The sequence below is a fragment of the Hyperolius riggenbachi genome, chromosome 10 (genome assembly GCF_040937935.1).
Source record: "Hyperolius riggenbachi isolate aHypRig1 chromosome 10, aHypRig1.pri, whole genome shotgun sequence".
Classification (NCBI taxonomy): domain Eukaryota; kingdom Metazoa; phylum Chordata; class Amphibia; order Anura; family Hyperoliidae; genus Hyperolius; species Hyperolius riggenbachi.
In genome coordinates, this window is record NC_090655.1 from 181,346,197 (window position 1) to 181,490,375 (window position 144,179).

At 46.6% G+C, this 144,179-nt stretch overlaps 1 protein-coding gene across 3 annotated transcripts; it reads left to right on the plus strand.

Moving 5' to 3' along the window:
• The first annotated feature begins 26,735 nt into the window (after window positions 1–26,735).
• On the plus strand, window positions 26,736–91,114 carry LOC137536052 (ghrelin-like). 3 transcript variants are annotated; one of them, XM_068258027.1, is made up of 7 exons: window positions 26,736–26,866; window positions 42,904–42,996; window positions 48,384–48,498; window positions 55,411–55,500; window positions 64,266–64,377; window positions 76,669–76,807; window positions 91,000–91,114. In XM_068258027.1, exons 3-6 carry the CDS (start codon window positions 48,484–48,486, stop codon window positions 76,794–76,796), a joined length of 345 nt encoding a protein of 114 aa, XP_068114128.1. In that variant the 5' UTR covers window positions 26,736–26,866; window positions 42,904–42,996; window positions 48,384–48,483; the 3' UTR covers window positions 76,797–76,807; window positions 91,000–91,114. The 3 variants fall into 3 exon arrangements, with proteins under 3 accessions (XP_068114128.1, XP_068114127.1, XP_068114129.1); XM_068258026.1 differs by lacking the exon at window positions 26,736–26,866 and adding an exon at window positions 26,992–27,078; XM_068258028.1 differs by lacking the exons at window positions 26,736–26,866; window positions 76,669–76,807; window positions 91,000–91,114 and adding exons at window positions 26,992–27,078; window positions 64,463–64,603.
• Window positions 91,115–144,179: the final 53,065 nt, after the last annotated feature.

Below are 144,179 nucleotides of genomic sequence, written 5' to 3' on the forward strand. Positions count from 1 at the left end.
CACACAGACAAAATTGTAATAATAATATATACATGAAAAATAAAAAAAAAACACATACATGCATACTATACATTTCTATTCGTGTATAGAATAATGGTTAAAAAGAACCCGTATACCAATTGAAGGGCCTAATGTAGTATGTAGTATAATCAATATAAAAACGTATGTGGCCGTAAGGGCCCACTAGTGCAACTAACCATAAATATTAAAGAAGTGGGGCTCAATAATGTGTGTAGGATGAATGGAGCCGAGGTGCCTATAAGTGTGTAGAGCAGTAGGGTGAGAGAATCTAATGGTTAAGTATATTTTTCTTTTGAAATCTTTATAGTATGCGTGACTAGGGGTGTGCCTAGGGCGTGATTAACCACTTAACGACCGCCCACTGCACAGGGGCGGCCGGAAAGTGGATCCCACAAGGACCAGCTCATGCCCAGAGGCGGCGGTCCTTGTAGGGGCATGGGCGGCGCGATTGCGTCATTCGTGACGCGATCGGCCGCCGGCGACTGGCTCCGCCCCCCTCGCGCTGTAACCCGCCGGCCGTTCGGAAGCGCCGGCGGGTTACTAGCACCCGGATCACCGCATACAAAGTGTATAATACACTTTGCAATGTATACAAAGTGTATTATACAGGCTGCCTCCTGCCCTGGTGGTCCCAGTGTCCGAGGGACAACCAGGGCAGACTGCAGCCACCCTAGTCTGCACCCAAGCACACTGATTTCCCCCCCCCCCTGCCCCCTGATCGCCCACAGCACCCCTCAGACCCCCCTTGCCCACCCCCCAGACCACTGTTTGCACCCAATCACCCCCCTAATCACCCATCAATCACTCCCTGTCACTATCTGTCAACGCTATTTTTTTTAAGCCCTAAACTGCCCCCTGCTCCCTCGTGATCACCCCCCCCCCACCCCTCAGATTCTCCCCAGACCCCCCCCCCCCCCCCCGTGTACTGTATGCATCTATCCCCCTGATCACCTGTCAATCACCTATCAATCACCTATCAATCACTCATCAATCACCCATCAATCACCCCTGTCACTGCCACCCATCAATCAGCCCCTAACCTGCCCCTTGCGGGCAATCTGATCACCCACCCACACCAATAGATCGCCCGCAGATCCAACGTCAGATCACCTCCCAAGTGCAGTGTTTACATCTGTTCTCTACCCTAAACACCCACTAATTACCCATCAATCACCCATCAATCACCCCCTATCACCACCTGTCACTGTTACCCATCAGATCAGACCCTAATCTGCCCCTTGCGGGCACCCAATCACCCGCCTACACGCTCAGATTGCCCTCAGACCCCCCCTTATCAATTCGCCAGTGCAATATTTACATCTGTTCTTCCCTGTAATAACCCACTGATCACCTGTCACTCACCCATCAATCACCCCCTGTCACTGCCACCCATCAATCACCCCCTGTCACTGCCACCCATCAATCAGCACCTAACCTGCCCCTTGCGGACAATCTGATCACCCACGTACACCAATAGATCGCCCGCAGATCCGATGTCAGATCACCTCCCAAGTACAGTGTTTACATCTATTCTCTACCCTAAACACCCACTAATTACCAATCAATCACCTCCTGTCACTGCTACCTATCAGATTAGACTCCTATCTGCCCCTAGGGCACTCAATCACCCGCCCACACCCTCAGAATGCAGCCCTGATCACCTCGCCAGTGCATTGCTTGCATCTATTCCCCCCTCTAACCACCCCCTAAGACACCCATCAATCACCTCCTGTCACCCCCCTAGCACTCCTATCCATCAGATCGGGCCCAATACAATCTGTCATCTAAAAGGCCACCCTGCTTATGACCGGTTCCACAAAATTCGCCCCCTCATAGACCACCTGTCATCAAAATTTGCAGATGCTTATACCCCTGAACAGTCATTTTGAGAAATTTGGTTTCCAGACTGCTCACGGTTTTGGGCCCGTAAAATGCCAGGGCGTTATAGGAACCCCACAAGTGACCCCATTTTAGAAAAAAAAGACACCCCAAGGTTTTCTGTTAGGTGTATGACAAGTTCATAGAAGATTTTATTTTTTCCGCAAAAAAGTGGGATCAGCGCATCACCAGGCCGCCTCTGAATGGCCTCTGCTCAGAGATGCGCTGAGCCCCCCCAGAAACTACAAACGCACCTTGAACCCAAACAGAGGCTCTGCATATACACCAAAAGCAAAACTGTTAAGTGGGAGCAGCTGACCAGAAATAAAATTATAACATAGCAAAGAAGTGAACAGCGCTACTTAAAAACAGATGAATGCTTACCTGCAAAAGAGTGCAAGCCCCACTTATGGGATAAAATACACACTGAGCCTACACATGACCTGTCTACCACTTGGAGGATGTTAGTTTCCTGTAACAGCTTGCATGCAACTTATTAAGTACTCGTCCCTCCCACTGTCGAAGAAGTCTTTCCTCCACAGGAGGGGACCTAACACTAACTAAATCCTACCTATGCATATGCACAGCCTGGGCGCGCTACCAAGTAAAATTGAAAATTGCGCAAAAAAGTTGGATCAGCGCATCACCAGGCCGCCTCTGAATGGCCTCTGCTCAGAGATGCGCTGAGCCCCCCCCAGAAACTACAAACGCACCTTGAATCCAAACAGAGGCTCTGCATATACACCAAAAGCAAAACTGTTAAGTGGGAGCAGCTGACCAGAAATAAAATTATAACATAGCAAAGAAGGGACGAGTACTTAACAAGTTGCATGCAAGCTGTTACAGGAAACTAACATCCTCGAAGTGGTAGACAGGTCATGTGTATGCGCAGTGTGTATTTTATCCCATAAGTGGGGCTTGCACTCTTTTGCAGGTAAGCATTCATCTGTTTTTAAGTAGCGCTGTTCACTTCTTTGCTATGTTATGATTTTATTTTTTGTCAAAAGTTAGCGGAAATTGATTTTTATTGTTTTTTTTTTCACAAAGTGTCATTTTTCACTAACTTGTGACAAAAAATAAAATCTTCTATGAACTCGCCATACACCTAACGGAATACCTTGGGGTGTCTTCTTTCTAAAATGGGGTCACTTGTGGGGTTCCTATACTGCCCTGGAATTTTAGGGGCCCTAAACCGTGAGGAGTAGTCTAGAAAACAAATGCCTCAAAATGACCTGTGAATAGGACGTTGGACCCCTTAGGCTGCAAAAAAGTGTCACACATGTGGTATCGCCGTACTCAGGAGAAGTAGTATAATGTGTTTTGGGGTGTATTTTTACACATACCCATGCTGGGTGGGAGAAATCTCTCTGTAAATGGACAATTGTGTGTAAAAAAAAAATCAAACAATTGTCATTTACAGAGATATTTCTCCCACCCAGCATGGGTATGTGTAAAAATACACCCCAAAACACATTATACTACTTCTCCTGAGTACGTCGGTACCACATGTGTGGCACTTTTTTACACCCTAAGTACGCTAAGGGGCCCAAAGTCCAATGAGTACCTTTAGGATTTCACAGGTCATTTTGCGACATTTGGTTTCAAGACTACTCCTCACGGTTTAGGGCACCTAAAATGCCAGGGCAGTATAGGAACACCACAAATGACCCCATTCTAGAAAGAAGACACCCAAAGGTATTCCGTTAGGAGTATGGTGAGTTCATGGAAGATTTTATTTTTTGTCACAAGTTAGCGGAAAATGACACTTTATGAAAAAAAAACAATTAAAATCAATTTCCGCTAACTTGTGACAAAAAAATAAAATCTTCTATGAACTCACCATACTCCTAACGAAATACCTTGGGGTGTCTTCTTTCTAAAATGGGGTCATTAGTGGGGTTCCTATACTGCCCTGGCATTTTAGGGGCCCTAAACCGTGAGGAGTAGTCTTGAAACAAAAATGACCTGTGAAATCCTAAAGGTACTCATTGGACTTTGGGCCCCTTAGCGCAGTTAGGGTGCAAAAAATTGCCACACATGTGGTATCGTCGTACTCAGGAGAAGTAGTATAATGTGTTTTGGGGTGTATTTTTACACATACCCATGCTGAGTGGGAGAAATATCTCTGTAAATGGACAATTGTGTGTAAAAAAAAATCTAACAATTGTCATTTACAGAGATATTTCTCCCACCCAGCATGGGTATGTGTAAAAATACACCCCAAAACACATTATACTACTTCTCCTGAGTACGGCAATACCACATGTGTGGCACTTTTTTGCAGCCTAACTGCGCTAAGGGGCCCAAAGTCCAATGAGCACCAGCACCAGACACGCTCGTGAGCAAGCGCCGGTCTGGTGTGAAACGGCTGTAGTGCCGTCCATTCTTCCCCTGGTCACCTTTCCCCTGCACACCACAGCACCATCTGGCATCCAGGTTTGACGCTTCTTCTTTCTGTATGTCAATACTGTTGATTTTTGGCTGAAGGACAGAATAAATATAAAAAATGTTTAAAGAGACAGGTGCACAGTATTTTTTCTCCATGTGCTATGTGATTAAGGGTGTGACAGGGGTGTGGCTTAAGTGTCCCTATTTCTTATCTCACTAAAGTTGGAAGGTATGGCCAGGGCCTGTTCGAGGGGCTGGTTACAATTTCTGGGGCACCAACACAGGTGTCCATTTAAATATCTGAATGGTCGCCTATGGCAGTGCCCAAATTTCCTATTTCAGAGTCTCCCACATAGGTAGCCAGAGAGCCCTGTTTATGTGGCAAGAGAGGGCCCCAAATACACCACACAGCAGAGGGAGAATTAAAGTGAACCTTAACTGTATGAAAAAAAAAAGAGAGTTTAACTTCCCTGGGGCATCTACCACCCCCCTGCAGCTGCCCTGTGCTTGCACCGGGACACACCCATCCTCCAGTGCCTCGCTGCACCCTACTTTCGTTCTAATGAGAGCCTCTGGTCCGCTTGCCTCCTAATCACGCTCCCATGGACGGGAGCACTCTGCAGATTTGCAGCACTAAAAAATCTCTACTGCACATAGATGAGAGCGTTATTGAGGAGCCGCACATGCGCAGTGGCCAGTCAGCCTGGAAGAGGATCGCTGAGGGGGCACAGGGCAGCTGCAGGGGGCTGGTAGAAACCGCAGGTAAGTTAAACCTGTTTTGATTTCTTTTCTTTTTTTACTTAATAAGGTTCCCTATAACTCACCTCTCCAGGTTCGCAGTAGTGATGGGTCGTTCGTGAACGAGCCGGCTCTTTGCTGCGAACGACAAGAGCCAACTCCCACTTTGAGGAGAGCCGGTGCCTCAGCCACCCCACATAGCCCTGCTTTGCTATGTAATAAAGGGTGCTAAGGCATGCTGGGAGATGTAGTCCTCCTCTTGCAGCTTGTAGGAGTGTATGGGGCGGAGCAGAGCAGTAGCAGGAGGGATTGCCCCAGTCAGAGAAGCAGTCTGGAGTTGTCATGGAAACGGGGGCGGGGCTTTTACGCCGATTCTGAATGGTGTCTAGTGATATTTACACTGCAAGCGATTCCGATTCCGCTTTTTAATCGGTTTTTACATCTGATTCTGATTTGCAGTTTGCTCCCTGCACACTGCAAATCGGAATCTGAATCGGATCTAAAAACTGATTAAAAAGCGGAATCGGAAATGCATGCAGTGTGCAAGAGGCCTGAGAGCCGGCTCTTTAATGGGAGCCGATTCAGAAGAGCCGATTCTCTGAGAAGAGCCGGAATTCCCATCCCTAATAGTAACATGTCTGTAGATGTAAGGCCTGTACACACTGAAAATCACCAGACGCAGTGTGATGCAATGTTGCTGAGGGGATCTGTTGCTGGTTTTATGATTGTTCAATTATGAAACAATGCAAAGTACCAGTATGGGCTGTTGGCCGGGGGAGAGCACACCTGTCTGCTCAGCCTGCCATGTGCAGCAGCAGCGCCCCTGATCACGTTCAGCTCAGTCTGCAGCCACCTGCATCCATATACAGCCGCCCTGTTCTTCCAGCAGCCTCAATACGGGATTCCCCAGACTCACAATATACACACAGCCCTCCCATATCACTGGCTCCTCACAGGGTCTATGTACATCAATAAGAGTTCTATAGCGGCCACACGGGGGAGCTCCGCACACAAGTTCCATGAACATTTTACAGTCCGGCCACAAGAGGGAGCTCCGCACACAATGCTGCCAGCTTACATACGTGATCCTGGTTCCTGGCTGTTCCATGTGATACCTCAAGAGGGTAGGCGGACTCTCGTCCTCGGCTGTGCAGAGCGGAGACTCGTCTACCTCCTCCGGCTGTCAGTGTCTCGAGTGTGCTGTGTCCGTGGAGGGCGTGTTTCCGGTCACCTCACCTTCTGCAGATGCCTCGCGCTTCCAGCTCACCCGGCCAGTGCTATATGTAATGTATGCAATAGCATTGCTGACTATACTGTAATATATATATGCTATATGTTAATAGAAGATTAATACATGCACAACATATATTGTCAGGCTGTATAATGGTAAGCACAGCTTTTATACAATGATTTAACACTTGTTACTGCAACTAGGTTTACAATCATTTCCTTTGTGCTGTTACTGTGGACTTATCATTCTGCTGGACTATCTTTACATTGATAAAACAGTCCACTTCAGCTTATAGGAGGGCTATCTAATTCTGGGCTCACCTCCATCTCTTTCCCTGAACCCTAGCAATCATTAGGGCTCTTTCACATCACAGAGCGTGTGCAGGAACCGATTTCGTGCACGCATTATGACCTGCGGTGTGACTTTGGGAAATTGCGGTGCGACGCTGATTAGCGGCGGTAGTTCTAATTCAACCTTGCGGGAGAACGCTGCGGCTGGACGTTACGAAGCTCCCAGATGCATTTCAATGTAACGCTCTGGAATGTGTCATTTAATGTGAAAGTGAACATGAAAGTCAAATAGGTTTTCATGTTACTTTTCTAAACGCAGCCTAGGAGCGATCCGTCAAAACGCACGGTGCAGCTCCTAGTGTGAAAGAGCCCTTACTGGTTCAGCTGTATCACACTGCAGACCTCGGATCCAAGTTTCACAGAGCCATAAAACATCACCTGCAATTCTTCTTAGGGCTCATTCACACTAAGTGCTGCGCTGTCAGTTTTGATGCATTGCACATAGTGTGCGATCCACATGGTAACATGAAAGTCCATAGACTTTCATGTTATTAGTCACTGTAGAGCTGTGCGTTCCCTGGGTGTTGCGATTTAACACGTCTGGGAACATCTTATCACATGACAAACACATTTTCCCAATGGGTTCTATTGTGTTGCTGCTGCCAATGTCTGCGCTTTAACCCTCCTGGCGGTTTGCTAAAAAATCGCCAGGGGGCAGCAAATCTTTTTTTAAAATTTTTTTTTTTGTTTTTTCATGTAGCGAGACAAAGTCTCGCTACATGATAGCCGCTGCTCAGCGGCATCCCCCCAGCCCCTCCGATCGCCTCAGGCGATCGGCGATCAGGAGATCCCGTTCAAAGAACGGGATCTCCTGGAGGGCTTCCCCCGTCGCCATGGCGACGGGGCGGGATGACGTCACCGACGTCGTGACGTCAAAGGGGATTCCGATCCACCCCAAAGAGCTGCCTGGCACTGATTGGCCAGGCAGCGCACGGGGTCTGGGGGGGGGGGCGGCTGCGGCGCGATGGATAGCGGCGGATCGGCGGGTAGCAGCGGCGATCGGGCACCGGCCCAGCGGGGCCTGAGCGGTGCCTCCCGGCGGCATAGCCCGAGCTCAGCTCGGGCTTACCGCCAGGAAGGTTAAGACACCTCAATGTGCATTCCGTGCGATGGAGATGCATGCACAAAATCGCATTTGTGCATGTGTTCTGTAGTGTGAATGAGCCCTTAGCCACAATTCTAGGGATACAGTGGGTTGCAAAAGTAATCGGCCCCCTTGAAGTTTTCCACATTTTGTCATATTACTGCCACAAACATGAATCAATTTTATTGGAATTCCACGTGAAAGACCAACACAAAGTGGTGTACACGAGAAGTGGAACGAAAATCATACATGGTTCCAAACATTTTTTACAAATAAATAACTGCAAAGTGGTGTGTGCATAACTATTCGGCCCCCTTTGATCTGAGTGCAGTCAATTGCCTATAGACATTGCCTGATGAGTGCTAATGACTAAATAGAGTGCACCTGTGTGTAATCTAATGTCAGTACAAATACAGCTGCTCTGTGAGGGCCTCAGAGGCTGTCTAAAGCCGCATCTACACGCGTAGATGCGGCCGCGATGTTCCTTATCAATCGAGCCGGCTCAATTGATAAGATCCGGCAGGACGGATCTCCCCACCGCCGATTCCCTGCTTGCTTCCGGCGAACGCGCGGCGAGCGGGGACGCGGAAGAGGTGATCCGGTGGCTAATCGAGCCGCTGGATCGCCGCCTCATCTACACGTGTAGATGAGGCTTAAGAGAATATTGGGAGCAACAACACCGTGAAGTCCAAAGAACACACCAGACAGGTCAGGGATCACGTTATTGAGAAATTTAAAGGGGAACTGAAGAGAGAGGTATATGGCGGCTGTCATGTTTATTTCCTTTTAATCAATACCAGTTGCATGGCAGCCCTGCTGGTCTATTTCTCTGCAGTAGTATCTGATTAAAACCAGAAACAAGCATGCAGCTAGTCTTGTCAGATCAGACTGAAACACCTGATCAGACTGAACCACTGAAACACCTGATCTGCTGCATGCTTGTTCAGGGGCTATGGCTAATAGTATTAGAGGCAGAGGATCAGCAGGGCTGCCAGGCAACTGGTATTGTCTAAAAGGAAATGAACATGACAGCCTCCATATACCTCTCTCTTCAGTTCCCCTTTAAAGCAGGCTTAGGCTACAAAAAGATTTCCAAAGCCTTGAACATTCCACGGAGCACTGTACCAAGACAAGGCCATCCACCTAAAGTCACAGGCCGAACAAGGAGAGCGCTGATCAGAAATGCAGTCAAGAGGCCCATGGTGACTCTGGACGAGCTGCAGAGATCTACAGCTCAGGTGGGAGACTCTGTCCATAGGACAACTATTAGTCATGCACTGTACAATGTTGGCCTTTATGGAACATGGAGTTTATGGAGTGGCAAGAAGAAAGGTATTGTTAACAGAAAGCATAAGAAGTCCTGTTTGCAGTTTGCCACAAGCCATGAGGTGGACACAGCAACCATGTGGAAGAAGGTGCTCTGGTCAGATGAGACCAAAATGGAACTTTTTGGCCAAAATGCAAAACGCTATGTGTGGCAAAAAACTAACACTGCACATCACTCTGAACACACCATCCCCACTGTCAAATATGGTGGTGGCAGCATCAAGCTCGGGGGTGCATCTCTTCAGCAGGAACAGGGAAGCTGGTCAGAGTTGATGGGATGATGGATGGAGCCAAATACAGGGCAAACTTGGAAGAAAACCTCTTGGAGTCTGCAAAAGACTTGAGACTGGGGCGGAGGTTCGCCTTCCATCAGGACAACGACCCTAAACATAAAGCCAGGGCAACAACGGAATGGTTTAAAACAAAACATATCTATGTGTTAGAATGGCCCAGTCAAAGTCCAGATCTAAATCCAATCGAGAATCTGTGGCAAGATCTGAAAACTGCTGTTCACAAAAGCTGTCCATCTAATCTGACTGAGCTGGAGCTGTTTTGCAAAGAGGAATAGGCAAGGATTTCAGTCTCTAGATGTGCAAAGCTGGTAGAGACATACCCTAAAAGACTGGCAGCTGTAATTGCAGCAAAAGGTGGTTCTACAAAATATTGACTCAGGTGACTGAATAATACCGCACACCGCACTTTGCAGTTATTTATTTGTAAAAAAAAGTGTTTGGAATGATGTATGATTTTCGATCCACTTCTCACATGTACACCACTTTGTGTTGGTCTTTCACGTGGAATTCCAATAAAATTAATGCATGTTTGTGGCAGTAATGTGACATAGGCCTCAATTCACTAAGTTTAACTCCTGTCTTTAATAACTCTTCTGAGCTGTTTTACAGTTATCACCATGGTGATATAATTGTGATAAATATAAAACAGCCCAGAAGAGTTATTAAAGACAGGAGTTAAGCTTAGTGAATTGAGGCCAAAATGTGGAAAACTTCAAGGGGGCCTAATACTTTTGCAACCCACTGTATCATGTGTAACAGAGGCCTCCTGACCTGGCCTATCACCTGGCATACTGTGATCTTCTGGGCTGTGTATAACCTGAGGTCTGTGTATGGGGCGATGCTGAGCGATATTATGGTGCCGTTAGGGAAGGTGAGGAGTATTGCTGGCAGTGTGTAGGGCTGGATCATATTCCTCAAGGTGACTGCTATGGCTTCTATACACTGAAGCTACATACACACATGCGAGAATTGTTACGATGACAGAAGGGCTTTCATTGGTGGGCAGACTAGTAGAAAGCATTGCGAATGGTCGTGCTTGGGCATGGGGGGTCGTACGGATCTTTAACGATGCCCGAGCAATAGCGATCTGCAGCCTCTGTACACACATAATGATCGGCAGTTGAAACCGCCATTATTGGCTGTTTCAGATGCATGAATGTACGTGTAAACCCAGCCATAAAGTGACCCTAAGGGCTGGGACTCACTATGGAAAATCAATTCTGCAGCAATTTGGGGGTGAGCCTTTGTAAATTTAAATAAAAGGATTCCGTCCGTAGCCCTGCCCCCCAATGGAAGAGGTCATAGGTGTTGTTCTAGGACCAATCAGAGAAGCTTCTGTGACCTCTTCTGCTAGGGGGCGGGGCTATGGGCAAAAAATGGACATTGAGACACCCGGTAAGTATAAAACTTTATATAAAATTCTAAACGCTAAGACCCCAAATCGCTGTAAAATTTATTTTTGAAAACTGTTTTGCAGCACTTCTATACATGGCATTGAGTGCATGTCCTGCGATTGTGATTAATCCTAATGGCAATCGCACTAGCGGGTTCCCCACCATTTAAATGCATTGGCAAAGCGTTTTGTTTGTTTCTTTTCAATCGCCGGCGATCTAAAAACGCTGCCAGTATCTCCCTAGTGGGTTCTAGCTGTAAACATGGCCCAAAAGCCTTGTGCACACACCTAATTTTCATCATTCACCCTCTAATAGGATTAGCACTGTCCAAAGTTTTCATTGAGGGTTGGGAACACAAAAGGCGATGCATGAAAGGTTGCGTTTTGCTGCATATGCCTTAATGCATTTTATTAGCGTTTTGAGTGCGTTTTAATTGCATTTTGCACATGAGTTGTTCTTGCGTTTTACTTAGTTACATAGAAAAGCATGTAACTTTAACTGCGGGTGTCTTCTGAAGTATTGTTACCGCGATAATTCACTTGCGGCCGCTACTATGTTCATTTACATAGTTGTAACTATGTATGTTAACATAGTAGCGGCTGCAAGTGAAGTATCGCGGTAACGATACTGCACAAGACCACCTGCAGTTAAAGTTACGCGCGGTAGGCAAAGCGGGTGCGCCTTCACATTAAGCTGCGCTGCTAAGGAGCGCATCTTGATAAATCCGGCCCAAGGGTACACAGAGCTTGTGCCAAAGTAAGCGCTTAGCTTCTGATTGGAGGAAGCTAGCGGAGGCTGGGAGCGGCGGGTGGAGCCTGTAATGGAGGAGAACAATGATGGACAAGCTACAGGTAAGTACAGGTTCTATTAAGAATTAAAAATTCCGCCTTAGGTTCTCTTTAAAAACGAATTTTGAAAATCTAGTTTCACTTTCATGCTTTCCTCTGCACTGACTAATATAACTGCCTGGTTGCTATGGGCAGCATCTCTGCACTGGCTGATATAACTGATTCAGTTGCTATGGGCAGCATCTCTGCACTGGCACTGACTGATATGACTGACACGGTTGATATGGGCACCATCTCTGCACTGGCACTGACTGATATAACTGTCTGGTTGCTATGGGCAGCATCTCTGCACTGACTGATATAACTGATGCAGTTACTATGGGCAGCATCTTTGCACTGACTGATATAACTGACGCGGTTGCTATGGACAGCATCTCGCCTTGCATTTGCTGCACCACCACTGCACCGCATGCATCATGTTCCCATATGGTAGATTAGATAAAGTAGCAGTATGGGCTGCTGGCCAGCGGGGAGAGCACACCTGTCTGCTCAGTGAGAGGCGCCCTGCAGCCATACTACACAGGCAGTATCAGGAAGCTTGAAAGGCTCCTATCACCTGTAGTGTCGGGGTTGGTGTGAGCAGCACAGGCAGCCTGCTGTGGACCGTACTTCTTCCCTGCAGTGACCTGCGTCACCAGCACAGGCCTACCCTGCAGTCACTGATGTACCCAGCAGTCACCTTGCTTTGATGATAAAACCCCCTATTGTACTGTGTTTACCTAAGCAGCCTGCCATGTGCAGCAGCAGCGCCCTCTGATCACGTGCAGCTCTGTCTGCAGCCACCTGTATCCATATACAGCTGCAATGCCCCTTCCAGCAGCCTAACTACTGGATTCCCCAGACTCACATTATACACACAGGCTCTCACAGCCCCAGGGCCGGTTTAAGCAGCATTGGGGTCCCGGGGCAAAGGAAAATTGGGGGCCTCCTACCCCCCTCACCCTTCCCAGCATAGTCAGCCCCCAGGCTTGTAGTAAACTACACCCACGCTATTTGGCCAATCACATCGCTTAGTGCTGTAAGAGAGTACTGTGATTGGAGAACTGCTCCCCATGAGGAATTGTGCTGGGTTCCCTGAAGTAGACTAGAGCCAAGGATTGTAGTTAGCCAATAAATAGTATCATCCTGATTCAAAGCATAACCATAACTCCCAACTTTTTGAGATGGGAAAGAGAGACACTTAAGCCACGCCCCTGCCACACCCTTCATCACGCCCAAATCATACCCCTAGTCATGCATACCATAAAGATTTAATGAGAAAAATATGTTGTTTTATAATTCAAACCACACTGATCCTTTCTATCCTGGTTCATTTTCCTTCATATTAACATTTTAAAATTATTAATATATCAATTTAAATAATGGGAATACAGTTTAAAGTCAAACATTTTTTAGTAGAGAAATATATATATTTACATAGAAAGAGGGACAAAGTCCTGAAAGAGACAAATGAGGAGTAAAGGGAGACAGAGGGATAAGGTTCCCAAAGAGAGACTGTCCCTCCAAAAGAGAGGGACAGTTGGGAGCTATGACATAACCTTACTGTTGGGCAACATTTTTTGTTTGAATTCAGGTACAAGTTAAATTAATTTGTGTTCAGTAAAACTGGTGCATCCCGTCTATACAGAGGCACTGTAGTGAAATAATATAATGAATAAAATTGTTTTTAGAAATAATTTATCACGGGTGGCGCCATCTTTAGCCGTCAGCTGCAGCTCTGTGGAAAGTTTGTTTCGGAGAATTCCAAAGCCAGTGAAAATAATGCCTGGTGTCTTAGAATGCTCTGAGGAGAATTCCGCATTGCTAAACAGCCTAGGTTAAGCATCACTGGGAGGGTGGGGCTACATACTAGTACACAGCCATATATAGCTATAGGAAGTGTTTCTGATGCTGAAACCAGGAGAATAACCTTTAAAGTGGGTATCCTGAATAATTTACTGCATTCCACTATACGTCACTGCAGCGTTTCTTTAATCATACTGTTGTCACCATTTCATCACCTATAGTGACAGCTCCTGTCACACCCAATTCTGTCCTCCATAACACAACCAACTACGGGGCCAGACAAGGCCACAATTCACTGTTAGCACTCATTTGATCTAACAAGCCTTTTCATCTCTATCTAGTTTAAAATTCAAGGCTGTGCCCCCGACTTACATGCTGCAATAAACTATATTCTGATTCCCCTACAGAGAGCCTGAAGGGGTGTTCCCACTTTAATGACATTGCATGTCCCATATATAAGTGGCCATTCTTTACCTGGCGTAGGTGGTGGCTCTGCTCTCCAGGGTGTAATTAGCTGGGGGAGCTGCAGGAGGTGGAGCATCTCTTCAAGATACGCTGATCGCTCCAGCTGCTGCGGCTGCCACTCCAGCCAGTTAGCAGGGTGCCTCTTCCCTCCTCACAGGCATGTACGTTCTGGCATGACGTCACATGCCTGTGTGACACGTCAGGGAGAGCGCCACTGCTGGATGCTTGTTTACCGGGAGTCCCATAGCCAGGGAAAATAATACCTGGTCTCCCAGAATGCTGTGGGAGGAGAATACTGCATATTTAAATAGCCTAGGCTGTGACATCATTGGGAGGGAAGGGCTACATACCAATATATAGCAAAATACTGTGTATAGATATAGGAAGTGATTCTGATGCGAAAAGCAAAATAATTATGGTAAACGTGAGTATCCTGAATCATTTACAACGTGTCAGTTTGGTGCCTCTTTAGGGGCTGATGCTCTAAAATCTGGTGAAGTTGCCGTGTGCTCCCTGCAATATTACCATGGTAACGCACAAGGCTCTAATGGGTTAATGGGCGGTCCTCCTACTGCGCTCCTAATGGTAAAATTGCTGTTCGCTCCCTGCACAATTACCTCTGAGCTCAGATCACACTGCTGTCCATGCACCTAACCCCAGGGCAGCCATCAGGGGGGGGGGGGGGGGCAACTGACACTGCAGTGAGGGGCCTAGGACTTCTGGGGGCCCTGGGGCCCCCCCCCCCAAAGCGCTGGAGGGCCGCATGTGCTGGCTGCGGGCCTGTGGCTCACAAACCAGAACACCACGTTCCAGCACTGAGAGAAGAGTGACATCAGCGCTTGAACATGGGGAGCAGATGAGTGAGTCCGCTACAGCTGACTTTCTATACTGGGGCACCACCTATATCTGGCTACCTATACTGGGGCTGGAACCACCTATACATAGCTACCTATACTGGGGCACCACCTATACTTGGCTACTTATACTGAGGGCACCACCTGTACCTGGCTACCTATACTGGGGCACCACCTATACTTGGCTACTTATACTCGGGCACCTATAGCTTGCTACCTATCTGGGGTAACCTGTACCTTGCTAACCTATACTGGTGCACCACCCATACCAGGCTACCTATAATGTGGGCAACTATTCCAGGCTACCTATACCGGGGCACAACCTTTAGTTAAATACCTATACTGGGGGCACCTGTACCTTGTTGGCCTATACTGGGGCACCAGCTATACCAGGCTACCTATACTGGGGGTATCTACACCATCTACTGGGACACCACCTATAGCTGGCTAATTATACTGGGGGAACCTATACCTGGCTACCTATACTGAGGGCACCTATGCCTGGATACCTATACTGGGGGCACCTATACCTGGCTAGGACAGGGGGACGAGCTGAGACAGAAGGGTACAAGAGGTAACACAGGGATAAAATAGGCACAGGGGGTAAAGAGGCGGACAAAAGAGGCACAGGGAGAAAAGAGATGAGACAGGAACATGAGGTCACACAGAGGGACACAAAAGAGGCACAAACTGAGGTGAGACGGAGGGGGATCAAAAGATGCACAGGAAGAAAAGAGGGGGACAAGAGAGTGCGGATAAAGGATAAGAATGGACCTATAAGTCCCTATCTCATTTGTTAACCGGGGACTACCTGTATTTTTCTAGTATTTGGCTCCACCCATAACATACCATGGTCACGCTCACGTTCTGCATGCCGCTTTCTTTAGTGTCGGAGCCATGAACATTTTTCAATGCAGCTCACTTTGTGCACGGACACAGGGTGGGGTTTCTAGTGGGCAGGCACAGCAACCGGTGGGTGGGCCCAGGGAGGGGGGGAGGCCCAGACCAGATGATGTGTGAGGGGCCCCAAAATTTCTGATGTGGCCCTGCCTAACCCTGCCATAGGAATGAATCAGTCCTGTGCTGCTGGAGCTATAAAGTCTACCCCACACACTTTCCATGACATGAGGCGTGCACATGGGGGATAGAATTGCACCTATGTTCTCTTTTTTGCTGGAGTAATGTGAAGGACTGGGATGGTTGTAGTTTTACGCAGTCATGCTTCGCCAAACTATGGCTTTGAAATCAAATATTCGCTTTGTATGCATTTCGTAGACTGCGTGTTAAATTTCGCAATTACGCTTAGTGCGAAGCGGATGCTTATGCCCGTATGCAGAAAATGCTACGCATTAATTCTACTTGAAATGCTTATACTGGTAACTCTTCTATGCGTACATTACCCTTTCCAATGCGTAAATTTGTAAGCATACAATCGCACGCGGAAAATTAGACGCGAGTAACGCAATACACATGTTAACTACGCATAGAGGGCATAAGCCACGCGTAGCAGTACTTCGCTACGCTTAAATTTGTAAGCGTAGTTTTGAAACTTCACCTACGAACTACGATGCGTAGATGGGAACTACGATGCGTAAATTCGCACTGGCATCGTTTCTGCTATTCCCTGGTGAAGGATACATCAGTTGTCATGCTTTGTCATGTGATGTGAAGCTCCACGACCCCTTAATGGACAACTGAAGTAAGAGGTATACGGAGGCTGTCATGTTTATTTCCTTTTAAACAATACCAGTTGCCTGGCAGCCCTGCTGGTCTGTTTGGCTGCAGAAGTGTCTGAATAACACCGGAAACAAGCATGCAGCTAATCTGTCAGATCTGATAATAATGTCATCTGATCTGCTGTATGCTTGTTCAGGGTCTATGGATGAAATTATTAGAGGCCAAGGGTCAGCAAGGCTGCCAGGCAACTGGTATTGCTTAAAAGGAAATAAACATGGCAGCCTCCATATACCTCTCTCTTCAGTTGTCCTTTAAAAAGACCACTATTACGAAACTCGTCAAATCTAAAATCTATGTCAACACATACAAATAAGAAGTACGTTTCTCCCAAATTAAAATGAGCCATTAAAAAATGCTTTTCAGGGAGTGTCTTTATAAAGGCCATGCTGAGAATCCTCCATGAGGATATGGACTAGTCCAAATCATGTCAGTTCTGTCAGATTTCTGCTACTAACCGTAAGTGACAGCAACATAGTAGAAAAGTAATTTATAGCTCATCATGCTTCTTATTTATGTGTTTACATGTATTTTACATTTTCAAATTGTATTGCGATAATGGTCCTTTAAGAAGAATCAGAGGATAGCTGTCATGTTCCATCTCCCTGTTGGGCCTGTGTGTGAAGAGGAATGTGCAGTGTGTGTGGATCCACAGACCGAAGATGAATGAATTTTATATTGTTCTGAGCTACATGATAATTGTGGGACTGACAGTGGAAGGTGACTGCAAGGCGTAATGAGCAGCAGCTGCTGACAGTTTGCGGCCATATTGTGTGTGCCGGATTCGGTTGGGCCTTACTATCGAATGACTCGCCTCACCCTCAAGGGATTATGGGACTGGTCAGTGGACATCATAGGAACAGTGTTAGAAGGTTTATTTACACGGGATGTTTCTGATATTGTATTGTGGAGCGCCAACCAAAAAAGAACAGCTGTAACCTGCTATAAAAAAAAGTAAGATACTCCCCTCAGCAGAGGGAAGACTCTGGATCTCTAACAGCCTTCCCGTTCCTCTGTGTCCCCTTGTTCCACTGCCGGGGCCTTGGTCAAATCTCCCGCTGGCTGCTGCTTCAGGTCTTCTAGTACGGAGCTGCTTGTTTTTGGAAGTACTTGGAGACCTGAGTACTTCAGTGGCCCTCCAAGGATACCCAAAGGCCTCGTCCACATTAAAGTTGAAAACTGGAACGAGGGCCGGCGGCAGTGGAACGAGGGGACATAGAGAGGAACGGGAAGGCTCTAAGGCAGGGGTGGCAAACTCCAGTACAAAGTGGGCAGAATTAAACACTGGGACTAAGTTGTGGGCCAACTTCAATGTCTTATGGCCACTGCTTTAGCCGTGTCCGTGTTCTACGTTCTCCCCGTGTCTGTGTGAGTTTCCTCCAGGCACTCTGGTTTTTGCCCACATCCCAAAAACATACAGGATTAATGAATTGGCTTCCCCCTAAATTGGTCCAAGACTACGATACACGCACTACACGATATATACATAGACATATGACTACGGTAGAGATTAGATTGTGAGCTCCTCTGAGGGATAGTTAAGTGACAAGATCATATACTCTGTACAGCGTTGCAAAACATGTCGGTGCTATATAAATACTAATGCCTTACAATTATGCCGTCTCTACCCAGCAGTTACCTTGTTTTGATGATTAAACCCCCTATTGTATTGCGATTACCGGTACTTAGCTAGACTGTCATTAGTTTAGACTTCAGTATTCCCCACCAGTGGCGTAGCTAAAGAGCTGTGGGCCCCGATGCAAGTTTTACATGGTGCCCCCCCAAACACTCTATACGTAACAATTGATACGTCACACCAAAACCCGCCAATGGCAACTACAGTGTCAGAGGTGCAAGAAGGGAATGGGGAGCAGTGTGTTTATGATTACTACTATTTAAAGTATCTAATGAAGTGATTATTACGAGCACAGGACCAATAGAGAGCTAATACTGCAGTTGAGGTAGGGCCCCTCTTGCCCAAGGGCCCCGATGCGGTTGCAACCTCTGCACCCACTATTGCTACGCCCCTGTTCCCCACACTCAGATTATACACACGCTTTCTCACAGCCCCCTCCGATAGAACCGTCTCCTGGTATTTACATCTGCAAAAACTAACATTCTCACAGTACGGCCACGCGGGGAGCGCCGCACACAAATGAAATGGACATTCTGACAGTACGGCCACAAGGGGGAGCTCCGCACACAAGTTCACTGGACATTTTCCCAGTAACATCCACAAGGGGGAGCTCCGCACACAATGCTGCCGGCTTACATACCATTCCTGGATACTCGGTGGGATGCTCCTAGTCTCGTCCCCCTCGGCTGTGTACAGCAGAGACACACCGACCTCCTCCAGCCTTTTGTCGCTTGAGCGCTGCTTCCTGTGCCTGTGGAGATCGTGTTTCCGTCCCACAGGTGATGCAGATGCCTCGCGCTGGTGACGTGGAGCTGTGCGATTAAGCACACCTTGCCAGTGCTGTATATACTATACTGTAATATATATGTTATATCTATTAATACAAGATTAATTCTAGGCACAGCATATACTGTCAGGCTGTATAACGGTAAGCACAGCTTTAATACAAGGTTTTCACACTGGTTTCTTCAACTAGATGTTCAAATATTACTGTACAGGTTTGCTAGCCTTGCAACACATAGCTGTCTCTTGCAGCATTTCATAGCTCCCGCCTCCCAACTATCCCTGCTTTGGAGTGACAGTACCTCTTTGGAGGACTCTGTCCCTCTTTCTTCCTCATTTGTCCCTCTTTCATGACTGATGTATACATCTACAGTGGGTTGCAAAAGTATTCGGCCCCCTTGAAGTTTTCCACATTTTGTCATATTTCTGCCACAAACATATATCAATTTTATTGGAATTCCATGCGAAAGACCAATACAAAGTGGTGTACACGTGAGAAGTGGAACGAAAATCATATATGATTCCAAACATTTTTTTTTACAAATAAATAACTGCAAAGTGAGGTGTGCATAATTATTCAGCCCCCTTTTGGTCTGAGTGCAGTCAGTTGCCCATAGATATTGCCTGATGAGTGCTAATGACTAAACAGAGTGCACCTGTGTGTAATCTAATGTCAGTAAAAATATGGCTGCTCTGTGACGGCCGCAGAGGTTGTCTAAGAGAATATTTGGAGCAACAACACCATGAAGTCCAAAGAACACACCAGACAGGTCAGGGATAAAGTTATTGAGAAATGTATAGCAGGCTTAGGCTACAAAAAGATTTCCAAAGCCTTGAACATCCCACAGTGCACTGTTCAAGCAATCATTCAGAAATGGAAGGAGTATAGCACAACTGTAAACCTACCAAGACAAGGCCATCCACCTAAACTCACAGGCCGAACAAGTAGAGCGCTGATCAGAAATGCAGTCAAGAGGCCCATGGTGACTCTGGACGAGCTGCAGAGATCTACAGCTCAGATGGGGGAATCTGTCCATAGGACAACTATTAGTCGTGCACTGTACAAAGTTGGCCTTTATGGAAGAGTGGCAAGAAGAAAGCCATTGTTAACAGAAAAGCATAAGGGCTCGTCTCTACTGGTGCGGCGTGCGTCTCGCAGACGCACGCCGCACTGAGCCGGTGGGCGGGATCGCAGGCGAATCCCATGAGCCGTGCCATGCATGGCTATGGGATTCGCAACCTCCGCGGCAAATTCTGCCGGGGGTTCCGGGCGAATCGCTCCCGCAAGCGATTCCGCCGCGGCGCCGTCATTCCCTATGGCAGAGTTTCCCCGTGCGAATCATGTGCGGGGAAACTCTGCAGAATCGCTGGCGAAACCGCCCTAGTGGAAACGGGCCCTTAGAAGTCCCGTTTGCAGTTTGCCACAAGCCATGTGGGGGACACAGCAAACATGTGGAAGAAGGTGCTCTGGTCAGATGAGACCAAAATGGAACTTTTTGGCCAAAATGCAAAATGCTATGTGTAGCGGAAAACACTGCGCATCACTCTGAACACACCATCCCCACTGTCAAATATGGTGGTGGCAGCATCATGCTCTGGGAGTCCTCTCTTCATCAGGGACAGGGAAGCTGATTATACATAGATGGTGAAGTCCGCTCAACCGACCCCCCTGCAGGGTCAGAGCAGGAACGAGGCAACTTTACCTCAAATATACAGTGTCCAAGAAAGAGGTGTTCCGCTCGATGATCCAGCAAAATAGAAAATCTCTATTATAGCAGTAACACACGACACAACATGTCTGCTGCTCTATGTGTTACTGCTATAATAAAGATTTTCTATTTTGCTAGATCATCGAGCGGAACATCACTTTCTTGGACACTGAAGCTGATTATAGTTGATGGGAAGATGGATGGAGCCAAGTACAGGGAAATCTTGGAAGAAAACCTCTTGGAGTCTGCAAAAGACTTAAGACCGGCAGGACGGGTCTTTGCGCCGGCGGCAATCGGAGGGCAGGGAGGGAGGCCGCAGGGAGGGGGGTATCATGTAGCTAGCGCTACATGATTCACATGTGGTGGCTGGATAGTGTACTGGTTAAGGGCTCTGCCTTTGACATTGGAAACCAGGGTTCGAATCCTGGCTAGGTCAAGTACCTATTCAGTAAGGAGTTCAAGGCAAGACTCCCTAACTCTGCAGGGTGGCCTCTTGAGCGCGTCCCAGTGGCTGCAGCTCTTGAGCGCTTTGAGTCCGACAGGAGAAAAGCGCTATATAAATGTTCAGATTATTATTATTATTATTATTATTATTATTATTATGTGCAAAAAACTTTCCAGCCGCGGGAATCAGAACGCCAGGCAGGTTAAAACAAAACATATTTATGTGTTAGAATGGCCCAGTCAAAGTCCAGATCTAAATCCAGTCGAGAATCTGTGGCAAGATCTGAAAACTGCTGTTCACAAATCTGACTGAGCTGGAGCTGTTTTGCAAAGTAGAATGGGCAAGGATTTCAGTCTCTAGATGTGCAAAGCTGGTAGAAACATACCCTAAAAGACTGGCAGCTGTAATTGCAGCAAAGGGTGGTTCTACAAAGTATTGACTCAGGGGGCTGAATAATTACGCACACCCCACTTTGCAGTTTTTTTTTTTTTAATGTTTGGAATCATGTATGATTTTCATTCCACTTCTCACGTGTACACCACTTTGTATTGGTCTTTCATGTGGAATTCCAATAAAATTGATTCATGTCTGTAGCAGTAATATGACAAAATGTGGAAAACTTCAAGGGGGCCAAATACTTTTGCAAACCGCTGTATGTAATCATACTTCTTATTTTCAAATGTTAATATGAAGGAAAATGAACCAGGATAGAAAGTACCGGTGTGGTTTAAATCAGGGGTCCCCAACCTATTCCGGCCCGGGGACCACTTTCTGACCAAATTTTTCTCCAGGGACCAGGTGGGGGTGGGTGGGGGGTAATGTGCGCGAGCTAGTGGACAGTGTCGTGCGCAGCGGGTTACGGGGTGGGGGGGGGCTGAGGGCAGCGGCATAGCTAGCATAGTTGCCCCAGTATAGGGTGTTTAGTTGCCCCAGTATGGCTAGTATAGTGCCCCAGTATAGCTAGTATAGTGCCCCAGTATAGCTAGTATAGTGCCCCAGTATAGCTAGTATAGTGACCCAGTATAGCTAGTATAGTGACCAGTACAGCGAGTATAGTACTCAGTATAGCTAGTATAGTGCCCAGTATATAGCTAGTATAGTGCCCAGTATATAGCTAGTATAGTGCCTAGTATGGGTAGGTAGTGCCCACCCCCTGGATCCAAACCCCCCCTCCCCCCGGCCACCCGCGGCTGCCGCTCCTGTTACCTTATGAGCTGGCGGCCGCTTGCTCTCTTAGATTCCCCGTAGCCGCTCTCCTCTTAGCAGCATCTCGTATTACAGCAGCACGTATTGCGGCTGCTGTAAGGAAGGGAAGGAAGCGGGGCAGTGGCTTCCTGTAGCGGCGATATGCATCGCCGTTACTATGGGAACCGCTGTGCCACTTCCCTCCTTACAGCAGCCGCAAGACGCGCTGCTGTAATACGAGATGCTACTAAGAGGAGAGTGGCTACGGGGGAATATAAGAGAACAAGCGGCCGCCAGCTCATAAGGTAACAGGAGCGGAAAACTGCCAACGGACCAGCAGTGGATGGTTGGGGACCCTTGGTTTAAATCATAAAATAACATTTTCTTTTTAAATCGATATAGTATGAGCGACTAGAGGTGTGCCTAGGGCGTGATTAAGGGTGTGGCAGGGGTGTGGCTTTAGTGTCCCTATTTCTTATCTCAAAAAGTTGGAAGGTATGGCCAGGGCCTGTTCGAAGGGCCGGTTACAATTTCTGGGGCACCAACACAGGTGTCCATTTAAATATCTGAATGGTCGCCTATGGCAGCACCCAAATGTCCTATTTCAGTCTCCCACATAGGTAGCCAGAGAGCCCTGTTTATGTGGCAAGAGAGGGCCCCGAATACACCGCACAGCCAGTGGCGTACCTAGGGCATTTGACACCCAGTGCTGGGTATTATAAGACACCCCCCCCCAAAAAAAAAGTAAAGGGGCAAAAAACGGGTGGGGCTATAACAAAAAACAATGGGCGTGGCCGTGACCGGATGAGGGCGGAGCTAACTGTAATTTAACGTGAACCCAGGGTGAGTGTGATATGGAGGCTGCCATATTTATTTCCTTTTAAACAATACTAGTTGCCTGCCAGCCCTGCTGATCTATTTGGCTGCAGTAGTGAACTGAATCACACCAGAAACAAGCATGCTTGTTCAGGGTCTTGAAAGAATTAGAGGCAGAGGACCAGCACGGCCGCCAGGCAACTGGTATTGCTTAAAAGGAGATACATATGGCAGCCTCACTATTATTCTCACCTCGGGTTCCCTTTAAAAGTGCAATGCAAAGACAGTGGACCCAAGTTTTGGTGATCCTTTCCCCAGAAAATTCACATACATGTCCAGGTTTTCTCAAGAAAATACACGTAATGTGTGCAGATTTGCCCAGAGAATACGTTCAATTAGGTCGGCAGATTTGCCCAGAAAATACATGCAATCATGTCGGCAGATTTGCCCAGAAAATACATGCAATCATGTCGGCAGATTTGCCCAGAAAACACATTCAATAATGTCGGCAGATTTGCCCAGAAAACACGTGCAATCATGTCGGCAGATTTGCCCAGAAAACACGTGCAATCATGTCGGCAGATTTGCCCAGAAAACACTTTAATTGTGTAGCAGACCTGGGCAGAACATAAACGTAAAAATATAAATAAATAAAAAAAAAACATTTACTCACCTGCAGCAGAGCTCCTGTTCCGGGCCTCAGTCTGGTGCGCAGCTCCCACGATCCTCTGCAGTCAGCAACTGAAACTCCCAAAGTCTCCAGAGCAGGGCTTCGGACATTTTACCATAGCCCTGCTCTGCCGCTGCGGTGAACTGACACGGCATCTAATAGATAGGTCAGTTGCCCCCAATGTAGGTATTGTTGTTGCCCTCAGTGTAGCTAGTATAGTGGCCCCCGTACAGCTGCCCTCCAGTATAGGTAGTATAGTGGCCCCCATAGTTGCCCCAGTATAGCTAGTATAGTGGCCCACAGTTTAGATAGTATAGTGGCCCCCAGTGTAGCTAGTATAGTGGCCTAAATTAGCTAGTAAAGTTATCCCCAGTGTAGCTAGTATAGTGGCCTCCATTGTAGCTGGTATGGTGCCCCTCCCCAGTATAGGTAATATAGTGGCCCCCATAGTTGCCCCCAGTATAGCTAGTGTAGTGACCCCCAGGCCCACCCCCAGTGTAGCTAGAAGGAGGGGTGACAGCAGGGATAGCGGTGGGGAGGGGGGACATATCCCCTCCCTCACCTGGGTCCCCTCCTTCTGCCTCTCTTATAATGCGGGCAGCGGGCAACAAACGGCGAGCAGGCGGGCACGGAGAATACTCACGTTACTTCCGTGTATCAGCCTGGAACGCTGCGTCGCCGTCATGTGCCTCTTCTGCGCCTCCAATGATTGGAGCGCGCCGCCGCGAAGAGTGGGGAGGACTGAGGAGCGCGCAGCGACGAAGACTGGGGGGGGGGCATGAAAAATGGGCGTGGACATGACATTGTATGGGCGGAGCTAACATAATGATGTAACAGCGAGGCATAAGAAAGCAGTGTTTACGCCATGATGTGGACAAACGAGACTTTGCATCATGGCTGTGCAGAAACTGTGTGATGCTAATAGTATAACGTAACCACAAAGCAGCAAACATAGCCATCTATGACCATTAAATAATAAATGCAGTAACAGATACCCCGGACACCAGAAAATAATTGCGCAATGGGCAACATGTCAGACCAAAATAAACGCAATGCGGGCAACATGTCAGTATAAAATAAATGCAATGCGGGCAACATGTCAGTACAAAATAAACGCAATGTGGGCAAACATGTCAGTACAAAATAAACGCAATGCGGGCAACATGTCAGTACAAAATTAACGCAATGCGGGTAAACATTTCACCAGAAAAGAAACGTAATGCGGGCAAACATTTCACCAGAAAATGTACGCAATGCGGGCAAACATTTCACCAGAAAATTAACGCAATGCGGGCAAACATTTCACCAGAAAATTAACGCAATGCGGGCAAACATTTAACCAGAAAAGAAACACAATGCGGGCAAACATTTAACCAGAAAAGAAACGCAATGCGGGCAAACATTTTACCAGAAAAGAAACGCAATGCGGGCAAACATGTCAGTACAAAATAAACGCAATGCGGCCAACATGTCAGTACAAAATAAATGCAATGCGGGCAAACATTTCACCAGAAAATAAACGCAATGCGGGCAAACATTTCACCAGAAAATAAACGTAATGCGGGCAAACATGTCAGTACAAAATAAACGCAATGCGGGCAAACATGTCAGTACAAAATAAACGCAATGCGGGCAAACATGTCAGTACAAAATAAACGCAATGCGGGCAAACATGTTAGTACAAAATAAATGCAATGCGGGCAAACATGTCAGCACAAAATAAACGCAATGCGGGCAACATGTCAGTACAAAATAAACGCAATTCGGGTGACATGTCAGTACAAAATTAACGCAAAGCGGGCAAACATTTCACCAGAAAAGAAACGCAATGCGGGCAAACATTTCACCAGAAAAGAAACGCAAAGCGGGCAAACATTTCACCTGGAAAAAAAACGCAATGCGGGCAAACATTTCACCTGGAAAAGAAACGCAAACCGGGCAAACATTTCACCAGAAAAATGCGGGCTAACATTTCACATGGAAAAGAACCGCAAAGCGGGCAAACATTTCACTTGGAAAAAAAAACGCAATGCGGGCAAACATTTCACCTGAAAAAAAAAACGCAATGCGGGCAGACATTTCACCTGGAAAAGAAACGCAAAGTGGGCAAACATTTCACTTGGAAAAAAAACGCAATGCGGGCAAACATTTCACATGGAAAAGAAACGCAAAGCGGGCAAACATTTCACCTGGAAAAAAAAACGCAATGCGGGCAAACATTTCACATGGAAAAAAAACGCAATGCGGGCAAACATTTCACCTGGAAAAGAAACGCAAAGTGGGCAAACATTTCACTTGGAAAAAAAACGCAATGCGGGCAAACATTTCACCTGGAAAAAAAAACGCAATGCGGGCAAACATTTCACCTGGAAAAAAAAACGCAAAGCGGGCAGACATTTCACCTGGAAAAAAAAATGCAATGCGGGCAAACATTTCACCTGAAAAAAAAACCCAATGCAGGCAAACATTTCACCTGGAGAAAAAAACGCAATGCGGGCAAACATTTCGCCTGGAAAAAAAACGCAATGCGGGCAAACATTTCACCTGGAAAAAAAAGCATTTACTTACCTGGCAGAAGTCTCCGGCCTCTGGCGCGCTGCTCCCGGGACCATCTTGCTGCTGATCTTCTCTCCTGCGCTGACAGGGCTACGGCAAGATGGCGCCCGAAGCCCTGTACTGGAGACACAAATAGTCTCCAGTACAGGGCTCCGGCAGCCATCTTGCCGTAGCCCTGCTCGCCTGCCGGTGTCGGAACACCGGAAGACAGTTAGGCTGGAGCGGGGCTGCGGGCAATGAACTGGCACGGCGTCTATAGACGCCGCTGCCACTCCATGAGTATAGAGTGGCCAGAGTCCCAAGGCCGGGACGTCCCGCTGCTGAAAGCGGGACGTTTCCCGGGACCTCATGCAGCCTGGGACAGCGGACCCCGAATCCGGGACGCGTCCCGGGCAATCCGGGACATCTGGTCACTCTAGTTATTAGAAATCTAATTGTATCGTCTCCATCCTACCTCACTGTGTAATTGCTGCTACCGGCCGCTAGAGGGAGCTCCGGGATATAACTGCTTGTTCCTTCCCGGAGCTTCTGCCGAAAAATGTCGGGGCTGGGAGCTCCTGCCTATCGGGGATACAGAGAGAGAGACGCCGCACGTCTGTCTCCGCTGCTGCCGCCGCTCCGTCTGCGAAAAGAAGAATGAGTGCCGGAGTGACGTCATAGAAGCTATTGTGACGCAGGTGGGCAGCTCGAGCACCGCTGAGGAAGGCACCTGCAGTGACACGTGACCATGCCCCTCTGCTGTTGCTCTGCCATGCTAGTGGATGGAGATGACGTCATAGCAGCTATTGTGACGAGTGGGCAGCTCGAGTCGAGCACCGCTACGGATGGCACCTGCAGTGACACGTGACCACGCCCCTCTGCTATTGCTATGCCATGCTAGTGGATGGAGGTGAGGCATTATGTGCAATAGGGAAAGGTCAGGCAGGGAGCGTGTGCAGCGCTGTATATACTGCTGTGCATGCATCATGCAGTTATGTACTCAGTGACCTGCATATGCCTATCCACACATTTAAGCTTGGGACACATCCAATTTTGATTGGCCAATTTTATCACTGCCATGTCGTATGAGAGGCTTACTTGCACAAGCTGGTCTCAGTATTTAAAGTCTCACTCTACATTGAGGTGGTAACAGTCTCTAGCAATTGGCTAATCAATGTTGGATGTGTGTCTGCACCCTAAGTTACTTTCCCTCTATCTGCAATGCTGGGGTTATGTGATAGTGTTGTCCGGATCATGAACGATTCGGATCTTTGATCCGAATCTATTTTGTGAGTCGAATCATCCGAATCATCAAAATGAGTGATTCGGATCGCAAAAGGGGCGGGGCCAGGAGCGACACCACCCCCCCTCTCAGCGGGCAGCGGGGTCCTGGAAGCAGAGCAGAGATGGATTGCTCTGTTGGATCGGTGGTTCCCCTCCCCTCCTTGCACCCTCCCCTCCTTGCAGCCAGGGACAGGTAAATGAGAGAGAGGGGACATGGTGCCACTGAAATGTGCTGCTCATTACAGGCTGTCTGTTCCGTAGTTGTGCACAGTGAACACATTGGAAGCTTTTGGCTCAGCACAGCTCAGCTCAGTAACTGTGTAGGCAGCGTGCTGGGCTAGGACAGGGCAGCAGGCACTGTGATTGCAGCGCAATATGATCCTCCTGCACTCTGCTCTATACAGCTGCACTTCACTTCTGGGAATGCTTTGGGGAATGCTTTCTTTCACTGTGCGACGTTTGCATTCTAAGTACACAGATAAGCATATAGGTGAAATACATGTAAAGCATATGACTGCAGCATGTGGGTATTGTGTGCAAACAAACATTTCTGCTCGTCCCTCCCCCCATCTCTGTCCACTCCCTGCCCTCTGTCCATCTTCTCCCCTTCTCTGTGTGTCCACCCCCCTCCCCTTCTCCTGTCCTGCTAGTCATTTCACCCCCGAAATGCTTCCGTAGTAAAATGATCCGAGATTCGGATCAAAGATCCGGATCTTTTCAATGATCCGATTCGAATCATCCGGATCATTGAAAAGATCCGAACTTCCCATCTCTATTATGTAATATACAGGGCTCGGCTGTCTAGAGTACTCTGGCCTGCCCCTTAGCATGTGGCTGCTCCTCCCCTCCTTAGTCCTGTCACACTGGGCAGCTCCGCCCCCTGATCTCCCAGCAATAGAGCAGAAGCTGTCACCATGTTAGCCACAGCTTGGCACTGAAACACTGGCCTGCCCGTCAATTTATGTTGCTGCTCCTCCCCTCCTCAATGCTGCTGGTACACCCAGAGAAGCATATAGTAACATGTCTGTAGATGTAAGGCCTGTACACACTGAAAATCACCATCTGCTCATCCTGCCATGTGCAGCAGCAGCGCCCCTGATCACATGAAGCTCTGTCTGTAGCCACCTGCATCCATATACAGCCGCTCTGTCCTTTCCAGCAGCCTCACTACTGTATTCCTCAGACTCACAATATACACACAGCCCTCCCATAGAACTGACTCCTAACAGTGCGTATGTACATCAATAAGACATTCTATAGCGGCCACACGGGGGAGCTCAGCACACAAGTTCCATGGACATTTTAGAGTCCGGCCACAAGAGGGAGCTCCGCACACAAACGCGATCCTGGTTCCTGGCTGCTCCGTGTGATGCCTCCAGAGGGTGGGCGGACTCTCGTCCTCGGCTGTGCAGAGCGGAGACTCGTCCACCTCCTCCGGCTGTCAGTGTCTCGAGCGTGCTGTGTCCGCGGAGGGCGTGTTTCCGGTCACCTCACCTGCTGCAGATGCCTCGCGCTTCCAGCTCACCCGGCCAGTGCTATATGTAATGTATGCAATAGCATTTCTGACTATACTGTAATATATATGCTGTATATTAATAGAAGATTAATACATGCACAACATATATTGTCAGGCTGTATAATGGTAAGCACAGCTTTTATGCAATGATTTAGCACTTGTTTCTACAGCTAGGTTTACAATCATTACCTTTGTGCTGTTACTGTGGACTTATCATTCTGGTGGACTAACTACATTGATAACACAGTGCACTTCAGCTTTCACATCACAGAGCGTGTGCAGGAACATTAGCGGCGGTAGTTCTAATTCACCCTGCGGGAGAACGCTGCGACTGGACGTTACGAAGCTCCCACATGCATTACAATGTAACGCTCTGGTATGTGTCATCTAATGTGAAAGTTAACATGAAAGTCAAATAGGTTTTCATGTTACCTTTCTAAACGCAGCCTAGGAGCGATCCGTCAAAACGCATGGTGCAACTCCTAGTGTGAAAGAGCCCTTACTGGTTCAGCTGTATCACACTGCAGACATCGGATCCAAGTTTCACAGCTGCTGAGCCATAAAACATCACCTGCAATTCTTCTTAGGGTTCATTCACACTAAGTGCTGCGCTGTCAGTTTTGATGCATTGCACATAGTGTGCGATCCACATAGTAACATGAAAGTCCATAGACTTCCACACTGTAGAGCTGTGCGTTCCTGGGAGTTGCGATTTAACTTTTCTGGGAACATCTTATCACACGATAAACACATTTTACCAATGGGTTCTACTGTGTTGCTGCTGCCAGTGTCTGCGCTTTAAGACACCTCAATGTGCATTCCGTGTGATGGAGATGCATGCATAAAATCGAAGTTGTGCATGTGTTCTGTAGTGTAAATGAGCCCTTAGCCACAATGCTGGGGATATCATGTGTAACAGGGGCCTCCTGACCTGAATACTCGGGCCTGTCACCTGGCATACTGTGATCTTCTGGGCTGTGTATAACCTGAGGTCTGTGTATGGGGCGATGCTGAGCAATATTATGGTGCCATTAGGGAAGGTGAGGTGTATTGCTGGCAGTGTGTAGGGCTGGATCATATTCCACAAAGTGACTGCTATGGTTTCTATACACTGAAGCTACATACACACATGCGAGAATTGTTGCAATGACGGAAAGGCTTTAATTGGTGGGCAGGCTAGTAGAAAGCATTGTGAATGGTCGTGCTCAGGCATCGGGGGTCGTACGGATCTTTACCAATGCCCGAGCTATAGCGATCTGCAGCCTCTGTACACACATTATGATCGGCAGTTGAAACCGTCATTATCGGCTGTTTTAGATGCATGTGTGTGTGTGTGTAAACCCAGCCATAAAGTGACCCTAAGGGCTGGGACCCATTGGCGTTTTTGGCAGTGTTTTGGGATCACTGACAATCGACAGCGATTCCAAAAAAACTTTGTCACTGTATCTAAATGGGGCTGAACCCACTAATGCGATTGTGATTAGAGTTAATCGCAATCGCAGGGCAGGCAGCATTTTGAGTGTGTTTGAGCTCAGTGCTAAGTATAGAAACCCTGCAAAATCGCTTTAAAAATGAATTTTGCAGCAATTTGGGGGCGAGCATTTGTAAATTTAAATAAAAGGCTTTCCTCCGTAGCCCTGCCCCCTAATGGAAGAGGTCATAGGTGTTTCTCTAGGACCAATCAGAGAAGCTTCTGTGACATCTTCTGCTATGGGCGGAAGCTGGACATCGAGACACCCAGTAAGTATAATTAACTTTATTTAAAATTATAAACGCTCAGCCCCCAAATCGCTGTAAAATTTCTTTTTGAAAACGGTTTTGCAGCACTTCTATACATAACATCAGGGCATTTTTTAGGCTAAAATGCACCCAGGGCGAGAGTCTAAAAATTGTGCCCCCCACCTGCCGTGGAGCCAGGTATAGGTGTCAACAGTATAGGTTAGCCAGGTCTAGTTGCCCTCAGTATAGGTAGCCAACTATAGGTCCCCCCAGTGTAGGTAGCCAGGCATAGGTGCTCCAGTATAATTGCCCCCAGTATAGGTTAGCCAGGTATGTGCCTCCGGTATAGGTATCCAGTATAGTTGCCCCATTATAGGTTAGATAGGCAGTTGCCCCTGTATAGGTTAGATAAGTAGGTGCCCCAGTACAGGTTAGCTAGGTGGGTGCCTCTAATATACGTAGCCAGAATAGTTGCCCCCAGCATAGGTTAGATAGGTAGGTGACCCCAGTATAGGTTAGTTAGGTAGCTGCCCCCAGTACAGGTTAGCTAAGTGGGTGCCTCTAATATAGGTAGCCAGAATAGTTGCCCCCAGCATAGGTTAGATAGGTAGGTGCCCCCAGTATAGGTTAGTTAGGTATGTGCCTCCAATATAGGTAGCCAGTATAGTTGCCACCAGTATAGGCTAGCTAGGTAGGTGCCCGCAGTATAGGCTAGCTAGGTAGTTGCCCACAGTATAGGTTAGATAAGTAGGTGTCCCCAGTATAGGTTATGTAGGTAGGTGCCCCAGTATAGTTTAGATAGGTAGCTTCCCCCAGTACACATTAGATAGGTAGGTTCCCCCAGTATGGGTTGGATAGGTAGGTTCCCCCAGTATGGGTTGGATAGGTAGGTTCCCCCAGTATAGGTTAGATAGGTAGGTTCCCCAAGTGTATAGTCTAGATAGGTAGCTGCCCCCCAGTATAGGTTAGGTAGGTAGGTGCCCCCCTCATAATGGGGGAGCCGCAGCCGTAGGGAGGGTAGCCCGACCTCTCCCTCCCTTCCTCACCTCGGGCCGCCCTTCGTGCTCCCCCTCCGACTGCAGAGTAATTAGCGCAGGGAAACGCTGTATACAACTACTCACCTCCCTGGTTCCAAGCGCCAGCTCACTCACCGCTGGTCTTCTCCTCTCTGCACAGACACTGATACACCCGCTGAACAGGAAGCAGCGTGTGTATCAGTGTCTATACAGAGAGGAGAAGACCGGCGGCGAGTGAGAGGCGATTGGAACCAGGGAGGTGAGTCACGGGCGTCCGCACATATGGCAAAACCGGGCATCTGCCCGAGCCTGGCCGCCCGCTGCCCCCCCCTGGCCGCGTGCCCGTGCAGCCAGCAGGAGGGAACAGCGCAGAGAAGAGAGAGCTATGGGCACAGTGGGTAAGGGCGGACGTCACCCCCCCCTTCCCTCACCTTAGGGGGCTCTCTCTCCCTCGCTGTCCCCTCCGGAATGAAGTGTGCACTGTGCAGCGGCTGGCAGCGGGCGGAACTTGCCTCCTCTCGCTCCTGCGCCGGAAGTTCTGGTGCCGCACTCTGGTCTGGATCAGGCCAGAGTAGCGGCTAATCCATCCGGCGCGTGCGACGAGAAGAGGTAAGTTCCACCCCCTGCCAGCCGCTGCACACTTCATTCCGGACTCCGGAGGGGACAGCGAGAGAGGGAGGGAGAGCCTCCTAAGGTGAGTACCCATAGCTCTCCCTCTTCTCTCCGCTGCTCCCCTCCTCCTGCACACAGACATGGCCACTTTTTCTGGGGACATATCCCCCTGGCTACATATACTGGGACATATACCCCTGCCTACATATACTGGGACATATACCCCTGCCTACATATACTGGGACATATACCCCTGCCAACATATACTGGGACATATACCCCTGCCTACATATACTGGGACATATACCTCTGCCTACATATACTGGGACATATACCCCTGCCTACATATACTGGGACATATACCCCTGGCTACATATACTGGGTCATATACCCCCTGCCTACATATACTGGGACATATACACCTGCCTACATATACTGGGACATATCCCCCTGGCTACATATACGGGGACATATACACCTGCCTACATATACTGGGACATATATCCCTGCCTACATATACTGGGACATATACACCTGCCTACATATACTGGGACATATACACCTGCCTACATATACTGGGACATATCCCCCTGGCTACATATACTGGGACATATACACCTGCCTACATATACTGGGACATATACCCCTGCCTACATATACTGGGACATATCCCCCTGGCTACATATACTGGGACATATACCCCTGGCTACATATACTGGGACATATACCCCCTGCCTACATATACTGGGACATATACACCTGCCTACATATACTGGGACATATCCCCCTGGCTACATATACTGGGACATATACACCTGCCTACATATACTGGGACATATACCCCTGCCTACATATACTGGGACATATACCCCTGCCTACATATACTGGGACATATACACCTGCCTACATATACTGGGACATTTACACCTGCCTACATATACTGGGACATATACCCCTGCCTACATATACTGGGACATATACCCCTGCCTACATATACTGGGACATATACCCCTGCCTACATATACTGGGACATATACCCCTGCCTACATATACTGGGACATATACCCCTGCCTACATATACTGGGACATATACCCCTGCCTACATATACTGGGACATATACCCCTGCCTACATATACTGGGACATATACCCCTGCCTACATATACTGGGACATATCCCCCTGGCTACATATACTGGGACATATACCCCTGGCTACATATACTGGGACATATACCCCCTGCCTACATATACTGGGACATGTACACCTGTCTACATATACTGGGACATATCCCCCTGGCTACATATACTGGGACATATACACCTGCCTACATATACTGGGACATATACCCCTGGCTACCTGTTCTGGGGACATCTCTACCCCTGGCTACCAGTTCTGGGGACATCTATACCGCTGGCCACCTATTCTGGGGACACCTATAGACCTGGGGCTACCTATTTTTGGGGAACCACTGCTGTCAGATTGAGTGTATTTTGGGGAACTGCTGCCAGGTGAGAGGTGTCTACATATTAAGGGGGCATTCTGCCTATTTATGTGAAAAGCTGTCTATTTATGTGCCTCATGACTGCTGAATTTGTCTTGTTGCGGGCCTCATGGTTACTGACTTTGTCTTGTTGGGGGCCTCATGATTTGTTGGGGGCCTCAAGATTGCTGAATTTGTCTTGTTGGGGGCCTCATGATTGCTGAATTTGTCTTGTTGGAGGCCTCATGATTGCTGAATTTGTCTTGTTGGGGGCCTCATGATTGCTGAGTTGGTCATGTTGGGGGCCTCATGATTGCTGAATTTGTCTTGTTGGGGGGGGGGCCTCATGATTGCTGAATTTGTCTTGAGGCCACATGATTGCTTACTGCGAGACTATGGAAAAAGCTGAATCATCATCATATGAGACAATAGCATTAAACCTACTTTTTCCGCTTTTTAAAACAGAAAATGAAACTGGGAGGTTCTAAAAAAATGAATACTTTTTTTCAGGAGTACGATGGATGAAATTGTTTATCTTCACAGTTTATTTTCAACTTAATTTTCCATAATGTTCATGTATGAGTTAAAACGTTTGTATTTAGTTTAAATTGCTGTTGGCACTTTGTGATAGTAAAGTGACTTTGCAGTTTGGACACTCGACCTCCAAAAGGTTCGCCACCACTGTCCTAATCTAATGTCCCACCATTGCTTAGTTCATGTAAACTTGTCTCCACCCACGACCACACCCACATTCTGGTTCATGACCACACCCATTCTTCGGCATGACGTAGCTCCATTTTTTGGTGCGCCACACAACACCAGCCTGGACTACGCGCGCCGCCCCACTTTTTGCTCCCCACTTTTTGCCCCCCCCTGGAAAATTTTCTGCGGACGCCCATGAGGTGAGTAGTTGTATACAGCGCTTCCCTGCGCATTACTCTGCAGTCTGGAGGGGGAGCACGGAGGGCGGCCCAGGGAGAGGAAGGGAGGGAGAGGTCGGGCTGCCCTCCCCACGGCTGCGGCTCCCCCCTCCATTACAGCGCCCCCCCTCCCTCTGCGCTCAGAGCTGCAGCACGGCTGCACGGCCCCTAGAAACGGACCTGCATAACATTGAGTGCCCAAAATGCTGCATGTCATGCGATTGTGATTAATCCTAATCGCAATCGCACTAGTGGGTTCCCCACCAATTAAATACATTGGCAAATCGTTTTTTTTTTTTTTTCAATCGTCAGCGATTTAAAAACACTGCCAATATCGCCCTAGCTGGTTCTAGCCGTAGACATGGCCCAAAAGCCTTGTGCACACACCTAATTTTTAATTCATCATCCACCCTCTAATAGGATTAGCACTGTCCAAAGTTCTCATTGAGGGTTGGGAACACACTAGGCGATGCGTGAAAGGTTGCGTTTTGCTGCATATGCGTTAATGTGTTTTATTAGCATTTTGAGTGCATTTTAATTGCATTAGCATTTTGCACATGAGTTTTTCTTGCATTTTACTTTGCTTACATAGAAAAGCGCGTAACTAACTGCAGGTGGTCCTGTGAAGTATTGTTACCGCGATAATTCACTTGCGGCCGCTACGCTGTTCATTTACATAGTTGTAACCATGTAAGTTAACATAGTAGCGGCTGCAAGTGAAGTATCGCGGTAATGATACTGCACAAGACCACCTGCAGTTAGTTATGGGCCCTAGGCAAAGCGGGCGCTCCTTCACATTAACCTCCCTAGCGGTATGGACAGATATATCCGTCCATAAAAACATGCTGTGAACAGTATAAACGTGCATACACATCAATACTCTCCTGCATTGCCTACTATTCCCTTGCTTGACACATTTTTGCAAGTTACAGGAAAAAAAAAGTTTTAAAAATAAATTTTATCACTTTTTTGCACAGAAATCCTGGGAAAAATTGAACGCCAGGGTTAAAGAAAATCTGTAATGAAAAAAGTTCCCCTGGGGGTACTCACCTCAGTAGGGGGAAGCCTCCGGATCCTATTGAGGCTTCCCCCGTCCTCCTCGGCCCTACGGCGGCGGCGAAATTCTCCTGGAGCGGCGGCGATGTAAATATTTACCTCTTGGCTCCAGCGCAGGCGCAGTATCCGCTCTTCCCACGGAGATAGGCGGAAATAGCTGATCTCCGTCGGACCGCTCTCCTGCGCCTGCGCAGTACAGCGGACCCAAAGGAGATTGGCTATTTCCGCCTATTCTCCGTCAGAAGTTGCCGCAACAGCGCCCCCGCTGGAGCCAGAAAAGGTAAATATTGCACAGCAGGACAAATTATCGCCTGTGCGTTCCGGGGGCTGCAGCGAGACTGCTGTGGGACACAGGAGGATGGGGTAAGCCTCTATAGTGTCCAGAGGCTTCCCCCTACTGAGGTGAGTACCCCCAGGGGAACTTTTTTCGTACAGGTTTTCTTTAAGCTGCACTGCTAAGGAACGCAGCTTGATGAATCAGGCCCAAAGGTACACAGAGCTTGTGCCAAAGTAAGCGCTTAGCTTCCGATTGGAGGAAGCTAGTGGAGGCGTGAAGATCCTGTAATGGAGGAGAACAATGATTGACTAGCTCCAGGTGAATACAGGTCCTATTTAGAATTAAAAATTCCGCCTTGGGTTCTCTGTAAAAACGGATTTTGAAAATCTAGTTCCACTTTCATGCTTTCCTCTGCACTGACTGATATAACTGTCTGGTTGCTATGGGCAGCATCTCTGCACTGACTGATATAACTGACACGGTTGCTATGGGCACCATCTCTGCACTGACTGATGTAACTGATGCAGCTGCTATGGGCAGCATCTCTGCACTGTCACTGACTGATATAACTGACACAGTTGCTATGGGCAGCATCTCTGCACTGACTGATATAACTGACACGGTTGCTATGGGCAGCATCTCTGCACTGGCACTGACTGATATAACTGATGCGGTTGCTATGGGCAGCATCTTACCTTGCATTTGCTGCACCGCCACTGCACCGCATCATGTTCCCATATGGTAGATTAGATAAAGTAGCAGTATGGGCTGCTGGCCGGTGGGGAGAGCACACCTGTCTGCTCAGTGAGAGGCACCCTGCAGCCATACTACAGAGGCAGTATCGGGAAGCTTGGAAGTCTCCCACCTGTAGTGTCGGGGTTGGTGTGAGCAGCACAGGCAGCTTGCTGTGGACAGTACTTCTTCCCTGCAGTGACCTGCGCCACCAACACAGGCCTACCCTGCAGTCACTGATATACCCAGCAGTCACATTGCTTTGATGATAAAACCCTCTATTGTACTGTGTTTACCTAAGCAGCCTGCCATGTGCAGCAGCAGCGCCCCTGATCACGTGCAGCTCTGTCTGCAGCCACCTGTATCCATATACAGCAGCCCTGTCCCTTCCAGCAGCCTAACTACTGTATTCCCCAGACTCACAATATACACACAGGCTCTCACAGCCCCAGGGCCGGTTTAAGCAACATGGGGGCCCGGGGCAAAGGTAAATTGGGAGCCTCCTACCCCCCTCGCCCTTCCCAGCATAGTCAGCCCCCAGGCTTGTAGTAAACTACGCCCACACTATTTGGCCAATCACATCGCTTAGTGCAGTAAGAGAGTACTGTGATTGGAGAACTGCTCCCCATGAGGAATTGTGCTGGGTTCCCTGAAGTAGACTAGAGCCAAGGATTGTAGTTAGCCAATAAATAGTATCATCCTGATTCAAAGCATAACCACACCTCCCAACTTTTTGAGATGGGAAAGAGGGACACTTAAGCCACGCCCCTGCCACACCCTTCATCACGCCCAAATCACACCCCTAGTCATGCATACCATAAATATTTCATGAGAAAAATAGGTTGTTTTATAATTCAAACCCCGCCCCACCCCCGATTTGGAATGATCACACAGCACCCGACAATTTACTTTGCTTCATTTAATGTTCTCACATGACATGCTGCAGCTCAACACAATAGCACACTGGCTGGCTGTGAGTCTGTGCCAAACAGACTGCTAGCCACTCCATTCCTCCTCAGGAAGGTACACACAGTACAAAAATGCTGCCCCTGAAATCTCTGCGCTTGATGCAAATGTTTCACCTTGCTTCATGAAAGAACCGGCCCTGGGTATGGCATTTAATGTGTAAAACCTCCAGTCCTTCGCAGACTGATAGACCAGATAGGATAACTGTAACAGTTCCTAGTGAGGGTCATAATGGAGCAAGAGAGACAATGTGGACTTTCTGTGCAAACTGGTGTTCTGTGTGCTAAACTGCGTACAATCAGCATGTGTCCTGCTACAGCGAAGCGGGTAAAAAGGAACCCGCTGTGCCGTGAAGTACAGGGCACCTTTATACGCGGCAATGATAAAATAGCAACTAGCCCCAAATTTCCAGCTATTGATGCTAATCGCAGCTTGGCGGCAGGAGTGGGAGGGTGTTAAGGGTTAGGCTCCGCTAGGGGAGGTGGTTAATGGTTAGGCACCAGGGTAAAGGGTACAGGGCACCCCTACGGGTGGGGATGGGTACACAAGGTAGGCTGCTGTCATCGAAATGTATCGATAAATAACGGCTCGGTCGAGAATTGTGTATACATTGTGTCCTAATCATGGTAAAAAAGAGATTATTGTCCATGTAGACCGATCTGTCCCAGAGGATTGGTTTAGACGGGTGTGGCAAATATCACACTTCTGGGTCCTCATCTTCGCGCTTCTGGTAATGATCCAATTGGCACACCATTGTCATGCCGTTACTGAATTAAAATGTGCGTCAACAACATTCACTCATCACTAACCGTCGGGGATTGCTCGTTTTCCAACAATCACAATCTAGCGTATACCTCCGCACACATGCTAGACTGTGTCCTTTGGGAAACTAGCTTTAGAGTACAGCAACATTAAAAGGAACTGTACTAAAAATATTGTAATTAAGGTGCCCATTAACGGTACAATTTTTTCACCCAATGCGATCTTTTGATGTGATTTTATTGATCAAGTTGTATAGAAAAGTCGCCGTTTATGAAGGCAATCAATAAGGAACGATTATTTGGTTGATTGCGGAGTAGGATAAAATTTGATCCAAAAGTTGGATTTTATGATCGAATTTTAAGACAGAATCGTTCAGTAAATGTGAACAATCGATAATTACCTTCCAATTATTTTCGATCGTTAAAATCGCATTGAAATATTGCATTTGGTGAAAAAATTGTACCGTTAATGGGCACCTTTAGTAAAATAGCTTATTACGTACAATATAACTTTATAAATTATCTGGTCAGTGTTTGCCCATTTTAAAAATCTTTCCTCAGCCCAATTTGCATTCTGAAATGTATCACAGGTAGAGACATCTTTACTGCTGTCAGGTGCATCTCTGCGGAATGCTTGTTTACCGACAGTCCCATCAGTGAAAATGATACTTAAGTGGGAGGAGAATTCTGTATATGCCTCCCTGGGAGGAGAATTCTGCATATTTAAATAGACTAGGCTGTGACATCATTGGGAGGGCAGGGCTACATACCAATATACTGCAAAATATACAGATATAGGAAGTGAGTCTGATGCTGAAATCAGGATAATGAATGTAAACGTGACTGTCCTGAATAATTGACGTGTCACACTGCTGTCCATGCACCTGACCCTGCCATAGGAATGAATCAGCCCTGTGCCGCTGGAGCCATAGGGTCTAATCCCCCACCCCCACCCCATACACTTTCCTTGCACATGGGGGATAGAATTCTCTTCCCTTTGATGCTGGAGAAATGTGAAGGATACATCAGTTTCCATGCTTTGTCATGTAATCTGCAGCTCCACGACCCCTTAAAGGACCACTATCGCGAAAATCGTAATATTTAAAATACATGTCAACACATACAAATATGAAGTACATTTCTCCAAAATTAAAATGAGCTATAAAAAAATCCTTTTCAGGGAGTGTCTTTATAAAGGCCATGCTAAGAATCCTCCATGAGGATATGGACTAGTCCAAAACCTGTCAGTTCTGTCAGATTTCTGCTACTAACTTTAAGTGACAGCAACATGGTAGAAAAGTAATTTATAGTTCATTTTACTCTGGGAGAAACCTGCTTTTTGTTTATGTGTTTACATGTATTTTACATTTTACATTTTTTTTGCAATAATGATCCTTTAACTGCTTGCCGACCGCATCACACCGATGGGCGTGGCCGCGGCAGCAGCCCCAGGACCACCTAACGCCAATCAGCGTAAAGTCCTGGGGCAGCAGTTTGCAGGAGATCGCGCTCAGGCTGCGCGTGCATCTCCTGCTCGGGGGCGGAGCTCCGCCCCTCCTTCAGTCTCCGAGCGGCGATCGCCACTCAGGAGACTATTAGACGGCGAAACCACTGTCTAATTACACGCGCAGCGCTGCATTCTGCAGCAGCTCTGTACTTGGGACAGCTGTGTGACACTTCTGTCCCCTCCATAGGCTGAAACCTATGACAGCTGATCACAGTGATTGGCTGGCGGGGAAAGGGAGGGTGGGCCTAGGGTAATACAAATTAAAAAAATTAGTAAAATGTATTTAAAAAATAATGAACAATAATATTTATATATATATATATATATATATATATATATATATATATATATATATATATAATTTAAACACACGGGGAGAGATCAGACCCCACCACCAGAGAGCTCTGTTGGTGGGGAGAAAAGGGGGAGGAATCACCTGTGTGCGGTGTTGTGTGGCCCTGCAGCTTGGCCTTAAAGCTGCAGTGGCCCATTTTACATAAAAGGGCCTGGTCACTAGGGGGGTTTAACACTGCAGTCCTCAAGAGGTTAAGAAGAATCAGAGGATAGCTGTCATGTTCCATCTCCCTGTTGGGCCTGTGTGTGAAGAGGAATGTGCAGTGTGTGTGGATCCAAAGACCGAAGATGAATGAAATTTATATTGTTCTGAGCTACATAATAATTGTGGATCTGACAGCGGGAGGTGACTGCAAGGCATAATGAGCAGCAGCTGCTGACAGTTTGTAGCCATATTGTGTGTGCCGGGTTCGATTGGGCCTTACTATCGAACGACTCGCCTCACCCTTAAGGGATTATGGGACTGGTCAGTGGACAGCATAGGAACAGTGCTAGAAGGTTTATTTACACAGAATGTTTCTGATATTGTATTGTGGAGCGCCAACCAAAAAAGGACAGCTGTAACCTGCTATAAAAAAGTAAGATACTCACCTCAGAAGAGGGGAAACTCTGGATCCCTAATAGCTTTCCTGTTCCTCTCTGTGTCCCCTCGTTCCACTGCCGAGGCCCGTGTTCAAATCTCCCGTCGGCTGCTTCAGATCTTCTAGTACGGAGCTGTCCGTCTTTGGAAGTACTTGGAGAACCGAGCACTTCAGTGGCCTTAGAGGATGCCCAAAGGCCTCTTCGACACTAAAGTTGAAGACTGGAAGGAGGGCCAGCGGCAGTGGAACGAGGGGAAGTAGAGATGAACGGGAAGGCTCTAAGGCAGCGGTGGAAAACTCAAATACAAAGTGGGACAAAATTAAACACTGGGACCAAGTTGTGGGCCAACCTCAATGTCTAGTGGCCACCTCCCTGCCTTATAAAGTTACTTGGTGTCTAGTGGCCCCCTCCCTTTTCAAGCCGGAAGGAGGAAGTGCTATAATGAGTCGTGCAACGCGTGCCATAGGTCGCGTGCAAGTGGTGGAAGATGCATAGAGGCCGACGGACTTCTGGGTAAGTAACCCCCGTCTCTTGTGGTCACACCTGAGGCAATCGAGCCTCATTTTAATTTCGAATTCAAGTAGTTGAATAAATGAAAGCCCCTCCCTGCTTACCAGGGCTGTGGATTTGGTACAAAAATCATCTGACTTTATGAAACCACCAACTTTGACTCCAACTCTGATTCCAGGTACCCAAAATTGCTCCGACTCCACGGCCCTGGTTCTTTCTGTGTTCCTCTTTGTTCTAAGTAAACTTGTATTACCTGATGGTGGTGTATGATTTGTCTCTGCACGTTTTCTTCAGTAAAGAGCTCTAACTTGTTATACTGGGTGCCTATCTGTATGTACCGACCACTCTGCTCCATCATACAAATGGTAGCCAGCAGGAGTGGGGCATATGGCGTTAAGACTAGGTAGTCCGATCTTGATGATCATGTCCTGTCTCCTTTTCCTGTTCGAATCTCTGAAAACTGAGGGTAATCTATTGGTCACTTTTGGTCTACTAAAGAAGAAGATGTCTATATGCATGCAGTTAGATAAGTCATTAGTGGTAGCATACATCCAGCACCAAGGTGACATTTATGGCCTGATACAAAAACTAAACCTTTTTATTGGGCTAATTCAGATCAATTTTTCACCTTTTTGCTACTTTTCCTATTGCAAAGTGCTAAAATGTTCATTAAAGTGACTCTGTAACAAAAATTACAACGTTTTTTCTACCTTCCTACAAGTTCCTAAACCTATTCTAATGTGATCTGGCTTGCTGCAGCTCTTTCTACTATAACCATCTCTGTAATAAATCAATGTATCTTTCTCCTGTCAGACTTGTCGGCCTGTGTCTGGAAGGCTGCCAAGTTCTTCAGTGTTGAACTGTTCCTCTATGCACACTCCAGTGTGTGTTTTATTTACATAAGCCAGCAGCTTCTCTGCTATCTTATCAGTGATAGAAGAGAGCTGGATAAAAATCCTTCTCTGGAGGCTGTGAAAGGAGCTGGTCTGTCACATACTAAGGAATTAACAACATAGGCAGAGCTGTCTGCAGGAAGCCTGTAATGTTCAGTGCATGAGAGAAGCTGGGGACAGAAGGTAAACACACACAAGTGATCTCTTGAGATTCAGAAGTAAGGCTGTATACAGCCTGCTTGTGTATGGATGTATTTTCTATGTGTGGACTTGCTGTACATCAACCTACTTCCTGTTTTGGTGGCCATTTTGTTTGTTTATAAACAAACTTTTTAAAACAGTTTTTGACTACTTTTAATGCGGTGGGGAGCGGTGAAATTGTGTCAGAGGGTAATAGGAGATGTCCCCTAACGCACTGGTATGTTTACTTTTGTGCGATTTTAACAATACAGATTCTCTTTAAAGAAGAGATGAAAAAGGATATTAGGAAACAAAATCAGGAGAAAAAAGTGAATTGAATTAATGTTAATAATAATCTGGATCTTTACAGGTGTGGCTAGATTTGGACCTTGGACTCAATACACAGAAGGTACAAGTATCTACTTTGTCCACTCTCACTGACGTCTGTCCAGTGTCCACTTAGGTAAGTATAGTAAGCTGGTAAGTGTGATTTTTGCAAGTGCGGCCACACCTGAGAAGTAGCATGAAGAGGAGTATAGCCCCGATCTTCAATCCAAAAAGCTCTTGTCGTATTTCTTTGGGGGTTACTGATCGACAACAGGGGTCTGGAGGACCTCTTCTTTGTTAAGTTTGTGTTTTTTGACCCAAGGTTAGCTTTAGGTGCACACCATAGAATTTCCTGTCAGATCAAATCGATCATTTCTGTCATGTCTGATCTGCTTCCAATCTAGAACAGGATCGATTTTGTGCACTAATGAAATTAAATTTGATACGGATATGACAGAAATTATCAATTCGACACATTGATCTAATGGGAAATTGCATGTTGTGTAATAATAATAATTCCAACATTTGTATAGTGCTTTCCTCCTGTGAGGCTCAAAGCGCTTGAGAGGCGCTCAAGAGGCCACCCTGCAGTGTTAGGGAGTCTTGTGCCTAAGAACTCCCTACTGAATAGGCGCTGGCTTACTAAATAGAAAGAGCCGAGATTTGAAGCCAGGTCTTTTATGTCAGAGGCAGAGCCCTTAACTACTTCACCTTCAAGGGGTTTTCCCCTTTAAAAAAAAACAGAGCAATTTTCACCTGTTAGTGCTCAGTTGGCTATAACTTTATTACTACTTATCACAACGAAACAATCCATATCTTAAAGTTTTTTCTATAGTGCAATGTATGGCGCCAATATTTTATTTGGAAATAAAGGTGCATTTTTTTTCAGTTTTGGGTCCATTACAAATCATAAGCCCATAATTTACAAAGTAACAGAAATAAAGCTTCTTGACATACAGTACATATTAAAAAAAAGTTCAGTCCCTAAAGTAACTATTTATGTTTTGTTTTTTTTATTGTATATTTTTGTATATATTTTTTTTACAAAAAGTTTTTTTGGGGGTAACTATTGGGGAGTGTGGGAGGTAAGGGGTTCATTTTAAATGTTAGAGAGAACCCGAGGCGGGGTTCTGAGAATAAAATCCCCATACAGAGGCTGGGTCTGTCTATAGAGCACAGCCTCTGTTGCTATATAGTTTGCCCCTAAGCTCCCCCAGCGCTACGCAATACCCCCCTAAAACACAGCCGCGCTGTTGACACGAAGCTTGTCAGAGCACGCTGTGTTTTCCTCTCTCCTGTCAGTCTCGCCGCTCCCCGCCTCCTGCATCGCTCAAGTCCCCGCCCGCATCCCTTCCCACCGATGCAGGAGGCGGGGGGAGCGGCGAGAGAGACAGGAGTGAGGTAAACACAGCGCGGCTGTGATTTATGTGGTATTGTAGAGTGCAGGGGGCGATTAGGGGCGATCTATATAGCAACAGAGGCTGGGCTCTATAGACAGACCCAGCCTCTGTATGGGGATTTTATTCGCAGAACCCTGCCTGATTCTCTTAAAAAAAAAAAATGTCTTCATTTAAAAAAAAAAAAAAATGTTTGTAGATGTAATTTTACTTTTTGGTCACAAGATGTCCCCATGCATCACTTTCCTATGCGTAGTCTTACTACACAAAGTAATGCATGGACGTGGAAGTATTTTTTGTGAATGACGGCACCATCTCATTGTGGTCATTCACATGGGGACTTAGATCAATGAATGGGAACTGTGTTGGTGCCTGAATCACACCTGAAGCAAGCATGCAGCTAATCTTGTCAGAAACCACAGTCTGTCTTTTAGGCTGCTTCCACACAGGGACGTTACAGGCGCACGTTAGTGCAGCCTGTAACGCTCCCCAACTCACAGCAATACAAAGTCAAGGGGGCTGTTCACACTGCCCACGTTGCGTTACATGTAACGCTGCACGTTCTTTAGAACGTGCAGCATACTATAGCATTCTGGAACATATTGCAAGAAAGGAGATGGTCTGGCACTGTAGCTTTTTAATGTATATCAGCAGGCATACATGAGTGAAAACAATGGTGTAGCATCAAGTGGCATAATGGTGCACTGTATCACAAGTACTTATCGTGCTGCTGCTGAGGTGGGGGAGGGACGTCTGTGGGCGCCAGTGGGTGCACGGCCTTACGACCGTTTCGCTGTGGAATAAACCTATACTATAGCATTCCATCGGCTTAAGCCGCGTTAGACTGTTTGCACATGCTCAGTGTTGGGGCGGAGAGGAGGCGGGGAGAGGCCGCTACGTAGCCGCGCACATGGCTACTCAATATGCACTGCACTGGTGGCCGCTGATTGGCTGGCGGTACCACGTGAAAACACTCCGCATCACGTGGTACCGCCGGCCAATCAGCGCCACTCTCACTGCCCTAATGCGGAAAGAGCCGCTTAACGCGGCTCACTCAACGTCCTCTACCAACACCGGCAGGCGTTGCGTTATGGGACGTTATGCGACCATAGCGTCCACTATAACGCAACATCCCGGTGTGTAACTAGCCTAAAGCTATGAAACAAAGCAAAGATAATGACCTTTTGAACTGTCCTGCAGTAAAACCTTATCTCAGGTTGTCTCTCACTGTTTCTTGGTTTTATATGTGCTTCACAAAAACAGGACTGTATTCAACCTAGTGGGTCGAATAGCTCAGAAAAGCTCTTTTGCATAGATAACTGACTTGTTTAACTCTTCCTTAACTGGAAAACAACATGAGACCTTTTTCTATGCTACTAATGTTCTATATCTTAGCTGTACTACACATACAATTTGTGATCTCATAAGTTTATTTTCTCTTCAGGTTAATTTTAATCAGGGAAAGGGTTACAGTTGGGAGCAGATATGGAGCAAATTATCTTGGCTAGGGATGGTCAATGAAATTCAAATAATTCGGAGTTGATGCAAATGTTATGGCCATTTTGTATAGCTTGAAAATGAAGCAATCTAATTACACCTTGGCAGGACCTTTGGTTCATCTTCAAACTGCATACATTTACATATAGCATTTGCATTATACGGAATTATTATCTCATAGACCAGTGCTGTCCAACTTCGCGGGCATGGAGGGCCGTTTTGTTTTCAGACCACATGGTGGAGGGCCGGCAGTCCGACAAAGTCCCCTCACCCCCTGGGAAAAAGAAATATATATATATAGCAGCAGATTTCACCACAAAATGCAAATGGAGTGATAGCAGATTCTCCACAAAATGCACTCAGATTGGCTGCAGATTTACCCACAAAATACATTCAGATTGGCTGCAGATTTACCCACAAAATACATTCAGATTGGCTGCAGACTTACCCATAAAATACATTCAGATTGGCTGCAGATTTACCCACAAAATACATTCAGATTGGCTGCAGATGTACCCACAAAATACATTCAGATTGGCTGCAGATGTACCCACAAAATACATTCAGATTGGCTGCAGATTTACACACTAAATACACAAAGATTGCCTGCAGATTTACCCACAAAATACATTCAGATTGGCTGCAGATGTACCCAAAAAATACATTCAGATTGGCTGCAGATTTACCCACAAAATACATTCAGATTGGCTGCAGATTTACCCAGGGCTGTGGAGTCGGTACAAAAATCTTCCAACTCCGACTCCTCAGTTTATGAAACCATGACTCCAACTCCGACTCCGGGTGCCCAAAATTGCCCCGACTCCGACTCCACAGCCCTGGATTTACCCACAAAATATATTCAGATAGGCTGCAGATTTACCCACAAAATACATTCAGATTGGCTGCAGATTTACCCACAAAATACATTCAGATTGGCTGCAGATTTACCCACAAAATACATTCAGATTGACTGCAGATTTACCCACAAAATACATTCAGAATGGCTGCAGATTTACCCACAAAATACACAAAGATTGCCTGCAGATTGACCCACAAAATACATTCAGATTGGCTGCAGATGTACCCAAAAAATACATTCAGATTGGCTGCAGATTTACCCACAAAATACATTCAGATTGGCTGCAGATTTACCCACAAAATACAAGAAGATTGCCTGCAGATTTACCCACAAAATACACAAAGATTGCCTGCAGATTTACCCACAAAATACATTCAGATTGGCTGCAGATGTACCCAAAAAATACATTCAGATTGGCTGCAGATTTACCCACAAAATACATCCAGATTGGCTGCAATTGTGCCTACAAAATGCACTCAGATTGGCTGCAGTTGTGCCCACCAAATGCAATCAGATTGGCCGCAGTTGTGCCCAAAAAATTCACTCAGATTGGCCGCAGTTGTGCCCACATAATTCACTCAGATATGCCCACAAAATTCACTCAGATGTGCCCACAAAATGCACTGATTGGCCGCAGTTGTGCCCACAAAATTCACTCAGATTGGCCGTAGTTGTGCCCACAAAATTCACTCAGATTGGCCGCAGTTGTGCCCACAAAATTCACTCAGATTGGCCACAGTTGCGCCCACATAATTCACTCAGATATGCCCACAAAATTCACTCAGATGTGCCCACAAAATGCACTGATTGGCCGCAGTTGTGCCCACAAAATTCACTCAGATTGGCCGCAGTTGTGCCCACAAAATTCACTCAGATTGGCCGCAGTTGTGCCCACAAAATTCACTCAGATTGGCCGCAGTTGTGCCCACATAATTCACTCAGATATGCCCACAAAATTCACTCAGATGTGCCCACAAAATGCACTGATTGGCCGCAGTTGTGCCCACAAAATTCACTCAGATTGGCCGTAGTTGTGCCCACAAAATTCACTCAGATTGGCCGCAGTTGTTCCCACAAATTCACTCAGATGTGCCCACAAAAATGCACTGATTGGCCGCAGTTGTGCTCACAAAATTCACTCGGAGTGGCCGCAGAGCTAAAATATTTACACCCCCTCGTTGCCCCCCTCGTTGTCCCCGTGCTGCCGCCTGTTTTTCAAACCCTTTCCCCCATGCTGCGGCCTATAAATATTTACAGCCTCCCCCGTCTTTGTCCCCCGTGCTACCGCCTCTAATTCACCTCAGATCGGCAGCGACGGGCAGGAGATCGGAGCCAGTCAGACCGGCGCATAGCAGCCGCGCGGTGAATTTGAATGGAGGATGTGACATCATCGGTCACGTCCATCACTTAAAGTCCCCCGTGCGGCTGCCATGCGCTGGTGTGGCTGGTTCCTATCTTCTGCCGCCACCGATCTGAGGGGTGTTAGAGGTGGCAGCACGGGGGACAAAGAGGGGGGGGAGGCTGTAAATGTTTATAGGCCGCAGCATGGGGGAAAGGGTTTAAAAAAAGCAAAAAAAAAAAGTTGCGCTGCCACAGCATGGAGCAGGAGGCCTGGCGGGCTGACAGCACTTTTATAGACCATCCATAATCTCGACACAGGGATTGACCAATGAAATTGAGCCGCTACATGAAATGACCATTACATTTGCATTCACCCTGTAAACTGATTAACAGTGCCAGCAATGATGGCCTTGTATCTTTCTTGTGCAGAGCAGAAGATTGGAGATGAGGTTGGGTAACGTGGCCATCTTTGGGGCAGTCCTGTTCTGCCTGCTGTGGACGGAGGAGGTCCAGGCTGAGTCCAGCAGACATGCAGAAGAATGCGGTAAGAACTTCACTCTTATATTACTATTTTTCTAATGACAGAAATTCCAAAATAGAGGTCTCGCATATATGCTCAGTATTAGGGACCCTTGTCCACAGGCGGCTGACCTGCAAGCTCAGTGAGCAGTTGCCAGGCAGCAGTGAGAATCACCCTTTTTTAAAATCGCTCCATAAATCACTCAGCGCTTGCGATTGTAATGTGAACAAGGCCTAAGGGAATATCGCCTACAGCCAGGCAGAAGTCCTGAGCCTTCAGTCCAGCTATTCCCATTAACCAGTAAGGACAGAGGATAGGTCAGTGCAATCCTCCCCAGGGCTGAATGTGTACCAGGAATGGCCAGTGAGTTGCTAAAGCTAAGTACACACATCCAATCCTAATTACCCAATTTTACTACTTTCATGTTGTATGGAAGGCTCTGGATAGAATAGAGCCTTCCCTTTCCAATGCCATACTGCGTGTGCGCAATTCAAACTTGTGCATGCGCTGTAATGATGCGCTCTTCCTCGGAACTACTTGGGGTGCAGTCCCAATGAGCTATTGGACTGAGCAGGTCAAATAGCTACATAGGGGGACAGAACTGAAATGACGAACCAGAGGAAAGTGAATAATCTATGGCAGAGCTGTCCAACTGGCGGCCCGCAGGCCGGATGTGGCCCCTGAGCTGCACTCGCCTGTCAGGGGTATTTTTGGTGTCAGTCCTCTGACAGGCCCACCTCTTGTTTGCACTTGGCTCCACATCCCCAACGGCAGGACATTGATGCTCTGCCACCTCTGGCTGAATAATCCGGTGCTAGTCGCACCCAGACCATGAAGTTGGGCAGCACTGATATATGGTATCTAGCCTTCCCTCTGCTAAGGTGAGTATCAAATCTGTCCTGAAGTGTTTCCTCACTTCAAGTTTACTTTTAAGTACCCCTGACCTAGTTTTAAATGCAATTGTTTTGAATGCTTGTTTATTTGCTGTGCTGTGACATGAGTCACAGCACCACCCTCCCCATTTAGTGCCCCCCATCCCCCACTGTGCTCAGCCATAATACAGAACGTCTTAGATGGGCAGGGAGGAAGTGTCAGTACTTCCTTCTCTCTGCCCGTCCTCAGGAATTCCCCCCTCCACTCGCCGCTAATAGTTCCTATCTGCATAACGCGCTGGGGAGCTGCACTGTGTGCGGTCTTGAGGTAATTTAACTCAGAACGATAGTGCACTAATACAGCTATTAGTACACTATCGTTCCAAACTAAATTACCTCAAGACCGCACACAGTGCAGCTCCCCAGCGCGCTGTGCAGATAGGACCTATTAGTGCCATTTATAGAGGACCTTCATGAGGACGGGCAGAGAGGAGGAAGTACTGACAACTGTAGTGAGAGGTATATGGAGGCTGCCATATTCATTTCCTTTTAAAAAATACTGGTTTCCTGGCAGCCCTGCTGATCTATTTGGCTGCAGTAGTGTCTGAATAACAGCAGAAACAAGCATGCAGCTAATCTTGTCAGATCTGCCAATAATGTCAGAAACACCTGATCTGATGCATGCTTGTTCAGGGGCTATGTCTAAAAGTTTTAAAGGGCAGAGGATCAGCAGGATAGCTAGGCATCTGATATTGATTAAAAAGAAGTAAATATGGCAGCCTCCATATAATTCTCACTACAGTTGTCCTTTAAATTGATTGGCCGTTTTCAAGCTGCATATATTTGCATATAAATTTGCATAGACTCAGAAATATTTGCATCTCATTGATCCTCCCTAATTGCAACAGCAAACGAGATAAACAGAGGAACACCAAGAGCCCCAATAGTGTAGTATGTATTGACAAAGGGGGTAATGACAAAGACCTTGTCTCAGATTTCTACACCTTTAAACCTATTTGTGCTGAAACTGGACTCAAAATACAGAGGAATTCCACCCACCACGACCAAGACTACAACTACAACCAACCAGAACAATCGGATTACTTTGGATAGTAGAGATTTAAACTGGATTGAAATCCTCCATGAAGCTTACCTCTGCTGAACACACCAAGCCTTCTAACAGCTGACCTGAAACAAGACCCTCAACCTCTCTGAAGACTTGATTGCCTGTGATTGCCCTCACTCCACCCTGTGAGTAATCCTTTATTCATTATCCAAGGCATATGCACCAAGTGACTATTTTCCACATTTATGTTATCATTTATCAACTAACTCTAAAACAAGGAACTTTACTTAAAATAAATCTATGATCCAACTCTGTGTAGGAATGAAAGGAGTTTGCACAGATCCCCTTTGATCTCAGCAGGACTCCAGAAGTACAAGCTATCTGAACAAGTCTATTGTCTCTAATGTCAACATACAAATACTCATCAAAGGACCTTCTCTCTGCCTGCCCTCCCAAGGAACAATTACAAATTAACACCTCACTAGCTCTCTGCTTAAAATCCTTTGGGATACTCAGGAAATGCAGAAGGGGGCGGAGAGGTAGTGGATCCAAGTATAAAAAACATATTTGCCCTCAGAAAAGCTTAATCACAGCTACACTCTGCAATGCCAGATCGATAAATAATAAGACTGCAACTATACATGACCTAATAGAGCTCTCTGATTTGACCTTTTTAACAGAGACCTGGCTTGGGAAGCATGCAGGCCCAACTCTTGAAGCAACCGTGCCGGCCAATTATTCAATCTTGCACTGTGAGAGACAAGTCGGCAAGGGTGGGGGGGTTGCCATATGCTTCAGATCCTCTTTGAACATAAGGCCCCTGCCCATAGGCCCCACTGAAACCTTTGAATGTCTTGCAGCTCAACTGTCAGCAGAAGTAAACATCAACATATTGCTCATATACCGCCCCCCAAAAAATGGTCCAGCCTTTCTTAAGGAAATATCTGAACTCTTATCCTGCGTAACAGTGGAACACCCTAGATGGATCATCCTGGGGGACTTCAATGCATGGGTGGATGATCACGACTCCCAGCTAGGAAGTGAACTACTTCTCATAATGAGTGAACTGGGTCTCTCTCAGGCTGTCAACCTCCCCACCCACACGAAAGGGCACACCCTGGATCTTATATTTCATTCCGGACTTTTAATATCACACATGGATATAAACCCAGTGGTATGGTCAGACCACCACACCATCCACTTCTCTCTGACAGCACCAGCGATAAAACACAGAGGGAAAGAACTCATAAAATACCGTTCACTGAAAGATGTCTCACCCCAGCACGTTCAGAATATCCTCAACTTCGACGCATTAACCAATCATTGCGCAGACCCAGACTCCATGGTCCTGATATACAACCATGCAGTGTCATCTGCCTATGACGCCCTCGCTCCAGTTCGCATCAAACGATCTACACCACTTCACCATGCACGGTGGTTTGACAGCTCACTAAAGGACATAAAGAAAGAAGTGCGCAGACTAGAAAGGAAGTGGCGAAAATCTCAGAATTCAAAAGATAAACACACCCTTGTCTCTCACCTGGAAAGCTACCAAAATGCGATCACCAAGAAAAAATCCTCCTACCTATCACAGGAGATCGCAAAGGCCGCCAACAGACCAGCCCAACTATTCCGCACAGTTGATAGACTATGTAATCCATCCTGTCTAAAACCCACTATAACTCCCTCAAAGGAGCTATGTGAGAAATTTGCTTGCTACTTTGCTGACAAAGTATCTTCTATTCGGTCTCTCATTCAGTCCACAGCACCCAAGACTCATGCAACTAATGGAAATAGCTGCAAAAACAACCTAACACCCTGGACTGACTTCAAAAGTATTAGTGAGGAAGAGATCTCAGACATCCTCTGTCGTCTCCGCCAGACAACCTGCGACCTGGACCCTGGACCAACTAAACATATGCTGAAATGCCCTGACCTGCTTGGTCCAGCATTTCACAAAATAGTAAATTGCTCTCTGCAAGCAGGGAGGTTTCCTACCTCTCTAAAAGAAGGAATCATCAAGCCCCTTCTTAAAAAACCTTCCATGGATCCAGATGCTATGAGCAGCTACAGACCTGTCTCCAACCTCCCCTTCTTAGGTAAAGTTATTGAAAAGGCTGTCTATCTGCAACTTGAAACCAGGCTGTCAGTAAACAACATCCTGGACCCTCTACAATCTGGCTTTAAGAAACACCACAGCTGTGAAACAACCCTCATCCAAGTCTGCAACGATCTGCTCATGGCAAGGTACAGAGGGGAATGCTCCATCCTAATCCTGTTGGATCTCTCAGCTGCTTTTGATACAGTTGACCATAAAATCCTGCTTAAAGGGGAACTGAAGAGAGAGGTATATGGAGGCTGTCATGTTTATTTCCTTTTAGACAATACCAGTTACCTGGCAGCCCTGCTGATCCTCTGCCTCTAATACTATTAGCCATAGCCCCTGAACAAGCATGCAGCAGATCAGGTGTTTCAGTGGTTCAGACTTATAAGTCTGATCTGACAAGACTAGCTGCATGCTTGTTTCTGGTTTTAATCAGATACTACTGCAGAGAAATAGACCAGCAGGGCCGCCAGGTAACTGGTATTGATTAAAAGGAAATAAACATGACAGCCTCCATATACCTCTCTCTTCAGTTCCCCTTTAACAGACTGCAGGAGTACTGTGGCATCAGTGGATCAGTCCTCCAGTGGTTCAGATCATTCCTGACTGACAGAACACAGAGAGTATCCCTAGGACCTATAATGTCCAAACCTGCACCTCTACAATTCGGAGTGCCACAAGGATCAATCCTATCCCCTCTGCTGTTTGCAATCTACATGTTGCCAATCGGTACACTTATCCAACGACATGGCCTGACGTACCACTGCTACGCCGATGACACACAGCTATACCTGTCCTTCAAACCTGGTGGAACAGACCCTACCCCAAAAATAAACTCTTGCTTAGCTGAGCTTCAGGCATGGATGAATGATAACTGGTTGAAACTGAATGCTGACAAAACTGAGGTCCTGTTTGTCCAAAGCCAGTGCTCGCCATCAAAACAGCTCTATCCTAAAGCAACACCAATCAGGATTGGGAATTCAGACATAAACAGCTCCAACCTTGTGCGCAGCCTTGGCGTAGTAATCGATGGGGAATTGAGTTTCAGAAACCAAATTTCATCTGTAGTTAAATCTTCCTTCTTTCATCTGAAGAACATTGCAAAGATTAAACATCTGATTCCCCCAGAGGATCTTCAAACCCTTGTCCACGCCTTCATCACATCACGGCTGGACTACTGCAATGCCCTGTATGCTGGCCTCCCCAAAAAGGACCTGCGTCGCCTGCAATTAGTGCAGAATGCTGCTGCCAGATTGCTAACAAACCAGCCTCGCCACTGTCACATTACACCGATCCTTCGCTCACTGCACTGGCTACCAGTAGAATGGAGAATACTCTTCAAGATTGGACTGCTGACATTCAAATCCCTGCACAATCTGGGCCCTGGATACATGAAGGACTTGCTGAAGCTGCACCACACCTCTCACAACCTCAGATCAGCAAGTTCTATAAACTTGGTCACTCCCAGAGTGCACCTCAAAAAGTCTGGAGACAGAGCCTTCTGTCATGCTGCCCCTACTCTTTGGAACTCCCTACCACACCCAGTAAAGACAGCACCATCCCTGGAGCTATTCAAATCCAGACTGAAAAGCCACCTGTTTAGCCTGGCATTTCCAGATTTATAAAATTCTTCCTCTGTACCACGATGGTCGGAGCCATGCTTATGCGCTTTGAGTCCCACGGGAGAAAAGCGCTTTACAAATGTTATTTGTTGTTGTTGTTGTTGTTGAGTAATAGTTGTTATACTCACAAACATGGGTCACCAATAGGCAACCACTGTAAAGGCAGGTGGGGAGATTATCCTGACCCCACTCAGGAATAAGAAGTCGCTCTCTGTAAATAGTAGAAAGGGTCGCAACCCTCCACCAAGGGTGGATACGATATTATATAAGAGAGAACAGAGGCGCCAAAAGGATAAAAGGGGTTTTAAAGGAGCTTAAAAGCCAAACCTTGGTAATTAGAGCAGAGGCGCTGAGTGTCGTTTGTTTTGCTAGATGCTGTAACTCCTTTTTCTATTGCCTGAGGAAGCGGGCGCTGACCCGTGAAACGCGTTGCTTTGTTTTATCTGGAGTTTGTTAATAAATAGACTGAATGTACAGTCGTGTTGTGTCTGCTTGGAGGGGGTAAGTCCACCACTGCCTCCTCTAATTACCAAGTTTTGGCTTTTAAGCTCCTTTAAAACCCCTTTTATCCTTTTGGCGCCTCTGTTCTCTCTTACCTAATTGCAACAGAACCAGGCTACCGGTGCATCTGCACAGCCTCAGCCATTCACTGTCACCCGGAGGGCTGGAACCCACAAGAGCGCTTTTCAGAGCATTTAGGGAGTGCTTGAAAACGCTAGCGATTTCCAAAAACGCTCAGCTAATGTTAACGGATGTGCCAACTTCCACTGGAGCGTTTGCGATTCCCAAAATCGCAAGCGCAGGACATGCAGCATTTTGTTAGCGTTAGCGCTTCAATGTAAAGTCTATAATCACTGGCGTAATCGCTCATCAAAACTTGCACGGAGCGATTTTGCTAGCGTTTTAAAGTTACTGTACATTATAACAAAATTAAAAATAAATAAAAGGACCAATCAGACTTTAAAACTCTAATCGCTACACAACCGCTGACAAATTGATTACACTTTCTAAAATCGCTCCCTAAAACGCTCATGAAATCGCCTACAAACTGCTTATACAAAACGCTAGCGATTGCGATTAGCGATAGTGTTTCGTAGTGGGTTCCAGGCCGGAGGATTGGGTCCCAACACTGCCAGGCAACAGTCCTCATGTGTGTACTTTAAACTGAATAAACACTTTACAGTTCTGTCAGCTGAATGGATCATTTGTGATTGTTTAGTGTGGCAGTTTAGGGATGATTACCGTTTCATTTTCATTCTTTTTTTTACCCAGGGAAAGAAGACCCAGAAGAGGCTCTTGTACAAGGCTAATAACTGCAGGGATCTGGATGGTGAAGAGGACCTGTCTGAAGAGCAGAGCAAGGTCGGGGTTAGAATATCTTACTACTGTTGTATCTCCATTTAGCTTTATGTGAATTTTTTTTGCTTTAGGCCAGTCAATCAACCAGCATCAGCAAGCCCAATTTGCATGACAGTAGCATTAACTTGGAGTTATTAGCTTCTCATTGACCCTCATTAGATGCACATTCCTCTATCATATGTAATGATGGGACACCTGAACTGAGAGGGATATGGAGGCTGCCATATTTACTTCCTTTTAAATTGAGCCAAGCACCATTTTTAGCTTCAAAGGCATCTCAATAGTACATTAAATATGCATGCTAACATTGTGAATCAATAATAAAAAAATTACCTCCTTTTTACATTTAAATGTTTTTTTTTATCCTACTTCCCAGGCCTGCGGGAAGACAGAAATTTCAGGCAGATAAGGACTGATGTACCGTATTTTTCGGACCATAAGACGCACTTTTTCTCCCCCAAAAGTGGGGAGAAAAAGTGAGTGCGTCTTATGGTCCGAATGCTACATTTTGCCTGTTGTTCCAGTGTCTCCCCATCTCCCCCCGCACATCGCAAAGCCCCGCGGCAGCTGCCAATAATGCACACCACACTCACTAGCCCTTCACTTCAACTCCCACATACCTGTCATCACTCATCAGCTGTGATCACTCAGCCCTGCGGGACTCCAAGATCTCATAAGCGGCAACCTGTGTTATCCGCGCACCGCTGCGAGTCTCAGGCTGCTGCTGTGTATGATCCACGTGGTCTGCTTGCACGTGTCTTTGGGGGAGCCGCGCGTACTGAAGCCCGAAGTGTTGTGAGAGCTGGCCCGCATGGCTGCCAATGGAAGGGGAATCAGCTATCGGCACACAGACCGGGACCACCGAACACTGCACGGGCATCTCCAGCTTCTACCACTTCCTTGTCTCTCATTTGTCACGCAGGGCTACAAAGCTCTCTCCTGTATTGGCGGCCAGCCCTGTATTAGATGGTGATTGGCTGAGCGGTATTTCTAGGTCCCGCCTCCGGAGCTATCCCGGCCAATCACCATCTAATGCAGGGCTGGCCGCCAATCCAGGAGAGGGCTTCGTAGCCATGCGGGACCTAGAAATAGGTGGTACGGAAGCCTGAGAACTCTGCCGCTATAGCGGCTGAATTGCCTGTCAGCAGGGATCGCGCTAATGGGGTCTGACGCTGGGTAAGATCAAAGGACGAGCATTGGAGATAATGGCTGCCGACATATTCTGGGCAAGTTTAAAGGATCAACATTAGTGATAACGGCGGGTGACGGCTTCCGGGATTAGAGATAACAGCGGGTGACTGCTTCTGGGCAAGATCAAAGGACGAGCATTGGAGAGGACGGCGGGCGGCGTATTCTGGGCAAGTTTAAAGGACCAGCATTAGAGGTGACGGCTTCTGGGCGAGATCAAAGGACTAGCTATGCTGATAACGGTGGCTTATCCTGTATCACATGCAAACATTGTGGATGCGCTGCTGCGGGGCATGCTGGGGGGGGGGGAGGGGATTAAGTTCAAAGGACAAGTAGTGTGCATAGTTACTGCAGCTGCTGCTACCTTTGAAAGTACTGTGGATCACAATGGTGGTGCTGCTGCTGCTGCTGCCGCCATCATTTACATGGCATGGACACCCACACTGGACCCAGCTATTGCCATCCGGGCTGGTAAGATTTCCTTTAACCCTCCTGGCGGTTTGCTAAAAAATCGCCAGGGGGCCGCAAATCTTTTTTTTTAATTTTTTTTTTTGTTTTTTCATGTAGCGAGACAAAGTCTCGCTACATGATAGCCGCTGCTCAGCGGCATCCCCCCAGCCCCTCCGATCGCCTCCGGCGATCGGCGATCAGGAGATCCCGTTCAAAGAACGGGATCTCCTGGAGGGCTTCCCCCGTCGCCATGGCGACGGGGCGGGATGACGTCACCGACATCATTGACGTCGTGACGTCAAAGGGGATTCCGATCCACCCCATAGAGCTGCCTGGCACTGATTGGCCAGGCAGCGCACGGGGTCTGGGGGGGGGGCGGCTGCGGCGCGATGGATAGCGGCGGATCGGCGGGTAGCGGCGGCGATCGGGCACTGCACGCAGCTAGCAAAGTGCTAGCTGCGTGCAGCAAAAAAAAATGATGCAAATCGGCCCAGCGGGGCCTGAGCGGTGCCTTCCGGCGGCATAGCCCGAGCTCAGTTCGGGCTTACCGCCTGGAAGGTTAATGTATGTAAATTTACTGTTTAGTTAGTGTAGCTGGGGAAAGATAGGAGGGTGGGGGTTCGTGTAGTGCAGTGTAGCTTGGTGGGGGGCGGCTTGGGGGATGGGGGGGCAGCAGGAGTTATTGAAGTGTAGTTTAGTATAGTTTGTGGGGACAGCAGGGGTTAGTGTAACTTGGCAGTGTAACAAGGTCCATAAGACACTCCTGGACCATGGATGCACCCAGGTTTAGTATTTTTTTTCCCCTGGTTTTTACCCCCTAAACCTGGGTGCGTCTTATAGTCCGGGGCGTCTTATAGTCCGAAAAATACGGTAATTATTTTATTGCATACATTAGCACAGAGCAAACAAAAAGCTTTCATCAGCAGGGGGGTGGAGAGCTAGGACATTGTGCTTCAAAGAGTTTACATAAGTCATCCTCACACCTTCTACTGGATAAATAATGGGCAGCTAGAGGGGGAGGGGGAACATGGCAGCTCTTATAGCTATTAGAAACCAGGAAACAAAGATTGGCGCTTGGTTCCCTTTAACCTCCTGAGCGTTACGCCTATGAATAATGTATTTGATCTAATGGCTGCAACAGCTTTAGCTAGCACTAGTCTAGCTAGTATAGGCAGCCAGCACCCCCCGATTCAGCCACTTAATAATACATTACCCAGCCTGGTTCCAGCATTCGGTGCAGCCTCCCCGCACAGCTCCGGTCTATGGAGAGGATCGTACATGACGTCACCGATGTCATGCGCAGACCTGATCCTCCCCATAGAGAGACCGGAGCTGTGCGGGGAGGCTGCACCAAATGCTGGAGCCAGGCTGGGTAATAAATGGCTGGATCGGGGGTGATTCTTTACTTGCTGGCTACCTATACTAGCTAGCCTAGTGCTAGCTAAAGCTGTTGCAGCCATTAGATCATATAAATTATTTATGGGGGACTCCTGAGGCTAGCGAGCGGTATGCCCGACACAGTGTCAGGCATACTGCTAAGGAGGTTAAACAAGTTTCATGAAATATACATTACTCCGGTCAAACTATCAAAATTCTCAAGTGGAGTAAGTGATGTCTGCTAGAGATGTGGGCATAGTCCAGGCAATTTTCGGCATATGACTTGGGACTGTCCAGTAGTACAGGCCTTCTGGAATAAATGAACCCATTTTCTGTTAAATACTCTCGATATTCCACTTATACCTTCATTGGGCAGCACGGTGGCGTAGTGGTTAGCTCTCTCGCCTTGCAGCGCTGGGTCCCTGGTTCGAGTGCCAGCCAGGGCACTATCTGCAAAGAGTTTGTATGTTCTCTCCGTGTCTGCGTGGGTTTCTTCCGGGCACTCCGGTTTCCTCCCACATTCCAAAAACATACGGATAAGTTAATTGGCTCCTCCTAAAAAAAAAAAAATTGGCCCTAGGCTACAGTACTTACACTACATAATATAGACATATGGCAATGGTAGGGATTAGATTGTGAGCTCCTTTGAGGGACAGTTAGTGACAATATATATATACACTGTACAGCGCTGCGTAATATGTCGGCACTATATAAATACTAAATAATAATAATAATAATATAAGTCGTACCTACTAGGAATGTTAGAGGAATGTTCTTTAAGCAAACACAAATGTTCTTTAGTTAGACTTTTACTTTTTTTATGCTAAAAAAAAACATTGCTATGGAATGGAAGCTCTCAACCGAACCTTCTATCACTCTATATAAGAAACTCATTAATGGTTCTCTCCCTTTATACAAACTTACCTGGATAGCAAAGGGCTCTTTGGCCAAATTTTATAAAGTATGGAAAGTTTGGTTAGATTCCTTTGCAAGGGCGTAGCAATAGGGGTTGCAGAGGTTGCGACCGCGTCATGGCCCTTGTGCCAGAGGGGCCCCCAAAGGGCCCAAACCTCAACTACAGTATTAGGATTCTTCCTGACCCTGAGCGACGCCGGTAGTGGCCAGTCGGAGCCTCAGTTGGGTCATCTCCCAGCACACGGAGACGCGGGACTTCCGCCCTAACGGCCGCGTTGGGACACTGGTGGCTTGATTCTGATGACATGGCAGATCGTGCAAGGGCATGAGGAACTGGCAAGCAGGTAATTCCATCAATCGATGACATGGATATGTCTGATCCCTTGTATCATGTTTATGTGCTTTATACAGGAGTTGTTTACATATGCTAATTTGTTATTGCAGTGGAGATTTTGAATCAGCTTGGGGAGGGGTTTATGATTTGATGTTCTGCTTATAAGGTGTCTGGCTGTTAATCACATTGTCACCATTCTGTGTTTGTTACCTTTACAAAGGGGACCCCACGGGGCCCCGAAACGAATCGTCGGTGTTTTATGGAATGGCATGTGTCACTTTATCTGAATTAAAATATTGAACTTGGTTCATTCAGAGTGTGCGGATCTCCTGGAAGTTTTTCAACTACAGTATTAGCTCTCTATTGGTCCTGTGCTCATAATAATCACTTCTATAGATAATTTGAATAGTGGTAATCATTAACAAACTGTTCCCCATTCCCTTCTTGCACCTCTGACACTGTGGTCGCCATTGGCAAGTTTTGGTGCACCGTATCAATTGTTATGTATAGAGTGCTTGGGGGGCCCCATTGTAAAACTTGCATCGGGGCCCATAGCTCCTTAGCTACGCCACTGTTCCTCTGAAAATAATGTAGAAAACCTGGGTGTTACCCCTCATTTTCTAGATATTATATCAAACTTGTTTTGTTTTTTTAAATATATTCATTAGGCTGCCATACCTTATCACTTTTCATATGCTACTAATATATGTATTCACCTCTGCATTCTAATGTTTAAAGTTTTCTGATACTTCCTCAGCAAATTGTATGTACCACAGGGGTCGAGTCCTGCGTGAACGCGGGGGGACGACGTCCACTTACTATTATTGCAGAGTGGACGCCGTCCCCCCTAGCACCCTGGAGGGGAGCAGCGCAGCAGAGAGGAGCATTGGGCAGAGCAGCGGGAAAGGGCGGACGTCCCCCCCCCTTCCCTCACCTTAGGGCTCCTCTCCCTGGCTCGCCCCTCCATAACATTGAGGCGGTGGCTGGTGGCAGTGGCTGGCAGCGGCGGCGGTGGGCGGGACTTACCTCCTCCAGTGTTCCGGCGAGTGGACGCTGTGCGTGCGTGCAGCTAGTCTGGTCTTCACTAGACCAGACTAGCTGCACGCATAGGCACAGCGTCCACTCGCCGGAACACCGGAGGAGGTAAGTCCCGCCGACCGCCGCCGCTGCCAGCCACCGCTGCCAGCCACAGCCTCAATGTTATGGAGGGGCGAGCCAGGGAGAGGAGCCCTAAGGTGAGGGAAGGGGGGGGGGGGAAACGTCCGCCCTTCCCCGCTGCTCTGCCCAATGCTCCTCTCTGCTCCACTGCTCCCCTCCAGCTGGGGGGGCACCTATACACCTGGCTACATATACTGGGGCCACTATACACCTGGCTACATGTACTGGGGCCACTATACACCTGGCTACATATACTGGGGCCACTATACACCTGGCTACATATACTGGGGCCACTATACATCTGGCTACATATACTGGGGCCGCTATACACCTGGCTACATATACTGGGGCCGCTATACACCTGGCTACATATACTGGGGCCGCTATACACCTGGCTACATATACTGGGGCCGCTAAACACCTGGCTACATATACTGGGGCCACTATACACCTGGCTACATATACTGGTGCCACTATACACCTGGCTACATATACTGGGGACACCTATACACCTGGCTACATATACTGGGGACACCTATACACCTGGCTACATATACTGGGGCCACTATACACCTGGCTTCATATACTGGGGACACCTATACACCTGGCTACATATACTGGGGACACCTATACACCTGGCTACATATACTGGGGACACCTATACACCTGGCTACATATACTGGGGACACCTATACACCTGGCTACATATACTGGGGACACCTATGCACCTGGCTACATATACTGAGGACACCTATGCACCTGGCTACATATACTGAGGACACCTATACACCTGGCTACATATACTGAGGACACCTATACACCTGGCTACATATACTGGGGACACCTATACACCTGGCTACATATACTGGGGACATATACACCTGGCTACATATACTGCGGGGACATATTCACCTGGCTACATATACTGCGGGGACATATACACCTGGCTATACTGGGGATACCTATACACCTGGTTACATATACTGGGGGCACCTGGCTATACTGGGGACATGCTAGAAAAGCCTCAAATAAAGCTGAATTACAACAATTCTGCAAAGATGAGTGGGCCAAAATTCCTCCAGAGCGCTGTAAAAGACTCATTGCAAACGCTTGATTGCAGTTATTGCTGCTAAGGGTGGCCCAACCAGTTATTAGGTTCAGGGGGCAATTTCTTTTTCACACAGGGCCATGTAGGTTTTGAGGTTTTTTTCTCACTAAATAATAAAAAACATCACTTGAAACTGCATTTTGTGTTCAATTACATTATCATGGACTAATAGTTAATGGTTTTTGATGAGCAGGAACATTTAAGTGTGACAAACATGCAAAAGAATAAGAAATCAGGAAGGGGGCAAATAGTTTTTCACACCACTGTATACACTTGGCCACCTATTCTGGGGACACCTATACACATGGCTACTTATACTGGGGACACCTATAGACCTGGCTAGCTATACTGGGGGTACCTATTTTGGGAGAACTGCTGTCAGATATGTATTTTTGGGGAACCGCTGATGCCAGATTACGTGTATTTTGTGGAACCGCTGCCAGATTGTGTATGTTGGGGGACCACTGCTGCCAGATTACATGTATTTTATGTGTATTTTGGGTGATCCACTACTAGGTTTCACGTATTTTGGGGAACTGCTTCCAGATTATGTGTATGTTGGGGGAACTGCTGCTGCCAGATTGTCTATTTTGGGGGAACCACTGCCATATTATCTGTATTTTGGAGGAACCTCTGCCAGATTATGTGTATTTTTGGTGAAATGCTGTCAGATTACATCTACTTTTTGGGGATACACTACGACAGAGCTCAAACTTCCCCTGGCAGACCTTTTATACCACTGCTAAGGCCATGTATATTTGGCCCCACCCATGCCCACGCTATGCTTAACCACGCCCATTTTTGGCGCGGCGCAGAGGTTTTTAGGGTGAGTCCACTCACTTCTTTTTCCAGGACTAGACCCCTGATGTACCACCTGATTGTACATTTTGACTGCTTATTACTGTCAATGGATGCGTTTTGTCTGTTTCTTTGTTGAAAAACAATAAAAAGAGTTTGAAAAAAAAAAGGTTAGATAATGCAAATTGCCTGGTTGTTCCATGACACGCTCTGTTTCATGCTCTGCAGGGAGGACCTAGATAGAAAAATGAGGCTACTGAACTGAAGTTATTCTCATCAGCACAGGGGGAAGGGGACTACTAGGGATGATTGATGACATGCTAATAATTATTTGCAGCTTGGAATTTAACCAATCTGAAACTCCGTCAGTTTTTATTGGTCCAACTTGAAGCTGCATCACATTTACATTAATTTTTGGGGGGTTTGGAGAGAGAGGAGACAGAATGGGATACACTGGCTTTTCCAGCCGATTGCTATCAAATGTAATGCTAGGTACACACTATGAGATTTTCTGGCAGATTTACTGTCAGATCGATTATTTCCAACATGTCCGATCTGATTTTCGATCGTTTTACGATGGATTTCTGATAGAAGTCAATGGAAAACAGTCGAAAATCGATCGGAAATGAAATTGGACATGTTGAAAATAATCGATCTGACAGTAAATCTTCCAGAAAATCTCAGTGTGTACCTAGCATTATGGATGGGACCCACTTGCGCGTTTCTGGCAGCATTTTGAAATCACCGACAATCGCTGGCGATTCCCAAAAATGATTCCCAAAATTGTGATTAGGAGCAATTGCAGGATTTGTAGCATTCTGAGCATGTTTGCACTCAATGCTAAGTATATAAGCGCTGCAAAATTGCTCTTGCAAAGCGATTTTGCAGTGCTTTGTGGGGCTGATTACGATTGAAAAAAAGAATGATACTTACCAGGTGTCCTGATTTACTCCTTCTGTCCGTAGCCCCGCCCACTAAAGTAAGAGATCGCAGGCATTTCTCTGATTGGTCCTACAGAAGCACCTATAACTTTTAGGGGGTGGGGCAACAGACAGAAGTCAGACACCTGATAAGTATAATAGTTTTATTTAAAAACAAAAAATAAAACACGTGACTCGCTAATCAGAAGCGCTGTACTGTTTACTGCACAGCGCTTCTCAGCATCGGAGAATCACTGCACACTAGGAATCACTGCACACAGCGCTGCAGCAATTCTTAGTGGGTTCCAGGCCTAAAGCCAGGACCTCTCCATAGAGAAGCATTGCACACAAGATGCTGCTCAGCTGGATGTGCTTGCCTGTATAGAGAATGCTTGTCACACTGTCACCTACAATGATCACAGTGATGAAATGTATGTTTGTCTGCACAAACAGTAGCCTCTGCCACTCGCAGGGAATTGCAGCAGCACAAGCCACTGAGAGGTGCCTTTCTGTATTGCAGGTGACGATTCCCATGGATATCAGTGTGAAGATGATGCTGGAGCAGTTCCAGAAGCAGAAGGCTGCTATACAGGACTTCCTGCACACACTCTTCTCTCCAGGCCAATCACAAGGTGACTATACTGCATGGAGTACCTGGTAGACTGAGATTATTTGCCTGATCTCTCTGTTGTAGTAACACTGCCTATAAAAATACAGACTGCAGGGCCAGTGCTTCTCTAGAGACAAAACTCGCAGTTGCCAGAGCCGGATGACGGCCTTCCCCATGCATGCTAATAGCGCTACCTTCTGTGTCCTGTCTACATCCCCGAACACCGGCACCTGTTCTCTGTGAGCTGGCGGCATGTCAGGTGAGTAGTTACATGCCCGTGGGGTGGAAGCACACGGGAGGCATTGTGCTGGCCGGACAGGTGAGTGCGCTCCACACCAAGTACCCTGCATTAAACTGGGCCTAAGGGGAGACTAGGGGGCTGTCATTTGGCTCTGCGGCTCCATACTATCAGGGGGGAGGGGGGACACAGAGTCCACCTAATGCTACATTTGAAAGGGGGGGGGGGGATGATTGTGGGTCAGGGTGGCTCCATGGTAACTTATGCCTGGGGACCCCAGCCCTGACTGACTGACTTAGTTGTAATACCAGAGAGGTAGGTGGTTTGGAAGTGGCACACCTTGCTATTTGAAGTTAGGTGCATAACCCGGTACAATAAGCAAAATCCAAGACTGGTTAGCACACCATTGGTAAATTTCAGAAGTAATGTTGACGCATGCATTGAGGAATAAATACTTCTGCAATTTACCGATGGTGTACTAACCACTCTTGGACTTTTGCTAGTTGTTATAACAAGTCTCCTGTTAGACTTGGGGTCCTTTCACACTGAATCCATTCCGTCACAACAGACATATTTCTACAGTAGGGGGAAGAAAAAAGGAGCGCTCTCTGGTGCATTAACTATTAATATGCTTCCTTTGAGGCGAGTAAAATAACACGTACAGTGTAAGAATAAACAAGTGCACTTATCACACTAGAGATGCATATCACCACGTCCTCTGGATGTTTACTCCGTCCTGCACACCTCCCCACTATGGACAGTAGCGGGGGAACCAATGGGATTCTAGCGATGGCGGGTCAGAGAACGCGGAGAAGCTAATGGCAGCTGTCTTGCGCCTATTGCGTCATGACGCGTTTCGGCGTTCCACGCCTTCATCAGATCATATTTCTACAGTATGTACACAATAGGTGTGGTCGGGTCCGTCAGAGTCATGTGCACATTTGCAGTGAAGCGTACTTTCATTGTACTGTATGATCACATCACACTTTTGTGCAACTTGCAAAGTGTGAAAGGATCCCAATTCCCCTGGAGCAAGTACCGTACACATAATGGGAAACATCAAGCTACCTCATCAGCAGACTAGTTCCAGTTGAGGCTGGGAACACACTAGGCATTGCGTGTTGCGTTCTGCTGCATATGCATTTGTTCATTTTATGTGCGTTTCCATTTCGCACAAGCGTTTTTCTTGCGTTTTTAATGTGTTTGCATTTTGCACATATAAATCACAAATGCGTTTTGTATGTGTTTTTATATGCATTTTATGCAATTCACTAGGAAGTCAACAGGAAGCAGAAATACATCAAACTTTTTTTTTTTTTGAATGCATACAAAACGCTACACCTCTGCGTCACCATTGACATACATTAGGTGCGTTTTAAATGTATTTTGGAAAAATATGCAGCAAGTTCAGTGTTTTCTAAAACACACATTGCAGAACGTGAACATATGCGGTTTTTCATTTGTCCCATTGACTACACGTATTAACGCTAGTGTTTCTGCCTAGTGTGTTCCTACCCTCAGCAGGGCTGGCCCTAGACTTTTTGCCGCCTGAGGCAAATTTAGGAGAGAGCTGCTGCTGCCGCCGCCCCCCCCCCCCCCCTGTCCGTGAGTGCGGGGGGGGGGCCGGCCGCCGAGCCGGAAGGGTAGCGGGCAGGTCGGGGGTATTGGGCCTAGCAGTGGGGAGGGGGTCGGACCCCCCCTCCCTCGCCTGGGTCCCCCGATCTGTGCTCCCCTCTAGCCTGTAATTAGGAAGCTGCTGCCAGATCGTAAGAGGCACGGGCGTGGAGGACTCACCTTATCCGCGTTCCATCGTGCGCTCCACTGACGTCACTTCCTGCATCGCCGTCCACTTACAATACAGTGGGCGGCGATGCAGGAAGTGACGTCAGTGGAGCGCTCGCTGGAACGCGGAAAAGGTGAGTCCTCCCCGCCCGTGCCTCTTACGATCTGGCAGCAGCTTCCTAATTACATAGGAAAAAAGTTAAGAATAAACCTCTAATTCCTCCAATTCTCAATTCTAGTTAAGAATTGACCAAGCTGAGGCCCTTAGTTCAAGGGACAGTGCAACCGTACTGAAGCATAATTGTAAAAAGGAAATAAGTGGTTTAAAGCACTGTAGATAATCAATTGCTTTATTAATAGGAAAAATTCAATGAGATAAGGTAGTTTCTTAGCATGCAAAAAGTACAAAATTACAGTAAAAATTAATTAAAAAGCCTCAGCCTATCAAGGCTGTCACTAGAATAATGGCTGCTATTCAGAGTACAGTGGCCACTGTATACACTCAGACCATCCTGTTCTCACACAACTCACACACATGCTACCTAAGCCGGCCAGTTTTACTAAAGGGGATATGACCTCCAAGAAGTGTTCTCATAAAGTCCTTGATATTTCCCACGGATTCATGAATTATGATCTGCGTGAGCAAATGGAAGGAAACACTAATTCCTGAGAGCACAGGTAAGACACATGTCCACGTACCGGGCTATGAACAGATTGCAGCAGCACACTTATTGCTAAGCTCGCAGTTCAAAGTGTATTGTCACAGAGACAGCGTACAGCAATAGCCAAGCAGCACATGGGGCACATCTGAGGAGCGGGGGAAGCCAGCTGCAGCAGACAATATACAACGATATGTAGCATATGCAGGAATGAAACTGGAAGGCTCTCACCCACTCCGCTTCCAAAACAAGATGTCCCCGAGTAGCAATGTCCAGATAGCTCCGTTATTTGTGGACCTCAAGGCAAACCCATATGGATCCAGGATGTGTACAAGCGGATTCCAGCCAGTTCAGTCGGCGATTCAAAAAACGCCAAGCACGGCATTCCATGTGTGTTTGCAGTTAGTCAGCCGCCATGACAGCACGTAGGCCACGCCCCCCTACGCGTTTCACGTCAAGGGCAGACGTTTCTTCAGGGTGTGGCTTGTTTGACAGCGTTGAAGCCCTGTATTTAAGTTGTCACTGGGGGCGGCTCTCAGCAACCTCACCAGCCCACAGTGACTCATTACACCCTCTCGGAAATCCGAACATTAAAGCAACAGAGTCCATAAACGGCAGCAGGCCAATTTAGCACCTGAATGCCTCATCCCATGGGACAGTCAGTGTTAGAGAGAAGGGGTAACACCTACATCATTCACAGCATATGAAGTCAAATGGCAACTTGTATCAAGCACACAGCATATCAAGTTCGCTAACAGATATTAAAAATAGCAGCCATTACTATCAACAACAGTAAATATAAACTAGGTGCTAACACAATTGAATGTTCCAAATCTCACAACACAGATCAGAGCCACCGATCAAAAATTATTATCAGTGTGCATGAAAAGGTAAAGTACTAACATCTATTCATGTACCATAGACCTGGCATCTCAGGAACGGAGACAAATCAAGTTCAGCATTCAAACCGCAGGGAGTTACTGTGTTAAGCTTATAAATCCACATTGCCTCTTTACAATACAGAATATCATCAAAGTCTCCCCTGCGTGCCGAGATGCCAAGTCTATAGATACCCTTAACAAGGGTCCCTCGTAGTTTGTTATCATGGGTCTCCCTACACCTCTGCGTCACCATTGACAGGCCCGTTTCTAGGGCCGTGCGGCCCGTGCCGCCGCCCGGGGCGCTGTTGGGAGGTGGGCGCTGAAATGAAGGGGGGAGCCGGAGCTGCTGGGAGGGCAGCCCGACCTCTCCCTCCCTCTCCTGGGCTGCCCTCCGTGCTCCCCCCTCAGATGCAGAGCGCAGCAGCAGCCAGGAAGGAAGCGCTGTAAACAACATACCTCCCTGCGTTCCAAGCGCTGCTCTCTCGCCGCCGGTCTCTTCCTCTCTGCCGCCTATACGATGATACACACGCTGGTTCCGGCTAACAGGAACCAGCGTGTGCATCATCGTATAGGCAGAGAGGAAGAGACCGGCGGCGAGAGAGCAGCGCTTGGAACGCAGGGAGGTATGTTGTTTACAGCGCTTCCTCCCTGGCTGCTGCTGCGCTCTGCATCTGAGGGGGGAGCACGGAGGGCAGCCCAGGAGAGGGAGGGAGAGGTCGGGCTGCCCTCCCTCCGGCTCCCCCCTCCATTATGGGGGACAGCTACCTATCTAACCTACCCTGGGGGCACCTACCTAATCTAACCTACCCTGGGGGGCACCAACCTAATCTAACCTATACTGGGGGGCAGCTACCTAATCTAACCTATACTGGGGGGCAGCTACCTAATCTAACCTACGCTGGGGGGCACCTACCTAATCTAACCTATGCTGGGGGGCACCTACCTATCTAACCTATACTGGGGGGCACCTACCTATCTAACCTACCCTGGGGGGCACCAACCTAATCTAACCTATACTGGGGGGCAGCTACCTAATCTAACCTACGCTGGGGGGCACCTACCTATCTAACCTACACTGGGGGGCACCTACCTAATCTAACCTACGCTGGGGGGGCACCTACCTATCTAACCTACACTGGGGGGCACCTACCTAATCTAACCTATACTGGGGGGCACCTACCTAATCTAACCTACACTGGGGGGCACCTACCTCATCTAACCTACACTGGGGGGCACCTACTTAATCTAACCTATGCTGGGGGGCAGCTACCTAATCTAACCTATGCTGGGGGGCAGCTACCTAATCTAACCTATGCTGGGGGGCAGCTACCTAATCTAACCTATGCTAGGGGGCAGCTACCTAATCTAACCTATACTGGGGGGCACCTACCTAATCTAACCTACACTTGGGGTAACCTACCTAATCTAACCTACACTGGGGGTAACCTACCTAATCTAACCTACACTGGGGGGCACCTACTTAATCTAACCTACACTGGGGGGCACCTACTTAATCTAACCTACGCTGGGAGGCAGCTACCTAATCTAACCTATACTGGGGGGCAGCTACCTAATCTAACCTATACTGGGGGGCAGCTACCTAATCTAACCTATACTGGGGGGCATCTACCTAATCTAACCTATACTGGGGGGCAGCTACCCACCTAACCTATACTGGGGGGCACCTACCTATCTAACCTATGCTGGGGGCAACTATTCTGGCTACCTATATTAGAGGCACCCACCTAGCTAACCTGTACTGGGGCACCTACCTAACTAACTTATACCGGGGGCGCCTGCCTATCTAACCTATACTGGGGGCAACTATACTGGCTACCTATACTGGAGGCACCTACCTGGCTAACCTATAGCGGGGGCAACTATACTGGCTCACCTATGCCTGGCTACCTATACTGGGGTACCTATTCTTGGCTACCTATACTGGGTGGACCTATACTAAGTGCAACTAGACCTGGCTAACCTATACTGCGGGCAACCATACCTTGCTTGGGGGGGGCACAATTTTTACACACTCGCCCTGGGTGCATTTTAGCCTAGAAACTGCACTGACCATTGACATACATTAGGTGCGTTTTAAATGTATTTTGGAAAAATATGCAGCAAGTTCAGTGTTTTCTAAAACACACATTGCAGAACGTGAACTTATGCGGTTTTTCATGTGTCCCATTGACTACACGTATTAACGCTAGTGTTTCTGCCTAGTGTGTTCCTACCCTCAGCAGGGCCGGCCCTAGACTTTTTGCCGCCTGAGGCAAATTTAGGAGAGAGCTGCTGCTGCCGCCGCCCCCCCCCCCTGTCCGTGAGTGCGGGGGGGGGGGGGGGGGGGGGCGGCCGCCGAGCCGGAAGGGTAGCGGGCAGGTCGGGGGTATTGGGCCTAGCGGTGGGGAGGGAATCGGACCCCCCCTCCCTCGCCTGGGTCCCCCGATCTGCGCTCCCCTCTAGCCTGTAATTAGGAAGCTGCTGCCAGATCGTAAGAGGCACAGGCGTGGAGGACTCACCTTATCCGCGATCCATCGTGCGCTCCACTGACGTCACTTCCTGCATCGCCGTCCACTTACAATACAGTGGGCGGCGATGCAGGAAGTGACGTCAGTGGAGCGTTTGCTGGAACGCGGAAAAGGTGAGTCCTCCCCGCCCGTGCCTCTTACGATCTGGCAGCAGCTTCCTAATTACAGGCTGGAGGGGAGCGCAGATCGGGGGACCCAGGCGAGGGAGGGGGGGTCCGACCCCCCTTCCCACCGCTAGGCCCAATACCCCCGACCTGCCCGCTACCCCTCCGGCTCGGCAGCCGGCCCCCCCGGGCGGGTGCCGCCCTTAGATGTTTGCCGCCTGAGGCAAATGTTTCACCCCGCCTCATGAGCAGGCCGGCCCTGACCCTCAGCAATTCGGAAAGCATTACATTTAAATGCCCCGCATTTATCTTCTGAACACTGATAGTCCCCACATTTCGGCCAAGACAGGTATTCTTAATGGTAGGTACACACAATACAATTTTCTGGCAGATTTACCTTCCAGATCAACTATTTCCAGCAGGTCTGATCTGATTTCCGATCAAATTTTCATAGAAGTGAATGAAAAACCGATCGGATATCAGATCAGACCTGTTGGAAATAGTCGATCTGGCAGGTAAATCTGCCAGAAAATTGTATCATGTGTACCTAGCATTAGAAGCATTTTCTTTATCTGTAGGTTATAAAGGAGTTTGGTAAAGGCTCCAGATCCTGCAGGACGCAGTGTTTCATGTTCTCACACACTGGGCTCGATTCACAAAAAAGTGCTAACTGTTAGCATGCCCGTGCTAAGCAGTTAGCACGCGAGGTGCTGTGTGCGCATCTTTGCACGCACAAAGTTTTGCGCCCGCGCCCTAATGTTTGCGCGCGATAACGCGGACGTTAGCGCGCGGCACTTTTTTGTGAATCAAGCCCACTGTGACTGAGACACCATTGCACACAGTGATCATGATGTTATCTCTGACATCCCCAAATCTGTGTATTTAGTCCTGATTTTAACTACTTTGGGATATCTCTTGCAAAACTCAACTTCAGACTAAAGGTAAAGCTAAAGGCCACACATCTAGCGATTTGGCTGTATGGTCAAATATTTGATTTGATAATTTTATAGAATCGAGTGTTCCAGAATTCCCAATCGATGAAAAGTGGCTGATTTCACGTTGAATCAACCAGCTTAGTCAATCAAGCAGGATGCAAGATATCAATCAATCGCACAGGAATCGGCTACTGTACACATCAATCAATCGACTGAATCGATTTTTTCATTCAGAGCATAGAGACACAACCTCGGTGAAATCGAATGTGAAGGTGAATCGCATAGGATATCGTTTGTAGTGTGTGGGGTACTAGTCAAGCGACTTTCAATCAACCATACTAAAGTCGATTCCTATAAAGTCGATCACTTTGTAAATTGAATCAGAATCGCTAGATGTATGGCTACCTTTAGGGACCCAGAGACAAGTAAAAACAAAAAATGTATACATACCTAGGGCATCCTCCTGCCCCCTCCGGCCTGATCACTCCCACGCCACCGTCCTCAGCCTTCTGGATCTTTGGTAACAGGTCCTGTCATTGCGGCTAGTCAGCACATGTGCTCCTTGGTCTCGCTCCCGTGGCTGAGCGCATTCTGCGCCTATGCAGTACTACTACACCGGCGCATAACACTCCCAGCTACATGAGTGAGACTGAGGAGCACACTGCATGCACCGACTGGCTGCAATGACAGGACCTGTTACCAAGGCTGAGGACGGTGGCGTGGGAGTGATCAGGCCAGAGCGGGCTGGAGGAAGCCCCAGGTATGTATTCATTTTTTGTTTTTACTAGTCTCTGGTATACTTTAAAACCTAAACAAACAGGCTGTGTCACCTCACATACACAGTCAACAATACTCAAAAGTTACTTCCTATAAAAAACTACGTGAGTTCGCTGTGATAAGTCCCATCCAGAGTAAAATTGATTCAAAAGTCCACTGCGCTCTCACTCCTCCGTCTGTATATTGTCCACCTAAAAAACAGACAAACTGCACATCGCGTTATTCTGCCAGGCAAAGATAACCCACAACCTCCGTGCAGTGTGATACAGGTGTTAGCACTCGTGTTCCCGTCACCCAACAACAGAGTGGCTCACCGGATTTTAACCACCTCACTTCTCAGGTGGATCTCACGCTAACTGTGTATTCACCAGGGGACTTCAGTGACACACCACAGATGTCTTGTTAAAAACGTTTTAATCTTCTATAAAACACATTAAAAATGTCATTGCGCAAAGCTACTGTGACACATAAATGTCCACAACAGCGTTTCTCGCGCCACACCCGCAACTTACAAGCTCCAGTGGATTGTAAAGCATATCACAGTAGTGCTTCCTAGGGCCCTTCTCCAGCGTATCCGTGTCTCCTGCGTTGGTGATCCCCCCCCCCCCCCCCTCCCGCTGGCCGGGCAATACTTCCATGTTACTACCGCACCTCCGAGCGTGATTGCGTCAGGCGTACTGGCTCCGCCCTATGCATTTCGTCATTATACCAGACTCATCAGGGGCTAGCGTTTCCAGTACGCCGGCGCCATTTTAATCCCTGAGTTCATAATGATGTCCCTCCCCACGTGGTTTGGCTCCGCCCTTTGACTCACCACTGCCATAGCTTTTTACAAGAACATATCCAAGCAATTTATAAATTATAAATATATAAGTTACAATCATATCCCACAATACCCTTATTTAAAATTAATTTTCAACTAAAAACTAATACATACATTCGTTATAATTGCATCAACCCTTTCTGAATTTCACAGCGCCAACCCAGTCCCATATGTTGTTATGTCACTACCTCACCTTGTGGTGAACGTTATTAATGCTTTCCTAGCCTTTTCCGTAATCCTTCAGAACACCACCCTGATCCCATATGTTATGTCACTACCCCATCTTGTGGTGAACATTATTAATAGTTCCCCGGTTTTTTCTGTAATCCTTCATAGAAATACATTGTAATTTACCACCTCCAGTAGGGTTGCCAGGTCGGCTGATGGAGAAAACCGGACAGGGGGTGGAGTTAGGGGCGGAGTCAGAAGTGCACTTTTATGTAGAGTGGGGCTAAGCAGTGGGCTTTTTAAAAAATGTTTTTTACAGTATTTATATCGCACTGACATCTTCTGCAGCACATTACAGAGTACATAGCCATGTCACTAACTGTCCTCACCAGTACATGCACATAAGAGACCACTTTTCACCAGTAAATGCACATAATAAGAGACCGCTTTTCACCAGTAAATGCACAAGCATTACACGTAGCAACGTCGGGAAGCGCAGGCTCGGGGGCGGTACGTAAGCTGGCGTAACTTACGCCGCGTAAGCTGGCTGGCTGTGCCTTTGACTGACAGCCAGGCAGCGAATCAGCGGTCGCGCAGCGCTGGCGGACGGGTGGCGGGCCTGTTACCCAAAACGGGCTACACTGACTTCATAATAAAACTGTATTTCAATTGCTGTAATCGTGTTGAGAGACAGCAGTAACATAAGGTTTGACAAGCATGATGTGTGACAGCGTGCTGCTTCTATACAACACCCCCCGAGCTTTGTGTCCCCATCTCTCACTATCTTCCTACCTGTTAGTGCTGGCCCCTGTAGCAGATCCGAAGTTGAACGCCATACTGCTGGTGACGAGTCCTGCACAGTTTTGCCGAATTACAAACTGCAGGAAAACCCCGCTCCCACCATCAGGAGACAGCCTCACTACAGACACTGCGCATGCGCACACAAGTTAGCGCGGCATGTCGTACATCACCATGTCGCAACTTCGGAGCCGTACAGGCCGCCATGTTGGAGGCGGATCTCAGTATTGTGATGTGATGACAAACGGGCGGTGCCATATCCACAGTAGTGCTTCCCGAATCCCAATTGCTAATCGGGCAGAATGATCTCTGTGACTCCGAAACGGCTGATGAACGGATGTTTCGGAGTTACTGGCGGCAAGCGGCAAAAGGCATAAAACCGGACATCTTAATTGTCCGGTTTAACATGCCTTTTTGGACAGGACACAGCGGCCAAAAACCGGACTGTCCGGTCTAAAACCGGACACCTGGCAACCCTAACTTCCAGCCTGAAGTGACATTAACCCTTTCTGTTGACCCCATAATCCTAGTGAATATCCTGCCATACTGAACCCACACCCCAATTAATCATTAGTGATAAAACAATTTAAATCAAACTATATAGAGTTAGATTAAAAATTTTCGCAATGCACCATTTTGTTGCAATGCAGTAGGTGTGGACTGCAAACAGAAAAAGTTGCATTGCTTTAGTGCATAAGTTTCAATGCTATTTAACACTACTTGACGCATTTGATGTATAAGAAGGGCCCTAAACTGGAAAATGTTGTAATGACTTCAGGCCTATCAGGTGTGATCAGAGAATCCACTCTTGTCTGTGCAGTGATCCTAGTACAGAGTTGGGCTATGATGAGCAGGAAGTACTGTTCTATGGAGTGGGAAGATGAAAAGCATGCACCGCTGCACTATGGGGAGGGGAAGAGAAAAAACATGCGCTACTGCTCTATGGGGATGGGAAGAGGAAAAGCATGCACCGCTGCACTATGGGGAGGGGAAGACGAAAAGCATGCATCACTGCTCTATGGGGAGGGGAAGAGGAAAAGCATGCGCTACTGCACTATGGGGATGGGAAGAGAAAAAGCATGCACTGATGCACTATGGGGAGGGGAAGAGGAAAAGCATGCATCGCTGCACTATGGTGAGGGGAAGAGGAAAAGCATTCATCGCTGCACTATGGGGAGGGGAAGAGGAAAAGCATTCACTGCTGCACTATGGGGAGGGGAAGAGGAAAAGCGTTCACTGCTGCACTATGGGGAGGGGAAGAGTCAGGGCCGGATTTGTACTTCTTACCGCCCAAGGCCGACTATTACCAGCCGCCCCAACCGAAGCCGTATCCTACCACCTCTCTCCACACACACACACACCTAAAAAAGTTTGGGCCGCTGGTGTCCACTATTGCGGCTAGTGCCGAGGTCTCCATGGCAACGTAAAGTGAATCAATCACGTCACACAGGGGAACTGGTCAATCAAGCGATCTACAGGTGAGAGGCGTGGTGGGAGCCGTCCACCACACACACACAGTCAAAAGTGACTCACAACTGGACATTGGGAGGGGTCAGCAACACGTAAAAGTGAGTCCTGAACCCACTGCTGTCTCCACGGTAACAACGCTGGCCAATCAATAATTAAGAAATGGGTACTTAGAGAGTCTGCCTTCTGTATTCTGTACTATTTGCTGGTGCTGCCCCTGGTCCTTTCATCCCCCACACCAAGTGCGTGAGACCCGGCCTTCTGTAACTGCCTGCAGCTGCTGCAATTTCATTGGACAAGGTCTGGCTTTTTGCTAGTCACACACTGTTCACAAACGTTTGATTAACGGACTGCAGCTGCCTGTAGCACAGCACAGGCAGATGCCAGCTGGTACTAATAGTGCAGTTATCCTGACCCCTTTCATTTGTTTGGACACTTGCAAATAATGCCCTGCAAATAATGCCCACTTGTCTGCAGGCCTGTGGCCTTGCCAGAAATCCGGCCATGGGAAGAGTAAAAGCATTCACTGCTGCACTATGGGGAGGGGAAGAGAAAAAGCATTCACTGCTGCACTATGGGGAGGGGAAGAGGAAAAGCATTCACTGCTGCACTATGGGGAGGGGAAGAGTAAAAGCATTCACTGCTGCACTATTGGGAGGGGAAGAGAAAAAGCATTCACTGCTGCACTATTGGGAGGGGAAGAGAAAAAGCATGCATCGCTGCACTATGGGGAGGGGAAGAGGAAAAGCATTCACTGCTGCACTATGGGGAGGGGAAGAGTAAAAGCATTCACTGCTGCACTATGGGGAGGGGAAGAGTAAAAGCATTCACTGCTGCACTATGGGGAGGGAAAGAGGAAAAGCATGCACTGCTGCATTATGGGCAGCAGGAGAGGAGCATTGTGCACTGTATACAGGTATTCCTCAGTTAACAAACGCTCCACAAGTTGAAATGCTGTACCATCTGTCCTCTGCACATACAAAAAAGGCACCTGAAAAAGGGCGCAGACAATTGCCTCTAGTAGAATATCATTAAAATTACAGATATTCTACTATTTAATTCCAATTGTAGCCAATTACAGGAGAGGCAGCAACAGGGGACTTATGTGAAATCAACTGACAGGATCATGAGCCACTCTTTTATTGTTCCATAGAACAAGTGGAGAATGCACTCAGAAGGCTTCTTAAACACTGTATTAACAGCAGACAGAGCACAACAAGGTACACGACATGCTTCGGGCGGAGCCCTTCCTCAGCTTTTATTGTTCCATGCTGCAAGTAACAAACCGAGGGGTAGGTAGGTGTAGGTGTGTGTGTGTGTGTTATGTTATACCCACTCACTTACATCCTTTATGATGATGTGGCAGGGACGGATCTAGGGGGGCATGCGGGTATCTTGCCCCAGGCGCAGTTTGTTGAATTCTTAAAAAGGCGGCAAAATTTGGATGGGGAATGGCAGTTTAGGCGCCAAAACCTGACCTCGCCCCAGGCGCAACTTGGTCTAGATCCGTTCCTGCGATGTGGCCATAGGACTGTAGGCAGCACTCTCCGCCCTTAATAAACAATCACTATTCCTAAGGCACTGAACTCCAAGCTGGCTTTTAAAGGCCGTGGCCAGCTACTTGCACAGCTAAGTAGAAATTGTATTAAAAATGTCAACCAATATTACTTAAGAAAGTCATTCAATCACCACGATCCAGATGACCATAAATTGAAAACACCATTAAAATACCCCACCTAGCTGCCCGAATGAAAAGATGAGCCCGTCGGAGAAGTTGACCACGACAAATTTGACAAGGGGGAGGGCTCGTTGTCAGCTGCTCAAGACTGACGGCCAACTGCCCCGACAGACCCTTAACTATCTAATGACCGCCTCATGCCAATGGGCGTGAGTGCAGCAGCAGCCCCAGGATCGTCTAACGGCAATTGGTGTCAAGTCCAGGGGCGGGGTTTATCCGGGGATCGCGTGCGCCGAATGACAGAGCTTTGCGATCACCGCTAGGAGACTTTTAGACAGCAAAGCCGTAATGTTTTTACTCTGTACAGCGCTGCGATCTACAGCAGCGCTGTACTGGGAACAGCCGTGTCACACGGCTGTCCCCCTGGGAGGCAGGAGAGCAATCCGCTATCATAGGCTGAAGTCTATGACAGCCGATCCCTGTCATAGGCTGGCTAGGGGAGGGAGGGAGGGAGGTTAGGTAAAAGAAATTATTAAATAAATAGTCATATTTATTTCAAAAATAAGAAAATATTCATTTAAAAATAAACCACAGCACCAATCAGAGCCCATTAACAGGGGTGCTCGGATACCCCTTTTTAAAATCCGAATTGATCCGGATACCCATATATCCGGATCCGCTATCCGCATTCGAACGCATAGGGATTCGCGTTCATGCGGATATCCGAACGCATTATCCGGCCGGATTCGGATATCCGGATAGAAAACCGGAAGTGCCCTTTAAATTGCTTTAAAAACGTTTTTTAGGGTATATAAGGCATGTAGCATCATTATTTTTTAAAGGGGAACACTAATTGATGATGTGGAGACTTAAAATACCACCGCCCCCCCCCCCAAAAAAAAGGCTGTCAATTAACATGAGGACTAGGTTCCAGACAGCGGTCGTGCAGCCCACATTGTGTCCAAAGTCCAACCGCACAACTGGGACATGGCAGTTTTCAGCCCAGAAACCTTCAAAAAATTACGCAGCAATTGTGTTTTGGGTTAAATATAGGTGGTATCAGTGGCCTGTGCCACCCTGGCCTGGCAGTGGGAGCTGCACAGGCAGCAGGAGCAGGGCAATGCAGCAGCAGCAGATGTAACGTGTGCCAGGAGCATGCCGGACGTGGCACGTGTCACTTGGCACATGTCACGTGTCAGTTGCCACGAGTCACGTGGTACTTGGCAAGTGCCATGTGACACGTGCCAAGTGCCACATGGCAAGTGGCACGTGGCAAGTGCTATGTGACATGTGGCAAGTGACACGTGCCGAGTGACAGTCAGACAGCAGAGGAGAAGACACTAGTGCACACTGGCACTGCTCACAGCACAGCACTTCCGTAGAAAGCTACCACAGTACTACTAGTACTTTAACAACTACTAGTACTAACAGGGCCGGTTCAAGTAACAATTGGGCCCTAGGGCAAAATTAGCCTGGGGGCCCCCCAACAGACACCCCCTGACCAAAAAGCGTCATTAGAGGCCCTTTGTTGCAGCTAAATTTCCCTCCTGGGCCCCTGAGCTGGCTGCTGACCCTCCCCCAATCACCTCCCAACTTAACTGACTCTGCAGAGTCCCTGGGGAGCAACAGTTAAGATAGGGAGGGACAACTTGGGGGCCCCTACAGGTCCCTGGGGCAATTGCCTATTTTTTCCTATGGTAGCTCCGGCCCTGAGTACTAACACTGCCTGCAGTACTAACTCACGATAACACAGTAATCCTAATCCCTAACCTATACCTATCACCTAAGACTAATAGCTGGCCAGCAGGCAGCAGCTGGCCTGGTCTATTTCAAAGTTTTTATTGAAGGTTTTCATAATAAATTGTACAACACCAGCAAGGGATCGACGTTCACCCTGAACTGGACCACATGACAATAAGGGCATAAAAAGCATGACATTTACACAAAGGCTAATGTTGTCATGAAGGACAGTTTCAACAACATACAGAAACGCTGAGGCGTGACCATAAAATAACTAGGTGGGAGACATGACCCAGCTTGGTCGGGCCTCCCACAGGGTGTGAACCTGGCAATCCCTTGGCATTGCCACTTTTAACCCTTCCACCCCCCGCCCACCCCCATAACCCCCCCCCCCCCCCCCCCAGTTAAGCTCCCGACCCTAGAACCCGTCGCCAGTCCCCATCACTGAGAAGGGGAAAAGGGAGAGAAGAAAAAGAGAGAGAGAGGAAAAGAGGGAAGACAAGGAAGAAAAGGTAAGGTGGACCTAGACGAGAGAGTGGATGCCGCCCATTCCTGGAGTTAGTGAGCCGCCTTCTCCCAAAGGGCCCTAGCCTCTCCCCGTGATGACCAGGTAATCTTTCCATGGTTGCCATATCTTGTCAACCCTGGGAACCCTGTCAAGGAGGATACCTGCTAGCTTTTCCTGTATCATAAAGTTGGTTAATCTATTTTTAACTTCCTCAAAAGGGACTAGTTGTTGTTTCCAGGCTCTGGCAATTGTTTGTTTTGTGGCTACAAAGATAAAGTGCCCCAGAGCCCTTTGATGTTTGGACAAGGAATCTATACGGAAATGGAGTAAAGCTGACCATGGGTCTTTCTGCAAAGAGACATGAAAGACCGCTTGTATCAATTTATAGACCTTGGTCCAAAAGCGGGTTATCATGGGGCATCTCCAGAAGGTATGAAGCAGATCACCTTTAACATAACAGCCTTGAAAACAACCGCCAGAGCCCCCTAGATGAGCCAGTCTAGCCGGCACCCAGTACCATCTCATTAATACCTTTAAGGAGGATTCAATAAGATTAATGTTGATGGAAATATGATGTATTGTGTCCCAGGACATGCTCCAATCCTCCACGGGTCTAGAGCTTCGTAGATCCTGCTCCCATTTCTTTACATATGAATGGACAAAACTGTCCGGTGGGCTGTTTAGAGCGGAGTAGAAGATGCTGAATAAACTTCGGCCTCCTGGGTTCTGTATACATGCTCTTTCAAAACAGGAAAGGTTAGTATCCTGGTCTTGATGGTTTACTAGGAGGGAATTAATCCAATGCTTCAACTGGAGATATCTAAAATATTAAGAAATCGGAATCTGATATGATTCTTGGAGGGCAGACCAGGAAATAATCTTAGAGTTTTTAACCAAATCTCGAACCAAAAGTAGCTTTTTAGAAGTCCACCAGTGGAAAGCAGCCGGGCTTTCATAGGCTGGGGTAAAAAGCGGATTTTCTACTATGGGTAGTAAAGGGAGGGTAGGAGACAAAAACCCCTTCGAGTACTTAAAGGAATCCCACACAGAGAGTAGGTGCTTAAATATTTTACCCAAAAGGGGAGGTCTAAACCTAGGAGGGATCCATATGGGACATTGAACTGATTGTGGGGCTGCAGCTACGATTTCAAAAAGGGACCAAAGTGGCATTCTTGGGCCTTTGTAGAGCCCAACCAGGGGTGTAATTTGGGCAGCTTGGTAATACTTGACTATGTTTGGAAAACCCAAACCCCCTTGGTTCTTATGTGTAAATAAGGTAGATTTAGCAATCCTAGGCCTAGAAGCTCCCCAGATGAAATTCACTAATTTGGTTTGTAACAGCCTGAGAAAATGTGGGGGGACTCTAACTGCAAAGAGTCGGAATAGATAGAGGATTTTAGGCAGGAGAGTCATTTTTACAGAATGTATTCTCCCCAGCCAAGATAACTGTAGGGAGGATCAACGGGTTATTAAGGAGGTGATTTGCTTGGAGAGATGGTAATAATTAGCTTGATAGAGGGAGTCATATGAATCCCTAAGTACTCCAGATGTGCTGTAGCTATCTTGAACGTGGAGTCTCTTATCAAGGTGGACCACGACTTACTATCCATCGAGATATTCATAAGAATAGATTTACAGGGATTAATGGTCAGACCAGACACCTGTGAGAATTGTTTAAGGATCCTCATTAAATGTGTGATAGAAGATTGGGGCTCGGTGACAAATAACAACATGTCGTCAGCAAAAAGATTAATCTTATGCTGAGTGCCTGCTAATTCAAGACCCTTTACTTCAGCTGCATCTCTGATTACCCGAGCCAATGGCTCTATGGCGAGAATGAACAAGATGGGGGAGAGGGGACATCCCTGCCTTGTCCCCCTCTCTATGTGGAAAGAGTTTGAAGAATAGCCAGCATATTGTACTTTAGCTGTAGGTAGGGAATATAGAGCTTGTATCCAATTAATGAAAGAAAAGCCGAGGCCAGTGCTGGGCCGAAATTACGCATTCGCGTAATTACGCATCGTAATTCACTACAAATGCACCGTAAGCGTTACGTGTAAGGTTACGGTATTACGCGTAATTAATTACGCGTAGACTGTAGGTTACGTTATTACGCGTAACAAATTACGCGTAAGACAGTAAACTCCTATTGAAATTACACAGTCTGCCGTAATCGCGTAATATTACGCTCCCGTATAATATAAAAAAGCCGCCGACTTTAAGGGTTAATAGCAAAGCCCCCTTAAGTGCTAAGAGCCTCAAATTTGGAGAATATATTAAGGAGATCAGAAGGAATAAGAGGAAAAAAATTTTTTCAAAAAGACCTTATAGTTTTTGAGAAAATCGATGTCAAAGTTTCAAAGGAAAAATATATACATTTAAAAACCCGCCGAATTTAACGGTTAATAGCAAAGCCTGCTTAAAATTTAGGAACACCAAATTCACAGGGTATATTAAGGGGATCAGTGGGAATAAGAGGAAAACATTTTTTTTCAAAAAGACCTTATAGTTTTTGAGATAATCGAATTTTAAGTTTCAAGGGCAAAAATGTCTTTTAAATGCGCAAAATGTCAGTTTTTTTTGCACAGGTAACAATAGTGTTTTATTTTCATAGATTCCCCCAAGTGGGAAGAGTTTTACTTACTTCGTTCTGAGTGTGGGAAATATTAAAAAAAACGACGTGGGGTCCCCCCTCCCAGACCTCTTTAACCCCTTGTCCCCCATGCAGACTGGGATAGCCAGAATGCGGAGCACCGGCCGCGTGGGGCTCCGCACCCTGACTATACCAGCCCGCATGGTCCATGGATTGGGGGTTCTCGGAAGGGGAGGGGCAGCCAAGCTTTCCCCTCCCCCTCTGAGCCCTTGTCCAATCCAAGGACAAGGGGCTCTTCTCCACCTCCGATGGGCGGTGGAGGTGGAGGCCGCGATTTCCTGGTGGGGGGTTCATGGTGGCATCTGGGAGTCCCCTTTAAAAGGGGGTCCCCCAGATGCCCACCCCCCCTCCCAGGAGAAATGAGTATAGGGGTACTTGTACCCCTTACCCATTTCCTTTAAGAGTTAAAAGTAAATAAACACACAAACACTTAGAAAAAGTATTTTAATTGAACAAAAAACATAACCACGAAAAAAGTCCTTTAATATTCTTAATTAACCATTAATACTTACCTGTCCCTTTAAAAGCCAGTTCCCACGCAATATCCTCGGAAATATACTAATCAGTTACAATGTAACAAAGTTGTTACAATGTAACAACTTTGTTACTTTGTAACTCCACCGCACCCGACGTCACTCGCCGCTCACCCGCCGGCCGCCGCATACACTAATGCTAAGTCCCTGCCGGCTCCCGCCGTCCACTCCGCCCACACCTGTCACCCATATACATGCTGGCACCCATGGGTGCCAGCATGTATATAGGTGACATGTGGGAGAGGCGGGGAGGGCAGCGAGAGCCGGCGGGACTTAGCGTCCTGAACACCCGACAGAGCTCTGAGCTATATAGCTCAGAGCTCTCTAAAGCATCTTTGTATTTGGGCTCCAAGGAGCCCCATTGGTCCTTAGCAGACCAATGGGGTTCCTTCTGATTTGAATTTCTGAGTAATTTCACGTCGACATTTAAAAGGGATATAGGATGGAAATTAATGACATCAATTGGGTCTGAATCTAATTTAGGCAACATAGCAATATCCGCTAAGAGAGAGGAAGGAGAGGGGGTACCACCTTCTCTGTATTTATTGAAAGTCTGCCTCAATAATGGAGCTACCGTGGACGCAAATTTTTTATAGAACAAGGGTGAGAAACCATCTGGGCCAGGGGTTTTAGATGATTTTAGGATTTTATTGCTTCTAGGACCTCTTCAGTACTGATTTGGGCGGATACATTTTCGATTATGTCTGGGGATAGGCCAGGTAGTTGTATGGGAGCAAAAAAAGCTTCCAGGCTAGAGGGGTCTGGACAGCTCTCAGCTTTATATAGATTTTGAAGGAAATCTTGGAATACAGGAAACTATTTTATGGGGGTCAGCTGTGGGTAGGTGGGAAGGGCTATGAACCCGTAGGGTTGGGGGTTTATAGCTGCGGTTCTTCAATTTATTAGCAAGAAGAGTGTGTGGTTTATTAGCCCAGTGGTAATATGTGTTTTTCTGCCACCTGAGCTGTTTTCAACATTTTCGCTAAGCAAAGCATCTAACTGCATGCGAAGGTTGTCTCTTGCTAGCTTTAATGGTGTGGATGGAGCTGACTTCCATTTACGTTCAGCCTCTTCGAGTTGAGTCGTCAAGTCAGAAATAGCTTGGGTTTTTAACTTTTTAATGTGTGTGGCAATACTAATGATGTCCCCCCTGACTGTAACTTTCAAGGCTTCCCATAAAATGATTGCTGAGCTCACTGAGCCTTCGTTGTGGTCCAGGTAGCCAGAGATGCAGCTTTGAATTTTAGAAAGGCACTCTGGACGGGACAGTAAAGAGTCATTAAGTCTCCATTTAAATGAGCGACCTCTGGGGATTAATGAGGAAAGTTGTATTTGTACGGGATCGTGGTCTGACCATGGGACTGTGAGGATTTTAGCTGACTGAACATTCATAATAAATGAGGAATGGATAAAAAAGTGATCAATTCTGCAAAAGCTACCATGTGGGTTCGAGTAAAAGGTAAAGTCTTTTGTGCTAGGATTCAGCTCGCTCCAAGCATCTATTAGATTCCGATTGGAGAAAAGCTGCCCGACTGAATGTGAAGTGGAAGAGGAAAAGTGTTGGGAAGCTGTTGCAGAGTTGGGCCCTGCAGTCCTATCTAAATCAGGGTTTAAAGAGACACTGAAGCGAAAAAAAATATATGATATAATGAATTGGTTGTGTTCTATGAATAATTACTGGAAGTTTAGCAGCAAAGAAAATATTCTCATATTTTTATTTTCAAGTATATAGTGTTTTTTCTAACATTGCATGATTCTCTAATATGTGCAGATTACACAACACTCAGCATTCAAAATGAGTCTTTCAGAGCAGTCTGTGAACTAATGACTTCTCCTCTAGCTGAGAAAAAGTAAATAGTTAACTAACAGTTGAGATAATAAAAGTCAGAAAACAGCCCTCTCCACGACTTTTGAAAGTCGTAGAGATAATGGCTTTTTTGCATAGAGATAACTGGAGTTTCTTAACTCTTCCTGTACTGGAAACAATTAGACTGATGTATCTGATCTTAATGTTTTATTCCTTAGCTGTAGTACACATACAAATCATAATATCATAGTTTTTTTTTTTTTCGCTTCAGTGTCTCTTTAAGACCACATTAGTGTCACCACACATAATGAGAGTCCCATCAGCATGGTGGTCAATTACCTAGAGTAGATGTGATAAAAAGCGGTCTTGGAACCTATTAGGGGCATAATATGCTACTATTGTGACCTTACTATCAAACAATGTGCCTTTTAATAGGACATATCTCCCTGTGGGATTAAGTAAAGAAAAATCACATTTAAAAGGAAGGTTGCGCCTAAAGGCAATCGTGACCCCTCTCACCTTGTCCGGGGCGCAGGAGTGATATGCCAGGGGAAAGTGTCGGCTAAGGTAAGCTGGGTGACTAGTTATAGAAAATCTGGTCTCCTGGAGGCAGACTATATCAGCGTGGCATGCTTTATAATAGTGGAAGGCCTTGCCCCTTTGGGGGGAGTTAAAGCCCTGGACATTATGTGTAATTATTTTTAAAGGTAGACTAGCTATAATTGACTTTTGTGGGCACTCTATAACGATAAAGTGATAATGGCACTGGGTGCCTGCCTTCCCTGAAGTATAGCCAGGCCGGCAGTGACGTCTCACGTCTTTGGTCCTGAGAAAAACAGAGGGAACTAAGAAAGAAAAAGAAAGGGGGAAGAAGAAAAAGAGGAAGAAAAGGAAAAAGTAGTTGGGCCCTTAAACCCTCTACAAACCAGAGAGTACAGAGGCTAACCTGAATCACGTTTGGGCCATCTAACTCGGTGGAAAAATTCACCAAGCCCAGGCCATAGAGTAGGCGAAACCAGATGATGGCGCCTACCCGGGGAGGAGACCCTCCCTGGCTGCATGGACCAAAAAGTATTAAAACACTATGTTACTAAAGGCATCTAGTCAGAAAACCTAACAGATATAGTACCTTGGTGCAACTCGGTGGAAAAATTCACCAAGCCCAGGCCATAGAGTAGGCGAAACCAGATGATGGCGCCTACCCGGGGAGGAGACCCTCCCTGGCTGCATGGACCAAAAAGTATTAAAACACTATGTTACTAAAGGCATCTAGTCAGAAAACCTAACAGATATAGTACCTTGGTGCACAGTCCCCCCCCCCCCCCCCGATACAACAAGAAGCCATTCATCTATACATCAGTATATAAAAGAGGAAAGTGGTTGCATATCATTTTAGAGAAGGGAAATAAAAAAAATTCTAAGCATGGACTCTCTGGGTGGGAGCCTCAGACCAAATACCCCGAGAACATTCTGTGACCAGTGGAGACCACTGGTCTGTTAGAGTCGTAGGAATATTGCTTGGGGGAAGGTCCAAGGCCCCCCGCCAGAAAGGCACCACTCTCATAGAGAGGCTAGTATCTGAACCTGGAAAATACAAGATTATGCATCAAATGTCACTATAACGCTATGAACACTGCGTCCGGTAACCTATTGAGTATAAACTTCCAATAAATTCGTCCATCAAAAACATGAAAAATTGCACACTTGAGACTTAGAAGAAAACAAGGCCAGGGCTTCTATTAAAAACGAGCCCAGCCGAAAAAGTGGAAAAACAGAGGCTCTTTGGTGAAAAACAACACAAGATCAGGTCCCCACGCCTGGGACCCATAGAGGAAAAAAAAAATTCAGCCTGGGTCTGAGGATGTCGCTGGGGGAGGCCTATTCTTGCCGTGGTTGTAAGTACGACGGGGTTTAACCGTCTCCCAGAGTGGTTGCGACCTCTCTGAGCCCTGACTCCGGGAAGGAGACGGAGCGGGGAGAGAAAGTTTAAGTTTCTCAAGTTTCTTCAAAGCATCTTCTGGTGTACACACGGTGTGTGTATTATTGCCGTGAGTAAAGATCAATTTGAACGGGAAACCCCATTTATACTTGAGGTTATGCGCCTGTAGGATTTTGATGGCAGGTTTCATATTCCTGCGGCGTTCTATGGTGGCAGGAGCTAGGTCCGCAAAGATTTGGTATTGGTGCCCCTGAAATTCCAGCTTCTCCTTAGCTCTAGCAGCTTGAAAGAGTGACTCTTTTGTTTTATAAAAAGTAAATTTGATGACGATGTCTCTTGGGGAACCATCTGGTCTCAGGGGCCCGAGGGCCCTATGAATCCTGTCGAACTCGAGCCTTTCTATTGGGAGAGTATGGTCGAGTTCCTGAAACAAGGCCGTGGCCGTGGAGGTAAGATCAGTGATACTTTCAGGGAGGCCGCGGATGCGCAAATTACCTCTACGGGAGCGGTTCTCATAGTCCTCCATGCGAAGATGAGCCTCCCGGAGGTCAGATTGCATCTCGCCTAGGTCTTTCTCGTGTTCGTCGATCACTATGTCCACATTGTCCATGCGCCTCTCTAGCTCGTTGGTTCTGGCCCCCAGCTCTTTGATTTCCTTAGACAGGCGAGTAGCAAGTTTACTGGAAGCCTCCGCCAGTTCTTTTTGCAAAAAAGCTTTAAATTTCTCTAGTAAGTCTCGGTCGCGGGTGTCAGCTTCGCTAGCCCTCTCCGCTGCAGCCCCAGATTTCTGTCTGCGGGTTTGGGCGCCCCTCGTACCTGAGTTTCGGCTGTCAGCATCAGACTCACTTTCTGCGTGTTCCGAGTCCTCGTGTCTGCTGGCACTCGGCGCCATTTTGAGTTTCGGGGTGCGCGCTGAAGAGGGTCGTTCAGCGCCCAGATTTTCACCTTGTCGCTTTCCTTTGCACCCCATTTGGAGGCAGGAGATGTCCGGGGGAGGGAAGGTGGGGAACCGGCCCCAGAAAGTAGCGTTCTAGTGCCTAAATCAGCTCCGATGCAGCCCGGGAGAGCAGAGCTCGCTCAGAACGCGTCCATCTTGAGCGGCTGCAGGCCACGCCAGCTGGCCTGGTCTGTGCACAGACAGCGCACACACAGACACATAGCAGCTGCCTGCCACTCTGACTGTCAGACAATGACATCAAGCTAATTAATGAATTACAAATAGTGTAGTGTGATAGTAAAGGGGTTAATCACTGAACAGCTTTATATTTATCACTGTGTAAGCACTAGGCCAGCCCAGCAGCACTGCAGCATGTCTCTCTGTGAGCATTCAGCAAGCTAGGGACGATATGTCTCATCATGGCAGCCCTCCTTATTATACAGAGTAGTGTTGTCCGGATCATGAACGATTCGGATCTTTGATCCGAATCTATTTTGTGAGTCGAATCATCCGAATCATCAAAATGAGTGATTCGGATCACAAAAGGGGCGGGGCCAGAAGTGACACGCCCCCTCTCAGCTGGCAGCGGGGTCCTGGAAGCAGAGCTGAGATGGATCGCTCTGTTGGATGGGAGCCAGCTTTGCAGGGAGACAGGTAGATGAGAGAGAGGGGACATCGGTGCCACTGCCAGATATGTGTAGCACACATACTGGATATAACGTGCTGCTGATTACAGGCTGTCTGTTCCGTAGTTGTGCACAGAGAACACATTGGAAGCTTTTGGAAGCATTGGAAGCTTTTGGCTCAGCTCAGCACAGCTCAGTAACTTTGCAGGCACTGTGATTGCAGGGCAATATGATCCTCCCAGACTCTGTTCTAAACAGCTGCACTTTACTTCTGGGAATGCTTTGGGGAATGCTTTCTTTCACTGTGCAACGTTTGCATTCAAAGTACACAGATGAGCATATAGGTGAAATACATGTAAAGCATATGATTGCACTGCAGCATGTGGGTATTGTGTGCAAGCAAACATTTCTGCTCTCTGCTCGTCCATCCTCCCTTCTCTGTCCACTCCCTGCCGTCTGTCCATCTTCTCCCCTTCTCTGTGTGTCCACCCTCCTCCCCTTCTCCTGTCCACAGCAGGGAAAGACCTGTCCTGCTAGCCATTTCACCCCCGAATGCTTCGGTAGTAAAATGATCCGAGATTCGGATCAAAGATCTGGATCTTTATCAATGATCCGATTTGAATCATCCGGATCATTGAAAAGATCCGAACTTCCCATTTCTAAAACAGAGGGGCTGGCCAGTGTTCCTTTCTGTGATTGGGTGCCAGGGCTTAGGCTGGGAGGCCTCTGATTGGCCCAATGAGGTCAGGTGGGGCTGGCCAGGGTTCCCTTCTGTGATTCGTTGAAAGGGCTTATGCTGGGAGCCCTCTGATTGGCTCCAGGACGTCATCTCCTTAGTTACAGTATTCGGATCTGGATATCCGGGTATGCGTCCAACTATCCGCATAGAGCTATGCGGATTTGGGCCCAGGGATCCGGATAGTGTAAAAACGGTCGGATATCCGGGTTACCCGGATATCCGAATCCGGATGAGCATCACTGCCCACTAACAGAAATCTCTGTTGGTGGGCAGAAAAGAGGGGGGGGGGGGAATCAAGTGTGTGCTGAGTCATATGGCCACTGCAGCAAGGCCTTAAAGCTGCAGTGCCCTGAATGAAAAAAAATAGCCTGGTCACTAGTGTAAGCCTACGGTTCTTAAGAGGTTAATATATACTGACCAGTATCAACTGATTGGCTGATGCGATGGCTACTCTGCACCGCAACAATAAACAAACAATAGCTGTCTATCTCACTCACCAATATAACTGTCCGTAACTGTATTTAAACAGGAGCAACTGTATATACACCAAATACATGAGTATCAACAATAAAGAAGTATACTGCCGCTCAGGACTTGTAGAAAAATATGATACCTTTATTGAGTAACCGTACAAAAACACTAACACCCCAATCACAATATGCAGCACCACACACTCCATTCACTCTGGTACCGGTACCTTCCCTTTATGTCCACAGAGCATAGAGATAAAGTGGCTGCTTCAAACTTGTGTAGGGTAACAACTTGCCGTCTTCCAGGCTCACATTGCCTACTAACTCCAGCACGATTGGGGACAGTCACTGGGCAGCAATATCTTACCACCCAACGACCAGGCGGATTTCTCCGATCACTCTACTTCAGAGCTGGAATGTGAATTCTGATGAAGCTCGCAGTGGGCGGGCGCAACGCGTCAATGGGCGGGGCATTACCCCGGTGTGCGTTTTGAGCGCTCCTATCAGCCGGCCGGCCGTGTTGCAACTAAAGACGTCCGTCTCCCCTCTTCTCCCCACAAACAACTGGATGTGGTGGGTTGAGTTATCCGGAAGCGGAGGAGGGTTGAGTGCGAACCAGAGGAAATTCCCTGAACCAGCGCTGAAGTGGAGGTGATCGGAGCAATCGTGCTGGAGTTAGTAGGCAATGTGAGCCTGGAAGACGGCAAGTTGTTACCCTACACAAGTTTGAAGCAGCCACTTTATCTCTATGCTCTGTGGACATAAAGGGAAGGTACCGGTACCAGAGTGAATGGAGTGTGTGGTGCTGCATATTGTGATTGGGGTGTTTTGAGGAGCGCTCCGCAGTGTTTTAATTGGTTTTAGGGTGGGTTAGTGTTTTTGTACGGTTACTCAATAAAGGTATCATATTTTTCTACAAGTCCTGAGCGGCAGTATACTTCTTTATTGTTGATACTCTGCACCGCAACACCTGGGGATTAGCATACCTTACCTGTCTTGACCAATCAGCTGAAACTGACATCTGACAGAAACTTCCAGAACGACCGGGGAGCCTCCGGAGCGGCGTCGAGGGCGCGTCCTACCTGCCACAAGCTGGAGGAAGCCACAGGTAAGTGCATTAGTATGTTTGTTTTAATCAGGGAAAGGGTTAGGGCCCGTTTCCACTAGAGCGAATCTGCATGCGTTTTCCGCATGCAGATTCGCATAACCAATACAAGTGGATGGGGCTGTTTCCACTTGTCAGGAATTCTGTACGGTCTGCTGTGCAGAAAAAATCTGCACGGTAGAACCGTCAGAATTTGCATGCCGCACACCAGTACCCGAATCGCCGGTAATTTAATAGGAAAACCGCAATCATTTTTGTTTTGCGTTTTTCCATGCGTTTTCGCGTGTTTCCGCTGAAAAACCCATGTCAATGCTTGCCGGCATGGAAACGCAAACGAATCCGCACCCGCATGTGGATTCGTTGACGCATTTTCCGTGACGGAATCGCAACACACAAGTGGAAACGTACCCTTACAGTTGGGAGCAGGTATGGAGCGAGTGAGCTTGACTAGGGATGGTCAATGAAATTCAAATAATTCAGAGTTGATGCATATTTTATGGCCATTTTGTATAACTTGAAAATGAACCAATCCGAGTCCACCTTGGCAGGATTTAATTGGTCCATTTTCAAACTGCATACATTTACATACAGCATTTGCATAATACGGAATTATTATTATCTCATAGACCATCCATAATCTCGACACAGAATGAAATGGAGCGGCTACATAAAATGACCATTACATTTGCATTCACCATGTACACTGATTAACAGTGCCAGCAATGATGCCTTGTAGCTTTCTTGTGCAGAGCAGAAGATTGGAGATGAGGTTGGGTAACGTGGCCATCTTCGGGGCGTTCTGCCTGCTGGACGGAGGAAGTCCAGGCTGGCTCCAGCTTCCTGAGTCCAGCAGACATACAGAAGAATGCGGTAAGAACTTTACTTATATATTACTAGATTTCTAATGGCATATTTTCCTTCTCAGACAGCACACCTGTCCCGCCTTGGTAGCCGTGCTCGGTCTAGTCCAGGCATGGGCAAACTTGGCCCTCCAGCTATTATGGAACTACAAATCCCACAATGCATTTGCCTTTATGAGTCATGACTGTGGCTGTCAGACTCCTGCAATGCATTGTGGGACTTGTAGTTCCTCAACAGCTGAAGGGCCAAGTTTGCCCATGCCTGGTCTAGTCAGTGTGGCTAGCAATGACTTGGTGTATTCCAGCAAAGAAGATGATGACCAGCACCGGCTGTTTTTAAAAAAATGCAGGATTTTATTCACGTTAACAACTGTGAATAAACATAGCTCTGGTCTTCCGGCAACTTCCAGGATGTAACTATAGCTCTGAGTATAATAAGCTCTTTGACGCACGCAGGTATTCAAGGACCTCAAAAAGCAGTAGGATGAGTCCCCATTGCAGCCAGGTCTGCCCACACAATGGATGCCATTTCGAACCGTTCTTTGTCAAGTGAATAGCATGCATCAAAGAGCTTATAATACTCAGAGCTATAGTTACATCCTGGAAGTTGCTAGATGTCCAGAGCTATGTTTATTTACAATTATTAACCTGAATAAAATCCTGCATTTTAAAAAAAAAAAAACAGCCAGGTGCTGGTCATCATCTTCTTTGCTGGTATATTTCTAATGACAGAAATTCCAGTGGAGGTTTCACAAATATGCTCCGTACAGCAAAGTCCCCGTTATCTGGGACTTTGGCATCTGGAAGTCTCAACTGCTGCCTAGTACACACAATGAGATTGTCAGGCAGATTTCCTGCTAGATTGATTATTTTCAACATTTCTGATCTGATTTCGATCATTTTTTCGTAGAAGTGAACGGAAAATCGATCGAAATTAGATCGGACATGTTGGAAATAATCGATCTGGTAGGACATCTGCCTGAAAATCTCATTGTGTGTACTAGGCATAACCAGCATGCCTGAAGGGATAACAGGGACTGTGTTTTGGGGGTTTTGCATGGATTAAAATACTTACTGAGCCCCCAGCACCATCTTCTAAACTTCCAGTAGCTTCTAGCGGTTTTCCAGCGTTTGTGCACGGTTGCCGGTGTGTCACATGATCCGATGTGGGTCAGGTGACATATCGGGAGCTGTACACGGAGGACGTCGGAAAGCCACTAGGAGCTACAGGAGGTTAAAAGATGTGTTGGACACAGGTATTTAAGCGTCCATCTAAAAATGGCGCAGGGAGAAAAATGGTGCACCGTTCTGCTGATAAATGGATCATAAAATGCAATTTACCGTTTTTAATGTGAATTAAAATGGTAAATAGCGTTTTATAATACATTTATTGCAGAAGGGTGTGCCATTAAAGAATGCAGGGGGCTGGCTAGTACAGGCAGCGGGGGTTGGGGGTAGAGAGGCAGCGGACACGGGAGGGAATAGGCATCGAGGAGGATGTGTGTAATATGCATACATTACCTTGTCCCGGCCGCCGATCGCTCCTTCTCTCCTCTCCTTCACTTCCTAGTTTGTTTGCTGTAGTCCTGCAGCCAGCCAATCACGATACGGGACTGAAACCGGATGGTGATTGGCCGACTACAGCAAACTAATGGAAGAAGTGCAGGAGCGGAGGGAAGGAGCGATCGGTGGCCGGACAAGGTAATGTATGCATATTACATACATCCTCCCCGGATGCCTATTTCCTCCCGTGTCCCGCTGCCTCTCTACCCACCGACCCCTTTGGCCTGTGAAATTTTTAAGGTTTATAACGCTATTTAGCATTATAAGTGTAAGGCACACTGCCTGCGCCATTTTTTAACACTTATAACGCTAAATAGCGTTATATAATGTCAGTCTATGCGGCGCTGTTTTCGTTCCCCTGGCGCTGTGCGCCATTTTTAACTGTCACGGGTATTTAATGCTACATGATGGGGGGGAGGGGGAGGTTTGTGCTTTTTTGACCGGTTGCTCAAGCAACAGGCAAGCACATTTATCCGGGATCAGGCAGGAACAGGGTTGCCACCTCATCCCTTTAACCACTTTACCCCCGCGCGTACGTATTTCTCCGCCCCTTTTTCCATCCTTTAAAAACCAGGGACGGAGAAACACGTACTTTCCGCGTTCCCGACGCTGTCCGCGCTCCCGCTCGTAAACACGCCGCCCGCCGCTAGTAAAACCGCCGCCGCCCGCTCGCCCGGAGATCAATGAACGGGAAAATCCATTCCCGTTCGTTGATCTAAGCCCCACAATGACCCGCTGCTCTCCTATGGGCAGCGCGATCATTGTGAGAAGAAACTCACGTGTCCAGCCTCCTTATTCTTCCTCCAAGCTTCCGGAAGGAGGCTTGGAGGTCGCAATAAAGCAAAAAGTTACTGTGGCCATCTTGTGGCCAAATAGTAAACTACACCCTACACATTTTTCACATACAAATAAATGACTTTTACACACAAAATTAACTCATTACCTCCCACACTCCCCATTTTTTTTTTTTTTGTAATTAAAAAAAAATTCAAAAATTTACAATTAAAAAAAATACATAATTAGTTACCTTAGGGACTGAACTTTTTAAATATTTAAGTCAAGAGGGTATAACACTGTTACTTTATAAACTATGGGCTTGTAATTAGGGATGGACGCAAAACTGAAAAAAATGCACCTTTATTTCCAAATGAAATATTGGCGCCAAACATTGTGATAGGGACATAATTTAAACGGTTTTATAACCGGGACAAAAGGGCACATAAATTTCATGGGTTTTAATTACAGTAGCATGCATTATTTAAAAACTATAATGGCCGAAAACTGAAAAATAATTTTTTTTTCCCCACATTTTTCCTATTTTCCCATTAAAACACATTTAGAAAAAAATAATTCTTGGCATAATGTCCCACCTAAAGAAAGCCTAATTGGTGGCGGAAAAAACAAGATATAGTTCATTTCATTGCGATAAGTAATGATAAAGTTATAGACGAATGAATGGAAGGAGCGCTGAAAGGTGAAAATTGCTCTGGTGGTCAGGGGGTAAAACCCCTCAGTGGTGAAGTGGTTAAATATAGACACATCTAAGTTATACAGGTTCTGGGGCTTCACACATAATCAGTGTGTAAACTGCAAAGTGTAAACTACATCTAACTAGCCACACATAAGGCTTGTATTATTCATAGGTGTCAGTATTTAAAGGGAAGAGGTGGCCACCTTGGGCAGGGACTTTGCTGTATTAGGCTGGAAGCACACTAGGCAGTGCAGAAAACCATGCTTTTTCTGCATTGTGCGTTTTTTTTTTTTTTGCTGTGTGTTTTGGTAGACTTGTGATTGTATTTTGTTTTTAATGTGTTTTTCATTTTTTTGGGGGCGGCATTTGTGTTTGCTTTTCTATTAATCACCATTAAATAGAATAACAGATTTTAAAAACAAAAGTGCATGTATAACTAAATTCCTCTGTGTCTCGATTGAGATACATTATGTGCGTTCTATATGCATTTTTGAAAAACTGTGCATAGTAGCAAAATTAAGTTCCTGTACCGTGTTAGCCAAACAAATTATATAGGTAGAAAAAACAACGTTTTGTAAAAAATAATACCTTTTAATGGCTAACTGATACGAGTTAAATGATGCAAGCTTTCTGGGATCTAGTCCCCTTCTTCAGGCATATTTCCAGATGTTAGCTGAAGTAAAACACTGATGCAGGTAAATAGTAAACACGAAGATGACAGCTGTGCTGGTTACTGTTTAGCAACCAGCCCAACTGTCATCTTCATGTTTACTATTTACCTGCATCAGTGTTTTACTTCAGCTAACATCTGGAAATATGCCTGAAGAAGGGGACTAGATCCCAGAAAGCTTGCCTAATGTAACTCTATCAGTTAGCCATTAAAAGATATTATTTTTTACAAAACTTTGTTTTTTCTACCTATATGAAAACTGTGCAGAAAGTTGTGCATTTTCAAAAACGCACAGTGTAAAATGCGTTTTTCTCATGCTGCCCATAGACTTTTATTAGCGGCAAAAATGCTAATGTTTTCTGCAACGCTAGCATAGTGTGGTTCTAGCCTGAAGCTGTGATTTGTTGTAAAGACATCAGGCTAGGATGACAGTGTTGTGTTGCGGCATAATGACTGCTTTGTAACGTGGCTTTCCGCACTGCAATGGACCACCTATTAGGCCTGAAAGATAAATCGAATTTAAATCGAAATCGTGATCACCAAGATCACAATTTCGGAATCGACAAAGCGGCAATTATCGCGATCACGTCATTTTCACATGGGGGAAGTTTGAAGAAGTGTGCTTGGCAAAACTCCGGGTTCCTGTATGTCACATGACATACAGTAAGTATTCCGTAAAACGGGAAACCGAGAGCCCAATATAGTGCAGTATGTCAGAATAGTTTGATGAAATGATAAGGTGAGAAAGATTATACTCACAAACATGGGTTACCGTCCAGGTAACCACTATAAAGGCAGGTGAGGAGATTAAGCCTGTCCTCACTCAGGGCTAAGAAGTCGCTCTCTGTAGGATTGAGAAAAGGAGGTAGCACTCCCATCCACCAGGAGTGGACGCAATGGATTTGTGTGTTGTACAGAGGCGCCAGCAGGATAAAAATTAATTAAAATTTTAAAATTTGTATGGAGGAAGTGGTGGGCTAGCCTCCACAAACAAACAGACGTCCTGTTGTTATATAAATATACAATTTTATTATACGATACCCCACAAAGGAAATGCAACGCGTTTCGCAGGTCAAGCCCGCTTCATCAGGCAAAAAAGGGGTTTAACTGTTGGTAAAAGACATAAATGGTAACAATCAGCAAAAAATAGACAAACGAGGCTATACAGATACTACAGGCTGTGGGAAAAACTATAGACAATATAATTGGTATGTAGCATCAAATTGCATGGAGCATACATTGAGATCGCTTAAAATATACATATGGTCTATGTGCATAATATAATTCCAAAGGGCATATTGGTGGATAGTATAAAGACGATGGGAGAAATGGTTAATGGAGGTGGTGGGGGAGGAGAGTGTGGGGGGCACAGAGTAGGAAAGTTACAGAGGTTTTATTAGAAATGATAAAAGTAATATTCTTGGCATGGTGGAGAGAGCGATGGGCTTGACATAATAGTAACCCTGGGTGGAAATGGAAAACGCAGGAAAAGAGTAGTAGTGGATGGAGAGGCAGGAAACATATGTGGAAACAGTAAGTAGTGGGGTGAGAACAATGAGCTGGAGGTAATAAACAGGAAACAATAAACAATAATAGTGGGTTGAAATATCGAAAATGCAGGACTTACCAGGGAATCTGTGGTATCAGGAATAGCGCCTCAGTGTCATGCTGTTGGCGCTGGTGTGCTTTAAATGTGTTGAAAAAGGAGGGAAAGGTAATTAGTGGGGGCATTCGCCCACGCCCCCACTAATTACCTTTCCCTCCTTTTTCAACACATTTAAAGCACACCAGCGCCAACAGCATGACACTGAGGCGCTATTCCTGATACCACAGATTCCCTGGTAAGTCCTGCATTTTCGATATTTCAACCCACTATTATTGTTTATTGTTTCCTGTTTATTACCTCCAGCTCATTGTTCTCACCCCACTACTTACTGTTTCCACATATGTTTCCTGCCTCTCCATCCACTACTACTCTTTTCCTGCGTTTTCCATTTCCACCCAGGGTTACTATTATGTCAAGCCCATCGCTCTCTCCACCATGCCAAGAATATTACTTTTATCATTTCTAATAAAACCTCTGTAACTTTCCTACTCTGTGCCCCCCACACTCTCCTCCCCCCACCACCTCCATTAACCATTTCTCCCATCGTCTTTATACTATCCACCAATATGCCCTTTGGAATTATATTATGCACATAGACCATATGTATATTTTAAGCGATCTCAATGTATGCTCCATGCAATTTGATGCTACATACCAATTATATTGTCTATAGTTTTTCCCACAGCCTGTAGTATCTGTATAGCCTCGTTTGTCTATTTTTTGCTGATTGTTACCATTTATGTCTTTTACCAACAGTTAAACCCCTTTTTTGCCTGATGAAGCGGGCTTGACCTGCGAAACGCGTTGCATTTCCTTTGTGGGGTATCGTATAATAAAATTGTATATTTATATAACAACAGGACGTCTGTTTGTTTGTGGAGGCTAGCCCACCACTTCCTCCATACAAATTTTAAAAATTTTATGAATTTTTATCCTGCTGGCGCCTCTGTACAACACACAAAGTAAGTATTCCGTGCATTAGAAGCTATGTCCAGAACTGATGCAGCTTGGGGGACAGAGGAGGCACAGAGAGGCACAGAGACACAAAGGGGGCAAGAGAGAGACCCAAAGGAGGCATAAAGAGGCAAAGGGGGCACAAAGAGAGACAGAGGAGGGAACAACTAGGCAAAGAGGGGGAACAAAGCTTGATTGGAAGGAAACCGTGCATCGAATCGAAATCGCAATTTCAGACAGAAATCGCTCAATTCAATTTTTTCCTAAAATCGTTCAGGCCTACCACCTATGCAACTCTCACAGAGTGTCAGGTGCATAGCGGTATAACGGCATACAGCACCATAACGCACTGCATGCAGTGCGTTACCGAAAAATGCACGTCAACAGTAACCGTGAAACATACCTTTTATTGACTGTTTGCTTTACTGTATGTGATGTAAAGTGCAGATTACGTGTGGTGCCATTTTCCCGTTCCATTGTATTCCTGCTGTTGCAAGGAATGCAACACAACTCCCACTGTGAGCCAAGGGCTGGAACCCACTATAGCGTTTTTGACAGCATTTTGGGATCGCCGAAAATCGCCAGTGATTCCCAAAAATGCTTTCCCAATGTAAGTGAGTGAGGGGGAACCCAATAGTGCAATTGCGATTAGGGGTAATCATAATCACAGGACATGCAGCATTTTGAGCGTGTTTGCACTCAATGCAAAGTATATAAGCGCTGCATAAATCACTTATAAAAGCGATTGTGCAGTGCTTAGGGTGGGCCAATCGATTACCTTTAAATAAAACTTTATTATACTTACCGGGTCTCTGTAGTTCATTCTTCCATCCGTAGCCCCGTCCCCTAAAGGAAGAGATCCCCAGCGCTTCTCTGATTGGTCATAGAGAGGCACCTATAACCTCTTCCATTAGAGGGTGGGGCTAGGGATGGAAGAAGGACGCTGGGTAAGTATAATATTAAAGTTTTTTATAAAAAAAAAAAAAGAATTGCAAATCGGAAGCGCTGCTTACAAGTGCGTCCTAGGAATCACAGCAAACAGCGCTGCGGTGATTTTAAAGCGCTGTAGCGATTCTTAGTGGGTTCCAGGCCTAAGGGTATATCACCTACAGCCAGTCAGACGTCTTGAGCCTTCAGTCCAGTTACTTTCAGTAACCAGTGAGAACAGAGGATGGGTCAGTACAATCCTCCCCAGGGCTGGATGTGTACCAGGGAAGGTTAGTGAGTTAGTCTTATGGTTAGTCTTAAAGGGCAACCTAAAAATTAAAAATCCACTTACCTCGGGCTTCCTCCAGCCCTTGGCAGCTGTCCTGTGCCCTCTCCGCACCTCTGGTGGCTCCCTGTCCCCTCCGGTGCAGATGCCGACCTCGCCAGGTCGGCATCTTCCTGCGCTCCAGCGTGCGGCTCACTGAGTCTCAATGACTTCATCCGGGTTGTACTGTGCAGGCGTAGAACTACTGCGCCTGCACAGTACATTCCAGATTACATCAGCGAGACTCTGAGAGCCACTCGCGCAGGCACTGTGGAAATCTTGCGTGGGAGGGGAGCCCGGGCCACCAGTGGAGAGCGGAGCTGCGGCGAGGGCACAAGATGCCTGGCAGGGGCTGTTGGAAGCACCAGGTAAGGGATTTTTTTTATTTTTAGGTTGCTTGAATGTCTTTTAATTACTCAATTAAGCCAAAGCTTACAAAATTAGATCATTACCTAAAGAAGGGATCCTATTGACTCTTCCATTCCAACTCTGATGGTCCCCCGTTGCTGAGCGCAGCCCCCCAGAAGATTAGCGACAATGCAGGGTGGCCACGCAATAGCTGACCCAGCCCACCCGCACATGCACAGTAAGCCGGAGCAGCGGGCTCCAGCGTGGCCACGCAATAGCTGACCCAGCTCACCTGCACATGCACAGTAAGTCGGAGCAGAGTGCTCCAGCGTGGCCACGCAATAGCTGACCCAGCTCACCTGCACATGCACAGTAAGCCGGAGCAGCGGGCTCCAGGGTGGCCACGCAAGAGCTGACCTAGCCCACCCGCACATGCACAGGAAGCCGGATCAGGGCGCTGCAGGGTGGCCACGCAGTAGCTGACCCAGCTCACCTGCACATGCACAGTAAGCCGGAGCAGCGGGCTCCAGGGTGGCCACGCAATAGCTGACCTAGCCCACCCGCACATGCACAGGAAGCCGGAGCAGTGGGCTCCGTGGTACTATACACATGCGTGGTTGGGCTCACGTGGCTATTGCACGGCCACGCTTCTGGAGGAAGAGCTGCACAGCCCCGATGTGGAGGGGGCTGCAATCAGCAATGGAGGGCTTTAGATCAGAGAGGGAAGCCTCAATAGAATCCTGATGCTTCCCTCTCTTATGGTAACTATCTGATTTTGATCCGATCACTTTAGAGAAAATTGTAAAAAAGAAAGAAAAAGCATACTACCTGCTCCATGCCGCCTCCCGGATAAATCTGCTCAGCTCCACGCCACTCTCTGTGGCCTCTTTCATCCTTCACAGCCGGTGTAATGTCTGATCATCGGCAGAAGAAATCCAAGATGGCTGCGACCCGGAAGTACTTCCTGGATCACGGCTTAGCGCTGATTGTAGAAAGCTGCTGGAGGCGGGGAAGTGAGGTGAGTGATGGCTGGAAGGGGCAAAAGGCGGACAATCTGATTGTCACTAGCTTTGAGCGGGGACAGCAGAGCCCAGAGGGGACTGACAGCAGCACCAGAAGGATACACAGGCATGTGATTCAGCAGAGAACATGCCTCTGTGTCTTGTAACCTATATAACTATCCGCCTTGGGTACACTTTAAGGATTGAGTTGATGCAAGTTTTGCAAGTTGGGAAGTGATCAGATCAAATGCAACAGCTGATTACTTTGGTGCAGTGCCGGGTTTGCATAAATTTGCATCAACATGAAACTTGTTACTGACCATCCCTAGTGTATACACTCAGCCAGTTAGTGGTATTTAGGATTTCTATGGTGCCAGCGTCCTACCCGGCACGTATTATGTTTAGATGAGGCCTCTGGACACAACATTTGTGCTTATATAGAGATTGTGGAAGAGATGCTAAGGGCCCTTTAACACGCAATGAGGTGCAGTGCGATTTGGATAATAGCACCGTTGCGAAGCTAAAAAAAAAAAAAAGTAACATGGAACTTCTGGTGCACTTCCGGGATTACTACGGAAGTCACACGGTAACGCTTTGCAGCTTCTGCGTTATCGGGAGCATTCATGCCACAGCACAGCCAGTGTGTCCTGTCCCATTGCCACGTGCTGCTGTAGGAGAGAGTACTGAATGCAGCAAGTGTGAAAGGGCCCTTAAACGTCTGCTTGCATGAAAACTGTACAGAGCTTGGAACTGGACCAATCAGATGCATTTCCTATCAATTTGATGACCTCACATCAGCCAGAATTATGAGCATGTTATTGACTGTCTTTTTTGTCCTTACTCCTGCTGGAATCTGCTAATGACTATAGTCAGAGCAGGATCATCCACAAGGCAAACCTAGGCAGTTGCCTAGGACCTGGAGAGAGTCTAGGGGCCTGGAGGACACTAGCCCCCACCAGATCTTACTAATAAATGCAGGTGATCATTAGCGGTAGGCAAAAACTGTCATCTTGCCTAGAGCACTATTATATCTTAATCCTTTGGTATGCTATTATTATTAAGTACTAGCTAATTGCCCGGCGTTGCCCGGGTATGTATTTGGCTGGTGTTGGCTCCGCCTATTTTTTCTAACCCTAACACACAATTACTCACTGACCAAGTTTGTGAGCTTTGCGGTCTTTGGTATCAATAATCTGCATTGAAATGAAACAAATCTGATTGAGTGTGTGTGGCTCCACTCCCTTTTCTGAATTTGAACCCCAGTCACCCAATAACCAACTGTACCAGGTTTGAGGCCTGTGCCATTAACAGTTCAAGAATGGTAGCAATTAAATATTCCCCTTGAAAAGCAACAGGTGAAGTTTGATTTACTTTTGTAGGCTCCACCCACTTTTCTGAATATTAATCCCAGTCACCCAGTGACCAACTGTGCAAAGTTTAAAAACCCTGCCATTAACAGAATGGCTGCAGTGTACATTTTCCCAGTGAAATTTGTATTTGTCTCCACCCACTGATGACCCGGCGTTGCCCGGGTATGTATTTGACTGGTGTTGGCTCCGCCCACTTTCTAACCCTAACACACAAACATTCAATGACCAAGTTTGTGAGCTTTGGAGTTCTTGGCATCAATCATTTGTATATTTCCATAGAAATTAAACATTGATAGGCTGCTTGTGGCTCCACCCCTCTCCAGCATTTGAACCCCAGTCACCCAATGACCAACTGTAGCAGGTTTGAGGCATCTGCTATTAACAGTGTAAAAATGGCAGCAATTTAAATATTCCACTTGAAAATCAACAGGTGAATTTTGATTGGCTATTATAGGCTCCACCCACTTCCCTGAATATCTCAGTCACTCAGTGACCATCTGGGCAAAGATTGGGAACCCTGAAATAAATAGTGTAAGAAGGGCTGCAGTTTACACTTTCCCAGTGAAATGTGGTTTTGGCTCCACCCACTTTTTGTAACCTTGACACAAAGTCACTACTCAATGCCCAAGTTTGTGAGTTTTGGGGTCCTTGGCATCAATAATTTGTATTTTCCCATGAAATGAAACAAATCTGATTAACTGTTTGTGGCTCTGTCCCCTTTTCTTAATTTGAACCTCAGTGACCCAATGACCAACTGTACCAGGTTTGAGGCTTGTGCCATTAACAGTGCAAGAATGGCAGCAATTTTAATATTCTCCTTGAAAAGCGACATGTGATTTTTGATTGGCATTTTGTAGGCTCCACCCACTTTTCTGATTATTAATCCCAGTCACCCAGTAACCAGCTATGCTAAGTTTGAGAACCCTGCTATTAACAGTGAAGAAGGGCTGCAGTTTACAATTTCCCAGAAAAATCTGTTTTTAACTCCACCCACTTTTTGTAACCTTGACACACAGTCACTACTCAATGACCAAGTTTGTGAGCTTTTGGGTTCCTGGCATCAAAATTGTGCTAATGGAAGCAGTTTATCCAGCAAAGAAATCTGGCTGTTTTTGGCTCCGCCCCTTTACTGCATTTGAACCCCAAACACTTAGCGACCGACTGTAGCAGGTTTGAGGCCTCTGCTATTAACAGTGTGAGAATGGCTGCAGTTTCAATATTCCCCTTGAAAATCAATAGGTGAATTTTGATTGGCTCTTGTAGGCTCCACCTACTTTTCCGAATATTAATCCTAGTCACCCAGTGACCAACTGTGTGAAGTTTGAGAACCCTGCAATTAACAGTGTAAGAAAAGCTGCAGTTTACATTTCCCCATGTAAAAAGTTAGTTGTTTTGGCTCTGCCCACTATTTCTAATTTTGACATACAGTCACTGAATGACCAAGTTTATGAGCTTTGGGGTCTTAGGCATCAATAAGTTGCATTTTACCATTGAAATTAAACAAATCTGATTGGCTGTTTTTGGCCCGCTCCCTTCAGAATTTAAATTTCAGTCTCCCATGAATGGCAGCAAAGTAAATATTCCCCTTGAAATTCAAAAGGTGAATTTTGATTGGCTGCTGTAGGCTCTACCCACTTTTCTGAATATTAGTCACAGTCACCCAGTGGCCAACTGTGTCATGTTTGAGAACCCTGGCGACAACAGAATGGCTGAAATCAATCTAACAAATCTGATTGGCTGTTTGTGGCTCCACCCCTTTAGTGAATGTGGATCCCAGTCACCCAATGACTGACTGTATCAGGTTTGAGGCCTCTGCCACTAACAGTGTAAGAATGGTAGCAATGTGAATATTCCCCTTGAAAATTAATAGGTACATTTTGATTGGCTGTTGTAGGCTCTACCCACATTTCTGAATATTCATCCCAGTCACCCAGTGGCCAATTGTGTAAAGTTTGGGAACCCTGCAATGTAAAAAATGAAGTTGTTGGCACCGTCCACTTTTTCTAACCTTGACATACAGTCACTCAATTATCAAGTTTATCAGCTTTGGGATCCGTGGTATCAATACTTTGTATATTCCCATTGAAAAATAAACCAATCTGGCTGTTTGTGGCTCCGCCCCCTTCCTGAATTTGGACCCTAGTCACCCAGTGACCAACTGTACCAGGTTTGAGGCATCTGCTTTTACCAGTATAAGAGAATGGTAGCAGATGAAATATTCCCTTTGAAAATCAAAAGGGGAATTTTTATTGGCTGTTGTAGGCTCCACCCACCTTCCAAAATCTTAATCTGTGACCCAATGACCAACTGTGCAAAGTTTGAGAACCCTGCCATTAGCGGTGTAAGAATGGCTGCCGTTTATATTTTCCCAGTAAAAGTTGTTTTGGCTCCGCCCACTTTTTGTAACCTTGACACACAGTCACTCAATGACCAAGTTTGTGAGCTGTCAGGTTCTAGGCATCAAAAATGTGTGAATGGAAGCAGTTTATCCACCAAGGAAATCTGATTGGCTGTATGTGGCCCCGCCCCTTTAGTGAACTTTGACCCCAGTCACCCAATGACCGACTGTAGCAAGTTTGAAGCCTCTGCCATTAAAAGTGTAAGAATAGCAGCAGTTTAAATATTTCCCTTGAAAATCAATAGGTGAATTTTGATTGGCTGTTGTAGGCTCCACCCACTTTCTTGAATCTTAATCTCATTCACCCAGTGACCAACTGTGGCAAGTTTGAGAACCCTGCGATTAACAGTCTAAGAATGGCTGCAGTTTACATTTTCCCATTTAAAATGAACGGCTGAAATTTGATTGGCTGTTTTATGCTCCGCCCACTTTTCCTGGATTTGTAACCTCGGTCACCAAGTGACCAACTGTGCAAAGTGTGGGGACTGTGGCTCGATTACTGTGAGAATGGCAGCCTTTGACATTTTTTCCATTGACTTGAATGGGTGGAATCTGATTTGCTGTTTGTAGCTCCGCCCAGGTGTGCAGGGGGGCCGCGAGACCCCCAGAACATATCATCCCAGGTAGTAAGGTATCTGCATACCAAGTTTCGTTCAAATCGGTCAAGCCGTTTAGTTTCGCGTGATCGCGACACACACACACACACACACACACACACACACACACCCGATTTTATATATATATATATAGATTTATATAGCACTGACATCTTCTGCAGTGCTGCACAGAGTATTATCTTGTCACTGACTGTCCCTCAGATGGGCTCACAATCTAGTCCCTACCAGTCATATGTCTATGTATGTAGTGTGTAGTGTGTGCAGGGGCGTCTCTAGCCATTTTGTCACTCCAGGTGAGAAATCCTGTGGCACCCCCCCCCGTGATTGCCCCCAGTCCCATACCCCGCACCCCTCATGGTGAACACCACTCCTGTAGTGAACCCCACCCCCAAGACCCCCGAAAATCATAATGCAGCAGCGTTTCACCAGAAAATATACCTATTGCGGCATGCACTCACACACACCACACACAGTACACACACACACACACACTATACACACACACACACAGTGTACACACACACACACACACACACACACACACACACAGTACACACACTGCACACAACATACACACTATACACAGTACACACACACACACACACACACACACTAGACATGCACAGCACAGTACACACACTATACACACACACACACACACACAGTACACACAACATACACACACACACACAGTACACACACTGCACACAACATACACACTATACACAGTACACACACACACACACACTTTAGACACGCACAGCACAGTACACACACACACACAGTACACACACTGCACACAACATACACACACACACACACAGTACACACACTGCACACAACACACACACACACACTTTAGACACGCACAGCACAGTACACACACACACACACACACACGCACACAGTACACACACTGCACACAACATACACACACACACACACACACAGTACACACACTGCACACAACACACACACACACACACACACACACACAGAGAGCACACTATACACAGCACACAGTAGACATACACTATACACATACAGAGATAGGAGGAGTGGAGTGAGGCTGAGAATAGCCTGAGATGGAGCAGTTTATCTGTATTGCAGTCCCACATTACACAGAGACTAGTTGCTGGTAATAGGACTGCTGTCCCTGCCAATCTCTTACACAAGTCAGCAAGCAGCCCTCCTGGAGTCTAGGGACTGTCAAAACTTTTCAACCTGTTTAAGACCTTATCTGCACATGCAGTCATTATAACAATGGAGAGAGACCAGACAGATTTTTTCCCACTGACCCTCCAGACGAGTTCTACATCATGCTGTGTATATTTACCAGCTAGCCTGCCCTCTAATTGCACTTTTATCAGCTAGCCTAGTATTTTACATTGCCTTACATCAACAAACCTGAATACAGCAGACACAGGACCAACCCTAAATCATTGAATGAAAGGCGGCCTGGGGGGAAGTCAATGCCTGGCTGCTACACAGTCTCTACATCCACGCAGTTAGCAGTAGCAGAGAGAGAGGGACTGAATTCTCAGGAGTTGGACTCAGGAGCTGATGATGCTGTACTCCTCGGATCCCTGACTAGGATGAGTGCCTTCTCTCACTGACTCATTCATTACTGTGGTTCTTTGAATCATTGAGCTGAAGTCCAGTCAGCCCCGCTGCTGCTGTGTAAACTGACACCTGAGTCAGCTGAGAGGCATTTCTTCTCTCACTACTCAGTGCAGAAGCGCCCTTGCCTCTTCCTGTCGCCTTAGGCGAAAATTTATAGCTGCCTAATGGCTCGGACGCCTCTGAGTGTGTGTGTCGAAGTCGAGGGCCAATTTTTTAGGGGAAGCCAATTAACTTATCTGTATGTTTTTGGGATGTGGGAGGAAACTTGCGCAGACACAAGGAGAACATACAAACTCCATGCAGATAGTGCCCTAGCTGGTATTTGAACTGCGTGCTGGTATTTGAACCACTACGTCACTGTGCTGCCCATAGCAGAAGCAAGCTGCTATAGCAGAAGCAAGGAATTGTGGCAGTGTTTTTAGCCATGCATAGAAAATTATAACTAACATCTGATACGCATCTAAGTAACTGAAACTGAATCTCGCACTGGTAACTAAAGCCTTGTACACATGTAAGATTAAACTCAGTAAAAACGACCGCCTCTGCTGAGTATTTAGCCTGTGTACAGCAGCGGCCCCCTGATATTCAGCCAAGCACTGGCCAAGGGAAATGTTCTCCCGACTGTACCCGCCTATTCTGCACTGCTCCATCAGAACTTCTCCCTCCCCCACACAGCAACAGAACCAGGCTACCGATGCCTCTGTACAGCCTCAGCCATTCACTGGCACCTGAAAAATGGAGACCCGAAACTGACAGGCAACAGCCCTAAAGAAAACCTAAAGCAAATAGAAAAAAAAATCTTTCACTTACCTAGGGCTTCTACCAGCTCCTGCAGCCGCCGTGTGCCCACGCCGTCACTCAATGATCCCCCGCAGCAGCTACGCGCCTGCACAGGATGCCCCGGCGACGGGAGCGTGATCAAGGTGCAGTGGCCAGTCAGTGAAAAATGAAACTTACAGTGGGTTGCAAAAGTATTCAGCCCCCTTGAAGTTTTTCACATTTTGTCACATTACTGCCACAAACATGCATCAATTTTATTGGAATTCCATATGAAAGACCAATACAAAGTGGTGTACATGAGAGAAGTGAATCGAAAATCATACATGATTCCAAATATTTTTTACAAATAAATAACTGCAAAGTGGGGTGTGCGTAATTATTCAGCCCCCTGAGTCAATACTTTGTAGAACCACCTTTTGCTGCAATTACAGCTGCCAGTCTTTTAGGGTATGTCTCTACCAGGTTTGCACATATAGAGACTGAAATCCTTGCCCATTCTTCTTTGCAAAACAGCTCCAACTCAGTCAGATTAGATGGACAGCGTTTGTGAACAGAAGTTTCAGATCTTGCCACAGATTCTCGATTAGATTTAGATCTGGACTTTGGCTGGGCCATTCTAACACCTAGATATGTTTTGTTTTAAACCATTCCATTGTTGCCCTGGATTTTTGTTTAGGGTCGTTGTCCTGCTGGAAGGTGAACCTCCGCCCCAGTCTCAAGTCTTTTGCAGTCTCCACGAGGTTTTCTTCCAAGTTTGCCCTGTATTTGGCTCCATCCATCTTCCCATCAACGCTGACCAGCTTCGCTGTCCCTGCTGAAGAGATGAACCCCCCCCCCCGAGCATGATGCTGCCACCACCATATTTGACAGTGGGGATGGTGTGTTCAGAGTGATGTGCAGTGTTAGTTTTCTGCCACACATAGCGTTTTGCATTTCGGCCAAAAAGTTCCATTTTGGTCTCACCTGACCAGAGCACCTTCTTCCACATGGTTGCTGTGTCCCCCACATGGCTTGTGGCAAACTGCAAACGGGACTTCTTATGCTTTCTGTTAAAGAGGAGCTGTTAGGTATAAGGTCTCAGAGAAAATAAACACATATATCAGTAGCTAAATATTGGCTGTACTTACATTACATATGCATTTCACTGTCCACGTTTGGATTTCACAGAATTTTTATATAGTATATTCAGAGATTGATGCTCCTGACAGCTCATGGCAGGTTCCATGTTTGTCTGTCTCCTATGAAGCCAAATGTGTCTTCATGTCCTGCCTGCTTCCTGATGATTCCACTCACAGAAAAGCTCCTAATGAATAACACTACTGTGCAGTGAATATTAATTAGCCATGTGGCTAGGAACAATAGCGGACCCCTGCAGTGTACTCTGCCCAGAGATTTATCAGTGCTGTGTGCTGGACTGAGTTACATGCTGTTGTAACTTGACCCTGTAACTTCTCACTAGCAGCCGAGGGGAGGGCCCCAGAATGCTTTGCTGTATGTTATGCGGCCTCTCGTCCTTTTAAGAGCTTGGGAATACAGAGCCTTGCTGTCAGCACACATCAAAAGTAAGAGAGATTTTTAACTTCAGTATTGCCTTTTTGGCTTGCTTCTAAACTGTTTAACACAGGAGAATAGAGGTTTCAATTAGCTTTTGCAGCCTGACAGTTACTCTTTAACAATGCCTTTCTTCTTGCCACTCTTCCATAAAGGCCAACTTTGTACAGTGCATGACTAATAGTTGTCCTATGGACAGAGTCTCCCACCTGAGCTGTAGATCTCTGCAGCTCGCCCAGAGTCACCATGGGCCTCTTGACTGCATTTCTGATCAGCGCTCTCCTTGTTCGGCCTGTGAGTTTAGGTGGATGGCCTTGTCTTGGTAGGTTTACAGTTGTGCCATACTCCTTCCATTTCTGAATGATCCCTTGAACAGTGCTCATTGGGATGTTCAAGGCTTTGGAAATCTTCTTGTAGCCTAAGCCTGCTTTAAATTTCTCAATAACTTGATCCCTGACCGGTCTTGGACCTGTCTTGTGTGTTCTTTGGACTTCACTGTGTTGTTGCTCCCAGTATTCTCTTAGACAACCTCTGAGGCCCTCACAGAGCAGCTGTATTTGTACTGACATTAGATTACACACAGGTGCACTCTATTTAGTCATTAGCTCTCATCAGGCAATGTCTATAGGCAACTGACTGCACTCAGATCAAAGGGGGCCGAATAATTATGCACACACCACTTTGCAGTTATTTATTTGTAAAAAATGTTTGGAATCATGTATGATTTTCGTTCCACTTCTCATGTGTACACCACTTTGTGTTGGTCTTTCACGTGGAATTCCAATAAAATTGATTCATGTTTGTGGCAGTAATATGACAAAATGTGGAAAACTTCAAGGGGGCCGAATACTTTTGTAACCCACTGTAGCCACTGCGGGGGACAGGAGGATCGTTGAGTGACGGCGTGGGCACAGGGCGGCTGCAGAGGGCTGGTAGAAGCCCCAAGTAAGTGAAACTTTTTTTTTTTTTTAGTTTTCTTTAGGTTTACTTTGAACTGAATATACACTTTACAGTTCTGTCAGCTGAATGGATCATTTGTGATTGTTTAGTGTGGCAGTTTAGGGATGGTTACCGTTTCATTTTCATTCTTTTTTTTTAACCAAGAAAGAGAACCCAGAAGAGGCTCATGTACAAGGCTAATAACCGCAGGGATCTGGATGGTGAAGAGGACCTGTCTGAAGAGCAGAGCAATGTCAGGTTGGTATCTCTGTTGTATCTCCATTTAGCTTTATGTGAATTTTTGCTGCTTGGAATTAGGGCAGTCAACCAGCATCAGCAAGTCCAATTTGCATGACAGTAGCATCAACTTGAAGTTATTAGCTTCTCATTGGCCCACCTTATTAGATGCACATTCCTCTTCCTGATGTACTGATGGGACACCTGAACTGAGAGGGATATGGAGGTTGCCAAATTTACTTTCTTTTAAAGTGAACCAAGCACCATTTTTTTTTAGCACCAAGGGCATCTCAATAGTACTTTAAATATGCAAGCTAATGTGACTCATTGATTTAAAAAAATCAATTTTATGTTTTCTTTTTACATTTAAAAATGTAGCAGAGGCTTTTTACTCTACTTCGGAGGCTTGCTGGACCGCAGATAAAGACTGATGCAATTATTTTATTGCACACATTAGCAAAGAGCAAACAAAAAGCTTTCATCAGCAGGGGGGTGGAGAGATAGGACACTGTGCTTCAAAGAGTTTACATAAGTCACAGATGCTATCTTCACACCACCTTCCCCGCCTGGATAAATATTGGGCTGCTGGAAGGGGAGGGGGAACATGGCAGTTCATATAGCTATTAGAAACCAGGAAACAAAAAGTGGTGCTTGGTTCCCTTTAAACAATGCAGATTGCCTGACTGTTCTATGACACGCTCTGTTTCATGTTCTGCAGGGAGGACCTAGATAGAAAACTGAGGCTACTGAGCTGAAGTTATTTTCAGCAGCACGGGGGAAGGTGATTACAAGGGATGATTGATGACCTGCTAATAATTTCTCCTTGCATTAAAATGTCATGTAAATTATATGCAGCTTGGAATTGAAATACGGAAAAACTCCCTGTCAATTTCTATTGGTCCAACATGAAGCTGCATAACATTTACATGAAATGTTGGGGTTCTGGAGAGATGAAGACTGAATGGGATGCACTGGCTTTTCCACCAAATCTCTCTAAGGGATGGGACCCACTAGCGCGTTTTTGGCAGTGTTTTGTAATCACTGGAGATTCCCAAAACAGCTTTGCCGTTGATAGTGAGTGGCGGAGAACTCACAAATGTGATTGAGATTAGGGGCAATTGCAGGACTTGTAGGATTTTGAGCGCGTTTGCGCTGCAAAATTGCATTTGCAAAACTTTATTATACTCACCAGGTGTCCGTAGCCCTGCCCCCTAAAAGACGAGGACACAGGCATTTCTCTGATTGGTCCTAGAGAAGCACCTATAACTTTTAGGGGTGGGGCAACATCCAGAAGTCAGACACCTGGTAAGTATAATAAAGTTTAACAAAAAAAAAACATGTGACTTGCTAATCAGAAGCGCTGTACTGTTTTACTGTACAGCGCTTCTCAGCATCGGGGAATCACTGCACACAGCGCTGCAGCAATTCTTAGTGGGTTCCAGGCCTATAGCCAGGACCTCTCCATAGAGAAGCATTGCACACAAGATGCTGCTCAGCTGGGCGTGCTTGCCTGTACAGAGAATGCTTGTCACACTGTCACCTACAATGATCACAGCTGATGAAATGTATGTTTGTCTGCACAAGCTGTAGCCTCTGCCACTCGCAGGGAATTGCAGCAGCACAAGCCACTGAGAGGTGCCTTTCTGTATTGCAGGTGACGATTCCCATGGATATCAGTGTGAAGATGATGCTGGAGCAGTTCCAGAAGCAGAAGGCCGCTATACAGGACTTCCTGCACACACTCTTCTCTCCAGGCCAATCACAAGGTAACTATAATACATGCATGGAGTACCTGGTAGACTGAGTACATCTGCCTGATCTCTCTGTTATAGTAACACTGCCTATTAAAATACAGACTGCAGGGCCAGTGCTTCCCTAGAGCCAAATCTGGGCAGTTGCCAGAGCCGGATGACTGCCTTTCCCATGCATGCTAATAGCGCTACCTCCTGTGTTCTGTCTACATCCCCGAACACCGGTACCTGTTCTCTGTGAGCCGGCGGCATGTCAGGTGAGTAGTTACATGCTCGTGGGGTGGAAGCACACAGGAGGCATTGTGCTCGCCGGACAGGTGAGTGCGCTTCACAACAAGTACCCTGCAGCAACCCGGCCTAAGGGGAGACTAGGGGGCTGTCAATTGGCTCTGGGGCTCTATACAATCAGGGGAGGGGGGGAACGAACAAAGAGGCCACCTAATGCTAAATTTGGGGGGGGGTTGTGGGTCAGGGTGGCTCCATGGTAATTTTTGCCCGGGGACCCCAGCTCTGACTGACTGACTGACTTAGTTGTAATATCAGTGAGGTAGAAAGTTTGGAAGTGGCACACCTTGGTGTCAATCATAAAAGGCTGTGCGGTAAAAAAAAATCTGGTCAGGAAAACACTGCATTCGGTATTTTAGACTTTTATGTTCTGATTCATAAAGATTTTAGCAGGTGCTGTAGAACTTCGGTAAATTACCGAAGCCCATTGACAAAAACCTTTGTGGTAACAGCTTGTTACAAGCTGTTCTGTGCATTGAGGACATTGCGAAGCATCCTGACATTCCTTCAGATGTACATGTTTTGTTATACAGCCTCTACTTGCTCTAAATGTGGTCTTAGGGCTCAGCCACACTATAAGCACTTTTCTGAGCGCTTTGTGATTGATAAGTGCCTTCTGAGCGCTTTTTAAAAATTGCTCCAATTCAGTTTCATTAAAATTACAATAAAAACCATGTAAAAATCGCCACAATTGCGCGATCACGTACACAAAAAATTGTGGTTATTTTTACTGCGATTTTAATGAAAGTGAATAGGAGTGATTTTCTAAAAAGCGCTAATCAAACACAAGCGCTCAGAAAAGCGCTTATAGTGTGGCTGAGCCCTGAATCTGTCTATTAGTTTTTCTTAATATTCTATTTAATTGCCAAAGCTTAGATTAACTTCCAAGAAACTTTACACATGCCCTGTTTGGGTGATTTTTCCCACTAGCTTCTAACAGGTACCAAAGAGGTTAAAACAGACACACAGCCTAAGGTATTCAGGGGACGCCTGGCTTGTTCCGATATCGCTCTGCTGCTGCCTGGAGGGTTTAAAAGCTTGTCCTGCCAGTGAAGGCTGCAGGTCCAATCAAATTACAACATTCAGACTTGTAGGAGAACAGGGTTTTTTTCTATTGGCTCCCTGCTCCTGTCAGTTACAGCTGCCTCTGCTTGTCTGAGTCATGGCTCCAGCCAGGGCCGGGCCGAGGCAGAGGTTGGAGAGGCTTCAGCCTCTGAGCGCAGTGCCTTGAGGGCGCATTTTCTGCTCTCTTGCTGACCCTTAATCTTTCTCTATACTAGTTGCGGTGGCGCACAGTCACTAGCTAGTCCGCCCACCGCCAATCAATTGGCACCTTATTACCGCTGCCCACTCTCCCCTAAGTAGCTGGGAAATGGGTGCCTTTGAGGGAAGATCGGACAACCAGCGTGCGTTGCCTAACGGATTGTCCTGCAGCCGTACATCCCAACTTCTGGCTCGGCTCCCCTTACAGAAGCGCGCTCGGCTCCCGTCACAGAAGCGCGCTTAGCTCCCGTCACAGAAGCGTGCTCGGCTACCATCACAGAAGCGTGCTCAGCTCCCGTCACAGAAGCGCGCTCGGCACCCATCACAGAAGCGCGCTCGGCTCCCGTCACAAGCGCGCTCGGCTCCCGTCACAAGCGCACTCGGCTCCCTTCACAGAAGCGCGCTCGGCTCCCATCACAGAAGCGTGCTCGGCTCCCGTCACAGAAGTGCGCTCAGCTCCCATCACAGAAGCGCGCTTGGCTCCCGTCACAGAAGCGCGCTCGGCTCCCATCACAGAAGCGCGCTCAGCTCCCGTCATAGAAGCGTGCTCGGCTCCCGTCACAGAAACGCGCTCTGCTCCCATCACAGTAATGCGCTCGGCTCCCATCACAGTAGTGCACTCGGCTCACCTCACGGAAGTGCAGTCTCTGCTAATGCCCAGCAACTAGAAGGGGAAAGCCACAGGAGGTAAGGTGCTGGCTTTACTGTTGAAATGTTCCCCCTGACAATGAGTCTTCTTGAGTGTTCCGGCACATGAGAGGAGCTGTCTGCACCTGGAGACCACGCAGCAGTTAGACATGGTCCTGGGAGTAGAGAGCCAAAACCCTCATCTTCCTCAGCCTCCCAGGTAACAGCTGCTGACATCTAAATCAAGTTCACAGGTTTTATTGTAAGTGAAAGTGGCAGGTCTGTGTATTGCAAAAGGATTTTCTATCACATTTTCTGTCATATCGATTTTTTTTTTTCTGACAGGTCCTATCTGATTTTCGCATCGATTTTCTGTTGAAGTGAATGGGAAATCGATCGAAAATGGATCAGAAATCAGATTGAACCTGGCGAAAATAATCGATCTGACAGTAAATCTGACAAAAAAATCTCATGGTGCATTTGTAACATTAGAAATTTGATTGGTTTCCTCCCATGCTAAAGCCCTTTTTTCACTACCAGCATTTTACGATTCATTTCCAATTGCTTGTGGATTGTAAAATGATTGCTTCCATTAATGTGATCTGTTTGCAACATGATTTTTTCTCGTACACAATCATTGTCCTGCTGCTGAGATTTCGATGGGATTGAGCTCCGCATGCATGAAATTGCATTTGTGCATGCATTATGAATGAGCCCTTAGAGCCTGTCCACACTCATGCCTTTTTAAAGTGTACCAGAGACGTCAAATGCTAAAGCTTTGACACTCACCCGCGGCTACCTCCAGCCCCATAAGAACGTCTGAGTCCCTCGCCCCTTCTGCAGTCTGCGGTCAGACCCGGTAGCAGGCTCAGTCCCTTTCAGATGTGGTCTTCTGCACATGTGTGGGGTCCCGTGCATTATACTTATAAACATTCTAGAGTAGCAATACCCTAACCATAACTCTGAAGGGGGAGGGGGCGCACTTAGTCTCTGCCTCTGCTGTTGGAAAACCTTGTCCCGGCACTGGCTCCAGCACAGACTCACACAGAATTCGCATAGTTAAGACCACACTAGAGGTGCCGGTAATTACCATGGGAATCAGCGCTTGTTCTAGTTTTCATGAATTGACTTTTGCTGACAGTTACTGACATGTGTTGAGGTAATTACTGCACAAGATGGTAATTTATCTCGCTGCTCAGATTTTCAGATTTTCATGCGGTAAGAGCCTTTATGAATTGACATTTTGCTAAGTGCTCGGTAAAGTCAGCTGTTTTCTGCATTACCGCATGCGGTAATGCTTTATGAATCGAGACCGTTGCCGTTTGAAGTTAGGTGCATAACCTAACTTCAAACGGCAAGGGTCTCGATTCATGAAGCGCTCAGAAAAGCGCTTATAGAGTGGCTGAGCCCTAAGACCACATTTAGAGCAAGTAGAGGCTGTATAATAAAAAAAACATGTATTCCCCCTGCAATTCTCTCTAGAGGATGAGAGTAAGCTAAGAGCTAACTTCCCCTTTATATGGAAAAATAAAACGTTAAAGTACCTAGGGATATACCTAACTAAAAATATACAGGAGCTATATAGTAATAATTATTCCCCCTTGATTAAAAACCTACTAGTAAAATTACACTTCTGGAACAAACTAAAACTCAGCTGGATAGGTAAAATTAATTCCATAAAAATGGTTCTCCTCCCGAAAATATTATATCTATTTAGATCAATCCCAATTGATATCCCCAAAACCCAATTAAAATACTTACAGAAGGAAATTCTGAGATATATATGGGGCCTTAAAAAGCCAAGGATAAAGGCACAAATAATGTTCAGACAAAGGGAAAAAGGGGGGCTAGGGGTTCCTAATTTATTAAAATATCTAGAGGCAGCCAGACTGTCTCAGTTAGTAAGTGCTTCTTTCAAGGATTATTGCTCTAAATGGAAAGATTTAGAGAATGAATTGGTCTATCCATATAAGATTGAGGATATGATCTGGTGGACTGAGATACCGAAATATACCCTGGAGAGAGCCTCGGCTATCACCCAAGACGCATTTAAAATTTGGAATGCTCTAAAATTCAAATATAAGATTATCTCAAATCCCTCGCCTAACACTAGAATTATTAACAATTATGGATTCAAACCAGGTATGCAGAAACAAGAATTCTCCCATTGGAACAAGGATGGACTGGACAGATTCTATAATTGGCTAAAGGATGGGAAATATCTCACATTTAGAGAAATATCAGGAAAACATAAAATACCTCCATCCGAATTTCTAAGGTATGCGCAGATCCACCACTTCATACTCTCAGTATGGGGGAGTAACCCCGTTAACAATCCCACTTGGCTGGAAAGCGGCTTTAGAAGGTTCGGCCTTCTCTCAAAAGGGATATCGATAATTTATAATGGTATCATAACTGATGATTCAGACACCAAACACAAATACCAGCTAGACTGGGAAAAAGATATAGGGAATGAGTTGTTCCAAGAGACTTGGTCCTCCATATGGAATAAAACAGCCAAATGCTCGAGAAACGTCTCCTTAACCGAGACCTCCATTAAAGTGATGTTCAGAACATATCTAACCCCCGAGAGAATGGCCAGACTTTCTAGTAACAGATCACCCAATTGCTTCAGAGGGTGCAGCCTCTTGGGATCCTTTAAACACATATGGTGGGATTGTTCAAAGGTGGCGGCATTCTGGGATAAGATTTATGAAGTCGGTTCAGCCCTGTTTGAACAACAAATTGTGAAATGCCCAGTAAACGCACTATTGAACACCCCAATTCAATCTCTGACTGTCCAGGAAAATAAGCTGCTGACTAAGCTAAATTCGGCCGCTAAATCCCAGATAGCTAGAGATTGGCTCCAAAAAGAAATAAACTGGGACCACTGGATAAATAGAGTTAATTCTATGATCACCAATGAATATCTAACAGACATATTAGGAGAGAGCACTAACAAATTTTATGAAATATGGGATCCCTGGCTTGAACATCCACTAGGCCAACATCTAGCCCAATCGTTAAGAGTTTTCTGAGGGCAAAAGGGATGATGAAGATCCAACCGGGAAAATATAGGACTAGGCAGAGCAAACACCTCGGATAAGTTAAACTATAACCTCCAATAGGCGGAATATAAATAGGAGATAAGGTAGGAGAACAGCTCACTACCAAGAGTATTTGGTATAAGATAGAAAATAGAATAAGGCAATAGAAAATTAGTCGAATGACCTACTGAAAATATTGTGAATAAGGAAGACATATTAAGGATACGAATTATATTACACATGCATCAGTATTAGCTGCGTGTAAGCATAATTGTAAGATGATATTCCTGTATGATCTTTCACATATGTATCTTGTACAAATATGGGTTTTTAGGGATTGCTTTTCTATCTGTTTGATATGACATAAGTTTAATAAAATCTTTTTTTGAAAGTTAAAAAAAACATGTACATATGAAGGATTATCAGGATGCTTCGCAATGCCCTCAATGCACGGAACAGGTTTTAACAAGCTGTTACCACAAAGGTTTTTGTAAATGGGCTTCGGTAATTTACCGCAGTTCTACAGCACCTGCTAAAATCTTTATGAATTAGAACATAAAAGTCTAAAATACCGAATGCAGTGTTTTCCTGACCAGATTTTTTTCACCGCACAGCCTTTTATGATTGACACCAAGGTGTGCCACTTCCAAACCTTCTACCTCACTGATATTACAACTAAGTCAGTCAGTCAGTCAGTCAGTCAGAGCAGACCCCCCCCCCCTTAAATGAGCAAAAATCCAAGATTGGTTAGCACATTATTGGTAAATTGCAGACGTAATATTGACGCATGCATTGAGAAATATATACTTCTGTAATTTACCAACGGCGTGCTAACCACTCTTGGACTTTTTTTAATCCTTCCAGAGATGCATGCACTCTATACGTTACCCTGAGGCAATATTCAGAAAATCCTGTGTAACTCCTGATCCAATACATGCACCAACCTGGTTGTCCACGATGGCTTGAAGTCGTTGCCCTCAGACAGCTGGGCGAAGCTTCGGGGCGGCACACAGAGGCAGCATGATATGTGGATCCAGGACTATGGAGTTTTATTGAAATGCTGTTTTTTACATGGAACATGAGTGGGATATCACAATTTTTACTGTCTGATTAAAGTCTATGGAGATGTTTGTTTAGTTTAAAGGGGGACCGATTCCTTACCTTATGAATGTATTAGAAGCAAGCAAGGAGATACACAGTGATTCCAAACGCTTTGGCTGTTTGTTACTGAGCAGCATATCTATCCGGTGAGAGCCATTGTTATGGTACTGGTGCTGGTGTACACAGTGTGAGGTGCAGATTGCTGTTTTGCTCACGGGGAGGTGGAGGTGCAATCAGATTGGAGGATACTGCAATCTGATTGCAGTATCCTCCAATCTATTATTGCTATCGGTTTTTCTGAGGAATAAAGTTATCCACACAATAGAGGAGATTGGACAGGAATCCTTGGAATACCTATATCCTGGTTTATGATGATTTGTGCCTTTATGTTCTTTGTGATTGAGCAGCATTTTCATCTGGTGAGCGCATTACATATATAATATGTGGATGTTCACTCGATTGAGTGTGTTGTAAAGGTGGAGGTGCACACTAGTAAGAGGATACCACACTATTATTGCTATATATTTATCATTGCATGTCTTATCTGAGGGCAACGACTTCAAGCTATCGTGGAGAACCAGATTGGTGCATTTTACGAAAAGGGTAGGAGGCGCCCGGTGTACGTAGTAGTATGTCTTTCTCCGTAGGGTAGATACAGCACTTAATGAAAATGGTGTGGTCCTACCTTCTAGAGGTCCCCTCTCGGGAAGTATACAAACGGAATTTCGTTGGTTTTTAGGATTCTATTTATTTGGCATCAAGACAACGCGTTTCACGGTTAGAACCGCTTCCTCAGGTCAGTGGATATGCCTTTAAAATCATCAGAAGAAAACATACAGCACTCAGAACTAATCAGTTTGCAGACTGATCAAGAAAAACATAAAAACGTAAACATGCTCTACAGATTGGTGCATGTATTGGATCATGCGTTAAACAGGATTTTCTGTATATTGCCGCAGGGTACCGTATAGAGAGCATACATCTCTGGAAGGATTAAACAAGGTGACAGTGTTGGTGTTGCAAACCGGTATCAGAGACTAATAGTGATTTGAAGGAGCGCAACATCTTTTTCCTTTTTTTTTACTCTTGGATAGAGATGGCTCGAACCTCTGACTTTAGGTTCACGAACCTCGACTGCGAACTTCAGAAAAAGTTTGCGTTTGCATGAACTTTGCGAACTGCAATAGACTTTAATGGGCAGGAGAACTTTCAAAACTTCTAATATTAATTCTGGCCAGAAAAGTGATAGAAAAGATGTTTCAAGGGGTCTAACACCTGGAGGGGGGCATGGCGGAGTGGGATACATGCCAAAAGTCCCAGGAAAAATCAGGATTTGACGCACAGCAGCGTTTTAAGGGCAAAACTCACATTGCATGCTAAATTGGAGGCCTAAAGTGCTTTAAAACATCTTGCATGTGTATACATCAATCAGGTAGTGTGCTTCACACTGAAAGACCAAACTCACTGTGTAACACACCGCAAACAGCTGATTATGTAGTGACGGCCGTGCTGGACTGGTGCCCACCATGGCGAGAGTGCAGGCGATAGTGGTTTTCAAGCCCATATGGTTGCCGGGCTGAGGTAGCTCAATGACAGAAGAACAGTGACTGTCCAGCTGATCGAATTTGGTCTGCCCACAATGAAGCAACGACCTTATTATCTTGGCTGTGCCCCCCAACACATTTATATAGCTGGCATCATTGCTTCATTGTGACACTTCACCGCGGCAAGGTAACGACCACGAAAGGGAATTGACACATGTACATGCCTTTTGTTTTGTTGTTGCAGCCGCAGTGCAGGCAGAAAAATTAGGCAGACATGTACACGTACCAGAAAAAAAATAGTATTGCTTTGGTCGGCCTTAAAAATTCAGGAATCCACCTGGAGTCCTGGACCCTGTTGGTGGTGGCGGAGAAGGCAGTCAAGCGGCCTGCAGGCAGAGATGCTGTGTGGGAACCGACTTAGTCCTAGGGCAGGCAGTCGCATGCGTGCAGGCAGAGATGCTGTGTGGGGACAGACTTAGTCTTGGGGCAGGCAGTCACACGGCGTGCAGGCAGAGCTGCTGTGTGTGGGAACTGACTTAGTCTTCGGGCAGGCCTGACCGTGCTTTGCAGACTACGTGGTCAGATGGACCCTTGACCCAATGCTGTGTGCCAGAGATGACACCACTTGCCTTTCAACATCACTGTACAGTTTGGGCATCGCCTTTTTTGAGAAATAATTGCGTCCTGGTATCTTCCACTGCGGTCGGTGTTTGGATTTGCTTTTGTGTGCTGCGTTTCCTCAGGTCGTCATCCCATTGCAGTTTGTGGTTTCCCGCCCTGGGATGATGGCACTTTGGTGGTGGTGGTGGCCGACTGAGTGTTAAGTGGGATGCCAGAATCGGAGCAGGAGGAAGATATGTCACGGTTTCGTGCGGAAGCTGAGGAAGATGAGGTGTTCTGTGTTAAATAGTCAATTACTTCCTGACGATCTTCCAGGTTGATGGCACGTGCCTTCTGAACACTGTACTTTGGTCCAGGGCTGCACGGAATCACGACAGCACAACCTCGAACAGACCTGCCGGGTGGCCTGCCTCTGGCTCTGCTTCTGCCTGTTTTGTCCATATTGGGAGTGATAAAGTGAAAGGTATGCACTGACTTGACTAATATAATGTGCAGTCACACAGGTACCGTGAACAGGTATGCAGTGACTGGTATATGTCGCGCAGGTTCAGTGAACAGGTATGCAGTGACTGGTTTCAATACAATGTGCAGCTTTCACACACACAGGTGCAGTGAACAGGTATGCACGGACTGGTATTACAAATGTGCAGCTGTCACACACAGGTGCAGTGAAAAGGTAGGCACCGAATGTGCAGGGCCTGGGACAGTATAGCATTTAGAAAGGGCCAACTGCGACTGACAGGTCAATACATTACCTGTTCCGCCGGCATGTGTTACCACTGCTCCTTCTCCGCTGGGCTCCGAGTCCAGCAGGCTTCACTTCTTCCTGTCCGGACAGGAAGTTTAAGCAGTAGAGCGCCCTCTACTATTTAAACTTCCCCAGACAGGAAGTGAAGCTGGAGCCGAGCGTGGAGAAGAAGACAGCGGAGATCGGGGGACTTGCGCCGGCCAGATCAGGTAATGTATAGCCGGGTGGGGGTGGGGGGGGGTAGCTGCGGCAGCTTCACAGATGGCAAATCGATTTCATGCTGAAATCGATTCACAATCTGTTTGCAGTAAAGGCAGCCTTACGATCTTTCTCTGATCAGATTCGATCAGAGAGGGATCTATCTGTTGGTCGATCTGATGGCAAGTCGACCAGTGTATGACCACCTTTAGTAGCATTGTCTTTATCTGTAGGTTATAAAGGAGTTTGGTAAAGGCTCCAGATCCTGCAGGACACAGGCTTTCATGTTCTCACACACTGTGACTGAGACCCCATTGCACACAGTGATCATGATTCATGCACAATCTGAACCAGGTTTATGGGTGATAAACAACACCTCTGTGTTTAATGTGCACAACATTCTCAGCCGATTCCCTGCAGCTCTATGAAGAGTGTTACACAGTAGTACTATACTCTACATATGCAAAGTAAACTTGAGACAGATGAAATTAAAGTTTTATACATACCTGGGGATTCCTCCAGCCCCCTTCAGGCTAATCAGTCCCTCGCTGTCCTCCTCCACCACCTGGATCTTCTGCTTTGAATCCAGGTACTCGAGCCAGTCTGGCGTAGTGCGCATGCACACACTCCGCCACCAAGAGCGTACTACACCTGCGCAGCACTATTGCGCAGATGCAGAACGCTCCTGGCTGTGGAAGCGGCATGCGGCCGGACTGCGCTGACTGGCTGAATTACCAGGACTCATAGCAGAAGATCCAGGTGGTGGAGGTGGACAGCGAGGGACTGATTAGCCTGAAGGGGGCTGGAAGAAGCCCCAGGTATGTATAAAACTTTTCTTTTCATCCTTCTCCGGTACCATTTAATTCGTAGTCACCAAACCAAATTCTAACATATCACATTATTGGATTTCACAAGCAAACATTTGCATAAATCAGAATCAACGCAGAATTATTTCCATCTAATTGACCACCTCTATTAGTGACACGGTTACACATCAGGCTTTATTCTTACAGCATAGATTTTATTTAGTATATATAAGAGACTCCTGTGTACACATCATATACACAGGCAGTGGAAACACCCCCAGTGATGTCATCCTCTGAACCAATGCAGTGGCCTCAGCACAGTCACGTGGGAGGTTTGCTCTAAAGGCCCTTACACCCCAAATTCGCTGTGTTGCAGCAGTGAGAATAAAAAATGTTGCACTGCAACAAATTCCCAAAAGGTAAAATGCACAACTCATTAATTTTAGACAGCAATATCCCCTCTATATATACTCATCTGACCCTTGATGCACAAGCTTCACAAGAGGCACATGCACACCACAATTAAAGGTCACATTCTTTTCAGGCAAACTTGTGTTGTCATTTGTTAACATTAGTTCATGGCGCACATGGACACATAACACACCGCAACTGTGCATTGGGTCGCAACGCACCATTTTGTTGCAAAGCAGTAGGTGTGGGCTGCAAACAGAAAAAGTTGCAGTGCGTTAGTTCATCAGTTTTAATGTGATTTAATGCTATTTAACGCATTCTATGTGTAAGGGCCCTAAACTGGGAAATATTGTAATGAATTCAGGCCTATCAGGTGTGATCAGAGAATCCACTCCTGTGTGTGCAGTGATCCCAGTACAGAGTGGATGCTGGGCTATGATGAGCAGGAAGTACTGTTCTATGGAATGGGAAGATGAAAAGCATGCACCGCTGCACTATGGGGAGGGGAAGTGGAAAATCATGTACCGCTGCACTATGGGGAGGGGAAGTGGAAAAGCATGTACCACTACACTATGGGGAGGGAAAGAGGAAAAGCATGCACTGCTGCACTATGGGGAGGGGAAGTGGAAAAGCATGCACTGCTGCACTATGAGGAGGGGAAGAGGAAAAGCATGTACCGCTGCACTATGGGGAGGGGAAGTGGAAAAGCATACACCGCTGCACTATGGGGAGGGGAAGAGGAAAAGCATGCACTGCTGCACTATGAGGAGGGGAAGAGGAAAAGCATGCACCGCTGCACTATGGGGAGGTAAAGAGGAAAAGCATGCACCGCTGCACTATGGGGAGGGGAAGAGGAAAAGCATGCATCACTGCACTATGGGGAGGGGAAGAGGAAAAGCATGCATCACTGCTCTATGGGGAGGGGAAGTGGAAAAGCATGCACTGCTGCACTATGGGGAGGGTAGATGAAAAGCATTCACTGCTGCTCTATGGGGAGGGGAAGTGGAAAAGCATGTACCGCTGCTCGATGGGGAGGGGAAGAGGAAAAGCATGCACTGCTGCACTATGGGGAGGGGAAGAGGAAAAGCATGCACCGCTACTCTATGGGGAGGGGAAGTGGAAAAGCATGCACCGTTGCATTATGGGGAGGGGAAGAGGAAAAGCATGCACTTCTGCACTATGGGGAGGGGAAGAGGAAAAGCATGCACCGCTGCACTATGGGGAGGGGAAGAGGAAAAGCATGCACTGCTGCTCTATGGGGAGGGGAAGTGGAAAAGCATGCACCATTGCATTATGGGGAGGGGAAGAGGAAAAGCATGCACTTCTGCACTATGGGGAGGGGAAGAGGAAAAGCATGCACCGTTGCACTATGGGGAGGGGAAGAGGAAAAGCATGCACCGTTGCACTATGGGGACGTGAAGAGGAAAAGCATGCACTGCTGCACTATGGGGAGGGGAAAAGGAAAAGCATGCACTGCTGCACTATGGGGAGGGGAGGTGAAGAGAAAAAGCATGCATCGCTGCACTATGGGGAGGGGAAGAGGAAAAGCATGAACTGCTGCACTATGGGGAGGGGAAGAGGAAAAACATGCATCCCTGCTCTATGGTGAAAGGAAGAGGAAAAGCATGCACTGCTGCACTATGGGAAGGGGAAGAAGAAAAGCATGCACTGCTGCACTATGGGGAGGGGAAGAGGAAAGGCATGCACCACTGCACTATGGGAAGGGGAAGAGAAAGAGCATGCATTGCTGCTCTATGGGGAGGGGAAGAGGAAAAGCATGCACCGCTGCACTATGGGGAGGGGAAGAGGAAAAGCATGCACTGCTGCACTATAGGGAGGGGAAGTGGAAAAGCATGCATCCCTGTACTATGGGGAGGGGAAGAGGAAAAGCATGTACCGCTGCACTATGGGGGGGGGGAGAGGAAAAGCATGCACCGCTGCTCTATGGGCAGGGGAAGTGGAAAAGCATGCACTGCTGCACTATGGGGAGGGGGAAGAGGAAAAGCATGCACCGCTGCACTATGTGCAGGGGAAGTGGAAAAGCATGCATCGCTGCTCTATGGGCAGGGGAAGTGGAAAAGCATGCACTGCTGCACTATGGGGAGGGGAAGAGGAAAAGCATGCACAGCTGTTCTATGGAGTGGGAAGAGAAATGCATGCACGGCTGCTCTGTGGGGAGGGGAAGAGCAAAAGTGTGCACTGCTGCAGTATGGGAAGGGGAAGAGGAAAAGCATGCACTGCTGCACTATGGGGATCAGGAGAGGGCCATTTGTGCACTGTATACTATGGGGAGATAATAATGGCATGTGGGGCAAAGTGCTCAAACAGTTCAGTCTCTCCTATACTCAGAAATTCAGCTTGCACTTTGATTACATATAGGGGAGTATATGCACACAGAGCCCCCCCCCCCCCTCCAATATGAAAAGACTCACCGGATCAGCTGGCCAAACCGACCCGTCAGCGCATCAGGGGTATTGGCCACCCCTCAGCCGCCACGGCAACCTCAGCTGGGCTCTTGTCATGTCAATCCGGGAGCATCACCTCCAAAAACAGATTCTTCACATAGCGTAAAGGTGCAATGGAATGACTTTTATTCAAAAATTCTAATAAAAACAAAGATAGCTTCCAGTAGGTACATACGGGTATGCAAATTTGCGGAGGCGCGCAGCTCTGATTAAGCATGTCAGCCTTAGAAATTAGCTGCCTTAGCCCTTACCCCAGCAACACCGCTGCTACTGATAAAAAGGTCTGTATTGCAACAGTCGCCGCGTCCGGTGACGTCACACATAGCACTGCTCCACCCTACGCCTTTCGTTACTATGGTAACTCATCAGGGGCTACGGTGCCTTGGATGCGGCGTGCTTTATAGTATCGCTTGCTAGACTGTCATGCGCAAAGCAGAACCGCCCGCTGCCCTCTACAAAGGCAATCCATAAAAGTTTTAACAATGAATTAAGCTCCAGTTATATATAAATACCCTTATAGACCTCTTAGCAGGTAAAAGTGAATAAATCAATAAGTAAAAGAAATGGACAAAGGGTATGTATACACTAATACATTGCAGTACACAATCTTACCACAAGATGGCATAGTAGTCAATACAGAACATATTTCAAATTAGAATTTGCATTCTAGCAGGTCACGCACAGCCAATAAAAATTGTCAGCGAGTGGCCTGCAGGGAACTTAGAAACAGCAGTTCACAAAGTAGAATCAGCACTTTTAAAGGGGCCACAACCCAGCTATAAAAGCTGGCTATAGTACATATAATAAGGTCGTGGAGGATCCAAACAACTGGGTGCCAGGAAACCTTTCACATTCCTGGCACGCAGTCCAAGAGTTGGATTTCGCCGCAGGGTTTCCCCAATAGGGTCAAACAAATGAAGCACAGAAGAGGATGCAGACGGGGGAGAAGGGAAAAAGCTAAGAACTTAATCGGACAGGGTATATTTAACATTAGTGGCTTTCCACGTTCTAAAGATCAGTTGAAATGAATAGACCAAGGCCTCAATTATGCTCCTCCTTGCTCACTAAATAAGTTCGACATTGATGTCCACAAATACAGTGGGTTGAAAAAGTATTTAGCCCCCTTGAAGTTTTCCATATTTTGTCACATTACTGCCACAAACATGCATCAATTTTATTGGAATTCCACGTGAAAGACCAATACAAAGTGGTGTACAAGTGAGAAGCGGAATGAAAACCATACATCATTCCAAACATTTTTTACAAATCAATAACTGCAAAGTGGGGTGTGCGTAATCATTCGGCCCCCTGAATCAATACTTTGTAGAACCACCTTTTGCTGCAATTACAGCTGCCCGTCTTTTAGGGCATGTCTCTACCAGCTTTGCACATCTAGAGACTGAAATCCTTGCCCATTCTTCTTTGCAAAACAGCTCCAGCTCAGTCAGATTAGATGGACAGCGTTTGTGAACAGCAGTTTTCAGATCTTGCCACAGATTCTCGATTGGATTTAGATCTGGACTTTGACTAGGCCATTCTAACACATTGATATGTTTTGTTTTAAACCATTCCATTGTTGCCCTGGCTTTATGTTTAGGGTCGTTGTCCTGCTGTCCTCCCCAGTCTCAAGTCTTTTGCAGTCCCCAAGAGGTTTTCTTCCAAGTTTGCCCTGTATTTGGCTCCATCCATCTTCCCATCAACTCTGACCAGCTTCCCTGTCCCTGCTGAAGAGAAGCACCCCCAGAGCATGATACTGCCACCACCATATTTGACAGTGGGGTTGGTGTGTTCAGAGTGATGTGCAGTGTTAGTTTTCTGCCACACATAGCGTTTTGCATTTTGGCCAAAAAATTCCATTTTGGTCTTATCTGACAAGAGCACCTTCTTCCACATGTTTGCTGTGTCCCCACATGGCTTGTGGCTGTGATGATCCGCTCAGCTGGCTGCACAGGCAGACAGCTGTTTGTCCATTCCTCTAGTCTGTGGGCTGCAGGTCTCTGGAACAGAGACCTGTCTTTCCATTGCAAGTTTCTGGTCTGTTCTCTTGCTGGGGAATTTGCATACATTCGTTATGCAAATCCCCTACCTGCCTTCTTTGATGACTGGCACTATAAGAGCTTTATGTTTCCCAGAAGGCTTTGCTGGTAATTCCCCTTCCATGGTCTGTTCCTGATGGACACTGCTGGAGTGTCAGCCATTGCTATCTAGTATAGTTAATTCCTGGGGGTTGCTTAGGCTCCCCTTCTAGCCCAGTCAGGTTGTATTATCTGTTTGTTCTGTTGCCATTGTCCTGTCCCAATGGCGGTCGACAGGAAATGGTTCTGATCTCTGTTCTTGGAGTATAGCTGGTGCAGCGGTTGCTACCAGCTATCTCTTCTGATCTGTCTCTTTGGATCGCGCTAGCCACTTTTCGCTAGCGCTGTGGATCCTTCTGTTCTGTCTCCTGGAATCGCGCTAGCCACTTTTCGCTAGCGCTGTGGATCCTTCTGTTCTGTCTCCTGGGATCGCGCTAGCCACTTTTCGCTAGTGCTGTGGATCTTATCTCTTGCTTGTCCCTGTTTTCGTGTGTCTGTCTTGTCTGCTACGCTTGCTGGAGGCTCGGTGAGGTAACCGTTAAGCAAGCGTTCGCGTCCTCTGTTTCATGTTTGTCTGTTAATGGTTAGTTAGGCGTGCTTGTCTCTATTGTGCTTATCACGTGGAGACCGCGCATAACCACGTGCACTGTTGCGAATGAGTGCGGTGTTCGCGGTTAGCTAGCGTTTGTTATTTTCCGTATCTCCTCATTGTATTATTTGCTGTGCCTTTGCTACCCTCGTGCCCTGTTTTGCTCAGTCTTGTGTCTCTGTCGGCAATCGCCATTCTTGCGATTACATTCCCACTTCGTTTCCGCCGTTGTGTGTTCACCGTCGCTGGGTGGCGACTAGTTTGGTGGACACACATTGGTTCTGTCCCTTTGCTCTGTTTCTTGTGGGCTATCCAGCCCTGCCTGATCGTACCTTGTCCTGGATCTGTACAATTCCCGTCTGGCATCTGTGGCTGTGCAGCGACTGTGTTCGCCTGCACTCCACAGCGCCATCTGCCGGAGGGAATTGCCCTCTGCAGGTGCATAGCACCTAGCCTGGGTGTCCTCAAATATACGCTTGTGGAGGGTTTCCGCCGTGTCAGCGCACGCGTTGTGCGCTGATCACGGAGAAAGTTCCACAATCGTTACAGAATGACCAGCCCAACCAAAATTCCCAGGGCAGAGGGAACCTTTGATTTGCTTCAGATGTCATTGCCTGAGACAAAAGCGTATGTGGATCCTATTATAGGTAGGATCGTACACTATATTAAAGCAGTTAAAAAAATCTGTTCTCGTTCCTGATCCCCACCCATATGGAGATTATCTAGATACCGGGTTGTTTGAACCACCATTTGCCTCATGGGAAATCGGGGCCTTGGTGGAAGAATTTGATTTTGATTGGAAAACCTTTTGCGATTTTTATATCGCAAAAAGCGCGGATGTCCTGAACGATTGTCTTGACTCTATGTACCTTTTGATTGATTCTGATGAATGTGACGAGTGTGTTGTGGATCTGGTGATGTATGTGTGGCAGATCATTTTGGATGAATTACACACACACCAATCAATTGATCCCAATAAAGAGGTAAAAGATTCCCGTTCTGTTCCTGCTCCAGTTCCATCTGTAGACTGTGCGCACTATGATTGTTCATCCTTTGTTAAGTGTGCATGGGAGCCCCCGTTTGAGAAATGGGAGATCGAGCTCCTGGTCTATGAATTGGAATGTGATTGGAGATCGTTTTGCAATCATTACCTTTCTAAAAACTAAGCAGTTTTGTATGCGTGCATTGAGTCTGCATGCACTTTAATCAAGACTGGTGAATGTATCTCTGACTTTGTGACTCCGCTGTTTGACGTGTGGAGAATGATTTTGGATGAACTACATGCGCTTCAATCTGCTAAAAACACATTGTCAGCGGACGATTGTTCCAATCCTCTGGATTTAAAGAAAGTGAGTTTTGAATGCATTCCCTTTCCCAAAGCAACTGAGTGTTTGAAGTCTGAGTGCAAGTCGTTCAGAGCAGTTGCTTGTGTGGAAGTTGAACCAGTGCGGTCTGATGTCGCCACCGCACGTATGGCTGCAAAAGGTCTGTGTGGTCCTGTGTCTAAGGAAGACAGATTTTTTTCCCTCAGGTTCTCTAAGATCGGCCGTTTGTGAGCCTGCCATGGGGAAAATTCCTAAGTTATGCAACTTTAAGAAAATTATTGAAGTGTCTAATAAAGTTTCTCCTGTTGTTGTCGCCACTTCTTTTGCAAATGAATCTATGTCTTATTCTGTTCGCACCTGTGCAGGCCTGTTGCCTGATGACAGTTGCTCCAGTGTTTCTGTCCTAGATGCCTTGCAGTCTGCTCCGCAGATCGCGGAGGTTTGCGCTATGGAAGCGTCAGTTTCGCAACCTAAAGCGATCTTGGATCCGCAAATTTTGCGTTCTGACGCCTCGGATTCGACATTGTTAGCCGAATCTAAGAGTGAGACAGCGCTTCGGTTTTGCGAATCTGATGCTGAAGCTTCTTTGCCTTGTCGAGAGAAGCTTTCTCTGAACCTGCCCTGTACCATGAATGAAGGCATGATGTCCACTCGCATTGACATTTGCGAGTCTGATTCTGAAGAAAGTATTGACTCTCCACCCAGCACTCTGGATGAGTCAATATTACCTTGTTTAAAATCTCCTGCAGTGACCCTAGAGGCTTGTCTAGGTATTGCAACCATTGTTACCTGTTTCTCTGCTATTTTGGAATTGCAGTCTGGTTTGACTGCTATGGAGGAATCTGCCTGTAGTGAGGCAAAACTCAGAAAGTCAGAGCTAGTTTCACTAGATATTCCTGTGTATCCCTGTCCTGATGATAAAATTCAGTCTCAGTTTATGGTGGAACCTTCCCTGGGACATCTGCCCTGCACACAAAATAAAGTTCAAGTTTTGCCCTGTAACCTGGATAGTTCAGACTCCTTCTTAGAAAACTTGGGAAATGGTGTTCCTGAGGTCTTGTCTGATGTCCTGGAGATCTCTGAGTTCCTCCCAAAGGGTGCAGAACTTGTAGGAGATGTCTCCTGCCCCCCAGGTCCTTCTGAGGTGTTGCCCACTTCAGTAGGCATTGCTGCCTTGCTGACTACTTTTGCAGCTCTTGTGGAGCTTCATTCATGTGTAGTCAATGATGATATTACGGTTACAGAAAATTCTGAATTTGAGTCCGAGTCTTCTTTTGAAAGACCAGTACCTGTAACCTTTACTCGTGATGATTTTCTGCCCGGTACTGGTTTTGGTCTTGTCGTGTCGGACTCTGAGGTTGGCAGTTTCCCGACATGTCCTGAGGTTTCTCCTGTACTAGTGTACCCCGATGTGCTCTTTGACCCAGAAAGCCCAAGTGTGCCTCGGTTACCAGCGTACTCAGATGCTTCCTCAGTGGAGACATGTTCTGATATAGCCTGCCTGCTTGCATGCCCAGAAGTGGTCCCTGAAAGTCCTGATCTTGATGGGTGTCCTGCTAATTTTGAGTCTGGAATGATCATAGGTTCCATAGGGGTTCTTGGTGGTTCTCCATGTGAGCCTAGTGAGCGTTCTGGCTTCTTGGGATCTCTGCGGAGCTTCAAGGCGTTCTGGGAGATTCCGGGAAAGGTTTTGCTTGGTGCCCTGAATACGATCAGCAATGGCTTTGGTGTTGTAAGGGACACTTCGAACAGGTATTGCGGCAGGTTTGGTATTCTTGGATGCTCCTTGGAAGGTGGTGGGTATTGTCTGGAGGGTGTCGATGGCTTCTTCTCTGGTGTCCACAGTCCTGATGGGTGTTACGCTGAGACTTGTAGTGCTGATGGGCATGTTTCGGTGGCTTCTGCTTCTGATGAGGTCGGTTTCGCATGGACTGACTCTGGAATTGGGCTTTGTCGGGCTGTCCCGACCTTCATGAGTCTTCAGTTAGAGTTTTGTGATGATACCAGTTTTGAGGGATGTCTGGAATCCATCCCTAGAGGGGGGGGGGGGGGGTACTGTGATGATCCGCTCAGCTGGCTGCACAGGCAGACTGCTGTTTGTCCATTCCTCTAGTCTGTGGGCTGCAGGTATCTGGAACAGAGACCTGTCTTTTCATTGCAAGTTTCTGGTCTGTTCTCTTGCTGGGGAATTTGCATACATTCGTTATGCAAATCCCCTACCTGCCTTCTTTGATGACTGGCACTATAAGAGCTTTATGTTTCCCAGAAGGCTTTGCTGGTCATTTCCCTTCCATGGTCTGTTCCTGATGGACACTGCTGGAGTGTCAGCCATTGCTATCTAGTATAGTTAATTCCTGGGGGTTGCTTAGGCTCCCCTTCTAGCCCAGTCGGGTTGTAATATCTGTTTGTTTGTTCTGTTGCCATTGTCCTGTCCCAACGGCGGTCGACAGGAAATGGTTCTGATCTCTGTTCTTGGAGTATAGCTGGTGCAGCGGTTGCTACCAGCTATCTCTTCTGATCTGTCTCTTTGGATCGTGCTAGCCACTTTTCGCTAGCGCTGTGGATCCTTCTGTTCTGTCTCCTGGGATCGCGCTAGCCACTTTTCGCTAGCGCTGTGGATCCTTTTGTTCTGTCTCCTGGGATCGCGCTAGCCACTTTTCGCTAGTGCTGTGGATCCTATCTCTCGCTTGTCCCTGTTTTCATGTGTCTGTCTTGTCTGCTACGCTTGCTGGAGGCTCGGTGAGGTAACCGTTAAGCAAGCGCTCGCGTCCTCTGTTTCATGTTTGTCTGTTAATGGTTAGTTAGGCGTGCTTGTCTCTATTGTGCTTATCACGTGAAGACCGCGCATAACCGCGTGCACTGTTGCGAATGAGTGCGGTGTTCGCGGTTAGCTAGCGTTTGTTATTTTCCGTATCTCCTCATTGTATTATTTTCTGTGTCTTTGCTACCCTCGTGCCCTGTTTTGCTCAGTCTTGTGTCTCTGTCGGCAATCGCCATTCTTGCGATTGCATTCCCACTTCGTTTCCGCCGTTGTGTGTTCACCGTCGCTGGGTGGCGACTAGTTTGGTGGACACACATTGGTTCTGTCCCTTTGCTCTGTTTCTTGTGGGCTATCCAGCCCTGCCTGATCGTACCTTGTCCTGGATCTGTACAATTCCCGTCTGGCATCTGTGGCTGTGCAGCGACTGTGTTCGCCTGCACTCCACAGCGCCATCTGCCGGAGGGAATTGCATAGCACCTAGCCTGGGTGTCCTCAAATATACGCTTGTGGAGGGTTTCCGCCGTGACGGAGAAAGTTCCACAATCATTACAGTGGCAAACTGCAAACGGGACTTCTTATGCTTTCTGTTAACAATGCCTTTCTTCTTGCCACTCTTCCATAAAGGCCAACTTTGTATAGTGCATGACTAATAGTTGTCCTATGGACAGAGTCTCCCACCTGAGCTGTAGATCTCTGCAGCTCGTCCAGAGTCACCATGTGCCTCTTGACTGCATTTCTGATCAGCGCTCTCCTTGTTCGGCCTGTGAGTTTAGGTGGATGGCCTTGTCTTGGTAGGTTTACAGTTGTGCCATACTCCTTCCATTTTTGAATGATCGCTTGAACAGTGCTCCTTGCTTTTTTCCAATGCTTTGGAAATCTTTTTGTAGCCTAAGCCTGCTTTAAATTTCTCAATAACTTGATCCCTGACCTGTCTTGGACCTGTCTTGTGTGTTCTTTGGACTTCACGGTGTTGTTGCTCCCAATATTCTCTTAGACAACTTCTGAGGCCCTCACAGAGCAGCTGTATTTGTACTGACATTAGATTACACACAGGTGCACTCTATTTAGTCATTAGCACTCATCAGGCAATGTCTATAGGCAACTGCCTGCACTCAGATCAAAGGGAGCCGCATAATTATGCACACACCACTTTGCAGTTATTTATTTGTAAAAAATGTTTGAAATCATGTATGATTTTCGTTCCACTTCTCATGTGTACACCACTTTGTGTTGGTCTTTCATGTGGAATTCCAATACAATTGATTCATGTTTGTGGCAGTAATATGCCAAAATGTGGAAAACTTCAAGGGGGCCGAATACTTTTGCAACCCACTGTATATGCGGAAGGTTAACATTAAGAAGTACTTCTTGAAAGAAGAGGGACCAAGTACTAGAATTAACCCTCCAGAGACCTATAGGCACATGAATTTAAGGAATAGAGCTTTATTTAATCCTCAAGACAATAAAGTGGGTAGTACGGTTAATATGTTTAACCACCCTGGCATTCTATTAAATGCGCCAGGGTGGCTGCGCAGCACTATTTAAAATTTTACTTTTTTATCGTGTACCTAGCCTAGCGCTAGCTACATGATAGCCGCTGTGCAGCGGCAATTCCCCCGCCCCTTCCGAGCGCCTCCGGCGAGTAGAGCACACAGGAAATCCCGTTCAGAGCCATGGCGACGATCGGGATCACGTCATCCACGTCATGGCGTCGGAGGGAGTCCTGATCCACCCCTTAGCGATGCCTGGTGCTCATTGGCCAGGCTGCGGATGAGGTCTCGGGGGGAGGGGGGCTGTTACGTGGCAGGTAGCGGCGTTCAGCGACGATCGGTACAAACACTTTGCTAGCTGCGTGTTTGAAAAAAAAATTGTGAAAATCGGCCCACCAGGGCCTGAGAAATCCAGCTTGTCCATACGGTACTTCATGATCTGAACATCCTTCCAGTTCAGAGGAACAACAATAATTTAAAATCCATGGTTAAAGAGTTACTGGATGAGAAACGGCTAGTTATCCACCCCGCTGATAAAGGAGACGGGGTAGTTGTCCTTAACAAAAACCATTATAACGATGAGTTGAATAGATTGATAGGGGATCAGCAGACCTTTTTAAAACTGCCTGGGGATCCTACCAGACGTTACACTGACAAATTGAGAGAACTACTGAAGATGGGATTAAGTGAGGGGCTCTTGAATGACGGAATATGAATATCTGCTGCTGAGTGCACCACGTATCCCAGTCATATATCAGACCCCCAAAATTCACAAAAGTTTAACTGACTCACCGGGTAGACCAATCATCAATGGGATGTGGTCCATTACGCATCGGTTGGGTCAATACCTAGATGATTTGCTGCAGCCTGCTGTGGCACTTATCCCCAATCTGCTTAGGGACACCAAGCATACCCTACAGGTCCTTCAGGGGGTTGGTGTTACGCGGAGCACTTTGCTTGGCACGGCTGACGTGTCATCCCTGTGCACCATTATCTCCTATGATCACGGACTGCGGGCTGCTGAATGTTACTTGCAGAAAACTGATATGAAGCCCAAACAGTGCAAATTTGTCCTAGCCCACCTGGAATTTGCCCTAACACAATTATTTCTGGCATGCAGTAGCGTACTATGTGCAAAAGCATGGTTGCTCGATGGGCGCAGGGTACGCTCATAGCTTTGCCAATATCTTCATGGCTGTGTGGGAGGAGGAGGTTCTCAGTAGATCTATGTCTCGGTGTGTTCTGAAATGGTCCCATTACATAGATGATTTGCTTATATCGTGGGAGGGGACTAGTTCAGAGTTTGATAATTATATTACCAGCCTAAATGATTATGAGCTCAATATTGAGCTTACAGCCACAAGCAGCCCTGATTCAGTTGTGTTCCTTGACTTGGAAATATTGAAGGAAGGGGAGACCCTATGGACTAGAACCCATTTTAAGGGTACTGATCAAAATGGGTGCATCCATATTGGGAGTTGCCATCACCTTAATTGGCTTAGGGTGGGTCCCCAGGGGCCAATTCCTCTGTCTGCGGAGGAACTGTTCCCGTTTGGAAGATTACCACTCTCAATCCAAAATGCTGGCAGGGAGGTTCATTGAAAAAGGCTATGACCATGACACAGTATACTCTCAAAGGGAATTAGTGGCGGGGATGGAGAGAGGTCAGACTTTTGCCCCACGTCCACGGTGAGAGGGAAGCATGGACTTCAGTTTCCTGTCTGGGTACAGTCGACAATCTAGACAGGTTGAGGCCATTTTCAGGAGACACTGGAATATCCTGTGGCGAGATCCAACTCTTGGACCTCACATACCTGACTGTCCCACTTTTATCTATAGCCGTGCCAGGAATATGAAAGATTTCCTGGTACCCAGTTGTGTGGATCCTCCACGACCTTCTACTATCTCATGGCAAACGGACCGTTTCTATCTCTGTAGGGATTGCCGGGCCTGTCGTGAAGGCCTTACCTCCAGGATTTCTGAGGTTGTCTCTGGTGCTAATGTGAGAACTTATAAAATTAGGGAATTCATAACTTGTAAAATGGCATATGCTGTCTACTTGTTGTCATGTGGCTGTGGACTTCAATATATAGTGAGAACAACCAGGTCCCTTCATAAGAGATGGGGTGAACATATTTACAAAATGGGAAAGGATTACCAGCAGCATAGTGTCTCGAGACACTTCTCTTCACCATGCTAGGTGTGTAGATGGTCTTAAGTTGTGTGGGGTCCAGATGGTCAAGGCAAATTGGAGGGGTTGTATTCGCAAACGCAAGGTGTCAAGGTTGGAAACACAATGGATACACAAGACGGGATGTTTGGTGTGATTGATAGCGACCTAAATTGCTATATTAGCAATAGTTAATTAACCTGGTTCCAAACACCTCTAAGTTGTGATATTCTTAATATGCATCTCCAACGGTGAGGGGAAACAAAGTGGGGGAGGAGGGGGGTGATCTGGGTGCGGTGTGACATATGTCTGTATTTTTATGGCTTATTGCGTAATCTGCCAATCATTATTATATGTACTATAGCCAGCTTTTATAGCTGGGTTGAGGCCCCTTTAAAAGGGCTGATTCCACTTTGTGAACCGCTGTTTCTAAGTTCCCTGAGGCAGGCCACTCGCTGACAATTTTTATTGGCCATGCGTGACCTGCTAGATGTGAATTCTGATTTGAAATATGTTCTTTATTCTCTATATTGACTAATATGCCATCTTGTGGTAAGATTGTATACTGCAATGTATTAGTGTATACATACCATTTTCCCATTTCTTTTACTTATTAATTTATTCACTTTTACCTGCTAAGAGGCCTATCAGGGTATATATATTACTGGAGCTTAATTTATTGTTAAAACTTATATGGCTTGCCTTTGTAGAGTGCAGCGGGTTCTGCTTTGCGCACGATAGCCTAGCAAGCGATACTAGAAAGCATGCCGTATCCAAGGCACCGTAGCCCCTGATGAGTTACCATAGTAACAAAACGCGTAGGGCGGAGCGGTGCTGCGTGTGACGTCACCGGACGTGGCGACTGTTGGAGTACGGACCTTTTTATCAGTAGCAGTGGTATTGCTGGGATAAGGGCTAAGGCGGCTAATTTCTAATTCTGACACGCTTAATCAGAGCTGCGCCCCTCCCCAAATTTGCATACCCGTATGTACCTACTGGAAGCTATCTTTGTTTTTATTAGAATTTTTTAATAAAAGTGGGAATCATTCCCTTGCACCTTTACGCTATGTGAAGCGTCTGTTTTTAGAGGTGATGCTCCTGGATTGACATGACAAGAGCCCAGCTGAGGTTGCCGTGGTGGCTGAGGGGTGGCGAATACTCCTGATATGCTGACGGGCCGGTTTGGCCAGCTGATCCGATGAGTCTCTTCATATTGGGGGGGGGGAGCTCTGTGTGCATATACTCCCCTATATGTGATCAAAGTACAAGCTGAATTTCTGAGTACAGGAGAGACTGAACTGTTTGAGCACTTTACCCCACATGCCTTTGTTATTTCTCTAGCTTTTCACAATAAGCAGGGAGCTCTCCAACTGATCGTACTGGTGTTTTTGTTAAGCTCGCCGACTTTCTATGATTATTTAATTGTACCATTTGGTGTTTTTTATGACTTGTGAGCGCTAGGAGAAGAGCGTTGTGCACTGTATACTATGGGGAGAGGAGCATTGTGCACTGTGTACTATGGAGAGAGGAGCATCATGCACTGTGTACTATGGGGAGAGGAGCATCGTGCACTGTGTACTATGGGGAGAGGAGCATCGTGCACTGTGTACTATGGGAAGAGGAGCATTGTGCACTGTGTACTATTGGAAGAGGAGCATTGTGTACTACGGGAAGAGGAGCATTGTGCGCTGTGTACTATGGGGAGAGGAGCATCGTGCACTGTGTACTATGGGGAGAGGACCATTGTGCACTGTGTACTATGGGGAGAGGACCATTGTGCACTGTGTACTATGGGAGAGGACCATTGTGCACTGTGTACTATGGGGAGAGGAGCATTGTGCACTGTGTACTATGGGGAAAGGAGCATTGTGCACTGTATCGTATGGGGAGAGGAGCATTGTGCACAGTGTACTATGGGGAGAGGAGCATTGTGCACAGTGTACTATGGGGAGAGGAGCATTGTGCCATGTGTACTATGGGGAGAGGAGCATTGTGCCATGTGTACTATGGGGAGAGGAGTATTGTGCCCTGTGTACTATGGGAAGAGGAGCATTGTGCACTGTGTACTATGGGGAGAGGAGCATTGTGCACTGTGTACTATAGGGAGAGGAGCATTGTGCACTGTGTACTATGGGAAGAGGAGCATTGTGCACTGCATACAGGTATTCCTCAGTTAAAGGGAACCTAAACTGAGAAGGATGTGGATTTTTCCTTTTAAAATTATACCAGTTACCTGACTCTCCTGCTGATCCTGTGTCTCTAATACTTTTAGCCACAGCCCCTCAACAAGCATGCAGATCAAGTGCTCTGACTGAAGCCAGACTGGATTAGATGCATGCTTGTTTCAGGTGTGTGTTTCAACCACTACTGCCAGGCAACTGGTATTGTTTAAAAGGAAACCTCCATATCCCTCTCAGTTTAGGTTCCCTTTAACAAACACAATAGGGACTGTAGGTTCCTTCTTAAACTAAATCTCTTTACAAAATTTAAGGGAAGACGCCGAGAGCCCAGTATAGTGTAGTATGTACTGTAAATTGGGTATGGAAGGTAAGTATAGGTAGATTATACTCACAAACAAGGGTTACCGTCCAGGTAACCACTATGAAGGCAGGTGAGGAGATTAGACCTGTCCCCACTCAGGATTAAGAAGTCACTCTCTGTAGATCGGGAAAAAAGAGGAATTTCCCTCCACCAGGGGTGGAAACAACTGCAAAAGTAGTACAGAGGCGCCAACAGGGTAAAAACAATATTTCTTTAAAATGGATAAAATAAAGTAGGTAGCGGTGGACTTACCCCTCCAAAACAGACACAAAAATTGCTGTTTTAAGCAAAAATCAGTTTATTTACATACTCCGAAAAAGGTGCAACGCGTTTCGCGGGTATATCCCACTTCCTCAGGCAATAAATAGGAGCATATCACCAATGCGGTCTGGTACATAGCCTGGCGCCTCTGGCGGACAGAGGCGCCAGGCTATGTACCGGACCGCATTGGTGATATGCTCCTATTTATTGCCTGAGGAAGTGGGATATACCCGCGAAACGCGTTGCACCTTTTTCGGAGTATGTAAATAAACTGATTTTTGCTTAAAACAGCAATTTTTGTGTCTGTTTTGGAGGGGTAAGTCCACCGCTACCTACTTCATTTTATCTATTTTAACGAAATATTGTTTTTACCCTGTTAGCGCCTCTGTACTACTTTTGCAGTTTTTAAATTTCTTTACAAGTCATAATGCTGTGCCATCTCTGTCCTCTGCACATACAAAAAATGCACCTGAAAAAAGGGCGCAGACAATTGTCTCTAGTAGAAGATCAGTAAAATTACAGATATTCTACTATTTAATTCCAATTGTAGCCAATTAGAGGAGAGGCAGCAACAGGGGACTTGTGTGAAATCAACTGACAGGATCATGAGCCACTCTTATTGTTCCATGCTGCAAGTAACAAACCGAGGGGGAGGTAGGTGTTGTGTGTGTGTTATGTTATACCTGCTCACTTTCATCCTTTATGACGATGTGGCCATGGGACTGTAGGCAGCACTCTCCACCCTTAGAGGATCTGTACTAAGAAAACATGCCCCTGGAGGGTACTCACCTCGGGAGGGGGAAGCCTCTGGATCCTATCGAGGCTTCTCCCGTCCTCCTCCGTCCCACGGTGGTCTCGCTGCAGGCCCAGGAACCGCGGCCCTGTAAATATTTACCTTCCCGGCTCCAGCGCAGGCGCAGTAGCGGCTCTCGGCTCTGAAATAGGCATAAATAGCCGATCCCAGTCGGGTCAGCTCTACTGTGCAGACGCAAGTCTCCTGCACCTGCGCAGTAGAGCAGACTTGGCTGAGACTGGATATTTCCGAGCGGAGAGCTGCAACATCGCCCCTGATAGATTTGCAGAGTTCTGATTTGCTGTGATCACACCTTGCTTTACCACATGATCATGACTAGCAAATCAGAGACTTACATATCACCTGACCAAACTGATCACATGCTTCTCCATGAGCTCTCCTAGACATGACCATCACTACTCCTGTCTTTATAATCTCTTATAATACTAATTGATTTAATAAACTAGATGTTTACTCGCTGCAGATCTGTGTGTTGTGGTATCTTAAAGCGGACCTGAACTCAGATCTTCCTCTCTGCTCTAAAAGATAAGCAACAGCATAATAACCTTTAAAGAAAAATATTTCTTTGTTATAGCTTACAGATAAAGATGAGTCCGGCACCATCCTCTTTTATGCTCTTTTTATCTTTATTGTCAGATCACTGACATCTCCAATACAACGTTTCGGAGGGCAAACCTCCTTTGTCAAGTAACAGCCAGTATCTGAAGAACAATTTCACCAATATTTCTTATATACCTCCTTATTCCCAAACTGACCAATCAGTGCAGTGTGCCGCTCTATGGCGACCAATCCCCTTACGTCCGCCTAGCGGACCTGATGGGGAACTTCTATTTAGCATACTAGCGCTGTGCCTACCAATCAAAAAGCAGGGGGAGCGGCTATGACGCACAGGGCGAGGACGGACTCAACCGCCGCCACGTGCAGGCGCCGACCAATGGGGGATCAGTCAGAAGTGACATCATGTCAGGCTCCGCCCGGCTAACGAGCGGACCTGACAGACGACTGATTCCCAGAGGACGGAACTCTCCGCCCTCTAGTCGCGCCGCATCACAGTGCAGCGAGGTGGATGCGTCATCATCCACCCGCCCACCGTAACTAGGCGACGAAGAGGACGCCTCCGCCCGGCGTCAATGCGCTCCCATGTAAACATACCTATAACACAATGTGATGACCATATCTAAATGCAAAAGCATATTTGTATCGATCATACTCTACTCCTTGTCTTTTCTTAGAAACCTTTCTTAAAGGGCACCATACGCAGCAACCAGATATCTACAAAAACAAAAACAGTAATGTAAATTTAAATAAATGGAATCATATCATAATCTCTATTCATACCTCTAGGTTCTAAAGTATCAAGTCTGCGTATCCAAACTGCTTCTCTATATAATAGTTTTTTAATCCTATCTCCACCCCGTCTCAAAGGCTGGACCTGTTCTAGAATCTGGAAACGCAACTGATTAACTGAATGTCTTGCTTCTGTAAAATGATTAGGTATCGATAATTCTGCTGTATTATTTCGAATAGTGCTTTTATGGGCTGATAATCTTACTTTCATAGGTTGTGAAGTCTGTCCTATGTATAAAAGCCCACATGGGCATTTAAGTGCATAGACCACATAACGTGAGTTGCAATCAAATTGGCCTCTAATATTATATCTTGTCCCCAAATGTGGATGACAGATATAACTCCCCTTAATAACACTATGACAGTGTACACAATTAAGGCATGGGTAGGTGCCATTGGGTCGGGTCGACCAAGTCACCCCCCGCTTCTGAGTACCCATGTCCGCCCGAACTAATTTATCCCTTAACGTGGGAGCCCGTTTGTATGACATAAGAGGTAAATTTTGAAACTCCTCAATATGAGGAAATGCTGTCCTTAATAGATTCCAGTTGCTGCGTATGATGCCCGCAATCTTATCACTATATACATTGTATTGGCTCACAAAAGGAATTCTTCCGTGACAACCCAATCCATGTCGTCCCTGTCTATTAACTGATAACTTAATTTTCTCTCTAGCCTTCATAAGCAGTCCCTGTGGATATTGTCTTCTCCTAAACTTATCCTGCATTTCATTTAATCTAACTTCCCTAACATCATCATCATCCACTATCCTTGTCACCCTCTGAAATTGACTCATAGGGATAGAACGTTTGGTAGCCAGTGGGTGAAAGCTCCCGTAACACAACGTAGAATTAGTGTCTGTAGGCTTAATATAAAGGTCTGTGCCTAGCCTACCACCAAAGACACCTACCGTTGTGTCAAGGAAGCTCACACTCTGCATATCACTATGGATAGTTAAGCGTATCGCTGGACATTGTGAATGTAAAATATCAACAAATTGTTGTAGGCTCGAATGTGACCCCCTCCAAACGCAGAAGACATCGTCTATGAATCGTAGCCAACACATGGCATTTTGTGTAAATATATCATTAGTATAAACAAATGTCTCCTCATAAGAATTCATGAAGATGTTAGCGTAGGAGGGGGCCACATTCGAGCCCATTGCTGTACCCCTCAGTTGTAAGAAGAATTGGTCCTCAACGAGAAAATAATTACATGTCAACAACATCTGTAATAGATTGCACAAAAATTTGACCTGAGTCTGACTAAAATCAGAAGCACATGTCAAGATGGACTCGACCGCCTCCACACCTCCATCGTGTGGGATGGAGGTGTAGAGGCTCTCAACGTCCATGGTGACCAATAGTGCACCCTCAGGAATCGCAGGTAACTTCCTAATGGTCTCAATAAACATCATAGTATCTCTCAAATATGATTTACCAGCTATCACAAATGGTCTAAGTACTACATCTAAATATCTAGCTATAGGTGAGAAGATAGAGTCTATCCCGGCCACAATGGGACGACCCGGTGGCCGGGATAGACTCTTATGTATCTTAGGACAGATGTAAAAAACCGGAACAATCGGGTGTCGTTGGATAAGATATTCCATTAATTTATCATCTATTATTCCCTCTGCTACTGCCCTTTTCAGCATAGACTCCATCCTCATCTGATATTCTGTAGTTGGATCCTGGTCCAATCTAGCATAAGTAGATGTATCTGCCAATAACCTATATATCTCATTTTTATATTCCATAGTGTCCATAATCACTACTGCCCCGCCTTTATCGGCTTGTTTAATAGTGATTGCCGGGTTATTGGCAAGTTCTTGTATTGCTCGTCTCTCATGTATGGTGAGGTTGTGTTTGACAAAGACAGTTCTGTCCATTGACACAGTCCGAAGCATAGCCTCAATCTGCTTATTCGTTTTCTCCATGAACTGGTCGATAATTTGACAAGAGGGTGGGTTGAATCTACTCTTAGTTCTCAAAGGAGTACCCTGTAAGGATAATATTTCTTCATCTATAGCCTGAGACTGTCCAAATAAGTTGACCTGGGGTGCACTAAAATAATACTTCAACCGTATTGATCGGTAAAACCTCTGGAGGTCTATATCAAGGTCAACAAGTTGGGGCCATGCTGTAGGGGCAAAGGAGAGTCCTTTCTCCAACAGAGACTGCTGTGCCGGCGTCAAATCTACTGTAGAAATATTTACTACTATGGTCTCTGTTATGTGTTCTTCGGTATTGTTTTCTGCTGCCGTGGTCGTTGCCTCAATCGATTTTTGATATTTATGCTGCCTGCCCCCTCTGCGCGTTCGTCTGCGCTTCCTGGAGGGTCTGAGGATGATTGGGAATTGGATATCAAAAAATCAGATGAACCTTCTGATGGTGGGCCCCCTTGTCCCCCAGAGGGCTTAGGTCGTGATGGTTTCCTACGTCTAGTCATCGGTTTTTGCCATGGATATATATATCCAGATGTATAGTCCATAGCATCTCTTTGGAATTTGTCTCTCTTGATGATTTGCAATTGTTTTTTATGTGATTCTATCTTATTATCCATTTCTACAGTGAATTTCCCACATTCATCAATGCTCATATTGTCCATAAGTTTCCGTTTGGACTCCGCTATTTGTGCCTCTAATTTCGGTATTTCCTCCATAATCCGATCGATGGTCAAGGTCATTGAATCGAACGAGGCCTTGTTCCAAATCTTAGTCCAAGTGAGACAAAAATTGACATCATTTGGGAACATCAATGGACTGACGTGGGCCCGTATTCCACGGGGTATCCTTCCCACCTTAACATATTCTGCCAATGTAGAGGCATGCAGTTCAAGTGAAGTGCGTGTTTTTAACAATTTTTCCAGTTGTTTAGCAATGGCTTTTTCATCTACCGTGTTTAGATACGCCACTTCTGATGTAACTTTGGCAACGATTCTGGCAGTATCCTCCGGTGTATAGGAAAAAATATGCTCATCAATTGAAGGCGTGGTCATGATGGCTGGGTGCAGTCCTATGGCTGAATCAAAATAAGCAGTGAAGGTAGTCCGCACTTCCAGCTGATGGTCGCAGTGGGATGTGCCTGGATCAGGAGTTGACAGCCAACAAATCCAATCTCATATAGATAAAGATGAGTCCGGCACCATCCTCTTTTATGCTCTTTTTATCTTTATTGTCAGATCACTGACATCTCCAATACAACGTTTCGGAGGGCAAACCTCCTTTGTCAAGTAACAGCCAGTATCTGAAGAACAATTTCACCAATATTTCTTATATACCTCCTTATTCCCAAACTGACCAATCAGTGCAGTGTGCCGCTCTATGGCGACCAATCCCCTTACGTCCGCCTAGCGGACCTGATGGGGAACTTCTATTTAGCATACTAGCGCTGTGCCTACCAATCAAAAAGCAGGGGGAGCGGCTATGACGCACAGGGCGAGGACGGACTCAACCGCCGCCACGTGCAGGCGCCGACCAATGGGGGATCAGTCAGAAGTGACATCATGTCAGGCTCCGCCCGGCTAACGAGCGGACCTGACAGACGACTGATTCCCAGAGGACGGAACTCTCCGCCCTCTAGTCGCGCCGCATCACAGTGCAGCGAGGTAAGGGGATTGGTCGCCATAGAGCGGCACACTGCACTGATTGGTCAGTTTGGGAATAAGGAGGTATATAAGAAATATTGGTGAAATTGTTCTTCAGATACTGGCTGTTACTTGACAAAGGAGGTTTGCCCTCCGAAACGTTGTATTGGAGATGTCAGTGATCTGACAATAAAGATAAAAAGAGCATAAAAGAGGATGGTGCCGGACTCATCTTTATCTATATGAGATTGGATTTGTTGGCTGTCAACTCCTGATCCAGGCACATCCCACTGCGACCATCAGCTGGAAGTGCGGACTACGTTCACTGCTTATTTTGATTCAGCCATAGGACTGCACCCAGCCATCATGACCACGCCTTCAATTGATGAGCATATTTTTTCCTATACACCGGAGGATACTGCCAGAATCGTTGCCAAAGTTACATCAGAAGTGGCGTATCTAAACACGGTAGATGAAAAAGCCATTGCTAAACAACTGGAAAAATTGTTAAAAACACGCACTTCACTTGAACTGCATGCCTCTACATTGGCAGAATATGTTAAGGTGGGAAGGATACCCCGTGGAATACGGGCCCACGTCAGTCCATTGATGTTCCCAAATGATGTCAATTTTTGTCTCACTTGGACTAAGATTTGGAACAAGGCCTCGTTCGATTCAATGACCTTGACCATCGATCGGATTATGGAGGAAATACCGAAATTAGAGGCACAAATAGCGGAGTCCAAACGGAAACTTATGGACAATATGAGCATTGATGAATGTGGGAAATTCACTGTAGAAATGGATAATAAGATAGAATCACATAAAAAACAATTGCAAATCATCAAGAGAGACAAATTC

Coding starts and splice junctions, on each gene's coding strand:
- LOC137536052 (XM_068258027.1), top strand. Junction 55,501..64,265: donor TGTCTGAAGAGCAGAGCAAG/GTCGGGGTTAGA, acceptor TCTGTATTGCAG/GTGACGATTCCCATGGATAT. Junction 64,378..76,668: donor CTCTCCAGGCCAATCACAAG/GTGACTATACTG, acceptor ATTGTTCCATAG/AACAAGTGGAGAATGCACTC.